A 140,705-nucleotide genomic window follows, 5' to 3' on the forward strand; every position below is an offset into this window, starting at 1 on the left:
TTTACGATATGGCAATAAACAATGGGATCCCCCTCCGGGTATTTTAGATTAGAGTACTCAGTTTCTTACAACATCCGTGCATCACTTGAAACCCGACTGTTGTTAGTATTCAGGAACGCCACCCGTTGTGCTGCGATCGCCTAACGGAAAAACAAATCTAGCTGGCGGTGCATAAATTGACAAAGGCCTCCACGCAAGGCCTCCTGCGTGGTTAGCGGATAAACCATTTAGTAATCACACAGTGTGCGGAACAAAAACTTCCAATTATCCAATCATACTTCCTATATTTCCCGACTGACCTCAATAACTCAAAGTGCTTCGCTACCGTCATCGGTTAAATTTCAAAAATAACCCCTGACAAATGATGAAGGCCATCACTCTAACTGTTTCTGTGTAGCCCTATTACGAATTACCGTGTCTTTGCGCGCTGCATCGGATGCACCCCGTGTCAATGCATTGGATCTGGGCAAACATCTGTATGTATATATCACACTATATATTCCGTTTGTAGGGGGGATTGGGGCTAAATATTTATGGCATCAAATAATTCAAGTTATTCCCCCCATTGGAAAAAAAATATTTTTGATTGAGATTGGCTCTGAACTAACTTATACAATAAATAACTGTCGTATGATTCCAGCTTACCCTAGATTCCCCTACCATTCATATACCGACTGACTGATTGACGCCGCCAGTTTTATCGCGCTTAGAACAAAACCGGTGTGGCGCGCGATGCGAAGTGTGCCCGACTGCCCGTAATGTGAGACCAATAACACAACTCCTGCCTCGTCGAATAAGGGAAATAACATTGACATTGAACTTGAGAATTAATTGTGAACAGTGCTGTAAAGACGGGTGGTTCTGCTCGGCGTTACAACATCGGGTTTATTGCGATGGATTAGTTCCACGCGTTGACATTACTATTGATGTCGGGAAAAAGTTAAATCTGAAGTTTGGTGATTTACCAATTTTAAACTCTATTTGTATCATTATTTGGTCTATATTAAATGGGTTGCACATCAGCTTGTTTGCTTCGTTTCTAAGCAACGGATAGCAGTGAAATAACCTGTGTTTCAGTAATGAAAAACTTCAAATTGGTAATTTGACAAAGGTAGTAGGCGCTGCTCCAACTACCATAGTCAAATGGGTATTGGTGAGAGGAGAAAAATGCTAAAAACGGGATGCAAGAAATAAACTCACCACTCGGTTTGTCCGGGATGAATTCCAGTGTGCGGTCCTTGCAGCGGACATTTTCGCCCGTACCATCGATCCAAATGTAGGTAGCTATGATCTTGCCTTCCGGTAACGGCAGACTCATGTATTTGTCCAACAGAGTTTTGTTGATGTGGGCATTGGGAGATTCCTCCAGAGTTTTCGACATGCTGGAAGAAATGGAAGTATAAACATACTCTTTTATTTACATAGTGTGGCGGAAAAAAGTATTCGTGATTTTTAATTTATCATATTTTTTCCAAACTAATTATATTTGGACTTATCTTGAGTTAATTAGTATATGTCAGCCAGTAGACATTCTATGCATAACATATATCTATTAATTGACAGGATACACTGATACTACAACGTTAATCTGGCTAAATATTTGAATAGATACACAGAAAAAGTTTTCACGGTATTGCAATCATGTTGGAATTTGCTGGAATAAATGGCAACACTGCAGCACGTTGATGAACTGTAACAACTGTCAAAGGATGTTTTATTGTCTATCTCGAGATAATCTAGCGTTTCGTCGAGTTGTTGCTATAAGGGAGCCACTCGAGTGCGATCGAAACAAAAACAAAACGTCAAAACGCTTTTTCACTCTCACCGATGCAAATTAGATGGGCGCGTAATCCAACGCACGGCCCGGTGGCGCATGGCTGAAAAGTCGCAATGTGGATTTAAGAAAAGATTCGCAATATTCTCATTTGGTGTTGAGTGTTCGTTCTCTTTCGTGAGAAAGTTCCTTGTTTTATTCAAAGGCCACAAAAATGGTTCGCAAAGGCAAAGAAACAACGCCGGAAGAAATGGGAATTGATACTTTCTATGAAGGTGAAAAGTTTGTGTAAATATCACGTTTATTTCGCAGAAATGAATACACAATACGAAGTATGGATCAGAGATTCCACGATGCAGGAGATTTAGTCACTAAAGGAAGAACTGGTCTTCCAAAAGTTTCGCAAAATTGTGAGCTACCTCGCCAAGAGACCCCATAAAACATGTTCTAAAATAGCAGCATGAATTAGGCAAGAAATGGACGAAACTGTTTGCAACTGAGCCATACGTAACGTGCTCAAAAAGACCGGAAACAATGCACGAGTAGCTTGAAAAAATCCGGCAATTTCGAAACACAATCAACTAAAAGTAAAAGAACTTTGCAGTTAATCAATAAAGACGTTTTATTCTGGGACAAAGTATTGTTTATCGAAGACATTTTTGCTACTGATGTTCGTAGTTTGATGTGGTGGTAGTGTAATGGTGTTGGTATCATATGGAGTTGAAAACCTGGTGTTTATAGATCAGATTATGGATAAAAAACTTTACATGAAGATTTTGAAATAGAACGTGAAAAATTGCGCTGAAAAAACATGACAAATTGTGCCTTTACAACCTACCACACAGGCTTAACACTCCAACGCGGTTTACCACACTTAATCCCATTAAACGTTTGTGGGATGATTTGGATTAACGGATCCGGAAACATGAAGTCCGGAACAAGCAGCAGTTGAATGCAGTTCTAATTGACGACCCAAGTAGCATTTCTAGTTATATAGCACACTACAAGTGCAATCTAAGTTTTAAGGAAGGCTTCAAGAGTACCATAAACCTTAATTGTTACAAGGGGAATGGAATAAAGCATCACCCGAATATGCCAAAAAATATTAATGCTCAATCGCTTAAAGGATTTTCTTAAGGCTAAAGGACTTCATGCGAAGTACTAGCAACAAGTTTGCGAAACTTAGTAGTAAGTTGTATGCTTAACAGCGATACTTTTTCCCAGTCATTTCCACGAATTCACTGTATTTTGATATTATAAATCGTAAGACATTACGTCTCTTTCTAAAATTTAAAATCTAACGATGTCACGTTTTTGCGTCACTATTTTGAACGCTCATACATTTTATTTATGAACAGATTACCGTCTTTTTACCACCAAACAATTCAGAAACAACTCAACTTAAGTTTTATTGCTAAAATAATATTTCAATAGTACACTATTGAAAATTCCGTAAAAATGAACAGATCTCGGTAAACGTAAAACTCCCATACACTAGCCAATGTATTCCGTGCAGAGCCGTCAATAGGTAACAAATGCCCGTTTTATACCATTCGTTCCTAGCTTTTCGAACGAGCAACATCTGAGCTCGGACGATGTGATAAGCGGGAGACGCCATGAATTTTCAGCAGTGGTAGCATTAATCCGCACAACCGAATGAAATTTCGAAAATTTCGGGCGCCAGTACTAAAGAAAGACCTTTTATGGGCAAACAATAAATAATCAATTTGAATATTTCCTATCATTGACAGCGATACTCTGATCCCGCAGCTCTTATTAGTATCGTGTTGCTCAAATGCATAACGACAATCTGATACTTGCAAAAATCGCCAATATCGGTAGTGAATGATTTAAATCCAACACCTAAAACTGAAACTTAGAAGAAGTTAAGTAAAAGTGTAAATTTGATTCGGTTCCGCCAAATCCAAAAAGAACGTAACAGATAAGTACTATTTTCACTGGAAATTTATAAGCTACGAGTATCTTAAATGCGAAGAAAATATTTTCTAATAAATTGTCTACAGTTTTAGCTGATAAATACCAAAAAGGGTGTTTTAATTCTCCTCACGGAAATCCTACAAACTACACTGATTTGTTCCCGCCAGCAACCCGATTTTAAATCATTTAATTGAAACTCATTCCTGATTGGTTCCTGTTAATTACATGCACCGTGCCGCAATTCTTGAACATGCTTTTTTCAAAGCTCCTCCTGTTTGACGATGGAAGTAAACTGATTGCATTCGATTGCCAGTCCATTTTGCTTCGAACACAAACTAAAACAAATACAAAACCGGTGGTCGTAAGCGAGTGCGGCATCATTCGTGTGTTACATTCGTGCATGCGGTACAGGTGGAAAAGTAAAGGGAAAATTCCGCTCCTTTCGTCCCGGTCTCCAGTTTCCTGTCGGCCGCATCCACCGTCTGCTGAGAAAGAGCTTCTACGCCGGGGCATCCCTCTAGTTTGAGGCTGTAATGAAATATTTCGCCGCCGCCGAAATATTGGAGCTGGTAGGACCAGGATTATCCCCCGTTAACTGCAGCTGGCCATTCGAAGTGATGAAGAGCTAAAAAAATTGTTTTTCGGCGTGAGCATTTCCCAGGATGGTGTGTTGCCTAACACCCATACCATTCTGCTGCCACAGCAGACCGAAAATAATTGAGTTTTTCTTTGATGGCAGGTGAAACGATGCCGAGAAAAAACCCGAACCTGTCCCTTTCAGGGCGAACATTGTATTCGCATAAAGAATTTTGATTTGATTTGACGGTAAATAAATATTCTAAAAAAATAACATAGCGTCCATCTCATGATGGAAATTCGATTACAATTCCAATCTTATCTTGTGAGTCGATCAATACGGGGATTTTCCAATAGTGCCTCCGAATATTTATTTTGATAACAGGTATTCAAAAATGTAAAGATTTGGTAAGGTGGTAAAGATGTAAGGTTTCGTTTGTGAGCATCACTAATTTAAAAAAAATCACGTATTGCATGACATGTCTTCATGAGTCTAGGGTGGGGATTTATATATAACTTATTTAAAATTGATCATATTACAGATTATCGTTTATAGGTACATAGGGTAATGAGCCTTCACGTTTCATATTTAAAATATACGTGATGCGTGTTATATCTCTAAGGCATCAGCCAACTGGATTTGCGCCTACTGAAAGGCGGATTTTAGTTGGAGATTTTGGTGGACGATGAGATTGAGTTATGTTAGAGCAGTTTCAGTTTGTTTCAAAAAGTTGCGAAGCTCATATTTTATATCCATCAAATTTCTTAGGGTATATCAGCAGCGTAGTGTATAATATAGTAGTTTTAAAGTGGAATTACAATGGAAACAGTCAGAGCGTTTTGATTTATTATTATTTCGAACAGTTTGGATTCGAACCTTTAAACTGATATGCGCTGATATTCCCTTTGTTGCCTCGTCTGAAACACGTTTAGAACTGTTTTTCCAAAAAACAAAGACTATTCAGCACATACACGCAAGTTCGGTGGATTGGGAAAACAACTTCGAGACAATTAACGACATACGGGCAAGTTCTGAAGCGGTTCAGTTTTAGATATATAATTTTGACAGTTATATAACATAAAACTGAAAATTTCTAAAAATAGAACTGCTGCAGCGGGTGTTCTTTTCAGATTAAAATTCATAGCCACGTTAAGTCTTAAGTGTTGCAAGAGTGGAGAGCATGGTGTTATACTTGATTTTAGAATTAAAAAAAATAGGATGAACTTCTGCTTGGTTCGCCATTTTTTATTGTTAATATAATAATAGGTACTATTAATGTAGGTCCTAGCAAATATCGTCCTGGAGAAAAAGTTCATAGTTTTAAAGTGCATACGTATTCCAGAACACTAATCGCGATGATATTTTTTCAAATTTGAAAAAAGTCATCCCAAACCATCATTCTACTTCATTGTGGTTATGTCTCTGACATTACCCATCCATCTTTTTTATTTGCTCCGAAAACAATGTCGTGGACAGGATAGGGTTTAAAATACCTTCAAAAAAACAGCCGAACCAAAATATAATCGGTTATTTGAGAAATAGTTTTAACCCTTAAAGGCGCAAACCAATTTTTTTAAAATTTCGTGAAAATTGTCTCACAGCTTTAATACGTTACTATGATAATTTTGAGATGGTTTTCGCAATGTTGTTTTAAAACAACATTGCGCATTTAAGGGTTAAGCGACATTTAATCTTGAGTGAACGGAAGATAAAGGGGTCCCCACATCACATTGCATCACGGAAAAAATGCTGTAGAAAATAACCCATTGGGTATTTTCTCATGAAAATTTGGATAAAAGTAGGTGAGAGTGTATTGTTTACACTGTATTTTTATCGCTGTCAGTTTTTTGAAAATTGGAAAACATGGCGTCACCCGAAAACCAACGTTGATTTTGCGCAAGCACCTGGAAAATTCTCATCTCTCTCATAGGGCCATCGGAAAACAACCCGGAATCGTGCAGTCAACGGTGAGTCGCAAGATTAAATGTTACTACCAAACACTGAGCATCGAACGGAAGGAGAATCGATGTTCTAGTAGTGATCAGAATCACAATCGTGTAGTGAAAGCGTTTTAGCGGTATTCCAATGCTTCGGTCAGGGATGTGGCCAAAAAGTTGAACCTGTCCAAGTCTATCGTTCAGACAGCCAAGGACCGGACTGGGACTGGGACTGCATAGATACAAAGTGTAGAAGGCTCCAAGTCGTGACGAACGGCAAAATGCGGGGGGAAACTGCACACCCCCAGATGCCGACGAAGCCTCACTGTCTAATCAAGGATAATGATACTTAGGTCAAGGCGGATTTCCGGCATCTTCCGGGGCTACTGTTCTTCACCACCCAGCACAGGTTTGATGTTCCGGAGGAAGTACGGAAGCAAAGTTTGACAAATAAATACATGATTTGGCAAGCGATCAGCTCATGTGGCAAACGGAGTGCGCCGTTCGTGACTACCGGGACTGTCAACGGGGAGATCTACATCAAAAAGTGTCTACAGAAGCATCTGATTCCTCTGTTAAAGCAACACGAGGGCCCAACGATCTTCTGGCCAGATCTAGTGGCACAAAACTATTGAAATGTGTCCTGAAGTTGTACGAAGTCAACGGGGTCACTTTCGTACCCAAGGTCGTAAACAAGCATCCCCCCCCCTCCCCATGCACCGGAACTAAGGCCCATAGCTAATTACTGGGCAATTATGAATCAGGCATTAGGGAAGCATCTCAAGGAGGTCAAATCTGAGGAAGACGTGTAGAAAAAGTGGGTTTCAGTGAAGGATCTGCAGCCAGATGTTATACAGAACCTAATGAGTGGAGTTAAGCGTAAGGTGCCAGCATACGGTTATGGTGTTGAAGTTAAATGAAATAAATGTGCCAGAAGCTTACTACTGGATTATATTCTATTGTCTGAAAGTTTGAAAAGGATCGGTCCACTAGATAATTTTCTGCAGCGTTTTTCCGTGAAGCAATTTGATGTGGGACACAGTAGCCCATGATTTCTCACTGATCTCATTATCATCACATTTTTAACACTCACATAAAATGATTCACCATATTGCTGCACTTATTTCTTCTCTGTTCGAGTAAGCCTTTTTTACTTCTTCAACCGTCAATTTCTGTTTCCTTTAATCAATATGTTACAAGCTTCAAACACAACGTCCAACTTCAAACTGAAGAAGACCACTCGAGGACGGTAATCTTATATCCGCTTGTGCTCATGTTCACCACGGTGACAAGGTGCTAAATTTTGACCCTTTCCACCTTGTCTCTCCGGCGGACGAGTTCTGTACGAGTTACAAACAGCCGTGCGAAGCGTGCTCCGAATTGTTTATGGTAACTGGACAAGACTAGTTGGTTGGTGTTATCAGTTGCGTATGGAAGTCACCACAGGTAAGCTAATTCGGCTAATTCTTAAACAAAGCCAAATATTAGCTATGTATAGCGCGGATTTAGCTGCGTCGATATGCAAATATTTAAATCATTTCGATTTCAGGATTCAACTTGAGCTGATATTCTTCCCAACTGAGTTGTGAGCTTTCTTCAGTTCTATTTAGTGATGCCGGAACAATTAGCATCGTTAATTCTTTACAAATGTACTACGCAGAATCGTTTTGTGGCTACGTGCGTTTTGAGTGGTGTATGCATAATGCGGAATGCGGTTAAACAATTATTAACTCCATTTTTTCTCTCTAAGAGGGAAATAAGAAAAATACGACGAAATTACGTTTTTCACTAACCTAACACAGTTAATCTAACTTTTTTGACAGTTTACTAGTACTGTTAACATGTGCTGATTTCGGTTTTAGATCAGAGTCGCCCTAGGTTCGCTCTAATATTTACAAAATCCATACAAAAGTGACAGCTCAGAGCGAACCTAGAGCGACTCTATTCTAAAAACGAAATCAGCAGTTAACATGGACTTATAATTTTTTTGTGGACGACTAGATTCGCACGAAGCAAATCGCAAAGATTTTTTCTAAGTTTATGTAAACAGTAAAACTGCCAAAAACGAACACTCGAATTAATTTATGATGTCACCGTAAAGCATTCAATTAGGATGACAAACAACCGTTAGCAGTCGTTTTATGCGATCATATGTTAAGTTTGCATTTTTGGACCGTTTGTACTTAACATCTTCAAATCTACTAGTTACATGGCCGCTGGAAAGTTTCCGTTCGCATAAATCCTTAACCCATTTGACAGTTTCGATATTTATTTCGCCGGCGTTGCACCGAACAAATGAGTTGTTTTCCGCTACGACCATAAATATTGTTCAATTAAATCATTTAGCTTGGTGGCTCCTGCTTACATTTGCATTTCTATACTTTAGCCCCATAGCGAATGCAGCAGCGTTCCCCGATCAAATCGTTCGCATTGTTCCCACGTATACTGCAATGATAAACAGTGACGATGCAAATGTAGTGCATCTAGGTACTAGCTGACTACTGCGTGCCGTTGCCTATTCATTCGCCGGTAAGACATCTGTTGCGCCGCAACCTGCTGCGAATCTACCTGTTATTTATTGTCTCGCACATAACTACCTCAATGGCCGACCTATCAATCTCCTGGGGTGTCATATGTGAATAGGGGAGCTCGACGCTGAATGGGTATATGGTAAGATGTGCTGTTGTCAATGCTAACCGGGAAATGGCGTATTTGGTTACTCAGCTGGTCTGAGATTAAATTGGAAACTAAACTTGTCGTACTTAATTGTTCGATTCGACCGAGAAACTCGGTTCACATCCCTTTTAAATGCTAACACCACAGAGAACAGACATCCATGATCGAGCAAAAATATTTAAAAAACGTGTGTAAACATTTGAATTAATATACGATAAACACTAGCGCCGCCACACCAACCTATCCCAACTATCCGTCAAATCCATTGCGGAACCGGTTCGAAATCCTGAATGGATTCAGTATGAAATCTTGCTCAAAGAATACAACCGATTCCGACTCTATCTGTTGATGCATTTGAGCTGGAATTCATGCTGGAAATCCGAACCGGTTCCGGACTAGTTTGACTGGGAACAACCGCTGTCAATTCTGTCGAACTCAGCCACAAAAAAACATGACGACATTAGCGCACCTGGTTTGGATATTCCAACTACCTTCGAAACCGTTGGAGAATGCTGAAGATGGACGTCTGTTCCCTGTGCTAACACCTTGTAAACAAGCTCGCTGAACTGTTATTTAATTCTTTGATGTCGTCATCATACAATGTTCCATTAAACTAAGCTGAGCAAGTGTTAATAACCTATCCACCATTCTGTTCTAATGCGCACATTAAATAAACGCTCTATGCATTTATCTAATCACTGGCAAAAGGCAATCTAATACGATAACAATGGAAGATATTCAGTTCAGATTTGTTGCCACGAAATCAGATGATCAAATCAATTATGGTTGAGCATCCCGAGTCTGTAGTAAATCTTGTTCAACGTGTATCTTGGGGAACTATAAACGCTAAGATGATGGGGACATATCTCGTCATAGTGGGCAATTAGTAACTTGCTGGTAATTACTCATCAACATTCATTTTGCACGTGCCACCGGCAAAGCAGTTCTCACGAAGACGCATGTTCTGTAGAACGAACTTGACCTTGTTGCAACCTGAGACCATGACCATTAAAATCCTTCCGTATTGTTCGTAATGCGTTAATAGCCCTTATTCTGACAATAGCCATTTCTGTCGTCGCCATCTACGCTGTAAGAACGCTTTGCTTTTTGATAGACGAATGTGTTAGGTTCTAGTCTAATGGCTCGAAGGGAACACTGCTGTCAAGGGAGCGTAAATCACTAGATTTGTTCCACTCACGTAACTAATAAGCCTGGAAAATGCTACCTACTAAGCAATTAGGATAATTGAAATGCTCTTTTACAGTCGCTTTTGTCGAAATATACAGCTGCTTTTTCAGCTGTACCATGAAAATGCCTTTTTATTGCGTCATCTATATTTCTCCTTCGTGGTGAAAAATTTATGTGAAGACAATTTTTTCTCCATTGAGGACACTTACTTAGTGACAGCACTAAAGTAGCGCCGTATTCCAGCGTAAGACGATTTTAAACAATTGTAAATACGATTTTTGAGAGAATGCAACCGGCCTCTATCTTTACAGACAGACAATCTGAATTCTTTTTTTGAATATTTGTTCCTTCATCAACCGTTAAATTTATTTCCGACGATTGAAAACTTGTAAAAAAAAACCGACTGATTTGTTTTCAATATATCCTGTAATTCTGTTTATTCCTGCTTTAAGTTTTCACATGGCGCTGGTCCGTGCATAAAAAACAGCTGATGGTAAAACGGACGTAGAACAAGATGCGTCATCAAACACTACGACTTTCTGCTCAAAATCACATACATTGAACTCAGTCGAGTCATATCTGATCTTCTTCCGGATCAAAGATAATCCGCTAAGTATTCTAAACATTTTGAAAGAACTGACACAGAAATAAGTTCAGAATTGTAATATTCTGTCTAAAGCAAGCAAATGATGTTACTGGGGACAAGTTTCAATGAAGGACTACATCGTCTACATGCCCGCTCACAAAGTTGGAATCGACGGTGTATTCATTGATTCGAGTTGGCTGTTTAAAAAATCCCTTGCTCTAGTGAGCGAAGATTTTAAAATGGTAATCGTAGACCGCTTTGCCTAATATCGTCTTGTTCGACAAGCTTCATCTGTCTGTTCCGCTATTTGTATCGGGCACCATGCATTCAACGAAATGCAAATGTGACTCTGACGCCCCTTGTAAGGACATCCGTTACTGCACCCAAAACTTACAGACAGATGAGATTCATGGTAATAATGCAAAATTTTCTTTTGAGGTGCAACCAATTATAACAGTTCAAGAAAGCGATGACAGAAAGCTGAAGCAAACAGCATCTGATTTTTGAAATTTGAGATTAAACAGGGAGTTTATAGCGCTTCCAGGAACACCAAAAATCTTAAGTGTCCGAACATTTCAACCAGATATTCAACCTAGTGCAGGACTGATTGGATACCGACAACTTCATGTTATAGCGGAGCTCCTCCCGGCACCGAGGAGACTTCGATTTCACAGTACGGTATGGAATTGTCTTCTAAATGATAATCGATCTGGCTTACTCCACGATGTTTGCTACAGCTTGAAGGAGACCTGCTGCACTGTGCTTGAATGGTCTGTACAATTTGTGTTTCTATGAAATTCAGAAAACAAGCGATAAAGTTTGCAATAATTTTCGCAATTTTTTAAATTGAAATTTTTTCAGTTGAAATGCTCGTCTCGTGAAACTAATCCACTTGCGTTATTTCAAGATTAATTCTTCGAACGGGCTAAAGAGATTTTTGTAAACAAACTTGGTTCGCTCATTATCCCGCTACCGAGTGAAATTTCATGAAAAATGCACGTCACTCTACATCTTTACCCTTCGTAGAAGCAATTTCAGATGTTTTCTGTATTGAAATTATAACAACTTAAGAGAAATCAGCAAAAGTTTGTTTACAAATCTTATTAGCCCTTTTAAAAAGTTAATATGGATTTAGTCTTTTATCCACTTTACATACAAGAACAATACTCAATTCACAATTTTGTACCACATTGTTGTTTACACTACAGACACTTTATGCACAAACTAGCGAAGTGTCAAAAATTGCAGCCAACGGACTGTCAAAAAGTGCAGCTAAACGAGCACACCCAGTGAGCAAATTTTCTGGCAGAGACCGCTCTGCTAGATTTCTGTAAGTCTTGGTTTGGCAGCCCTGTCAGATTTCTGCGCGTATCCTGTCGGGTTAGTTGAGCTAGGGCGAACTCGGTTTCGCTCGCGTTTTTTGGCAAATTTTGACAGGAAGCGAGCTAAACCCTGGCATAACTCGGACATAAACTGTGCAAAAATCCTGGCAATTCCTACCTGGTAGAATTTAGCACGAATCGAGAAAAACATCTGACAAAGATGTGGCAGGAAGCCTGCAGAGATCTTGGCCGTACATTAATGGCTAGATTCTAGATAAAAGTGGGCAGCATCGGTTGGTTTAACCGCTTCTGCCAGAAACGGTTGTTGCATTTGAGCGAATTCGTTGCCAGAATTCTCGCACAAATCGCGCAAAATGCTCGCAGAAACTCTGCCAGCATCAATTTCGCTTTGCTCAACTTTTGCTAACTTTCTGCTTGCCACGCTGACCGGGCAGGATTTTGTGAGGGGAAGTAGAGGAGGAAGCCCATGCAAAGCTTCCCAGTAAAGTTCACCCGGAAATGAACTGGAATTCTGGCTGGTTCTACTTCGCATTCCGGCTCCAGTGACACAACCGATTCTAACTAGAATCGGTTGTGTCACTGGAGCCGGAATACGAACTGGAACCAGCCAGAATTCCAGTTCGTTTCCGGCTGAGCTTAACTGCGTTATAGACTTCTCCCCAGTAAAGTTCAGCCGGAACTGAACTGGAATTCTGGCTGGTTCCAGTTCGTATTCCGGCTCCAGTGACACAACCGATTCTAACTAGAATCGGTTGTGTCACTGGAGCCGGAATGCGAACTGGAACCAGCCGGAATTCCAGTTCATTTCCGGCTGAGCTTAACTGGGTCCAGCTGCGTTGGTATTGTGCCGTTTTGACGTTTAAATTGGGAGGAAAACAAATCATTTGCACTGCGAATTGGGAGGAAAACAAACCGCTTGTGGGCTTAAGGGGAGGGCGGTAGTATAAAATTGCGAGATCTCAGTGTGCGTATTTTAAACGTCATATATCTCAATGGGATCTTCCGTGATGCCGGTTTACATTCATGGTTGCTAGTTTTACTGTTTTTGTCTCCGCAAGTCTGTGTATAAAGTGTCTGTCGTTTACACTGTCTCCCAGTTAAGCTCAGCCGTAAACGAACTTCGTATTCCGGTTCCAGTGACACAACCGATTCTAGTTAGAATCGGTTGTGTCACTGGAGCCGGAATGCGAACTGGAACCAGCCAGAATTCCAGCTCATTTCCGGCTGAACTGTACTGGGCTTTCTTGTTAATCTGACATCTGGAAATAGTTCACTCATTTTGACTTGTTGTTTGACTTACCCCCACAAAGTTTATAAATCAGAACAAGAATTCAGTATAGTTACTATATTCATAGTTAGGCGGAGACACTGAGCAGAGCCAATTGAACATGTAAAATGCCGGAGCCAATCGAGCATGACGTCACATAACATGTTTTCTTTGGATGTATATGGAAAAAGTATTGTGATTATGGTCATAACTATTTCACTCTTATCTTGTGTTATCGAGTGTAGAGAAACGAAAAGAACCAATTTTTTTCTGAAGTAAGAGATTTTGGCAGAAGTATAAAATCATATCATCAAATAGGTTTTTTATTCGTGCATGTAAAGTTTTTACTACCGACGACAATGAAATTATTAAGCTAGAGCTTGAACATTTACATTGGATGCCAGTGTTTTTCTTCTTATTTATTTCGTATAATATTTACAGACATACATGTGTTGATCGTCCAAATAGATGCCAAGGTGAACCACAAAATATGTTTCCCGGTCACCCTTTTTATTACACCACTGTCATAAAGATGAACGGCACAACGTTGTCGATGCTAATTGATTAGGAGATAACGTTCGATCTACGTTTAGTTGGATTTGTTCACCCATCCAAACTCGGTAATAAAATAATTTTCGGACGTAAAACTAAAGGAAACAACAAAGATACGACAAGTTCCTTGTATGCAATTCCAGTCCAACTGTCAATGTCGTTCCAAACGAATATGAGAACTGTCAAATGAAGTGCATCAGAAAATGATAAAATTTGATATGTGTGACAAAAAGCCCTAGAACTCCAACTTCTCGTATTCCGACTAAGGTCGTAAAGGTTCAGTTTGCTCCAAAAGTTATTGAATAGAATGTATTTTCCTTTATTTAGTGACAATGGTAAAAACTGCCATCGCACTGCAAGTGGGCGGGGGTCAAAAATTGTCCAAATGATGTGAAATTTGGTTTCTGAGCTTACTTTGACATTTGTCACAATTAGGTTTTACACCAACCGACATAACCGCACAAAATGAGCCGGATGAACTTCGTTTGACAATTCTCGGTGGTTTGTTTACATAGTAGCTACGTGAGTTCGAATGCAACAGATGAGCACCCATTGCACTCGCACTCACGCAAGTGACAAAGTAAACAAACCACTGAGAATTGTCAAACATGAACTTCATTCATCATAAGTTCATTCGTGTCGTCATCTTGTTGAACTCAATATAAAGCGGGAACATTGAAAATTCAAAAGTAAGTGTTCTTTGCAATGCCCTATTGCACACCTCGGGAAGTTGATCACAGATTTTAATCACGGAAAATTTACCGCCGATCTCTCCAAACTGTCAAAACAAACATTCCGCTGCTTCTAAAAAATACCAGTTATTTTAAAATAACACACATTTGTTTAAACATAATAAAAACATCAATTATCCCTTGAGAGACAATTATTGTAGAATTATTTCCTGTCGATTTTTTTTTGTGTTGAGAGCTCTGTGACGCGTCGGGGAGAAGGGGGTGAATTTTTACGTTTCTTACGAAATGGATAGAAACCCTCAAACTTTGAGTATCTTTTCCGAGACCTGGAGAGAGCCGAGTCTTGTGTTGCAATTGGCTCAGCTCAACAAACTGGGACAATATCTGTTACCGAGAAGACATTTTCAACATACAGGTTTTTAACTAACATTCCCTTCCCCGTGTTGCATTTGAGCTGGAATCCATACTGACTCCATTCAGAATTCTGAACCAGTTCTGAAATGGCTTTACCTAAGTATATGCTATAAAGTGCACAATACTCAAACTAGGCTCGATGGCGGATCCAAGACATGTTGTTTTGAATATACATTCGGAGCTACATTTTAAGTTGTTCTCAACTTCTATTCGACAGTTTTCACGACGCCACACGCGTTACGGCTTGGTAAGGCCAAACGGGTGTCGAATGGGGTTCAATTGTGGTTGTTCGACGTTTTCTTGATGGTCACATCATTAGCATTTCAGCTCAAAATTGGAAGACAGCCTCAATTGATTATCAGAATAGAATATTGATGTGCAATGAAAACATTTCATTATCGTTTCAGGTAGTAGGATATTGCGAAAATGCGCGGGAAAATTCTTCTCTGCTTAACACGGCAAAACATTGTTCTAGCTCTGAGCCAAATGTTTGAGGAAACCAAATCATTGTATAACCGTAGAGAGCACTCGTAAAAAGGAAGACAAGATCAAAGTACAGACACTTTACACACAGACTAGCGAAGTGTCAAAAAGTGCGGACAAACAAGCTGTCAAAAGGTGCAGCCAAACGAGCATGAGGGTATTGTGAGGGGAAGCATGGGAGGAAGCCCATGCAAAGCTTATGGGATCTGCCGTGATGCCAGTTTACATTCATGGATGTTAGCTTTACTGTTTTTATCTCCACATGTCTGTGTATAAAGTATCTGTAGATAAAAGCAATAATAAAACTGATAATCAATCTTGTAAGATCCACCCAATACAGCGCAAATTCGTTAGTTGGGTGTTCGCTAGTTGGGCTGTTCGTTAGTTGGGTGTTCGCTAGTTGGGGCATGCCCCAACTAAAAGACACTCTTATGTCAAAACTGAAAGTCAAAAACTGATTGACGTTTGAATGTCATTGATTTCAAGGGGTTCATTGGTTGATTTCTGTGGCGATCCAGAAAAAATCATACTTTTAAATTCAATGGAATTTTATTTTTTGAATGACATATTTCGGAATGATTTTAGTGAAATAAATGTGTTAAATATTTCGCTTCTTCTATTCAGCATCAATTAGTTTGTGTCGCAGAGACGTGAGTTTAGTAACTTTTGAAGGTCATCTCTGTATTCAATCACATTATACAATCTTTTTTAGCTAGTGGCAACGTAGTATGTTTGTGCTTTATCGGCTTTTTCCCGACGGTGTATCCATTTCCTGTTTTATGCGAAGGAATTTATCAAAAAATAATTGATAGCAAAAAGAACACTAATGACATACTTTGTCACAAAAAACAACTTTAAACTGGAAGGAAACAGCCAACTTTTGTGAATTTTAAAATATTTCTGTCTGTTTTTTATGAAAGAAAACAAAAAATCAGCGTTTCCCTTGGGTAATTTTTGTCAGCTGTCAGTTGCCCCAATTAACGGATACGATTCGCTAGTTGGAGCGCAGTCGTGACCCAACTAACGAATTTGCGCTGTATAACATATTTATATACAAAAATCTAATAAATACACTAAATATGCATCGATTTTATACCTTCTGTAACGAATCGAGAGGTATCCATTTGATGCAAACATTATATTAGGGCGAGACTGGTTGATGGAACGATGGCTTCGGAACCCAGTTTGCCCTGTATACGAAATGAGTCATCAGAATTCAATCGAGCGAACACCTACCCAAACCCTGGACTAAGTTATTCGCATGAACAAATACATGGAAAAATCTTTTTTTTTTTGTATAGCGCTGTCAACCAGAGGTAGTTGGGATGGTTAATACACACAGTAGCTAACCGAACCGTGAAGATGATTTGTACCTCACGAGGAAATATAGTTACTATTACTATATATTTTCAGACTAACTTTATCAGAATTCTGTTAAAACCTATATTGAATTTGGATTTTGAAAAACCGCTTGGTCGAAAATTTTATCTGGCAACGGCTTGAACCGTGTTATTAAATTTTGTCTTCGCTGAATTAACTGAACAGATAAAAACTAAAATGACAATAGATACAATATAAAATGAAGGCAACAAGACAATTACTTTTTAAAAAACTTTTTTCTCTGTATATTTAACCTAACCACAAAAAATTTAATTGACATTGTTCAGATTTTTAGTTCTAAATTCCCGCGAACTTCAACCGAAGCAGTATGCAATCTTACAATAGCACTAGAAATGAAATGTCAAACTAAATTCGAACCACTTCAGCAACTTGAGCTATGATGGGTGCGATAAAGAATGTCCACTAATACAAAACTAAACAAAGCCCCTGCCAATATCAAACACCAATAAACACAAATATTGATAACCATTATCGGGAACTGCATAAGCCAACTATCGCAACGATCAAATATTTGTTCAATTGAACGAACGCAAAGTTACACACCATCGAATGTTTTGTCCAACGGAAACAAAGACTCCCTGCATCATCAGCCCATTCCGAACAAACCCGCGATCACTCGAACTATCGGACCCGAGACAGCCGAGCGCCAAGCCAAGAATTGATGTGCAGGTAGCAGCAACCCTGTCTCATTTAGTTACACAGTATGACTTGTTAGGTACCTTCTATATTCGAATTTCATCGTGTTTTTGTTTGCACGCTTGTTGGCACCGCCAAATGACAACGACGATCGGTTTTCCGTATCACTGGCTTTCTTCGATCGTTATTTATAGTATACAAACACGGCAGGCAAATATAGCGTGGGCGAGAAAACTACTTTCGGGAAAAAGGGAAAATCTAAAATCACTCACTTTGTACTTGTAGGAAGAACACTCGCACTCTAAACTGATGACTGATCGATTCAGGCTGGACAGCAGAATCCTCGATCGGGTTGGGTTACAATCCCGAACTAGTTACAATCCGTTAAACGGACCGTTCTCTTTTTCGGCTGGCTGGAATGTTGGCACAACTGCACTGGACTGTTCTAAGTAGGCGCGGGACACACGTTGTACTGTGTACACACCGTTCTACGACTGCCGATTGACTATTCGAAAGTGACGGTTGCGCGCTGCATTTATACTAGCATTCGCGATGAATTGGTTTCTAATATACTCGCATCGCGCAGGCAGGCAGACAGCGTCATCCTCGGTCACCGCGCGCGCCCCGGTCAACCGGTACGGAGAGGCATTACATCGTTTGGTGTAGGTACTTATACTTACTCTAGTTGAGTGACAGACTCGCTGTATGCTTGTTTAGGTTCTGTACTATCTAGATAGCTAGTATTTAGATTGATTGGCACGATTATCTGTGATGGTCGGGTTAGAACTGTTTAGGATGGAAGTGCACGGTTGCTGTTGAATGGAATGCAAATTTTATTTTCTAATGTGATGAAATAATAATAATCGACAAAATATGTACATTAGTTTATTTACTTGCTAATTATTTTACTTAAATTACTTTACTAACACTACTAATTTCATTTTGTATGTATTGTTTACTTTACTTATTTTAGTTATTACACTTACGTTACTTTACTTGTATGTGTATTCAATCCACGTCCTACTGACCGGCAGTTTTTTATGGAAGTAACTTTTCATCTACATATCACCGAGTAGAGGGTGCCAATACTTACTTTGCAAATAGGGGAACTAGAAGATAGGTGTATAATACAAAGGTATTTAGCAATAATACTCCTGAACATGTCCATATTGTGATGTGGTAAGCTTCGGGACTGCTATTTTGTTCTGTTAGCAGCAACGACGAAACTTTTTCTGCGTTTCAAATACACATTTTCACGATAAATCCAACATACTCTAATTTTTATTATTTAATCGCGCATACGTATGTAGAAAATCTGTCTTCAAAATTCTCATTCGATGAAAAGTCACAGTAGTTTTAGTCTAGGAGAACAGACGTCTATCTCGAGCTTTGAACTTGCGTAAACCATAATGGCCTGTTAATACTACTAGTCTAGAATGAGAACTACCCGGAAAAAACAGCATTTCTGGCAACGTATGCCCCGGCATTGTATGGCAACACACCAAAACCGAACAATCTGCTAACTTTTCAACCTCACATTGTCTACTTAACGATTACGAATCTCTGCAAATAGGTGTGAAATAACCTAATGAAACAATTTCACATTTGGATATGCTTGGTTTTGGCACATAATTGTTTTTTTTTTGTTGTAATGAATTATGAAAGAAGAATTCAAACGCAATTTTTCGGTAGCCATATCAGCACGAAGACTAAATGTTTTATTGTCATATTAATTGGTTTACTTTCAGTCCATGAAATTGCCAATAAATTATATTATTTTATTTTTGTTGTATTAAGTACCTACATGTGCTTTGGAGTAGTAAATGCACTATTACCACAGACTAACAGACATAACACTATGAGGAAACTCCCTTAAAAATGTCGATCCGACAATTTTCCCAGAAGACTAGCTCCACCTTTTATTCACGGTCCCAAACACTCATTTGCTGGTGGGTTACCCCTCAGGTTAGGGACAAATTTTTCAATAGTGGTCTATCCCCCATATGTTTGTTCATATGTCAGAGGCGCCATAATGTCAAATTCGGCCACAGTCCCAACTACAAATATATTTAAAATGATCGTTAAAGCGGGCGAAGCATTGTTTTCGAGTGTTATGTCTGTTAGTCTGTGATATTACTGTCACCTCAATTATATTTCTAGAGAAAATTTTCAATAGGACGTAAGTAACAATGAGAGATTCTCTTTGGAGTCCTTCTCTTCAGTTCATTACACGGCCATTTCAATATTTACTACTCTACTCTTTGCATAATATTCTAGTAAAAACCATCGGCTTTCGATATGTACTGGAGAATTTGTACAAAGTGTTGTAATGACGTCGCAATAAACAAAAGAGAAAGTAAACAAAGAGAGGCTCTCAATGTTACTTACGTACTATTGAAGATTTTCTCTAGATTTCTTCATGAGTATAAAAATATTGTAGCTTGATTATTGACGCAAAAGATGACAAGTTAGTTTCTTTTCGTTCTTATTATTTTCAGTCTTATTCTAGTACTTAGCTTAAAAAGCCGCGCACATGTCATCGGTTGTATAAACAACGTACAAAGTTAGCAGATTCATGTATTTCGGTGGGGTTTGTTTTATACCGTTTAAAATGTGCCCTAGACAGCATAACAACGCGAGCGAATAATTATAGCAAAAGAATCAATCTTCCGCGGAGAAAGAATTCATGAATAAAAATACCAAAATTTATGCACGATAAATAATGCGTCTATTACGTAACCTTTAACTACAATCTACAATTGTCTTGCGACACTAAAAGTAATCATTATATAGTATTGTTTTTGGAATGCCGTACGGCTTGTGCAAATGTAAATATACTGAAAAATGTAGTTTACCGGTACCTTTGGCATCCCTGGAAAGACCTATCGTTTTTATTTAATTAAACATAAGCAACGCTCACAGCTGCCGACTTTTTTTTACAAACCGATATCGTAAATTTTCGGCAGCCAGCTGCCCAGAGCAATAAACACATGATTGCACTACTGAGAGTTGCATATATCGTATCACTCATCATGGTGAATCCAGATTTATGTATCCTATTCCCGATCCTTGTAACAAAAACTCCTTCCCATGGAGATGTAGAGGTATACACAGTATCTATCCTTCCGTTCCCCGATGACTGTGAGGACGTGGCCGGCGCCGTTATTTCAAAGTATAGGACCCATTCGTTGACACTCTGTGCAATTTCGCTTGCTCTGGCCAATCGCGAATGAATTGTATGGTCATCATGCTCATACTCATGCTCAAAAATTTCATACTCGGACTTTCCATGAACATTATAGGATTTGAAATTTACAGGATTGAACTTTTTACCCGTCCTTAGCTATTATGGATTGCGGTATTAAATGAAGAATAAAATGCTTCTTCTATTGCACACTTTGGTAGAGTTCAATATTTCAAATCTAACAATATCTAATTCCAACCCCTAAATCTTCCATCTAGGTCGGCAATGACTGGGCAGTGCGTAAGCCTCTTGTACCTGAAGGCATAAAATAGACCCCACTTGCGGTCCTTAGCTTCCTGCCCAGTAACTCCTAGCCCTGGCCTCCTCGTGGCGTCGACTGGGATACGAGTAACCTTAGTGAAGATCGGGTAACCAACCCCGGTGGGAACTTTGGTCGTATGCTGACAGGGAAGGGGGGGGGGGTTACCCTTCTTCGGAAGGTGTAAACCTGTCCTGGTGTCCAGGTGGGACCTTAAGCAATCCTGGCACGATGGCCCACCGGCGAGACAGGTGGTTGGCGTAGGCCCTATAAGCCGCCCCTTAAAAAACCCACATAACGAACAATACAGAAGAGAATACCAACCAGAACAATCGGCAACGACCCAGGCGACGAATAAAGGATCACGATTGGAAACTCGGAACATGGAACTGCAGATCGCTCGGCTTCGCAGGATGTGACAGGATAATCTACGACGAGCTACACCCCCGCAACTTCGATATCGTGGCGCTGCAGGAACTTTGCTGGACGGGACAGAAGGTGTGGAAAAGCGGGCATCGAGCGGCTACCTTCTACCAGAGCTGTGGTACAACCAACGAGCTGGGAACCAGCTTCATAGTGCTGGGCAAGATGCGCCAACGTGTGATCGGGTGACAGCCGATCAACGCAAGGATGTGCAAGTTGAAGATCAAAGGCCGTTTCTTCAACTACAGCATCATCAATGTGCACTGTCCACACGAAGGGAGACCCGACGACGAGAAAGAAGCGTTCTACATGCAGCTGGAGCAGACATACGACGGTTGCCCTCTGCGAGACGTGAAAATTGTCATCGGCGACATGAACGCACAGGTAGGAAGGGAGGCAATGTACAGACCGGTGATCGGGCCTAACAGCCTGCATTCCGTATCAAATGACAACGGCCAACGATGTGTGAACTTCGCAGCCTCCCGTGGAATGGTAATCCGAAGCATCTTCTTCCCTCGCAAAGATATCCACAAAGTCACCTGGAGATCACCGGACCAAGTAACAAAAAATCAAATCGACCACGTTCTAATCGACAGTAGATTCTTCTCGGACATCACAAACGTCCGCACTTATTGCAGTGCGAATATAGATTCGGACCACCACCTGGTTGCAGTATGCTTGCGCTCAAAACTTTAGACAGTGCATAGCTCTCGTCGAAGCCAAACGCCACGGCTAAACATCGAGCGGATACAAGATGGCAGAGTGGCTCAAGAATATGCGTAGCAGTTGGAAGTGGCACTACCATCGGAAGAGCAGCTAGGCGCAGTTGCCCTTGAAGAAGGCTGGAGAGATATCCGATCCGCCATAGGTAGCACCGCATCCACTGCACTAGGTACGGTGGGCCCGGACCGAAGAAGCGACTGGTACGACGGCGAATGCGAGCAGTTAGTCGAAGAGAAGAATGCAGCATGGGCGAGAATGCTGCAACACCGCACGAGGGCGAACGAGGCGCGATATAAACAGGCACGGAACAGGCAGAACTCGGTTTTCCGGACCAAAAAGCGCCAGCAGGAAGACCGAGATCGCGAAGCGATGGAGCAGCTGTACCGCGCTAAAGACACACGGAAATTCTACGAGAAGTTAAACCGCTCGCGCAGGGGCCACGTACCACAGGCCGACATGTGCAGAGATACAAACGGGAATCTTCTCACGGACCAGTGTGAGGTGATCCAGAGGTGGCGGCAGCACTACGAAGAACACCTAAACGGCGATGCAGCAGACGACGAGGATGGCACGGTAACGCACCTGGGAGCACGCGCGGAAGACATTACACTACCGGCTCCGGATCTCCAAGAAATCCAGGAGGAGATTAGCCGGCTCAAAAATAATAAAGCCGCTGGGGTTGACCAATTACCAAGCGAGCTACTAAAACACGGTGGCGAGCCACTGGCTAAAGCGCTGCACTGGGTGATTACCAAGATTTGGGAGGAGGAGATTTTACCGGAGGAGTGGATGGAAGGTGTCGTGTGTCCTATCTACAAAAAGGGTGACAAGCTGGATTGCTGTAATTACCGAGCAATCACCCTGCTGAACGCCGCCTACAAGGTACTCTCCCAAATACTATGCCGTCGACTATCACCAATTGCAAGAGAATTCGTGGGGCAGTACCAGGCGGGTTTCATGAGCGAACGATCTACCACGGACCAGGTGATCGCTCTTCGTCAAGTACTGAGAAATGCCGCGAGTACAATGTGCCCACACATCATTTGTTCATCGACTTCAAAGCCGCATACGGCACTATCGATCGAGATCAGCTATGGCAGATTATGCACGAGTACGGATTCTCGGACAAACTGACGCGATTAGTGAAGGCGACGATGGATCGGGTGATGTGCGTAGTACGTGTCTCAGGGACGCTCTCGAGTCCCTTCGAATCACGCAGAGGGTTACGGCAAGGTGATGGTCTCTCGTGTCTGTTATTCAACATCGCGCTGGAAGGTGTAATAAGAAGAGCAGGGATCGACACGAGTGGTACGATTTTCACAAAGTCCGTTCAGCTACTTGGCTTCGCCGATGACGTTGATATTATTGCACGAAACTTTGAGAAGATGGAGGAAGCCTACATCAGACTGAAAAGAGAAGCCAAGCGCGTCGGACTTGCCATCAACACGTCGAAGACAAAGTACATGATAGGAAGAGGTTCACGAGAAGAGAATGAGAACCGCCCGCTTCGAGTTTGCATCGGTGGCGACGAAATCGAGGTGGTTGAAGAGTTCGTGTACTTGGGCTCACTGGTGACCGCCGACAATGATACCAGCAGAGAGATTCGTAGACAAGACGCTGATTAGACCGGTAGTTCTTTACGGGCACGAGACCTGGACCATGCTCGTGGAGGACCAACGCGCACTTGGTGTCTTCGAACGGAAAGTGCTGCGTGCCATCTACGGTGGAGTGCAGATGGAAGACGGCACATGGAGACGGCGAATGAACCATGAGTTGCATTAGCTGTTGGGGGAGCCGCCCATCTGTCATACCGCGAAAATCGGACGACTACGGTGTGCCGGGCACGTAGCCAGAATGTCGGACAATAGCCCGGTGAAAACGGTTCTCAATTGCAATCCGACCGGTACAAGAAGACGTGGCGCGCAGCGAGCACGATGGATCGACCAGGTGGAAGACGATTTGCGGACCCTTTGCAGACTGCGTGGCTGGCGACGCGCGGCCATGGACCGAGTGGAATGGAGGAATCTTTTGTATACGGCACAGGCCACTTCGGCCTTAATCTGTTAATAAATAAATAAAAAATCTTCCATGCAATTTTTATTGATTCTCTATGACTAGACATTATCGGTATTACTTGACAATGCCATCGATCATAGTATAAACACTCATAATAACTATAAGTGTCTATAGACCATACGGGTTAGCGTTTTTGACAGTAAACCCAGCCAAAGGAGAAAATCAAGGTGGTTAAAGGCATGAATGTGGCTCTCGAAAAAATCAATTTCATGCAATCATTTTTATTTTTATTTTCACACACAAAAAAAATTAAAAAAAAACTTCGAACTACCACTTTTTCGGTCATGCGCCCTAAAATTAATCACATCATGTACCGCCACACGACATCCTCATATTTTTGGGCTTTAATCAACTGTGTAGAAAGATATTCTGTTTATTTGATAGAAACAACAAGCTCCACCATATTATTACTTCTAACTTCTAACAAACCTAGCAAACCCGGTTATCGTGTGACAAACCACTTTTCTAGTGCATTCGATTCGACCAGACCGCCACGCCACGCCGGTTTGTAATTTGTAATCACCCATCTCAGTAGGCTAGGTTTGCGTGTTTTTATCTCGTCGAAACCCTGTTGACCAATTACGTGTTTATTTACACAGAGGGTTCTCTAGTGGCATACAGTCGACAATAATTAACGTCCGCATGATGCGCTGCGGAAATATCAGAAATTCGCCAGCTCCGATAGAATGACACTTTTCAGGGAATGATATACCATACAGTGTACCTAGTGACCGACCCCTCTCGGATTGGTTGATATAAATTTGCACTATAATTGAGAATTAACTAATTGACCTTGAACCATGTTTAGTAGCTAGGTATCCCCCTAACCGTCACGCAAATAGGACGTATTGCAATCTCGTCCAAGCAACCAGAGGTTTCGAGTACATAATTGTTATTGTTCGAATCCATTCGCTTTCTTCGAAAACTTTTTTTCCGGGTTCGTTTCTCATAATCCCTTGAAGTCACTGCGATTCTTTAACAACTGATATCTTATCAGGCAGTTTAAATAGTTAGTCTCTCGTATGATCCGAATTTGTTATCATCATATGATTGGTTAAATTGACGATTGTAGAAATGTTTGAACTTGACAACAGACCACTTTCGGAGAGGGCCCTTGACACGGTCCCCGAACGAATGACCCGCGGGAATTATTCTAACTGAGCTGGTGTTTGTTGATTTGCGGGGGTAATTTGCTGTACATTAGACCAGATTAGATTGCGTTTCAGCTCTACATTTGGGCACATAAGTGAATGATCTCATAAACAACAGATGAAAATCCGCTGATGCTATGTATGTACCTACAGTGACAGTGACGACTGATCGGTGCAAGCAACCCTCGGTTGGTCGCATGATCGCGTTTGTTGTTTTACGAGATAAACCAATCTCACAACACATGCGGGGTCTCGCGCCTCTGAAGTAGGTATGTATAAATGGGGAAGTGCACAATTTTCCAATTTGTACGGTCGTGCTTGTTCACGCAACAGGTTGATTGGATGTTTATGACGGAAGGCTTGGCGACAGAGGATGGATTGGTGTTGCTGCGTGTCGTCGGTTGGGAACAAAGCTATCAATGTCCGACCAGGTTTTATTGTTTACAATTTGGAGACGAAAACAATTTGCAATTATATGCTATCGAATTAGGCGGGAAATCTACGAAAGATCGGACCAATTATGGCAAATTGTCGTAATTTTATAACTGAAGAATGTTACAAAAATACTTGAACCATGACACGCATGTGAACTCGGATGATAGAAATCTACGATAATTATATGGGAAATACACTGGCGGCTCTAGGGGGAATAACGGTTCCACAAATATGTACGACAATCAGAGTCTTACGTATTTTTAGAAACCGAGGGGGTCCGAATTACCCCCACGGTCTTAATAGCCCCGGGTTCCCCTATTGATAACATATAACATGGGTTATTTTTTTATTACCGCTAGATTGTGATGTACCGACCGAAAAAAAATTTATTGATCGAGAAGCGTCTCACTCTGCCCTTGTTCTATGTCCATCGTTACCAATGCCGTATGTCCATCTAACCCCCATGCCAGGTGTCCGTCCCAGTTTTGAAATGCCGATTTTGTACCTCTTTTTCACAACCAATTTAAACATATTTCAATTTGAATTTTTTAGTATCAGTTACTATATTGATGGAATATGATCTCAAATCACGGTTTGCGTGCAATTTGCGAGCAATGCACCAATCGATGAGTCGAATTAGCTATTTAGCTGTAAGATGTCCGTCTTGGGCACAGTTGCCCTACAGTAGCCTTTTTTGGCAGTTAGTTTTAGATCCACCGATTCCGACAACTTCCAAACCAATCGCATCTTTAATGTGCAACTTTTCGGCATTGGCTGCAACGACGCAAAAGAACGTTCGCCACTGTCTCAGCAAGTGATAGCAGAGAATTGCATTCGTAAACAATTTTTATACCTACCGCGTCTTGATTCATCAAAGGTAATTAAACGGCCATTTGGATGTAGGTAAAAAGATAGTGTTTCCCTGAAATCCGGTTTTTGAAAGATAAGCCACGACAGAATTCCTGGTACTTCAACCTTACACTGCTTATCGTACGGGTGGCGTCACTTGCGTAATTTTAAAGCTATTAACTCTTTTGCTGCACTTATTTTAACAATAACAAACACTTTTTATAGTTTTTTTTTTCTAGAAATCTCGTCCATGATTTCCCGCCTACTACTGCGACCTTGAATTCGCTTCCGCATCAAAGTGAACATCCTCTGCGCAAGAAGCGGCAAACATCTCACGCTAGGAAGTCAGTTAGTGCCCGAGGCCGCTAACTCATCGCACTCAAGAGTAGCAACTTATTTATTGCCGTTCGACCGACGCAATTTGCATACCTATCTGCGTATACACGTCTAACGGTTTTTAAATGTAAACAGCTGCATGTGAAGCAAAAGGGCTGGGTACCTATAAGCAGACATAGAGCCGAGACAAGCAACGACCCAAACAAAGCTAAATAGCAGGATCGGGCGACACCCATAATGTCAACTGTTGGCCGGTTACAGACGGTTGGGTAACGGATATTAAATGTTTTTGACATTCGTACTGCACGATTCTATCAAATTTGGGTATATTACAATAGTCATTATTACAGTTTGGTTCCAACAGATCTTTAAGGGTATGTATGTCGGTTATTTAATTTCGGATTATTTTGGATTCTGATTTTGCTCGATAGGTAAACTTGGCTTCACTCATTGAGTACAATTAAGATAATATATAATATTCAATCCAATGAAATGCTGCCAGTTTTTATTAAAAAACTATTAATGGCGAGGACGTCAAGGACGTAAAATGTGAAATGTAATATGTAAAAATGTTCCGTTTTTGTTTTTCTACAAACCAAAACAACATACACGTGCGCAACCGATCCCGAAAATGAGTCAACCGGTTGTACCCTGTCGAACAGGATCGAACCGGAATTCAGCCTAACCCGGTGCGAATCAAATAAGCAAGCGTGAAAACAAGTATGTTCACATGAAACCGCCAAATTGCTATGATAGCAATCATTCAGTTAGACCGTGATCGATCCAAAATCCAGAAACACGGATCACGGTTCGGGGAGGTGCTAATTGGTACAGTAATCTGCAAGATTGTCGCTAACACCGTTTACGCAGTCAAAACAGTAGTGATGTGATCGAACAAGCCAATCTTCATAATATTTACAAAGTACAGGCGCCATCCTTGTCCTGGTCTAGCCCTGTTCATTGTTTTATCGATAGGGTTAGAGAAATCATTGATTGTTGTTATGGAGCGGTCATTCAACCGGAAAACGCGTGAACACCACTATGACGCGTGGATTTTTTTGTCTCAATTCTGTATTTGCATAATGCGATTTTCACGAGCTTGGCTGTGTATGCTAATCATATGATCGAGCAACTATTTTTGTGCGCTATCCAACCCAATTTTCGGCATCCATGTATTAAAAATTGTGATATTGATTCGAATCGTGTTTAATCAGTTGTAGATTTAATGATAATCGTTCTAATTTGTGGCACGCAGCTTTGTTTTCGCGATTGCATGCTGATTAGTGCTTTCGTCATCAGCTCGAAGATTTAACGCCTTCGATTGTCGATTCGGCGTACATCATTTTAATACTTGGTGGATCAATAATTCTATGATTTAGTAACTTCGTATGGTATATGGTTTTGAGTTCCGCTTGCGAATTGTTAATTCTCAAATCTCATACATAATGCAAAAGTCATCATCCACTCAAACAACACCATGCGTATTCCCCACGCGCATTATATACACAGTGCATTAGTTTCCTAGTTGGCCAAACAAAACACTAAACAAAGAAATTAGTTTGCTCACTCTAAAGAAATGTCATCTCGATTGGCATCAATCGGCAGATACGCGTTCCCTTACAATGCCATCAAATCAAAGAACATTTAAAATCACATGACAAAATATCTGGAAATCAGAATATAACGAAATGAAGACTGCCTAATTACTTGCATTAAAATAAGGTTCATTTTCAAAGATAGCACTGCTGATAAATCACTTAATAAAAATAAGTAATAAGGGACGCGGACGATAATAGCTGACCACCGCAGAATAACTTTAACGAGACTGCAAAATGAAAAACACACCATGCGAGATATTTATCCTTTACAAGTGCAGAATGGTTTCTATTTTTCTGTGGATGAGCTCGATACTTTCTTCATTTCAGTGAACAGTTTTAGTTCAAGTACATTTGAGCGACCGAAATTAAAAGTCGCAAGGATTGAACATGCTTCGCAAAACCCGTTTCAAACGTATTAGAATATAAAAATCGGAAAATAAATCGAGAAATCTGGGATCGAGAAATACATTGTGGTCGGGAATTCATTTGTTACGTGCTAAGGGAGAGGGGTATAAACATTGTGACAACATGGAGGGGGGAACCAATTTTTGCATTACCTAATTTATACTTACCTTACCCAGAGTGTATGTAAGGAGAGTGAAGACAACTGTCATAATTATCCGTCAGTGATATTCCAAACGAACAAACGACCTGTCAAAATACATGAATTTGAGTCGTTTGGAATGACACTGACAAAAAATAATTATTCCAATTTTGACAGTGTCGTCACTCTCCTTATATGCACTCAGACCTTACCGTACCGTTCAGGCTTGGTGTGGAGTTGGACGGTAGAAGAAATTATCTCTAGAATTTTGTGAAAAATAACTGCGCCAAATTTCAAAAAAATTATTATTACAGTATGGGGCCACCCATCTAGGGTTGGGAAAACCGGAGGATTTTAAAAAACTGGTATTTTCGGCATAGGAAATAGAAAACCCGGTATTTTAAACAAATTACAAAATAGTGTTTACAAAATAATCGCTCAACATACAAAGCATCATTTAACAGAGAACATGATTTGCTCTTAAAGGACTCCAACATCGAAAAAAGCTTTATGAGTGTTGATTTGAATACTTATGGTATTGTTAATCTTTTCTAAAGCCCACATTAAGGGGCGGGAATAACGTAGTTGGTAAATCGAACGCCTTATACGCAGCTCACCTGGATTCGATTCTCAATCCTGCAAATAGGGTTAAAAAAAATTCCAAAGATATTTTTCTAACTCAAAAAGAGAGCCGTATGACCCTAAGGTTAAAACCTGAGAGATGGCGTTTGATCACGGATTTCTTACAATAATATTTTATTGCGTCTATCACCAACGTTTCGAAGGTCTATGCCTTCAGAAGATGAAGACATCTCTCGTTACTGAAAACGAAGTGGTCGTTCATCTTTCTATCGGTTAAAACCTATGTAATCGAAATAAAAAATGGGATGTAATTCAGCATCTGGTTTTTGTATCGCAGTATGCAAAGTGTCGTCGTTTATTGGTCCAAAAAGCACACTGGTTAGATAGATGCAGTCGGCGTTCCAAAATTTGAAAAACAAATTCATGCAAAATCAGAGCTGAAGTTTTCTGGTTATCCAAATACTACAAATGTCCACGTGAACATTTTTGAGGAAACAAATTTGTATAGTCAATGGTGTGAGCGCTAATCTTCATTTTTTTTTCAAAATCTTGAAATAGTCAAAATGCTTATAACAGAATAGTATATGAGTATGCATGCATGTGTGAAAATTGAAAACATCGATGGATATCGATGATAAAAAAAACATAAGTCGCACGAAAAAAAATTCTGTCTGAATTCTTTGAAGTAATCTTCTGTAACTTGGCCAAATCCCAATTTTGGATTTCAAAGCTTGTCGTTGAAATTACGAACCGATTCAAGAAACCATGGCTTACTACAATTTTGTCATATTATCTTATAGAACGTAACTATAAAAGATCATAAGTTGTCCAGAAATAAAATATTTCCAAATTCTTCATCATAGTAGTCTGACATTTTTTATATGACCCGAAATTTGTTTTTTGAAAGTCCACGTGGTCATCGTAGGGAGGGGGTAGGGGAACAGGAATTATCCACGCTTATCCACGGAGGGGGTTAAAAACGAAGGTTTTTTGTCCACGTGGTATATGAACAGTCCCTATACAAGACAGCACGCCCACAATATAAATTTCACTTACAGTCTGCTGATGAACATAATGCTGTGAATCTTTAATGCCAAAATGAAAAGTGTTATTGCATCGCATCTGTCCACTCAGGTATTGTGCTTTTCACCGAAGATCTATCAATATATAAGCCCTGTTGGTCAGGTATCGGACGGTCATGAATTGACAGTTCATGGATTTATTCACTCCTTCACTACCTGTTGAGCGAAAATCGGAAATTTTTTTGTTACTATTTTTTGGTACCCATTTAATTTATTGTTTAGTGTGCTTTTTTGATTCCTTACTCGATTCGTTTGCATCCTCCTAAGTTTTTTCTTGGTTCAAGACCAATAGTCGCTCGAACACTTCATATAAAAATCAATTCAAATTACATTTTTGTAGCCTTGCGGAATTGAATTTTTTGCTAATTTCCAGTGATAACCACAATACATCCCATTGCAGTCAATCGCTCTACACAACAGTCTCGACTCGGCCCTTCCCTCCGCGTTGCAACTTGTTTCCCTTTCGAGCGATGACGGCACCACCTGCTCCCCCGCGCTACTCGCGGTGATGCTGATCAGCGAGCTCAGAGTGCTGAAAATGGATGTACAACACGACGCCTGGCACATGACACTTATGACTTGCGGATCTACTACCACAACGTTAGAGGACTAAGCACGAAAATTGATGACGTGCATACACGCTCATTCATAGCTACTCATATTTGAGTGGCTGGCCACTCTATTTCATAAAATGTGCACGTAGTCAAAAAATGAGTTTGTCTCATTTACTCAGTTTTGAGTTTGGGATGCAAATGTCAAATTTGAGTACATTTTACTCAAAAATCGAATGTGAAAAATAATCATTTAGTATTGTTCTTATTATTACAAAGAATGATATCGGTACTTCAATTATCATTTACCTGTACCTTCAGGCGCTAGCGATGTCCGGAAATATAATCCGACGTTGTTTTGGACATCTCTTTCATGCCAATCGGCACTTCGTAGTAATGGCTTAAACTATAAAAACAACAAGAAATTTAGATTTGAATAAAAACAAAACTCAGAGAAACCTACCTTTTAGTTTCCCTGAATGTTCCGCGTACTCTACAGCTACTAGTTCCGAGGCATGATCTTTTGTAATGGTTTTAATCGGCGTTAAACTCCACGCTCTTTTACTTGAAAATAACTATTTTTTTCACCCGAAGCTTTAAAAATTTAATGGTTACTCACCAGTTCGTCGCTGTTGTGCTATCTTATGACAAACGCCATTTTGGGGTAAACTGAGTTAGATATGCCACATTACTTGTTTGAAAAATCTCTACAAAGTGGCGTTTTCAGAATTTTGAAATTCTACTTGGTTACTTAGATATAGCGAGAAACATGATGAGAAATTGTGAGTTTTTTGCTTCAAACCACTGTATCTAGAGATTTGCTCAAGTTATATTGAAGTTTTAGATGTTTTTATGTGTGAAAATGTCTGAGGAACGCAATGGCATAAACATTTTCGAAAGAAAATTACACGAGTTGTGAGAAAAACACGGTTTTAGTTTTAAACTGGAAATAAAGCATATTTGGCAACACTGTAATCAAAAATAACAATTTTTTCTAGATTCCCTGACTCATTTCCTTTAAAATGCATTTCACCGATTGTTTAAAGACCATATGAACGCAAAGATATGAATAAAAGTTAAAAATTGATGATTTTTTTGTATGGAAAATTTTCCATGCACGATTATGACACGTCATATAAATTTTGTCATCAATACACGCCTATGACACGTGTGAGTGCGACTTTTGTTTACATTCATAGTAAAAACTCGCAACATAGTCAACCGATCTTCGTAATATTTGAGAGATTAATGCAGAATAGATAGAAGCATCAATTGTCTTCTTTGGATTGTTTATACCATTTATAAGTTTCAAGATATTCAATCTCAAACTTTAAACATCGTTTTTTCTCGAAATGTGCTAAATGGCGCTTGTCATAAGATAGCACAACAGCGACGAGTTGAGTTAATTCTACTCAAATTGAAACTCATTTTTTGACAGACTGCCTCTATTTTTGAAGTTGAGTGCTCTGAACTCAAATTTTGAGTAGTTTTGAATGAGCGTGTATGGCTGCTATGGATGGTGACTACGATGTTTGCGTCTTCACTGAAACATGGCTTGATGCAAGGATAACATCGGTGCCAAAGAGAATAGGAAAAGAGACGAATAGTGTGAAGCCAAAAATACCTTATTGAGCAGACCAATCGTGCAATGTAAATAAACATTACTCATGCCTGAGTTGGAGGAGATAAGTATTGTAAATCTATCAAAAAAAAATTTGAATTTTCGTCAGAATTTAGTGCAATCGTGATTGTAAGGTGCATTCTAGAGTCTATGTATGAGTAAAAACAAGTTTTAGAATTATTTCATCTCTTTGTTTCGAAATGCACATCGTTTGATATACAAATTCAACGATCGACAAAAGGTTTGTTTTCAAAATATAATAGGAGTCATTTAAAGTGCTGCCTTTGGAAACGGTTGCCAAATTCTAGTGTTGAAATCATCGTAAAGGGAGTGTTGCCGTTTTGACTGATTTTCACTCTGCGTCTCTTTCACTATTCTCTTTGATCGGTGCAGTTGCAACAGTATTCACGGTCGTGGATAAGGAATTTTGGTTGCTGTCTGCACCGCGCTTGGCTCCTGTGAGACTGATGTTCAAGTATTGAACCTGTTTGGTTTAATATTATCACACCATCAAAGAATTGTTATATTGGTTAGGGTGCCCGTATATGACGAGTAAAAACCCAGGACAGTCGCTTCCCAGCGTTACCTCTCAATCGACTGTGTCTTCTCCTCAGGTTTTGGATAGTTTAAAAGTTGTGGGGTCTGGCAGCCAGAACATTGGCAGTGAAAAAGTTTCTTGCCACACAGAGCACTACCAAAGTCTTTCATGAGAATACAGGCCATATTCGTTTATCCGTAGTCTCGATTATCCGTAGACTCGATTATCCGTAGTCCAAAAAAATTGTTTCAATTATACGAATATTATTTTTTCTAAAGCTTCATTACACATCTATAATTGTAATTGATACCAACTACAGTTTTTGAAAGAATAAATATTTTCTAAAAATTATGAAAACTTTATAGAAGTGCAGAAATTTTACTTAATTAGCATATAATTTTGAATTCGATGCGATGACTTACATATTTTTGTACACCAGTTTATTACAGTTTTTGGAAAACCAGAATTTTTTCTCACAAAATATTCATGAAAATACGTGGAAATACAGAAATTTCGCATTAAAAAAAAACTTTTTTTTTCTATCCCAATATACAAATACAAAAATCAATAGAAAATGATATCAGCTACATTTCCTGGAAGCACAAAATTTTAAACTTTTGAAAATTACTATAATTTCAGAAAATAAATTTTCCTGTAGATGCCTGTGATTTTCTCTGTAATTTTTAGAATGAATCCAATGACCGATTTTGTCAGCCCCATTATATATTTAAGAATGACGATATCTGAACATATTGGTTTCAGATTGTTTGAGACTACCGAAGGTATGAAATAAACCCCTAGAATACTCTTCGTAATCAGTCTATTATCGCATCAGTTTGAAAAATAATCGAAACTTTTTAAATACTTTAAGACCATCGACATTTTGAATTCTTAACAAACTTACACAAAGGCTTTCTTCACTGTAGTCAGTACTTTGCACCGCTCTGAAAAGAACAGCGCTAATAATTCCTTACGAAGCAGATGCACTGAACAGCCTTTAAGCGACTCGGTAGAACACCGAACAATGGCCAAATGAAGATCCTGGATGATGTTTCCACCAAGCAAACAAGAGAAAAAATTTTACTGTGCGACGATGTATAACAAACTGAATCACTTAACGCGTTTGAATAATAATATTTAGAGCTAAAATATCCAAGAACCAAGATTAAGCTAGTTTTTGATTGGCTCACTAAACAATATCTCTAGAGCGCATGATAACGATGACAGTCTTCCCATATGCACATCGCACACAATGTTCGCTCTGGTTCTGTGCTCATATTAAACCCGCACTTCGTGTACGAGCTTAAACACGCTGTATCGTACCTAAACACGTGCACATGCTCGCCTGCACAACTGAACCCCATGTACGTACACATCGGTTCGTGGCACCAGTTTTCTTTTTCTCACTCTCATCGTCACTAGCGCTGACTCGTTTAGCCATGTGCGAATCGTTCCCGTGTACGCACCCGGTGTACGTACACGGATGTTTGAACTAGAGTTTGCACATCGTTTGCTTGAGTTCGATGCTCGAGGCGAACTTATGCATCGAGAGCATGTTTGAAGTTGAACGCGTGCACGAAATTTTGTACACAGGTACAAAATTGTCCATGTTCATGGGAAGTCTGGACGATGATGATATTGAGACATTCACCGAAATCTACACGCCGCACCAACTGTTTACTAAACGCCGCTCTAAGGTTGCCAACGAGTTTTTTGGGTACCTCAATAAAAAAAAAATTATATACGAACTTTAACCCATATAGTCCAACGATTCCACATATTGTTTGGATGATACCCTGAACAGGTCGTTAGGCTCTTGGATCATAAGATGTTTATTAGGGTAACTAGTATTTGTATTTGCTATATGCAATAGTAATAAGCCTCTCATTTTGGTTTAAACGCAAGGAGAATTTATAAAACAGAATTTGATTGATAAGTACAGCTCATTAAACCAATTTTATCAATTCTGTAATCTAAAACGAATTTTTGAATTGTACTAAACGTGATTAATTTGGAACCACACGAGGGAACGTGGGTAGCTAGCCTAAGTCACTTGAAGGAAACTTCAGAAGGTCCGATATGAGTTTGACGCGCCCATCACAAAACAAACCATCAGGTCGGTTCAAGCACGTATAGCGAAGTTCTTTATTATATAATCGGATGTTATTGTTGGAAGGGAATCTTTTATTCCCGCGGAGTGCGCGTAAGTGTCTCTGCATACGGATTCGCCCAACCCCTTTGACCTCCCTTAAGTAACACCAATAATTTGAAGGTTATCTGATAAACAATCTCGGGGCTACGGTAAGTCTACCCGCATACACTGGCAAAACCTTGAACTGATGGTGGCTTCATAACACATCACATCACGTGATTAATGTGGTACCACTTGCATCTGGTACACTCAACCTGCACAAAACGTTGCATAACGCAGGGCTGACTTTTGGAACAACTTGTTTACTCATTCAGCCGTTCGTTATGCAAATTTGCAACATTATGACAGAATGGGTAAGCGCGGTGTTTCATGAAACGCGGCCGTTCCTTTCGATTAGGAAAGGCCGCGTGAAATTTTGGAGAAATGCGCTAATACTGCTGCTGATTGAACAACACAATGCTTCTTGGTGTCGTGCGCATAACAGCTTGTGCATTTTTGATACTTGTAACGTGTGCAAAATTCATCACCCTTAGAAATTCATATTTCAAAATCGTCCAATGCTGGTTCTTTGTTGGACCAACGTTGGGCGACGCTCAGCAGACCGTTGGATGGTTTTGAAACAAATTTTTGGGCTTCTCAGTGGAATCTAGCGTGTTGCTTCTCTTAGATGATCCCCAAAGTTTTTTTTGTTGTATACAAACTAGTGATGCGTAATCTCAAACCCAGTGCTTATTTCTGTCTGAATATACCAAAACTAGTATTACGTTGACTGAAGTTTCACACATTTAGTTTTATGTGCCTTGATTATATTATGTGTAGGACCAGCACTAAAAACACGTCATTGAGGTAATGCAGAATCACCAACGGTTCCAAGTTGCTTCCCTGCGCTATTCCTGGTATAAAAATAAGTACCTGGCAATCTCCAATGACAATTTTTACCTCTCGATCTGTGAGCTAGGATCGAAACAGCTGCAAAAACTACCCTTGATTCCAAATTTCGCCATTTTATTGATCGTTATATGAAAACTGCGGATAGGTTGGTGTAAATATCAGTTTGAGTGCGACACACCATACTTCCCGTTATATAGGATGCCAGACTCGGTAGATTAGGTACACTCAAAAAATAAATCACGTAGCTATTACATGAAAACTTATATAGATCTCATCCACCGCACTTTTCATGTAAATTCTATCGGGTGGTCCGGTATATTTGAATCAGCTTCAATATCTGATGCATCATGTAAACGTTATGTGATTGTCGTATAATTTTCAAATGAATTTCACGTAAAAATAACATGAAGCCAAACGTAACAACTACATGAACTCAAACGTAATATTTACATGAAGCCAAACATAGCGACTACATGAAACCGTACGCACAATGTATGTGTATTACTAGTAATTATTGCCAGTTTAATTCAGGTGTTTTCAATTAATTTTGAACAGCATATAATTCAATTGTTTCCATTTATTGAAATATATTTATATGAAGTAACCTAATTGTAAATACAATAATTCTTTCACTGTACCTGCCTGAAGACATTTTTTGCTTGCAGTTCAATTTGGTAATGACAATCGTTCATTGGCCGTATCGTCTTTTCCCCCAGCATTTGAGTTCTGGTTGAGAAGGCCAAAAACCACGACGGGTAGTGCGATCGATACCACATGGTTCTGATGCAGAAGTTTGACTAAGAACGTCCATTGTATCTGCTTTAGTTTCCTTCCTATTTGAATGTTATAGTTGTTTCGTCAAAAAAAGCCACGAAATAACGTGTAGTTTTGAAAACGACCCATAAACCAGTAGACAAAATACACTTTGAGGGGGAAACATACACGAAACATATTCTGTTTATTGTTTAAGCTCTGTGTTTTTTTTTTTGCGGTGGTGGGATTGTTGAAATTGGTGAAAAGGTTCTGCAAATGAAAAAAACATTGTTTTCGACCAGCATTCTATTATATAATAAGGAACACTTACAATGGAAAACTTCCACCAAAGAATGTGGGATATCAACAACCAATTATCAGCCATTTTGTAATTCATTTTTTCGTATAGGAAATCCACGTAAACTGCGTTTTAACGATAATTTTCGCATCACTTAAATAATATGTGGCAAGCACATAGCTTCTACAGGGTTGCCATATGACGTTCATAGGAATCATATAATGTTTGTAAGAATTTGAAAAGTAGACATTTACAGGATCGTTCACGTAAAATCAAAGTGATTTATTTTTTGAGTGTACTGTTCAGTGTCAAGCCGCCATGTTATTTGTGAATTAAGTACTGCTCACTTGTTAAATGCGCGGTTCTACGACGTACATAAATGTAGTGTAGAAATGGTAACTTCCAACTTATAGTGCGTGTTGAATGCTGCAAAATAACGAATTATTTCAAAACATTCAGCAGAACAAAAAGTGTGCTATTGCGAATTACGAATACATTAACTGTTGAAAAAAGTTTGACCGCACTGCTAGGTGAACGAATGTTGTATTACAGTAAATTACAATCCCTAAGTGAAGCTGATTTCTTGCGGTCGCCCAGTAAAGTTCAGCCGGAAATGAATTGGAATTCTGGCCGGTTCCAGTTCGCATTCCGGCTCCAGTGACACAACCGATTCTAACTAGAATCGGTTGTGTCATTGGAGCCGGAATATGAGCTGGAACCAGCCAGAATTCCTACATACTGTACTGTACAAATTCTCTTACATCGATCTCCGCAAAAAATGAGGTTCGGCAAAAAATCAATTAGATGAAACGACAACCAATTTTCACAGCTTAAAACAGAGCATCTTGCCTGACATTTGTTTTCTTGTTTTATTATTTTGTTTCTTTTTGACACATCAGTTCAAGTATTCGTTCGATTCACGCCTACTAATCTAGGTACAGATTAATATTTTTTTTTAATTTTTCGGTTAGAACACACGATAAATTTCTACGAGATTTACGCAGGCGAGCAAAAGAGACTAAACTGCTGCTGCTGCTGGTATTGTTTCAGATGCGAAATTTTGAACGACTAATATTTTTGATTAATTATTGCTACTACTCCACTCGAAACCGAATTCAGTAAGCGCGGTGACGTAAACGCCGGAAAAATGTCCTATAATACCGTCTTTTGTTTCAACTAGTGGAATTGTTTTCATTTAATCATGCTTCGGGTTTCAGTAAAAAATAAGTTATGCTGGTGCCACCCTGCGTTTGTCGAGAAAAACGAAGAGTGAAAGATAGTTTACTATACTAAAACCTAAGACAGTGGCTGGATGTTGTTGGCTCGAATCAAAACTTGTCGAAAGTAAACAAAGTTCATTTCATATCGTCAACCTGGCGCCCAGGTGGTGAAATCAACGGAGTGCTGGAGCGTTGCCAAAAAAATTTTATTTCCAGATTAAATTTTACTAAACTTCCCAGTTTAACTCAGCCGAAATGCTGGCTGGTTCTAATTCGTATTCCGGCTCCTCTGACACAACCGATTCAAGTTAGAATGTTCAAGGGGTACCATTTCGATGCGGCCTAGCCGCATAACCGAGGCCTAGGAACCGAAGCGGCGCAAAGCCGCTGAGGATCCGCCAGGCGAGGTGGCCACCGACCCGCCATCGGAAGCAAGCGAACCTGTGATCCACTCGTTTGCCCGGCTTACTCAAACATAGGGGCTATCCCTAGTTTAAGTCCGACTGAGCGGTAGCGAAGTCGGACAGCACGCGCAAAAGCGATGTGGCGTAGCCACATTGGGTGCTGGACACAAAATAAAATTGGCAACGCTAGCAAAATGTAAACACAAATGAACACTCCGGGTGAACCTATCGTCAATTGACATTTCGACGAGTTTTGATTCGAGCCAATAATATGGGCCCAAGACAGTTGAGCTCAGCGCTGTGTAATTGTGTGAGTACGAAAAGCTTAATTTAGAATGAAGCCTTTAATATCCTTTTTTCTCGACATTTTTTCGCTTAAATGTGTGTTTATTAATGTATACATATAGGGTAAAGACTCTGAAAATACTTTCGATCCACATTGTGCAACAAACAATATATGACAGTTAAACTCTCACTTTTTTGCATTTTTTCACGCAGAACATAAAAGAATAATAAACTAATACGAGAAAATAAACACAAATAGCAATAATAACATATAAATTGCATGTTGGCTGCCTGCCAGCTTGACTTGCACACTATTGCGCTTAGAGCTTCTTGTTTCCTATTCTCTGTCGGAGAGTTTAGTGGTATTGCAATATTTAGCAACTTAAATAAATCTTTCCTAAATTAAAAATAAGCAAGCAGAAAACACAAATCATAAGAACAGCGTCTCGTAGGTTAATCAGTCGTACTCTGTAAGATTCCTCCCTGCTTCTCTGCTCGTTTACCTCTCGTTCGGTACAACCTAAGTAGTAATGTTACCGCTATTATTAATAAAAACTAGTACTTTTTGCCTTCAAATCTACGGTTCTTTCTCCACTCGAATAAATGTGACAGAGAAAGTGGTGTGTGTATGAGTTTCCAATTGTCTGCATGGTTGAGTGTGTGTGTGTGTGTATATGTGCGTATGTGTATGTGAGTGCATTTCACTACTGCCTAACAATTCTACTAATTAGCACTCACTAGTACTGCTGCTGCTACCATAAACACTAAATTTCACGACGATGATGACGACGACGGGGAAGGCGACGAGACGAAGGTAGGGGTGCCGGTACTAGACATACCACCACCACCGATGCCCGTCACACTGATAATATCCTTTCGCGAGAGTTGCATCTCGCTGAAGTCAATCTCGTTGGTGGAATCGATCGACTGGATCGAGGTGCTCTTGATCATGCGCAGGTTCAGCGGAGTACCACGACACTTAAGCGCTGTCAGCTGCGGGTGCAACAAACAAAGACGATTAATATATTATGGGGAATAGAGGATGAGCCGTTAGGAGATATATAGATGGGATGAACAACACAATACGGTTAGTATTTAGGGGTGCATCATGCCGCCATGCGCGATGTAAGCTTACGAATACCATAGCTTTGGGGATCCAGGAGGGTACACACAAAAAACATGCACTAAGGTTAGAACACAGAATGGAATAACTTACGTTCCTTTTAACCATAACTTATGAAGAACCTACACCTAATTCATTCGATTCGCGGTGAGAAAATCAGTTTCTCAATTTACTTTTAATGCTGTCAATCGCGAAACTAAACACCTCTCGACTGTGCGAAATTTTGTGGAGATACTAAATGAGGAGGAAAAACGAAAGTTCAAATGAAACATAATTTCGGTAGATAGGATTAAAGATATCAATAAGGAGAAAGAAATCCATATTTGAAAATTTCTCATTCACTTCCATTGAAAACACCACTTCATCAGACAGTGGCGTAGCCAGAAATTTGGTTTGGAGGGGGTTTTGATGAAAATAGCAATTTTTTTGAAAAAAATGCTAAAATTTAATATGAGTTTGATAAATTATTGAAAACTCAAAAACATAAGTAGTCTAACAGATGTCATTCCAGTCTACAAACAAGAAGGATCAACATGGAACAGTTTTCATACCTCTATAGATTATTTTCTTGTATAATATGTCAATGAAGTCAAAAATTGCGATCTTTTAAAGTGGAATAAATGATCTAAAAAATTTTCAACGTTCAAGATAGGTGAATATAATAATCCTTGACTTTGAAGGTTTGAAAACTTCGGGAAGTTATCAACATAAAACAGCGCCTGCTTTGATATAGAAATTTTAGTTATTAACTCTCATAGAGGTAATTATGGTGAATTAATTTTTCAAAAATATTAAGAGACATGGTGCCTTCAGCAAAGTTTTTGATAATGTCATTTCAAACAATTTTGTTGAAAATATGAAGGCTACATGAATTCAACATATAGGGATTTAAATGGACAGGGCCTGCTATATTTCTTCTTAGTGAAGAAAAAATTAGGTGAAAACTATTTTTTTCTGCGCTACGGATAAAATTGTTTGAAACAATCATTGCGAGTTGAGAACACAAAACCTATAACTAAATTATGGATGGATGGAACTGAAACTTGCGTTTCGACTTCATCTCATCAGAATCCGACACTAACTTGGTGGGCGGACTAAGCTTGCGCCGAATTGATGCTAGCTCCTGAAAATGGAATCACTCTTTGTGTGTTTTTGAGTCCTTTTAATATCTGGGAATTATTTGTTTTATATCCAGTTCCCTTATTTTTTTGTAAGCTTCAAAGGCACCTTGAACGCAATGTGAATTTATTATTTAATTACCGCAGAAGAGATTTATCAAATACAGTAATTTCAGAATAGCTTGTTGTAAAGGTTTTCACTACTATATTTCGATACTCTGAATATGTGGGATATTTATGTCTTTGACAAAGTTGTTTGAAATAGCACTTTCGAAAACTTTGCTAGAGACATTAAGTCTCGACCCAAATTTGGTTGAAGAGTAATTCTTGTCTATAATTACTTCTAGGAGGATTAACCGTCAAAATTATTCTATCAGCAGATGAACAGTTTTACGTTTTGAAATTCTTCAATGTTACTTAACATCGAAATTTGGCAGTTTCGAATGAATGTGATCGTGACCGTTAAAAATTTATCGAGCATTATTTTTCTTTTCTTCATTAGTCAACCTCACAACTTGCAGTACTAGTACGTAGCACACAAAATTTTAGTACGCCATTCATTGCATCCTGCTAAGAGGCTATTCATATAGTTGATAATACAACAAAAATCCAATGCTCATAAAACCGATCCTGACCTGCTAGAGACAAAATTACATCAGCTTTCATCTAGTTACTGAAATGTTATTCTTGTTGTTAACCATATTGAATTGTTGTCTAAACTCTACACAATCTAAAAAAATACATTTTCAGCAAATGTTGAAATGTATGTAAGTTTTCGGTAAACAAGCTTATGTTTTATATGCAATCAACCTATTCAAATTTAGATTTACATTCGAAAAATTGTCTCTAATCCATATTTTGAAGCATCTTTCCAAAAATGAGCTCATAATAATTCAGACTGTTATTTTATTTTACATTGAAGTAATTTGACAACTATGGGCTTTTGGCTAAGAGATAAGTTACAAGATCCCCTTCCCATAATTTTCCAAAAGTTCTCATGACGCTTTAAACACAGTTCTCAATGTAGTGATCAGAGAATATTTTTCCAAAAATATTTTGTGGAATATTAAATTAAATTCGTCAGCATCAATTTTTTTTTCAATCCAATTAATTTTGGTTTGGGGGGGGGGGGGGGGGTTAACCCCCAACCCCCCCCCCCCCCCCCTGGCTACGCCACTGTCATCAGCACAATCTCTTGGGTTGAAATTTTAAAATTAAAGCATTTAAAAGTTTAAGAATCACCAATTTAAAAAAAATAAACTAAGAACATTAAAAAATAAGAATGCAAAAAATAAAATAAATTCAAATTTATAAATTTGAAAACATTAGCAAGCAATTAAAGCAAAAACTTAAAAGTATTGAATTTTAAAAAAAAATTACAAATCATAAATTAAAAAATTTGAAATTTGAACAATTTTGAAATTATGATATTTATTAGGGCTTTAACCACTAAGGGTCATTCGGCTTTAAAAAAAGTAGAGTCGTTATATTGCATTCAACAAAGTTGGTTATTGAGTTCTATGATTGGATATTGTGCTCGGAGGCGGCAGCATGCATACAGGGCTGAGGAAGAGCTTCCCCAGTGCCCGCTCGGGGTGAGACGAACGGCCCACAGTAGCTGGAGGCCGGACAAAACCTCAAAAAGTTTGAAATATTGATATTTTATATTTTTCCTAAACTTCTCATATATTGAATGACATATGTTATATATAAAATTGTATGATCATTGGATAAGAACTGGATTTTTAACAGCAGTTCAAACGAAGCAATGTCCGGACTTTTTAATGATTTACAAAACCACTATTTCTATGTTCACTTCAAATGCATGTTACTCTTTTGATTTTGGTCCGATTTTTGCGCAACTAGTTTCATTTTATAGGGAAATAAAAGAGCTTGATTTGCGCTTTTAGTATATTCACTAGATTTGCTTGGAACTATGACTTTTTCGTTTAATTATGTTTGAGGTAATCAGATCAAAAATATTTTTTTCACTAATACATTCTGTAAAATCAGGCGAAAGATTTTGGAACGGTCATATATTCATTCTATGGAAAATTACCTCTACTTTTCGAATAACATGGTCTCGTTCTGCGCCTAGGTGCGCAAACGAGTTTAAGGAGATTTTTAAGTTTAGTTACTGATATGGAGGCGTACGGTGTTTTGTACAAGATAATTAGACAATCTATAGTAAACCAACACGTTATGCAATGAAGTTAAAGTAGTGTTCTTCATTTTTAATGATATTATTGATATTGATGAACAGTAACGGAAAATCTATCATAAAAATGGAATCATAGTCATAAGAAAGGTTCAATAACACTGTATGGAAAAATGCATCTAATATTTTATGACTTTTGACATCAAAAATGAGCTCAGCACCACAAAATTAGCTTAACTTATGATTTTCAGCCAAATAGGCGACAGGTTTTGTCTGACTTTTATTCGAAGATCCGCCACTGTGCGGCCTGTTGAGCAGTGATGTCCCTATCCTCTATGCAGTAAAGAGAAATTGAAATTACTCCCCACACTCTGGCAAGCAAAACGAGAGCGCTTCTCTTTCGTTCATATACACCACCGTATTTGATATGTGTAAGCGCACGTTGATGGCAGAGGTAAATTTTCATACACCCAACACTGGAACGATCTAGAGTGTGGAGAAGAGCTCTTGAAATTCTCTGTGGCGCGCTCAGATAAATTCGCCACCGCGCGCGCCCCAGTGTCGCTGTGGTGTATTCACTGGCGTGGTTTCACTGGCGTGTATTCACTGGCGTGTGATCTTTGGTTTGTTTTCGTCTTAGAAGCGGCAGTGCGGGCGAGATTGATTTCATTTCCACAGGTTGTTGCGTTGTGTTGTGTGGATGGTGGTGGCTTATTTCAAACTTATATGATTTTCTACTGAAGATTTCATAGTTGCTTGGTAAAGCTTGCGAGTTTATAGAGTGTTGTTACACTACCGTGGGAAACCTGAAGTATTCGAGCCTAGGGGCAAACAAGGAAAACGTTTTACGTGTCAATGTATCGGCTGGTATGAACAAAGTTTTATGATGATCTGTAGTATCAGATTAATCGTATAACAGATGTAAGGCGGGATTTGTACATCCACATTAGGAACGGCCTATTTTTTGTTCGACTGAATAACTCAATGGTAAGTTAACTTATTTTGATTGCGAATTTGGCGACGCCAAAAAGTAAAGTAATCCATTACAAGTAATGTCCTGGTATTACACACGTCCTGGTATTACACACGTTTCGTTTTCATATGCAGGCATTGTAATTCTCTCTCACTCACGCGAGAAGAGACTTATCCGATGTCCAACTTTTCCGAGATAAAGTCCACATAAAACAAGATAACGTTCACGAGAAGGCATTGTTACTTGTTTTTTCTGTAGCGCGTTATTAAAAATAATGACGTGCCAATTTAGAAGCGCTTCTATTTGACCGGTACAGTGCTTTCAAGGGGTTACAGCACTGTAGATTTTTTAAAACATTTAATTTTTATTTATTGGTTGAATTTTGTTTACTGGTGCATTAGGATGCTGAAAATGATATTCCAAAAAATGAATCGCGAAAACAATAAATAAATATTCAAATTTTTTCGCAACGCCTCTTATGTATACCTCGAGTATACTGAAAACGTTAATCGTGTTTTTCTCGAAATATTTTTTTTTGATCTGGCCGGAAATGTAACTCGAACAAATGATTTTTGATCAGCCTAAAATTTTTACAGCATGTTCAAGATTACTTTCTCCAGCGATGTACGTGGGATTTAATTTTTTCATTGCATAATTTTTTAATAAGCAAATTTTGTGTCGATTTTTAACACATTTTCAGCGTTTTTCGACTAAAAAATGTGCCATTTCGCGAAAAATCAAGACATAGAAAAAATCTTACGAATGCTGCTTGCTGTCGTTCTAAGAAGTTTAAAAAGCTTTGGTTTTTGGCTCTGGATCAAAAATTACGGGACATAGAGTTCCGGCCGTGGACCCCTTCCAAAAAAACTCCCCGACGGGAAAGTGCTGCACAGCCGCCATCTTGTGACGAAATTACTCGAATAAATCATTTTTTTGCAATAAAGTAATGTTACATATCTCATTAACCCTCTGGAAGTCGCGCTTATGGCCCACTGAACGAGCAGCCGCTGATGCTTTAAGACGGGTTCGCTAGATTTTCAGAGCAGCGTGCACTGCCGGAATTAAAATTAAAACCTAACATGTTCAGGTACGAGTATAGCAAAGAAATTCAAAATGGCAAATCCATCGTCTTTGCAGTACATACTAAATTGTTCCAAAGAACGTTTATCTGTTTACCGTGATTTTCTAATTTGTAAAACTTATAATATTAAGTTTATGTATCAGAGGATGTTTATGACCTCACCGAATAAAAATCTTCTTGTGTAAACCTTGAACCTATAGTTGATTTCGTGACGTGAGGATGTGCTTTTGTTTTCATTTCGATCCGAAAAAGGAATACGATCTACGTTTATCCCAAAAATTAACGTAAACTTCGTATTCTATACATATATTAATCAATTCACTTGTAAGTATTCCTGTATACACTTCGAATCGAGTACACTTCCGTGATTTTTATTCTTAGTCCAATTAGGTGATTCAAATTTTCTGATAAACAGAAATATAGGATTTGATTCCTGATGAAATAAGTTTTTATGGATATTTAGTAATATTATATCAGACAATACTAATTATCCTCAACATATTCCATTTTCTTCTCAAAATTTATCAATTTCGAATGCTCTAGTAATGCTAACAATGTAAATACATAATAGTTTAATAGTTCCGCACTTTAGGTGTGAGTCGCAATTCAGTCATACTTGGGTCAGTAAGAGCCAAATATTTAACACTTTTTTGGCTATTCTCGAGCGACGTAGCGATACAAAAAAATATTTCGTTCTAATTCTAATATAAATTTTTTGAAAATATACACTTGTACTGCATTACAACGATAGTATTAGTTAGACTAATAATATAGTGCAATAAAAGCAGAATGTTGAAAGTTGTTCTACGTGGCTTATGAACTGCTCTTGAATTTTTATTGCAAATGTGGGAAATCGTTCAACGTATCTTTGGTATGTGTGCAAAGAACTAGAATATTTGAGTAAAAATTCGGCTAAAAAATCGATGAAAAGTTCTATGGGCGATGTCAATATATTAAACGAAAGCATTTAATCCCAAAAATGATAAAAAATATTAAGATTGTTTATTAACCAATTTATGTATGTGGAACTTCTTGTACCATTACCACTACCATGTATCATTATATAACTATATAGCCATTGCTAATTACGGCTCCGACATGCAACTATAGATACATTAGCTCAACTATATATAACTTTCATACTCGGTCATACAAACAACGGGTTGTTAAGAACCGGCCACCATACCAGAATTTGCTTTTTTCCATATATATATTTTGACAACATACTATTCAAGCACCATTTTAATTCTTTCCCATTTTAATTCTGTCGATTGATGAATTTTTTTTTACACGATGGCTTCTGAAGAAAACTTCGTTGACACTAAAGTAGCCTGACGATTTATCCTATTGATCTATCGCCGTAATATTATAGAACGTAGTTTTTTATATCATGTTAATCTACAGGTTTTTGGAATCTTTGAAAATCCCTCGGAAATCCCCTGTTTGCAGATCGTGCAAGATGTTTTCATAAGGCGAACTTTTTTCTATATTTTCGTTGATATAAAAGTTCGCAAGCGATCTTTTCTTCTTCCGATATTTGCTTGAACCGAATAATGTTCCCAAACATCGGCACTCTTGAAGTTCACTGACGTTTTTTTCCGTAGCGATATTTTATATCAGTGAACTGCCGTTCTACGCCCAATTGTCCCATGTTACAAAACTGGCAACTGAGAAAAACGCGATTGAAGATGAAAATTGTATTAGCAATCTGGAGAGAAACGGTGCAACAAATAAAGCTTTATTGTCTAAAATTACGTTCATGGCAATCGTTTTCAATATAATCAGTCCAGTTTTTTATTATAGAGATCAATTAACGTTAGTTTTTAAGAAAAAATGTTAGGTGGGACTGTTATGCCGAGAAATCGAGCGTAAACTAGAAAGTTCTACGCATATCAGTCCCATAACGATCTATGTAAATGATGCTCATAACTCATTTTTTTACAAAACTGTATGTCGTGAGTTTTTCTGTTACTCGGAAGTTTGTTGCTTCATCAAAATTGGAAATAGGGTAAAGTACCTGTATTTAGAAATAGGGTAAAGTACCTGTATTTAGAATACCCTTCTTCCCCCCCCCCCCCCTCACAAGATATATTATATTCATTAATTACTCTGCCTACACTCGATGGAGTGCATTAATTTGGTATTCACAATTTTGCTTCGTTCTTAAGAACCAATCTAATAACACAAATGGCCTGAAAACGATGAAATGCTAGTGTTTGATCGCAACTAAAGTTCCAATCGAGTGCTCCAATTGTCGCCCTGCCATTTGATCCAATTTGATGAACAAAGATAGCAAACGCTGAACTAACCAACGGCTTCAAATGGGTAGGGTGATAATAGAAACATTGCGAAAATAGGCTCATTATCCTAGATGCGTTCGCCATGTTATGCAAGCGACGATAGTAATGAAGAGCTTTACAGGATTGTTCTCACTGCTGTGATTAATATTGCCACTGCCATCTCTTTTTTAATGATCCTGTATTTTTCCATCAATTTTTTCAGTGCCCGACATCTAGCGTAATGTACTTCTTAACTAAACGCTACGTCATTATTTTTTTATTGCGCACTTTTTTGGGATTTTTGTTAGTGGGACAATTATGCGTAGAATATCAACAATGGGACAAACAGACTTGGTATTTTTTCACGAAGTCTTCGAACAAACTTTATGATTTGGATGTGGTTTCTGAAAATATACATCAAAAAGGACTGTTTGATTAAAAAAAGTGAAAATGACCAAAAAGAAACATGGGACAATTATGCGTAGAACGGCAGTGAACTTTTTATTAGAAAATCGGCGATGAAAAGATTCTGTTGTGAACATTGATATTTTGATATTTTCCCAATACTACCTTTTTGATAAAACACCTCATTCAAAAAAGTTATAATGAGGAATAATTTATCACACAAAAATCGCTTGTTTAAACTTGAGGAAACACCTTACTTGTTACTTGAAAATACGAAAATTTCATAGAGACTGACAGAGATTCCGACAGATACTACCAGATACCTAATACTTTGTTTTGCTGTTGATATTACGTGCAATGAATCCGTGCATTATAATTACGGTCTAAAATACTAACTGACGCAAAAATCTAGAATACAATGAACATTGTTGCTGTTGACCCATTTATAACATCCTTTTATGGAACACAAGATTCATTGTTCATTTAAAATAAGCGTGAACACTAGTGGCCTTTTTTCTTGACCCCGAAACTGAGCCAATTTATTTCGCTCATTGACGCGCAGAATCCCGGTCCTAGCTCCCATGCTCTTGAAACATTCGCTTTCGCTGTTTAAAAGGTTTCCACACAAAATAATGGACAAATAAACAAATGAATACCGGATGTACGCTCAATTGTGATGTTGTATGTATATTAATTATCGTCACAAGCGTATACCTAATTTTACTGAATATGTCAAGCCTGTCGACGAACTCTAAAATTTCGTTTTAAACTTGTAGGATTAAGTTATAATAAAACTATTAATACTTATAACACGAGTTTGCATATCAGGTGCCTCTGGTCATTATAAAACTCTCTATACGATGATACGTAAAAAGTTTTCCCAATTTGCTCCGAGGACCGAGTACTTTTAGTTTTGCAGGCAGTGTAACAATACTTTATAAACTCGTTCGCTTTACCAAGCAACTTGTATGAAATCTTCAGTAGAAAATAATATAAGCTTGAAATAAGCCACCACCATCCACACAACACAACGCAACAACCTGTGCAAATTAAATCAATCTCACTCGCAATGCCGCTTGTAAGACGAAAACAAACCAAAGATCACACGCCAGTGAAACCACGCCAGTGAATACACCACAGCGACTCTGGGGCGCGCGCGGTGGTGACTTTATATGAGCGCGCCACAGAGAATTTAAAGAGCAAGAGAGCACGGTTATCTCGCACCCAACTACCTCAACACCAGCGCACACTTGAAATCGGTCTATACAGCTCCGAAAGAAAGAGCGTTCTGCTTTTTTCTGTGGTGTGTGATCATTGTATCCTCTGTGTAGGCATCACACTTACGCGCCAGTGCATCACTAGGGTGAAATGCCATCTCTGCTGTTGAGTGATGGTGGTAGGTAGGATGTTTGAGGCCAGCACGCTCCCGGTCCGCCTTATATGGCTTCCAAAATATTGGTATCCTTCAAGAAAGCGAACAGTATCTCTTCCTGTGCCGAGTCGTTCGCTAGAGTGTTCCTAATTCCGGGGAGGGGGGCAGGTTATGGAGTCAGCGCAGGTCTTCGTGCTCCAGGCAGTTAAGGAGTAGGTGCTCTAGCGTGAGTCTTGTATTGCAAGTCGAGTATATTGGAGGGTCGACGCGGGTGATGGTGTAGGCATGGATGATCTACGTGTGTCCTACCCATAGGCGCGAGTGTGCTCTTTGTTCCCTCCGGTTTTCGCGATCTGTCCACATCTCGAGATCTCTCTCTGGGTAGCCTAATAATGTCGGATGATTGATCACCATGTGCTGGTCACATCATCCGCGGTGGTTGGATTGCTCTATGGTTTGAATGTAGGAGTGCTTGGATTCCCCTGATTGCAGTGCTTTGATAACCGAAGGAATCGGAGAAAATCACCGCCGAAGTATCTTCGGGTTTCTTGATAATGGTAATGGCGACTGCTTCTGCGAAGAAAACTGAGCAAACGGAGGTAGACGACGGGCCCTCTCCAATTCCACTAACACCCGCCCCACGCCCTCGCTAAGTTTCGAGTCGCCAGTGTAAATATGTAGGTGATTAGGGTATTTGGAGGAATTTAGCTGCGACAGTGCTGGGAGGGTCACCTGCTCTAGCAGACACAGCCAGGCTTCTGTCTAAGTTTTGGCCCCGCTCGTACCATACGCGGCTGCGAACCCGATGCAGCTGTTCGATTGTTGGAAGAGGCATATTGGCATAATCATTACCAGATTTTTTTTCTAAGAAGTCCCCGGCTCGTTTCAGAACGGCTACCGTCAGTGCCCATGGACAGAGAGGCAAGCTAGTCTCCACGCAGGCGGCTTTTTGGTTGGGTTGATTGGTCTACCAGTTGTTACATGATGGGAATTGCAACAGTGCGCAAGAAGCATTTTGGGGCTGAGATATGGAAACCAACTGAGTCGGCGCACCGGCCGACAGCATTGACGGCTGCCTGAAACTTCAGTCTTGTGCGACCAATCGTTTTTGCCCTAGCTATAAGTATTATATCATCAGCATAGACAAACACGTATATACCTTTGAGAGTGTGGCGAAAAGGAGGTTTATGCTGACTAAGAAAAAGGTGACTGCTAAGGCCGACCCTTGGGGAACCCCTTACTCACCTTACCGTTCCTTGTTGTCTCTTGCTGTATGCAGAAGCCGTCTCCACTACACTCGATCCAATGCTGCTTGTCGCCAGCCTCGCAGTCTTCGAAAGGTCCGCAGGTCATCCTCTATCTGGACGATTCACCGTGCTCGCTGTGCGCCCTGTCTTTTTGTTCCTGTAGGGTCGCCCTCAAGAACCACCTTCACCGGGTCGTCGTCCGACATTCTTACGTCATGTCCAGCCCACCGCGAACGTCCTATTTTTGCGGTATGCGCGATGGATGGTTCTTCCAGCAACACCATAGATGGTACGCAACACCTTTCGTTCGAAAACTCCAAGGGCGCGTTGGTACTCCACGAGCATAGTCCAGGTCTCGTGGCCGTAGAAGACCACCGGTCTAAACAGCGTCTTGTAGATAATCAACTTCGTGCGGCAGCGAATTTTGTACGACCGGAGTGTCCTCCGGAGTCCAAAGTAGGCACGATTTCCCGCCAAGATCCGTCTCTGAATTTCTCTGCTAGTATCATTGTCGGCGGTTACCAGTGAGCCCAAATACACGAATTCGTCGACCATCTCGATTTCGTCACCGTCAATTCGTACTCGGGATGGTGGGTTCACATTGTCGTCTCTAGAACCTCTTCCTCTCATGTATTTTGTCTTCGAAACGTTGATGGCAAGTCCAATCCTACTGGCTTCAGTTTTCAGTCTGATGTACGTTTCCGACATCGCCTCAAAGTTCCGTGCTATTATGTCAATGTCGTCGGCGAAGCCAAGAGCTGGACGGACTTCCGGAAGATCGTGCCACTCGAGTCTATCCCCGCTCTCCTTATTAGACCTTCTAACGCAACGTTGAACAGCAGGCACGATAGACCATCACCTTGCTGTAGCCCTCTTCGAGATTCAAAGGGACTCGAGAGTGTTCCTGATACTCGAACAACGCACATCACCCGATCCATTGTAGCTTTGACTAATCGTGTTAGCCGTACTCGTGCATTATCTGCCATAGCTGATCTCGACCGATTGTGTCGTACGCCGATTTGAAATCGATGAACAAATGATGTGTGGGCACATTGTATTCGCGGCACTTCTGCAGAACCTGCCGAATCGCGAATATTTGGTCCGTGGTGGCGCGGGAACCCATGAATCCCGCTTAGTAGTGCCCCACGAACTCCCATGCAAATGGTGACAATCGGCGGCAAAGAATTTGGGAGAGGACCATGTAGGTGGCGCTAAGTAGTGTGATCGCGCGGTAGTTGCAGCAATCCAACTTGTCACCCTTTTTGTAGATTGGGCAAACGACACCCTCCTTCCACCAATTACCGTTTTTATTTCAATAAATGCTCAAACCAGTTCAATTTCATAATATAAAGCACTAACAAACATAACAAAAATACGTTCCAAAGTACTGAGTAGAAAACAATAAGTTTCATAACCATGCTTAAATTCATCTGACCATGCAAAAACTGGACTAGCCATTACCAACAGATACTTAACGCCACGTTCTACTACTTCACATTCACAAGGTTGGGTCCAAGAATGCCGAGGATGACTGGCCCTAACGAACATCATGGCGGAAAGTACCACTACGATCAGGTACAACAGTGGAGGCAACTAAAACATTTTTTTCAAATGGCAAAAAACTATAACAAGACGAAGGAGCGAAAGAGAGTAATGTATATATGAACGTAAATAACCTGAACAGATATATCACTACACGTTAAACGTGTTCCTCGATTACACCGACGTACATCACGCACTTCCCGATCGACGAACTTGAAATTACGATGATGCTGCTTGATGATAATAGTAATAATACTGACTTTTGGCTGAATTTGACTAGATTTCATGTTGCTAATGACTATTTCGTGCTTGCTTCCTGTTACAAAAGTGTAGATCACCTTTCGACGACACCGTGTACCGTTTCGGTTGTGTAGGTTATTTCACGTAGATGATGCTTCTTAAAGATGATAATTATGACTGATTAATTTGAGTTTATGTTACGTAGGTATTAGCATCCCACTAGGTGGAACCCAAAATACGTTCATTTTCTAATTCCCAACTATGTGTATACGAGCGTGGATTAAGTTAAGCTTCCTTAGGAAATCCACTTCCACGGTTCGGTTTCCGGACTGGTAATCGGTGTGGGAAACTACGAAAAAGGGCAGCAAAAGTGCAGAAAATGAGATTTTTATTTATATCACCTGCTTTATCACAAACACCTATATCACAGACCGACAAACAGAACACTCCGGATATACTAATTTCCTGGCCAGCTGGCACAGTGAAGAGTGCTATGTCCACGTGTCTGTGCCTACAGAGTTAACTTAAAACGGATAAAATATGTGACTGTTAGTTGAAACCGAAATTATACAATTTGGGGAAGTTGATTATTTACTGTTTACTGGTGAGTATTGTGAGTAAAATTGTTGGCCGATTGGTGTAGCGGAGCCACACATAGGATAGATTACTTTTTTTTTAAATAACAAAAAAGTGAGTGGGTGTCTTTATCTGTGGGTTAGAGCTCAGCGTGTAATGAATGAGTCATGTGCAGTGTTACTGGAAATAATCACAACGCCTTTGCTGCAGGTGTATTTACAATTATGTTTTGAATGGAACCGAATCGCTGCGGAATCCGGTGCACCTACCTCCGCCTTCAGCTCGGCGACCTTGTCCTGTAGATCCCGAACGCGGTCCGATTCGTCCAGGTTAGAACGAAGCTCACCCTCGGCTAACATTTCCGAATTCTAAAAACAAACGCGTGTCAAAATTGTCCTGATACTTAAAAATATAACGATACCGAGCAAGTGGCCTGAGGCCTTACCTTGGTTTCCAGTCGGGAAATCTCCTGTTTCAACTCTGCCACCGTTTGGCTTTGCTCGGTGAACTTAATCTTAACATTCATCAGCTCATCCTTCATGCGAGATTCCAGATCCGAGTACCGATGCTGTTGCTCGCGAGCCTTGTTCGATAGTTCCCTCTCGCGGACTAGCGCCTCTTCCAGTTCTTCCTTCACCTTCTTCGATTCCTCGTCCTGTCGGCGAAGTTGATTCGTCGAAACCTGCACCTGCGTCTCCAGTTCCATAACCTTCAACCGAAGTTCCTTCAGCTCCGTTAACGTCTCCATTTCCCGTATTCGAGTGGTCATTAGGTCCTCCTCGAGTTTCTGCATATCCTGGGTACGAGATGATTCCCAGAACAGCAGTTTCTTAGCCCCTGACTCACTGCTCTGGGCGGCTTCATTGCGCTGCTCGGACAGCTGGCGCTGCCACTGGGTACTTAGCTCCTGAACGCGCTGTTTGAGATCCTTCAGCGATAGGCTGGCCTCCGCTTCCCGTAACTTACTCGCTATCAGTTCGTCCTGCAGATGAGCTACCGAGTTATCGATAGTCGTCTCCCGAAGGCGTTTCTTATCCTATTTCGAATAGTAAACGAATTAAAAATATATTAAAACATCGTAACTGCAAGCCAACAAACCTCCTCCAATTCCTGGATCTTAGTCTTTAGGTTTCGTATCACATCTTCGCTTTCGGCTAGACTCTGGCGCACCTTAACCAGTTCCTCTAGCAGGCAAGATACCATTTCGTCACGCTGCTTCAGAGCCTCCTCCTTCATGATCAGCTCGTCGAAAGAATTTTGGCGGGAGTTGTTCTGCGTGGAACAATAGAGTAGTAATTTCACTTTTATTAAGGGAAAGTAATCGTTTTGATCATGCTTCAAGCAATGCGTTCAATCTATCAGAACAATTCAATCGAGCAAATCAAAATCGATTTTTACTACAAATGATATTTCCAAATTAAATACATTCCTCAGCATAGTTCCTGTAAACTCCACTGAAAATACTCTACAACTGTGCCGTTTCCCCCTAGGGACCAAATTTGTGCACAGAGGGCACAATATCAAACTTCGATAAGTCGGACTTCGTGATTCGAATTCTTCTCACCAGTAGCTAACAAACCGACCTAAAAGACAATTTGCTGTTTCTCGATAGACAATCAATTACGTTAAACCGAATTTGTGTATAAATAATTACTTAAGTCGAATTTGTTGTTCTAAATTCTTCACGCATGTTGTATACCTTTTTTTGAGGTAGCTTACCCGTGCATTGAAGAATGCCTATGGGGCTTCCTGGTTATATGCATTTACCAGACGAGACTAGCTTATGTCAGAATAATTGTGCACTGGTTTCGTAGAATCGAGGCGACCATCGAAATGATTGATCCTACGAGTGAATGCACTTGGCCCAGATGCAAGTTGTATACCATTTTTGAGTTAATAAATTAATTCATTAAAATAATGAAAGTGGACAAAAAATAACGAAAACACGCTTACATTTAAGTATTCATTTTTATTGTATACGAACATTCTCTTAAATCAGTACTATATCGGTTCAAATGCGATAAACCTGGATTGCCGAGGATTCTTGATTAAAAGAACCTTTCCTCGCAGACTCCTGGTTCTAACGAGCCCAACAAAAAGCGATACTCTGTTCGCTAGGTTGTCTCGTCTGTTTACACCCTCCTTCTCAAAACCAATACCTCCATCCACCATTGCTGCGTTAGCGATTAGTTTCAATCCCCGCGATCATTTCGTTGAATCGTGACTAGTTTGATGCTTCTCAAGGGTCGCCTTCTGCGTAAATCCCTTACCGCAAACATCGCACCGAAAGGGACGTTCCCCGGTGTGGATAAGCCAATGACGATCCAGGGCCGATTTGGTGAAAAAAGCCTTATCACAGATACCACAACCGTATGGTCGATCATTGGAATGGACACGTTTGTGTATCATCAGCGAACTGTTCGTGGTGTACCCTTTCCCACACTGGTCACAACTGAACGGCCGCTCACCATTATGCACGCGTATATGCTGTTCTAGAAGACCGGCAATGGCAAAGGCTTGCCCGCAGATGTCACATCTATGGGAACGTTCCCCAGTGTGCGTGAGCATGTGACGCGTCAACTGGCTCACAACTTGTTTGCCACAAATGCCGCACTCAAGCTTCCGCTCACCAGTGTGGGTACGCATGTGGGTTTTAATACAACTGGCATGTATAAATTCCTTGCCGCAAATGTCACATTTGTGTGATCGTTCACCGCGATGATTTCGCAGATGGTAAGTTAAATTCCCTTTAGTGAAAAAACCTTTCCCGCAAATTTCGCACTTAAACGGCTGGTCTCCCGTGTGAATGCGCTTATGCTCCTCCAGATTATCCTTTCGAATGAATTCTTTATCACAAATGTCGCATTTGAAAGGTTTGTCGCCAGTATGAATGCGCATATGGGCGGTCAAATTGTAACGTTGTAAAAAATCTCTCCCGCAGAAGCTACATTTATAGGCCCGTTCTTCTGAATGAGTTCGGATGTGACGGGTAAGGCTTTTGCCTGTGGTAAACTCTTTGCCGCATACGTTGCATTTGAGCGACTGTTCTGCGCTAGAGTTAGTAGCTTTTGGTGCTGGATCGTACACGGTATTTTCTGTGCTGCAATAGATGCGGGATGATTTTCTACAAATCGATTAAACTAAAATTTTATACGAACCAAGTTTCAGTTTCGTGGACCTCGCTACGAGTAGAACCATCCAAATCTCGATAGCCGTCAATGAAGTTAGGATGTACCACAAATTCGGCAGAAAGGTTATTAGCCCGACATTCTGTTTTTGATACTGATTCATGAGCCGATTCACAATTTTGTTCAAGTAATTCATTCTTCACCCGGTGAAAATTGTTTGGAATGTCATTGTTTACCTGGGTGTCGTTCTGAGGTTCGATTTTTGCTTCCTGCTGTTCAATCGATCTGGTATCCATTTTCACTAACAAACAATTTAAGGTTACTGTTGGTTCCTTAACCGTGAAGTGTTAAAAAAAACTAAAGGATAATGAATAAAAACTTCTCGTAGAATAATTATTACTGTTCACTGATAAAATCGAAATAATTCGACCGATGGAAGATTCATTATCCTCCGCCGTCTAGAGAAAATGCAAAAATCTGACAGAGTATTGAAGAAGGTATTCCACTGATGGGCTAAGTTCTACGCAGTGAAAGAGCTGCCAACTCAGAAATAGAGCATTACACTTTTCTGACAGTTCAGAGCCCGGATAGAATTTTACAATAGCACTTACCCTACACTGAAAAAAATCCAAACGTTAATTCTATTTGCTTCAAACCGCTTAAAATTCATATGAAGAAGAAATGCTATTGTTATCTCGCGCACACATACCTTCTATGTGTCAACTGTATAAACTATGTATGCACACACATAAGTTATATGTGCATATTGTTATAGAATGGGGTTTTATGCGCCAAATAGTTATGAAAAGTGAATGTAAGATCAATATTTCTTGTAAATACACACATTGGGTTTATGTGCCAGCAAATAGTGTCTATATGCCTCCGTTAATTGCAAAAATCTATGCGTAGAATCAATAGACATAACGTTTACTTTTTTTTGAGTGTACAAACAATCTTAAAACAATAAATATTATAGTTATTACTGTTTCAACATTGTTCGATGCCAAGTTCTCACAGTAGATTTATAATAAAATTTCATGTAACAATAAAATTCACTGTTCAGCAAAACACTGATACAGTGCATTCACATTAAATTTTACTGTTTTCGATAAAAAAAAATGTATGGAGAAAAATTGATTTTTTTATTGTTAAGGCACATAACCACCCCCCTTTTTCACTGTAAAAGTCTATTTTACATTGAAAATTACTGTAAAAACGTTAAAATTTATTGTTTTTGTATTGTAGCATAACACTAAAACTTACTGTAAATTATTGTAAAATTACTGTACTGTCACAGTGAAAAGTGGATTTGTTACTGTACATTTCTATTCGGGAGAGCTTGTTTACATGAACGTAGACAATTTTTGACTCCACCCAGTATAAGAAACTTGGTTTGAATTCTAACACAATGTAAACAAGCTCGCTGAACTGTCATTTTCGAGCATTTTTACTCATATGACGTCATCTTGCAATGCTCAATAGTTACCGTACGAATGAAACGTTTTATATTTTTCAAATATTGAATGTTTTTATAGCAGTTTTAGAGCTCTAGTTTTTTTTTCGAATTTTTCAAAACTACTCTTTGTGTGTTCATTTTACCTTTTACAGCTAATACGCTTATAAAACAACTTAAAATCGACAACCACTGCCAATTCTTTTTTGGCAAAGATGGATTGACTAGAACTTGAACAGGACCGCAACTAGAAGAAAGGTTAAACCTCATTTCTCGCGTTTTTTTAAAAGGGCCAATAAGCATGCTGGCAACACAAAACCTCGAAACGAATCAATTTGATATACTTTCAAAATATCGATTTATGTTCGAAAAAGTAGAAGATGCCAACTTCAACTAACAAATGAATGGTTTGGTTGGTGAAGGAATTTATATTTCCCCTGCATTCAAGCATTCGATTCCGCATGAAATTTCAGTCAGTTGAAAAGTTAATGAATGAAGGAGGCGGTAAATCTGAATGCTGGTTTCGATAAATACAAGCAGAAATAGGTAACTGATTTTGAAATTTCGAAGCACTGACATGATCATAAATAACATGTATATATAAACACTCTAAATTATTGCTAAAACCAGTTGGAAGACGTATTAGATCCATAACGAGCGACTCATGTTTGTGAATCGTTTGTACCTGTATATACCTGTCATGTGGCACACTCGATCTGTGAACAATGTAATCAGATACAAAGTTATCAGATCACACGAGTCAGTTGACTACCAATTCCAGAATAACCGTATGCACGGATGACTTCAAATATGCTTAAATAGCTTATAGAAAACCGAATGTATGTAATTTGATGTGCCGCGTGACATGAATATTAACTAAAAAAACGCCGAAAGAGCGGAATCCGGAATTACTGCCGGTCGGTCGTTAAGTGGAACACAAATGTTTCCAGATATAATTGCATTCCTCACAGATCACCGAATTTGATGTGACGTATGATAGGAATAGTTACTAGAACTGAGCTGCGGTATTCCGAAATCAGTGAACAAGTTGGAATATTATTTGTCCTGTTGACTTCAACGTAGTTTTCATTGTTCATAAATTACATTGATGTTTATTGATATCCCGCGTGACAGAAATGTTCACCAAAAAAGTTTTGCCCGAAAAACCGAAATCGATCGTGTTCACGGATGTATTTACATGTAATAAAATTGTTCATAGAAAATGTGAGTTGGCGTAGTTTGATGTGTCGCGTGATAGGAATACTCATTTACAGTTTTTGTCCGATGAACCGGAATTTCCGGAATGGCCCGTAGTTTTCCCGCGGGCTCGGATAACTTTACGCGTTGGCATTGTTTATAGATCATCGTTAAAGTGCCGCTTGGCAGGTATATTCAGGTACAAATAGTTTAGACATGGGAGGCATTTTGTATTCACTAGATCCTCTAGCCAAGAACAGTGTCCATATTATCCGAAAATGGTCTATATAATTCCAAAATTAGTTCACAGTGTTCAAATATACGATATAACAAATACATTTTATAATAATGTCAGACTTGTAGCTAAACCACAGACAAACATACATAACACTAAGAGATTTCCCTCAAAAATATCGATGCGGCAATTTTCCCAGAACAGTAGCTACACCTTTTAGTCACGGTTCTAAACACTCATTTGCTGGTGGATTACCCCTCAGGTTTGGGGACAATTTTTCACTAGTGGTCTATCCCCCATATGCTTGTTTATGTGTCAGAGGCGCCATAATTGCAAATGTGGCCACAGTACTAACTACAAATATATTAACCGTTGAAGCAGGCGAAGCATTGTTATCGAATGTTATGTCTGTTAGTCTGTGGCTAAACTTTGGAAAATTAATGAAAGAGCATTAAAGGCCCTTCCACATACCGCACGGAATATCCGTATAAATCCGGAACAGTCTATGAACCTTGAATGAATTCCCAATCATTTGCATATGATTCGGTTGGTTGAAAATTCGCAACAAACTTTAATCGATACTTGGTTTGTATACGTACGAATTGCATAAGCACAGGGAAATGAAATCACTTCTTTTTTGCAACCTAAAATTTAAATGTGAAAAATAAAGCAATTGACTATGTTTGATGAAGCATTGTACACATTTTGAACAGAACAGATAGCTGCGACATTAATCCTTCTTTTGAAAACATCACGTAACACAAAAATGGATTTTTAGACAAATATTCTTATTGGTGTTAACGTCCCAGTTGCAAAAAGGGCAGTCTAGCGGATTTTGAGCTATGCGTGTGCAAGGAGGCGCCTCCGCCTGTCACTCGCTCAATTTTCAGTATTTTGAAATGAAAATATGAGACAAAATTGTTCAAATGTGGCATGATTACAGGGAAATTGAAAGAATATACTAACACTCTCTGTATCGCAGTAACAATTTTTACTAAATTAACCTTACTATACCCCCTCTCGCATAAGAGTTCATACGAGCAAGTTCCTATTTTGGAAAAAATTTAAAACTTTGACGTTTTTCAACCTATTTTGATGACAAATAATTCGTTAGATACGAATCTAAATGTTCTCTCCAATTTTTCATTAAAATAAAGACGCTTCTTTATAAATATGTTAACAAATTTTCATATTTTTCATTAATCTAAAAATCGTTCAAATATGACAGCGTGGCTAAATGGCTAAAGGTCCCGAAAAATCGTTTATTTGCTATAAATCACGATTTTGAGAGAATAAAACAGTATAAACAGAAATATAAACAGAAATAACCAAGAATTCGTTTTTCTATGGTTGCTTATAGCGTCAATTTTATTGCTGATTTCAATTAGAACACCAAGCGATTTGCACTATGGAGTAATAAAAACTTCAAATTACAACACAAGCAGGGAGTTTGCGCAATACTGCAATAATTATAAAAAGAATCAGTATTTTCTTTTATTCCAACATTCACATTTCTGGAGAAATGTGGTAAAAAATGTATATCTTTCGCATAGACAGAAGCAATCTGGCATCCCTGAAACTGCTACAGTAAAGGCCCTGCCCCGGCGAGCGGAGGGCTAACTTCACGACACACACGAACGCGTGTTCGCTGTCAGATGACAGTTCTCAGTATTTACTGTGTGTTAGCATTTAGTTTGCGAAAATTTTGTTAAGTTTCATGTAAAAAAAACACAAAATGTTAGTCTCCGACGTGGGCGATGTGAAAATCTACAATCTCAGTGCTGGAAAAGCGTTACCCGATTGGTTGTCGGATCAGAAAAAACGTGAAGCGCAGCGAAAAAATGTCGATATAAATAGGCGCATTGAGTTGATTCAAGATTTCGACATGCCATGTGTAGCTACGAGCGTCGAACTATCACCAGATGGGCAGTACATTCTAGCGACGGGGACGTACAAACCGCGGGTGAAGTGCTACGACGTGAATAACCTTTCTCTGAAATTCGAAAGATGCTTCGATTCGGAGGCGGTCAAGTTTAAGATATTAAGCGAAGATTACAGTAAAATAGCTTTCCTTCAAGCTGACCGGTACGTAGAATTTCATGCTGCACACGGGAGACACTATCGACTAAGGATACCGCGCTTCGGAAGGGATTTGGACTATCACAAACCTTCGTGTGATTTGTTTCTTGTTGGGACGTCATCGGAAATTTACCGATTAAACACGGAAAGAGGACAGTTTCTACAACCCTATGCCACGTCCGCTAGCAGCATAAATGCTTGCGAAGTAAACCCAGAACATCACCTACTTTGTGTGGGAACACAGGAAGGCACCGTGGAAGCATGGGATCCGCGAGACAAGCAACGCTGTGGAATACTGGATATTGCTTTCAGTATCCAAAATAACGAACAACTTCCATCAGTTTCGGCGTTGAAATTTAAAGATGGTTTGCACATGGCCGTAGGAACCGCGTCTGGTCACGTTCTTCTGTACGACATTCGAGCGAAAGAACCACTGCTAGTTAAAGACCACCTCAATCAATTATGTGTCACAAAGATTGACTTCAACAAGGAACAAAACGTCGTTTATTCTTTGGATAAAGCGATGTTGAAGATCTGGAACGAAAACACCGGAAAACAAATTGCCTACGTTGAATCAAACAGTAACTTCAACGATTTTACAACCTCTCCCAAAAGCGGACTTTTCTTCTTCGCCCAGGAAGATTCGAGAATGATGAGCTACTATATTCCCAGTCTGGGCCCTGCTCCGCGTTGGTGTTCATTCTTGGATAACTTGACCGAAGAAATCGAATCGGAAACTGTGCAAAACATCTACGACGATTACAAGTTTATCACTAAACAGGAACTGGCTGATTTAGGACTGAATCACCTAGAAGGAACTAACATGTTACGAGCGTATATGCACGGCTACTTCATAGACATCCGGTTGTACAATAAGGCAAAGGCACTCGCGGATCCGTTTGCCTTCGAGCGCTATCGCAAGGAAAAGATTGCCAAACAGATCGAACAGTCCCGCCCGTCACGATTGCAGCTTAAATCGAAGCTACCGAAAGTTAATGCTGATTTGGCAGAAAAACTACTCACTGAACAGGAATTGGGTAGTGGAAAGCTGAAATCAGCAGCAAGTGATTTGCTGACCGATGATCGATTCAAGAGTATGTTCGACAATCCCGACTTTGAGATCGACAAAACGGCCCACGCGTACCGATTGCTAAATCCGGTGCTTACCCGTTTGGATAAGGCTCACTCGAAAAAGCTTAAGGCGCGAGAGGAAGCTGCCGCTGCTGCAGCAGAGAGACAAGCGGATAGTGAAGGCGGTAGTACGGACGAGGACTTGTTCAGCGAGAGAGACGAGAGTTCAGATGATGATCAAGCTTGGACGAAGGAAGTCAAGAAGGAATACAAAAAGATAAGGCAAGAAACGAGACGCGAGCAGACGGAAGCGGATACAGATGATGACGCCGCCGATGGGGCAAGGTTCCAAGTTCAGGAAAAGGAAGATTTCAACATCGGTCAACGGAGCGTGAATATTAGCAGGGCCGGTTTGGGAAAGCGTTTGGCCGCCAGCAAGCCAGCGCAGGTGAAAATGATTGGTGGACTTGGAAACTGTCAGATGACGTTCACCACAGGGAAGAAACGGGCTAACTTTGACCGGAAGCGCCAGGCAGAGCTGAAGAAACATCGGGAAGAACGAAGACAGGTGATACGGCCGACCACTAGTTTGGGATTGAAAAAGAGGCAGAAGAAGTAGAATAATGGATAGTAACGGTATAACTTGCAAAAGTTAAATATTAAATTAATCGAAAAAAGCAATGTTCCTTAATTAGAAAACAATTTGAGAAAATCACAGATGTACTTCATTAATTGGATAAAGTTTTAAATTGATAAAATGAAGTAGATTCAAATGTCGATTATCGAAATCAGGTGGCATGCGAATGGCACATTAAATGAAACCTACAGTCAAACTGATGAGGTTACAATCTACTGGTTCATGCTTGTAACTTACAGATTCCAGCGAATTATCCGCATTCTATTTGCCGCAAGAATAGAAACATGACAAATGGTTAATGGACAGCCCTCTCGGTTAAAATTTGCACACTATTGTATCAGAAACACAAGATAACACTTACATTTTCCTGAAGCCGCAGGCTAAGCGCTCGCACTTCCTCGTTTGCGTTCTCTAACTGGTGTGAAACCTCGAGGTGTACTCGCCGCAATGCCAGCAGTTCCGACTGTATGGCGTAGCTGGTTTCCTCCTCTTCGGCACGTGACACCTGACCGCGCACCAACCGGTCGGCCAGCTCTGCACTCTCCGCTTCCAGCAGCTCGTTGCGCTTTTTCAGCAGCCGGTTTTCGCTTCGTAATCGCTATGAGGATTGCAAAAAGGGTGGATTAGTGAAAACTTTTTAATATTGCCTACATAGGAATATCCACTAATTACCCTCAGTTCGACCATCTCCTCCTGTTCCTTCTTCCGCAGATCGGCATATTCTTTTTCCATTTTCTTCATCTTTTTGGTGTTGATTTTCACCTGGAATGCTAGATTGAACAGACCATCGCTGTCGTTTTCAACCTTCTGCGGAAGCTCCTTTTGGAAGTACTGTGAATGTCATAGTTGATTTTTATTTTAGATATGCACCTGGCAGGCCATCTATTGTTAGATTAATTTATTACCTTCAACATCGCTTCCATGTCCAAGGACAGAAGTGTGTCCTTTCCGATCAGCAGCAGGGCGATTGCCACTTTGAAAATGAACTCCATCCCCTCGGACAGGAACACATCCATTATCCGACAGCTGAGAGTGAGGTTCAAAGCGGTCGTATACAGCGTTAGGAACCAGCTGGAAGCGTACATTGAAGTTTGGAAACTCTAAACAAACGAAAGATAAAATCGTGACGATAGTTATGCGAGAACATTTATGATGGCCATACACCCCAGTTCCCTACCTGTGACTGGAAGTGCATGTGAAGCTCGGGAATCTGCTCTTGGACGATACTTTCCAGCTGGTACATGCAGAGACCCAGCTCTGCCATCGAGGGTTTAAACATGTCTCGCATGCGATATTGTTGCATTATTTGGACCAGCACGGAGAAGGCATCCTCCTCGGGCATCTGAGGAAATAAGTATACGTTAGTATATTGGCACTCATATTTTACTTAATGCATATTTTAGCAAAATAGTTGGTTTTATTGATAAGGTATATTTTAAGAAGAGTCATGACCATTATTCATGGATGTGATTTGCAAACTAAGTTTTATAGGTTTCTCGTCTGCTGCGCGAAGCGAAGACGTTAAATCCCTCGGAATATCCGGAGGGATTCAGCGTCGTTAGCGCGAAGATAATCACTGTGACGGTAGCCTGTCGTTTGTCATAAGTTCCTTCTTTTGAGTCTGGGTCATTTAGCGTAAAGGACATTTTGGCATAACGGTTATTTGGCATTATGGTCATTTTGTATAAAATTAATTTTGAGAATTGATCACACTGAAGGTTCTTTGACGTAATGGTCATTTGGCGTAATTTTTATTTTTGCGTGAAGTAAGGGTCATTTGGCATATTTTTGGGAAGTGATCACCATGGAGGTCAATTACAATTTTTTATCTACAGGGAAACAGACATAATTTTAGACTATGTGAGAAGTAAAGTCGTTCGGAATAATTTTGAACCGTGCTGCTGCTGAAGATCCAAAATTAATTAAATTACTCTCCTTTATAAATTACTAGCTAATACCCGTCGCGCGTTGCTGCGACTTTCAACGAAATAGGAGTAACATACTATTTGTTCCGAAGCGCCATCTGGCAGACAGATAATCCACAACCAATGGCACATAAACACGCTCTACAACAAATGTCTACTACGTATAAATTTTTACGGCAATCGATTAAGCCGTTTGGGAGTCCATAAATCATATACATACAATAATTGACTTTTATATGTATAGATAGATAGATAGATAAATAACATTTACGCCTAATATGGCATCGCCGCATCATTTCAAGCAGCATGCTGTCCTACATCGATGTAGCTCTGTCGGACTTAAACGAATGCATAGCTCTTACGTTTGAGTAATTCGAGTACACAAGAGGATCTCTGGTTTGCTTGCAAGGTGCCACCACTTCCGGTGGATCTTGAGCGGGTAAGCCGCATTACACTGGCTTTGCAACAAGTGCTAGTGCAGTGGAGCAACCGATTATTCAATATAAGTAAATTCATTCAATAAGTAATCGTTTGAAAAACTTTGCGATATCCAGAAATAATAAAGTCACTGAGAACTGACATACAAGTTTTCAACTTGTGTAAGAAATTAAACTGTCGCTTTGAAATGACAACAGCAAGTAGCAACTTGCCACTGGTCGGCGCTTCGATCGACCAGCAATCGCTATACGGGACTTGTATGCAAACTTGGATACAATGTTGACTCACGCATGCAAACCTGTATACGATGGTGATTTTCAACGTATTTTCATTTAAATGTTTACACAGGTTTTTCGGGAAAGTTTGTTCTAGTTTATATGTCTGTTCTCTGTGATAAAGTTAACTATCGTCTGGATCAAACGGTATACAATTCGAAAGAACAGCTCACGATATAAAATAGGATAATTATAATTATTGCAACGCTGTATAGAAAGCTAAAACTCACTGGCAAGCCACAAAAACCTCTAAAATCTACACTATACTACACTGCCTATAATCTCAAGTCAGTCCAATGTAGATAGGGAATCCTGTAGAACATGGGACTGTCTTGCGATTATGGGCAGTACATGGTAAGTCGCAGTCAAATAATCCATAGTTGCGAAAATAAACGAACACAAGCATTTTGAAATTTAAACTCACAAGAACTGCTCATATTTAAAAGAAGGCAAAATCAGTTATAAAATATATTCACTCCAAATATAACCAATATCAGGTGATGGAAAACAACGCATTATTATTATTGCTTAGTGCTTTAATTTTAACGCTAATAAACTGCACATTCGTCTGTTTTGCCAAGGTCACTTGAGTGAGATCACTTAGCAAAATTATGCCAAATTCCAAAAGTCCGTTGTGCCAAACAACCTGCTGAATGGTCACATCTTAAAATTATGCCAAATGTCCGTTATGTCAAATGGCCCCTCTAGGATGATAACTTCTCAAAATTATACCAAACGTCCGTTTACCAAATATCCGTTATGCTAAACGTCTATTATGCCAAATGGCCCGCTTCCCTTTCTTTTGCCATAATGTTCATTTGGTAAAATGGTTATCTGACGTAATGATCGTTTGGCAAAATGGTCGTTTGGCAAAATTTGAAATATGCATTAAATTTTCTCTTATATTAGGGGTAGATGTCTCATGTGGCTACGCCACATCGCTTTAATTTTGCTACTGTTCGACATCGCTCCGCTCCGTCGGACGTAAAATAGTCCTAGCTCCTATGTTTGAGTAACACGGGCAAACGAGTCAATCAAGGGTTTGCTTATGAGGAGCCGACAGTGGGTCGGCAGGCACCTCCCCCGGTCTCGGTTATGCAACAAAGCCAAGGGCTATTTGATATATAGATTCAAAAATCTTTATATTATATTTGAGCGAATGCAGTATTCGGGTTAATGACATTCGGGCAAGTGGTCTGTTTGGGTTTATGGCATTCGGGTAAATGGCTCATTCTTTTGTTTAAAAAAATAATCCGTATTCATATGTCAACGCTAACTAGAAATTTAATAAAATTTTGGGAGAAGTAGGTGGGAGTGCGTCGCAAAGGGTTAAAGCGGGCGAAATTTTTTTAAGAATGATGTCTATAATTAGTCTGTTTTTATAATGTTCTGACTTTGCATCGACCAGCATTTAAAATGAGAAACTAGACAGTCAATCGTAAATTTAATTAGTTCGCAAAAAAGAGAATGTTATTATCGTTCTTATTAAAATTCGTTGGTTGAGCAATATCTTCGATAACCCTAACAAAATTAGTATTTTTGGAACGGGCTTGACAGGTAGATGATAAAAATGGATGTTTGGTGCCATTTTGAAATCCAAGCCGTTTAACAGTATTCTTGATAACCCCAATTTGGGTATTATTGGAAAGGGCTTGAGAAGCAGAGGGTGCAAATCAATCTTTGGCGCAATTTAGAAATCCAAGATGGCGACTTTCGGTTGAACATATTCTCGATAAGTCAAACAATATGGATATTTTTGAAACGGGTTTCACGAGTAGATGATGAAAATGGATGTTTGGCACCATTTCGAAATCCAAGATGGCGACTTCCGGTTGAGCAGTATTCTCAACAACCCGAACGATATGGGTATTGTCAGATCAGGCCTGACAAATTGATGATGGAAATGGATATTTTGAACCTTTTTGAAATCCAAGCTGGCAACTTCCTGTTAAGCAATATTCTCGATAACTCAAACAATATGGTTATTTTTGGAACGGGCTGATGAATAACCAAATAAATGATGACGATAACCCTAACAATAACTTAGTTTAGATTTGGAACGATCTTGAAAAATTGATGATGGAAATGGTCTTTTGGCACCATTTCGAAAACCAAGATGGTAACTTCTAGTTAAGCAATATTCTCGATAATCCTAACGGGCTTCACGAGTAGATGATGAAAATTGAAGTCTTGGTGCCAGCATGAAATCCAAGATGGCGACTTCCGGTTGCAAAGCATTCTCGATGACTCTAACAATATGGGTATTTTTGGAATGGGTATTTGAAAAGGCCCATTTTTTAGGTTATAGAGATATGTTAACCAGAATTTACAATCTTGGATTTTAAAATGGCTTCATAAATTGATTTTCGTCATCTACTTGTCAACCCCATTCCGAAAATACCCGTATTATAGAGAATTTATCTAAACCTGAAGTCGCCATCTTGTCTTTCAAAATGGCTTCAGATATCATTTTTTGTCAAGCACCCGTCAACGTTTTTTTTATTGGAAGGAGCAAGTATTTTTTACTCCTGTTTGCACAAGAACACTCTAGTTAGAGTGTGTCCATGAGGAAGAAGAAAACAAATGACATATCCAAACAAACATGAATTTTGGCGTATTCGCAATAGAAATACTCGCTCTAGATTGCTCCGAAGCACCTAACGTGTACTGGGACTCACCTATTATCTCTGGGATGTACAAGAACACTCACAAGGTTCTCCATAGAATGTGACACCACAGGATATCTATATTTTTCATACACAGAGGTTTTCAACACTTCTTGACAAACATATGATTACGGCGCAAAAGCCAACTGTCAAAATTCTCTTTGAAGAAAAATTCCAGACAAATCGTTTTTGGCCGTTCACAGTTAATGAAAGAAAAAAACTTTTTTCTTTTGTTTACTATCAACATTTGTGATTTGCGATTAGCGATTTGTCCATTTCCACTCAAAATGAATTTTGATTTGGCTTTTACGCCCTCATCATATGTTTGTCGAGACTTGTAGCACAGATAACAGACGTTTAGGCTAGAACAAAATTTCTTCAAAAACCTGTGTAAACTTTCAAATTGATAAACGTTGGAAATCCGTGTTTCACTATTGCCATCTGTGCAACAGTTTGCTACACGTGTTTGACAGCTGCACTCAAACTGCATTGTATCGATCACTGCGCCATCTACAAACGTTTGCCAACCGTGTTTCAGACGTCCGATTTATTCGGAATTTCAGTAGCGGGTATTTACACACGAGTCAAATCAAGCCCAAACGTCTGTTATCTGTGCTTGTAGTCTTGCAACAGAATACATAAAAATATCAGAGAATCGCAACCGTAAATGTGCACTATCAGACAATATTTGGATTCGTTGAACGAAAGCTTGGCGCTTCTCTCGATCGAGTACATATATCTTGCGGAAAGCTACACTATTCCTTTACGTTGATTGAGGGTAGCGAAAATGTTTATGCTTAAATAAAGTTATCTCATTGGTAATCTCGGTAATATAACAATCGATTGATTCTTTAGTGTACATTTTGCAAAAAAATTAGGACAAAAAATCATTGAAACAATCTGTTAATCTAATCACGTAGCATTCTTATATTATTGTAGCTAAAATGCACATACCTGCATCAGCAGCAATCCCACGATGAAACCCGAACCTTGGCAGTAGCCTACCTCCCGATCGTGCAGCGAGTACGCCTTCATCACGTTAAACAGCGCCTCCTGACCGAGACCATCTTTCTCCTTGAAGAAATCATGCTCCGGATAGGTCCGGGCAATATCCCTTCGGATCACCTTCTCGCAAGCACTGGTCGCCTTGATATACTCGGCGTACTGCTTCTTGTCGGCTTCCGACGCTCCGCACAGCAACTGCCACACGATGGCCCGAAAGTGGTGCGGAATGCCCTTTCGGACCAGATCCCTTACCGTTGGAGTTTTCCGCTTCTGGCCGGCCTCCCAATCGGCCACGATGCTAGCCCATGTCGACCAGATGTCCTCCTCCCCGACGGAGGAGGCACCAGAGTTGAGCGAAATCTGACTCGTGTCGGAGCTTTTACGGCTGTGGGCGGAGCTCTGCAGAGAGTTGAGACTCTTGGAGTCACTCTCGATCAGCTTGTTTGCGGCCTCCAGTTTTGCTAGCAGGGAGAGTTCAGAACTTGGTAGAGATTCGGTCATATCCGTCGGTTGGTGATGGTGGTTGTGGTTAGTGCGCAGATTATTGCCGTCCGATTCCGACACCGTCAAGGTCATACTATCTAGCTTACTATCTGGCAGGTTCGCGGGGGAGCCGTGAGAAATCACTCAAGCGGACGGGGTCGCGATCGCACACGTATTCCGTGTAGCATTAAATGAGGTGATGAAGGGATGGTACCGATCCCGTGGATAAAGGACGACGGACAGTGGACATACACACACACGCACAAAGTGTAAGGATTTCTAGCTTTATGGTCTAATAGGTGGGGAATGTAGTAACACAGATCGCTTGCTTTTGATGAAATTCCCACAATATAGGTACTAAATTAGTATCGTGATGGGACATAATCCATTAATAGTTCTGCTTTTGAAACTTAAATAAATAAAAATAAATAGAACATTTCTCTGGGTTGTAAATAAAGAAAAATGTAAAATAATACTTTTTAACGCTGGCTTACAAAAACGCAGCTAAGCACCGGTGGCAGTTAAAATCTACAGTAAGCAGTATAGTAATGCATGTGTTTTGTGTATACACAAGAAAAAAACAAAATAAACCTACGGAATAAATAATACCGCGATAATACAAAGAAAAACCCGACGACAACGCCTCGCTATCGAGTGTGATAAGTAAAATAGTGGTAGACGAGTGCTTCGGTGTGTGTGTTCGTTCAAACAATAAGCTTTCTTGCTGCTGGCTCTGTTGATGCTGTTGATGTTTTGCTTCCGCTCCGGCTGTTTGTTCACGCACGTTTTTGTGCCTTTCTCATACACATAATAGCGGCTATTTAGTAGTAGTACATATCCAGATGCTGCGCGACTTGCTGCCAAACAAAAATTATGCGATGAGAGCAAACTCGTCGCGTGGCAAGGTGGGTCCCGGACGGTGTGGATGTCGAGGCGGGATGAGGCAGAGTTTGCGAATACTTTCAGTTTCCAGTACTGCCAAAGCAAACATAAAACTTTCTTCGTGGCGTTCGTCCGGATAACAGATTCCAAGCTCTGGGTTGTTTGTTGTTGCCTAGTTTTCTGTTTTCTACTTCTTCGACTGTGCGGTTTTTATCTTAATCGACATTTAAACGACACGGTGAGATTTTTGTCTGTTTCCCAGAGTGGGTGGGTGGGTGTTTGAATGTTTTTTTTTGTGTCGATGTCGCGTGGTTGGTGAGACTCCGATTATGGAGACGATAATAACAAAAACGACAATGATAGTTGTGATGAGTCCTTTTGTGGTTGTTTTTGTTGCGTTATGAGGGGACTATTTGCAGTCTCTTCAAAGTGATGCGATGTTGTTTCCTGGAATAGAGAAGAAGAATGATAAGGAGTGCTATTAGATAACAGACTAATGATTGTTTTGCTTATGACAAATGAATGTTAAATGCACAACTAGGCGGCGATAGCTAAGACCGGTTTCTTTATTGGGGTGGTTACGTCGCGACGAATTAGTTCACTGCTTAGCGGAACACACTACAGGTCCATGAAAGACAGAAAGCTCAAGCACTCAATTTCGACAGTGATAAAGAGCTGGTTATACAACAGTTATTAACTTATGAATTAACCAACTGCCTTTACTTTTTCGTTGCTTCCGGGCTGCCTAACAATTGCCAGACGTTCTTCAAATCTTTATATTACATCAATTTCGTGGATTCAGGTTTTTCAATGCAAACGTGCGCGTCATGGTAAAAACAAATGAACTTATCCTGACAACAAATGCCTACGGTGAAAAATGTTACTCATAAAATAAACTAATGGCAACATTTTTCATGTGCGTGCGGATTTTTTATGTTCAACCTTTATTGGAACTATTTAACTCAATCAACACATTTCGATAAGCCCTACCAATTGAACTTGACCTGGTAGACGATAGCCAGAAATAGAACCAGAAGCTTCTCAATTAGCTGTACCTTCAATCTCTACCTCCCTTGCTTCTCTCTGTACATGAAACCACCAAGTATTCAGTATTTTGGATAGGCCAAGGAACTACCAAACAAACATACCTACACTTGCAAGTAATTTGTTTATGGCCTCCGCTCCCATTTATATATTTATGACTGTATACTTTCGATAGGCGGCGGCGTTGTCAGGTGCCGCTCCGCACCGGGGGAGGTCATCATTTATATGGACTTATCTATGTTGTCATCGGCACGTATAAAAACGGTCTCGCTCCGCTATAAATAAGGTCAAAGACACACGTGTCCGCCGGTACTGTTCCCCCGGTTCACGATACCTTGGAGTACCTTAGTGGGATATAAAATTTATTGGGCAAGGTTCGAGCCAGTCCCGAACTTCAATTGGCACAAGGTACCGTGAGCTGTACGTGTTATTGACATTCTTCCTCCATTTCCAAATCGTATACATTATTATCAGGTTACGGAAAACATGCTGACATCGCATAGCATGAAGCCAGAATTTCCATTCCGTGTAAAGGTATGATTGGTTTATGTATTTTTAGAATCTTCGCACTTTGTTCCACACATTCGCACCTTAATTGATAAGGTGTGACCTGCCTCCTGGGAACTGACCCGCCCTTACGTGTATATAATTAATTAAAATCTCTTAGCAACTATACAGTCAAAGGCAGTCTTTCAAAAATATTACGGGATTTGGTGAGAAATCAGAATGAAAGATTAAAGCTAACCATTCCTGCGCGGGATTGAAATGTAACCAGCTACCCTATGTGTATTATTAGGGGTGGGCGTTTATCGACACAGTTAGTAGCTTGTTTGACAACGCGGAATCGTTTATTGAGTTTCTTTGTTCGTGGTATGTCTCCAATAAGTTATTCGAAATGGAGAAAAGCTAGTGACGGTTTATTTACGTGTGGGGGGATCAGGAACTAAGAATGAATTGAGATTCGATATATTCCAATTACCACTGACTCTGTAAACTATAATTCTATAAGTTTAGTGAATAATGTCAAGTGTCATGAAATCCAGAACAGCAACGATTATTGTACGAATCCAGGATTAGAAGTATATAGGTTTCTTAGAATCGCCACCATTGCAGAATCTTCATCATCCGAGGTTGCAATGCTTTTTTGCAAATTACGGATATCATCTAGTTCTGGACTTTGGAATAACTAATCCAAATATCCATTGTAAATTAGACCTCCGTGAATTCAGAAGCCAGTGATATCATGAACTTTGGAAATTGTCGAAACTATGATTAGATCTTGGATTCGTGTAAAAAATCTGGTGTTCTAGATTTTACGTCCCTTGAAATCTGAGGCATCAGAAACCGTTTTAGTTATGTTCCTACAGTTCTTGTATCTTGTTCTTGTATCAGGTATTCCGGATTAAGTTTATTTATGTATTTATAAATTTTAATAAAAGCTATTTCAAGCACGAACATATAAATGCTCGTTCCCACGCGATCAAAAATCATACAGGTTTTTACATTTGAACCGTACATTCGATATCAACCGAGTGTTTCCATGTTTGCGAAATCGCTGGCGTAGGCGTTCATGGATGATTGCGAAGGTTCGAGCGTTTTTTTTCTAAACGTTTATTGAACACGGCTCAATGCGTTAGCATAACAATAAGTAAAATAAAACACTAAGAATGCCCGTCTGCCAGATCTAGTTAACGAAGTTTGCTGCTGCGTCTTGAGTTCCTTTTCCTTGGCGATGAGGCATTAGTAGCCTTATCCGTCGCAGGTTGGAGGTCATTCAGTCTGCTTTCTCTCGCGTTATCGTTCTCAATCAACTATATGTCAAAAAGATTGACTTCAACAAGAAACAAAACGTCGCTTATTCTTTGGATAACGCGATGTTGAAGATCTGAGCTACTATATTTCCAGTCTGGGTCCTGCTCCACCTTGGTGTTCATTCTTGGATAACCTGACCGAAGAAATCGAATCGGAGACTGTGCAGAACATCTACGATGATTACAAGTTCATCACAAAACAGGAACTGGCTGATTTAGGACTGAATCAACTAGAAGGAACTAACATGTTACGAGCGTATATGCACGGCTACTTCATAGACATCCGGTTGTATAATAAAGCAAAGGCACTCGCGGATCCGTTTGCCTTCGAGCGCTATCGCAAGGAAAAGATTGCCAAACAGATCGAACTGTCCCGCCCGTCACGATTGCGGCTTAAATCGAAGCTACCGAAAGATAATGCTGATTTGGCAGAAAAACTACTCACTGAACAGGAATTGGGTAGTGGAAAGCTGAAATCAGCAGCAAGTGATTTGCTGACCGACGATCGATTCAAGAGTATGTTCGACAATCCCGACTTTGAGATCGACAAAACGGCCCACGCGTACCGATTGCTAAATCCGATGCTTGCCCGTTTGGATAAGGTTCACTCGAAAAAGCTTAAGGCGCGAGAGGAAGCCGCCGCTGCATCAGCAGAGAGGCAAACAGATAGTGAAGGCGGTAGTATGGACGAGGACTTGTTCAGCGAGAAAGACGAAAGTTCAGATGATGATCAAGCTTGGACGAAGGAAGTCTAGAATGAATACAAAAATATTTTTAAAAGTTTGTGTAAAGTTTGCATTTTTCAAGAAAATTGACCTTATTCGCATAAAAACTGAAAGTAAAGTGGAAGAAAACAAATTTCCTTCAAAATGACAATAGACTTTTTCTGAAAAAGAGAGATAATGTAGCATATTTTTAAATTTTTCTGAGGGAACCGGTATAAAACCACTTCGTAGAAAGTTGTGTATGCTCGGAATGAGAGCTAATTCTTGCCAAAAGTGAACTTTTATTTGTCAGAACGAAAGCTATTAGGCCAAAAGTGTCGTTGGCCAAAGAGGCCATCTGGTCGTAAAGGCCATCTGGCGGTAAAGGCCATTTGGCCGTAAAGGCCATCTGGCCGAAAAGGGCCATCTGGCCGAAAAGGGCCATCTGGCCGAAAAAGGCCATCTGGCCGAAAAGGGCCATCTGCCCGAAAAGGGCCATCTGCCCGAAAAGGGCCATCTGCCCGAAAAGGGCCATCTGGTCGCAAAGGGCCATCTGGCCGCAAAGGGCCATCTGGCCGAAAAGGGCCATCTGCCCGAAAAGGGCCATTAGGCCAAAAAGGTGCATCTGGCCGAAAAGGGCCATCTGGCCGAAAAAGGCCATCTGACCGAAAAGGGCCATCTGACCGAAAAGGGCCATCTGGCCGAAAAGGGCCATCTGACCGAAAAGGGCCATCTGCCCGAAAAGGGCCATCTGGCCATGCAGTGGTCTTAGAGTCATTAGACCGAAAGCTAGGTGTGCTCTAAAACTTCAAATGTTACTTGGGTTAAAACAAAAAATCACAGTCGTTACTTATCAATTAGTATTTATGTACAGCGAAAATTCGCAAATATGGTGTTTACTTGTAATTGTCTAAAATTAAAAGAACCTAGAAGTCAAAATTTGATATCAAATTGACTCCCTTAATTTTTACTATAATTCTAGATTTAAGTTAGCGTAAGTTGAGTTTTGGAAACTTTACGCACTTCATTCCTGGTAACCGTGCTTTCTTGTGTTAGAAATTCCGGGGCTACCGAATACCTGGATTTTGAAACCAACAAATCCATGAAGTAACCAGCTTTGAAACAATCGTTTTGAACCAACTATTTTCCTAAACCCTTCGGAACATCGTGCGAGCGTGTTTCGCATTATCAATGACGACGGCAATTCAAACGGAATTTAAATTCGAATGAGTCCTAATTTTCTACATTTACTTCATTGTGAATGTTTGAACAAGCTGTCGTTCGCTTCTCTGCCTGCCTGCCTGCAAATTATGCTAATATCACACATCCTCACAAAAAAGAATCAAACTGTTCTTTCAAATCGAAAAAAACCGGTAGAAATTTTTCGTTAAATCAACTACAATATTCAACCATGCACTTACGTTCCAGAATAATGCCTACTTTTATAAATATGCTACTCCAACTTCTTTAAAATTTAGCCAATTTTCTTTCTATGATATATCTCAGCAAACTATTTTTGCATTGACCTGCTAGCCAAAACATTTTCTGTTTCAGTACGACGTCATCCGTTACTAGTCGTTTTATGTGAACACAAGTAGTATTTCCTATTTTAGGATTCAACGTCCATATGATGATCAAGTCGGCTGCCGTATACTAAAGAAATAAAATCTACACATTAAACCTTTTCATAGCCAAACCATCGTTTGTTATCGTACTCCACACCTGTTGGCTTTTATCCTAAAGTCTACCTTCCGATCTGGGTTGAACAATCAACAACTACTGTACATCGTAACCCATTTAAAATGCTAACTTTACTCGAATTAAGCTACCGAACGAGACAATGATTACAACTTGTATGTTCCTTAACTCTGCTCGAATTACGACCCGTTGGTTGATGCCCTTAACAGATATTGTACATCAATTTATATAGGCTGTAATGTGCCACATCGCGCTGTATCGTGTGGTATAACGAATAATGACAGCCATTCAATGTCCATCAGTAACCGGCATCAGGTGGATCTTCACAGACCTTGTGTATATATACATTATAGATATATGTATATACATTAGCGTAATCGCCGCCGACGTTGACGGTGGCTTCACATTTCACGGCCACACCTCTAACGGGGCATACCAATTCGATGGTTAAACAAGCAATTTTGGTGCGCTTTTCCATCAAGGCGCAGTTTTTGCTTTGCTTCGGGTGGAGGAAAGGGGTTCTGTTATTCTCTTTTTGCAGCCGCATGATTTTCCACATTTTTGGTCTGTTCCGCACTACGAGGCATTTTTGACTATTTTATTAGGGTGACTTAGCATTCGATGTCTTGCCGGATTTTTGAACAAGTTCAGCAAGTGATTTTCAAGTACAGTCCTAATTGAGCAGTGAAAGATTTTAGCGCAACCGAATGCAGAATTTAATGGTCCTTGAGATAATTTGATCGTTACTTCGGCTCAAGGCGTTATAATTTGAACCGCCCTACTAGCGAAGCCAGAAGCAATTGACGTACATTTAGTATGACTCGCTTGGCTTCTCTACGGGTTTGTTTGACCTAAATCAAGCCACTTGTGTTTAGTTCGGCGCGGGTTTAATGTACCAACTTAGTTAGTGCCTATCGAGAATACAGATAACCATACCAAATTTACGGAAAGACAAATCAACGCACCAGCGAATGTAGGTCAGTCAAGACATACTGAGGTGTGTATGTTCACAATTAAAAGGAACAGAAATTGTGTGATGACACCGAGCGCCAGTTTGCTTGATTGCGTGCGTAACGTAGATTCTAATCACGAAGCGAATACAGTTCCAAAAAAGTATATCTGTACAATGCACTCCATTCATTCGAATGATCGCGATAGTTGGAAAAGACTCAAATCTCAACGAGGTCAGAAGATTAAATAAGATACCTTCGAAATCAAAAAACTTTTACACTAGTTTAATTAGTATCGCTATGGTGAATATTCGTCTGACGAGGATGAAGTACTCAATTCGAGTCTTTCTGACACACACTTTCCCGACTTAGTTAATTTGGCACCTCTTCTTGCTTGCTGCGTTACCGGTCCACCGTCGCCAAAGTCGGAAACCGATCTGGAGGAGCCTGGCTCGCGTCCCTTCACGGCCTCACTCGCAGGGATACAGCTTACTGTTCTATTCACCACCTTCTCTGAAGTTCCGACAGTATTAGTGTCACTAATCTGCTGACAGCATTCCATGTGCCCTCGTCTCGACACATCTCTGCTACAATATTCCCTTCACGCTGCGTTGAATCTAGGACAGACGAGAATAATATGCTCCGGTGTTTCCACGATGTTTATGCACTCCGAACAAAAGGGCGCATAATTTTTCGGCGTGTCCGAACCGATGTGGATCCTGTTTAAAATAACCATGACCAGACAGGATCTGCGTCATCTTCCGTATTCCTCTGGTCCCCTTCCGCTTATATCATTCGTACTCTTCCAGCTTAACTCGATTCTTCTGGGTCTCCAGCGCCGCAACCCAGACCGGGCCTCCGTACCTCAGTATCGACGATGATATACTAACCAGAAGACGCCTCTTTCTACTGCTTGACCCGACGTTGTTCAGCATGATTCTGGCTAAAGCATTCATAGCTTTGGGCGCCCTCTCGCTGGCATAGTCGACATGAGTGTTGAAGCTCAGTTGGTCGGTGTTAAGTCAGACCAGACTAAGAGCCATTGTATTGATTTCGAGAAAAACTAAGTTTGAATCGCAGCATTCCTTTACATTATAATTCGGAATGAATTTTGTCAAAATTCATGCTAATTGTAACATATTACAAATCTGGCGAAAGTGGTATGTAGCTCAAGAAATGCTTTACCCAGTACTTATCTCATTTTTTGATATTTTGCGACTTAGTCCGGGCTGACTTAACACCGAGCAGTTGGTCATCTATCATTACGCCCAGCTGTTTCAGCGCCCGCTTCGAGACTATGAAATGCTCGCCGACAGTGAATTCTGCTCGCTGCAACACTTTGCAGTTGCTGACCAATAACCCCTCAGTTTTGTGGTGTGCTATCCTCACTCCTTGCATCTAGTTTCCAATCATCAATCATCAATCACCAACGTTTCCACCTCATCCGGCGTCTCTCCAATTATTGTTATTACGATGTCGTCCGCGAATCCCACGATCTCTGCACCCTTAGGCAGCGTAAGCGTCAGCACGTCGTTATGCATACCGTTCAAAGCGTTGCAATAGAGCCTTGTGGGACTCCAGCCCTGTAATTCTAATTGATTTTTGTTTTTGTCTCATAGATCAGGACTTCTCCTTAGAATTCTACACAGGTAGCTAGGGACCTTCATTTTGTGCAGAGATTCCGCAATGGCTTCCGCTATTGAACGCGTTTTTGACGTCTATAGTTATCACGGCACAGTATTGATTTCCTATTATTTTTTTTTTTTTTTCAATTCGTTTATTTGATAAGGCAGGTTTGCGTTAGCTTAAAGGTGCCAATTATGTTTTGTTTTACATTTTAAAATACTTAAAACTAGGGGATTACATATTGATTTTTGAAATTAAACTAAGGCGCATTTATAGCTATACATATACACAAGGGGGTAATATAATTTTCGTAAGATTAGGGGGTCATTTAGTTTTTATGGCAATATGGTTTGACATTTTTAGCAATGAGATTATTGGAGCAAATATAATGTTTAACTAAGGGGGAAAATTTTTATGACTATCTTAAAAGTAGAAATAATTAGAGGGCGTGATTAAATTTTGTAAAGATTCGGAGACATTAATTAAAGTTATTTTATGTGGTAGTAAAGTTGGGCATTTTCAACGAGATCATATAATATAATAGTTAAAACTAGAAAAGGCAAGAAGAGCTAAATGCTTCATGAAGATATTTGGGGGGGGGGGGGGGGGGAAGGGGTGTTACTTCTGTGTATAAGAGTCAGGGGAAGTAGGGTGGACAAACATGGCAGGGGGAGGACATTATTTCAGTTTCAGACTTCGGGAGATCAACGGATGGATTACAGAATCAGGGTGGCCTTCATCAGGAAGAATCATGTACTGGAAGCCAGGTGGTCGTTCTCAAGATGGCAGGGGTTTCTCCAGACGATTTCGTAGTGCGGCTCAGATGTTGATCGGCTACATTTCGAGTTGTGCGTGTGATGTTCGTGCTTTAGGTCCCGTGTTTGTTGGCTCATTCGACAGGGATGTTTTGTGTCGCCTTGGAGTCGCATCAAACCTTCGTGGGTGTATGGTACAGGTGGAAGAGAGCGTTTCTGAGAATGATAAGGAAAAAGGGGCAGTTAAAGTCGGATATTGATGGTTTTTATGAAGGTGTATATAAGGGACATATAGAGGACATCGCGGCTTGCCAACACATCTCGAACCGGGACGTTGGGTGGTCTTCCTCGGGCCCGGAGGGTGTCCATAAGCTGAGACCTGGCGGAACTGTACTCGGTGCACGCCCAGACTATGTGCTCTATATCGTGATAACCGTCGCCACAAGCGCAGATACCATTCTCCACGAGCCCAATACGTCGGAGATGTGCATCCAGCGTGTAATGGTTCGCCATGAGTCGGGACATCACACGAATGAAGTCACGACCCACATCCATTCCCTTGAACCAAGGTTTCGTCGATACCTTAGGGACTATCGAATGTAGCCACCTTCCTAGCTCCCCATTGCTCCACGAGGTTTGCCAACTTTCGAGGGTTCTCTGATGAGTAATACTGAAAAATTCGTGGAAGCCAATTGGTCTTTCAAAAACGTCACCTTCAATGGCACCCACCTTAGCTAAGGAGTCCGCTTTCTCATTGCCCGGAATGGAGCAATGAGAAGGGACCCACACCAAGGTAATCTGGAAAGATTTGTCAGATAAAGCACTCAGTAGCTCCCGTATTTTCCCCAAAAAATACGAGGAATGCTTTCCATGTTTCATCGAGCGAATAGCGTCAATAGAACTCAGACTATCCGAGACGATGAAGTAATGGTCTGCGGGTAATGTGTCAATGACTCCAAGGGTATACTGAATAGCAGCTAGTTCTGCGGCGTAAACTGAAGCAGGGTCACTGAGTTTGTAGGAGGCGGTGAACTTTTGATTGAAAATACCGAAGCCAGTGGACCCTTCGAGGTTTGATCCGTCAGTATAAAACATCTTAGAACAGTCGACTTCTCGGAATTTATTATAAAAAATATTTGGAACCACTTGTGGGCGTATGTGGTCCGGAATTCCAATAATCTCATCTTTCATGGATGTGTCGAAGAAAACAGTAGATTCAGAAGTATTTATGAAATGCACACGGTTGGGATTGTAAGAAGAAGGATTAATATTTTGCGCCATGTAGTCAAAGTACAGGGACATAAAACGGGTCTGAGAATTGAGCTCAACAAGCCTTTCGAAATTTTCAATCACCAACGGGTTCAAGATATCGCATCGAATGAGCAATCGATATGAGAGTTCCCAAAATCGATTTTTCAACGGGAGAACGCCTGACAGGACTTCGAGACTCATCGTATGGGTCGACTGCATGCACCCTAAGGCGATACGCAAACAACGATCAGGGCAGGAAAAGTTCGAAAAATGAATTGATTGCTGTTCGAAGCTTCACGAAGCACCTTCTCAAGCATACCACATGCAATCGATGAGTTTGACACAATCGCTGCGAACATTTAGGGGTAAAACTTATCTCTGCTCGGACGAAGCGAGCTTCGCATCTAGTTCGCTCTTTACAATGTTCGAAAAAGTTCACATTAACCTTAGAAGCACACATCGTCGAACACGAGGTAAGCTCGTGGCTCGTGGTTTTTGCGTTTTTGGAACATTTCCACAGAGTTTCGAAGCGATATTCGGTGAACACATATAAAGCGAATACCTCGTTTATTTGAGAATCGCGAACATCGAAGTTTTATATCGCTTCAAGCATCAGCATCATGAGGCCACCGCGAACATGTTCGCTACGTGACTATCTGTCTTAAAAGCATAAACTGTAAATCTTATTTTGAGTATAAATAAAATGGATTATTTTAAGATTATAATTTAGGATTTAGGGATTAGGTGCGTCGCATACCTTACCAATTTATGAGCCACGAGTTTGAATGAGCGTATTGGTAGTGAAATTCAAATTCTTTTTTTCGGAATACAATTATGTTTACTAGCTACTTTGATTGCAAACTCGTCTTTTCTTCTTCAATCGGAGTATATTTTCCCTGCCAAGGAGTTTAGGTGAAGATGTATAAAGTATGTTTAAGGGGGTAAGGGTTTCAGCGTGAAATTTATTTTTTTTGTGAAATGACTCTTTTGGATGAAATGATACAATATAATGTACAAAAGTTTTGATCAATTCTCTTCGCCCAAATTTCTAAAAAAAAATCGCAAATAGTGTTTTTTAACGCTAAAACCATTACCCCTCTCTTAATAATCTACCTATCTAAAACAAATTCTTCCTAAAAAGAACAATTTTCGGATGGAATCTCACAGCTGACGTCTGAGTTCAGTTAGACGGCGAACTTCAGTTATTTGCATCCACTGAGGGGTAGTTAGGCGTAGTCCATTGGCCTTTGTTTTCAACTTGTTGCGATTTCTAACGTTCTTGCGCAACATTCCTAAATCGGCTAGTCATATTCACTCAATAATATGCGATGATTTGTGTGTTAAACGTTATTTTTAATTTTACCAAATGAATTTATTAACCTAGTACCTACATACTTGAATCCATTATTATTGTCATTAGTTGAATTATAATGTTGCATTCCAGGCACCTGTACCAAACCAAGAGGAAAGCTTCCAAATGATTTTTATAATATTGTTTTATAAGTTTATTGGTTGATTACCTAATCACAAGAGACAAAATATTTATTTTCAAACATTTTCGACAGAATCTGTTCACTTAATAAATGAAGTGTTAAACTTATTACATGTTCCACTTTTATGAAATTTATTTCCTGACTCCTGTACATGTGTTTTGTTATAAATAATGAAAAGGATATTCCAAATTGTTTGTATTGTATTTGTTAACTAATTACTGATGGAGAAACGCAAAAAACTTACAATGTTCTAGTGATTTTTTTTGTTGGAAATCCAAAAACAATTCTGAAAAGGACAAAATTTGGTTTATCTTCTCTATGATGTAATCTTTCCTTATTTGACTTTTACTAATAAAAAATAAATGAAAGAAATACTTAGGGCCCCCTGTATTTTTTTTGACTCAGTTATAGCCGAAATGCTTTATGTAAGGGAAATCTCGGAAAATGAGAAGCGAAATAAATAACTCCAAGTAGAATGAAAGTCGTTCTAAACTCGAACTTTTTCGAATACTGTCTTTCCATTATTATTCGCTTTTTGCCGCATTCCATATTTTGATATATTATATTGAAGACCCATATTTTAGATCAATACAATAGTAATTCTTCAAAAGGGCTAATGAGACTTTTGTAAACAAACTTATTTCGCTCATTTTTCCGCTACAGAGTTGAATTTTATGAAAAATACACATGAATCAACATCTTTGCCCTTGGTAGAATCGATTTCAAATGTTTTCTGTGTTGAAATGATAACAAATTAATGGCGATTTCGCTTGAACCTGAAACTGAGTCAGGTTCTAACCCCAACCGCTGTCAGTTCATACATTTTGACAGCAGTTGGGGTTAGGAACTGACTCAGTTTCGCCTCAAACAAAAACCACATAAGAGAAATCAGCAAAACAAAAGTTTGTTCACAAATCTTATTAGCCCTATTCAAATGTTGATATGGAATAATAAAATCAATCAAGATCAATTTCGATTTTTTTTTTAATTTTGCGGTGGTGTAATCCCTTAAGTGGTTGATTTAACGGCTTCTTTCAAAATTTATCGAACCTACTCCCATTCGTTCATTCGTTAGAGTAGTTTATGTTAAAGAGAGTGTACTAAATTAATGGGAACACTTAAATTTAGGAAGTTATGACCCTCGCTCCACAATGCAGTTTACGACAGAATTGCTCAACTGAAAATTATTAAATGAAATGAATGAAAACAAACATTAGACTATAGCATTTTGTACGCATGCACTTCAGAGGTCCAAGAGTTACAATTTCTGTTCTAGTTCTCGGATCGCCAACACATTTTTTTCGATTTTTTGGCCCAGTTCTCAAGGGAAATCCAGTTTTTAACTTTTTGCATACATATTGCATTGAATAAAGAACTTAGATAATGTATTCATAAAGTATTAGTAATAATTCAATTGTCCGTTCATTTTAAAAGGCTATTTTCTATAACTTTACAACTGATTGAATTTCACTTTCAAAATTTCTCGAAATATCATGTTCTAAAAGTTCTCAACCGATATAATATTCGAAAACAGTTATAAAAACCTGTTTTAATCCACCTAGCGGTGCAATTGTGCCTTTCTCATTTCTCTAAACTATGGCACGGAGGCTTTTTATGTTCAACATAATTGTGGAAATGTCCATTACATTCTTAGTACACTTTGCACTTATACACAATGGCATGCCAGCCACGAACTTGAGTTGACGGTGAAACACTTGAAATAAAAAAATATAATACTCCATTAGCCTAATCAGCATTAGATCAATGTTATCTGCTTGCTAACTCATTTTGTCATGCGGGGGTGGGTATGTGAGGAGGGCGAAAGTCCCATGAACGAACGACTCCCGAGCTTAAATTGGTATGCTTTGTGATATAGTGGTGGTTTAAAGATGATGGGGTTGAAAGGGAGGGGTATGAGGGCTGGATGGGGTGGTGGTCTGAGGGGTGATTTAAGGAGATTTTTAAAGGAGGGAAGTGAACAGTAGAGGGGGGGGGGGTGTAACCCCTCTCCGTAAACAATCAACTACGCCCCTGTTAAAATCCAGAAACCTTATGAGAGTCGAAAAAAAATTTGGCCAGGATTAGGTTGACGTTTTTCAGAGTGATTGCATAACCTTTCTATATGAGAAAGGCAAAAATGTGCCATACATACACACACACACATACACACACACATACACACACACATGCACACACACACATACATACATACACACACACATACAGACTTTTTCCGATCTCGACGAACTGAGTCGAATGGGATATGACACTCGGCCCTCCGGGCCGGGATTGGGTTAACGTTTTTCAGAGTGATTGCATAACCTTTCTATATGAGAAAGGCAAAAATGTCTCATCACACTGGTAGATGGATTCAATGCGTTTTTTTTAAATAAGTGCACGAAAAAACATGCGCCCTTCTAAAACATACTTCTGAATCAAAATGGTTTTACTGTTAGTCGAAAACAAGATTTACAAAACGACCAGAACTGCCAAATATGAATCGGGAATGGTCGAGTTTATTGACATTCCCTATTTATTTCTAGGATTAATCATACACATCATGACGTTATTTATTTAACTGATAATCGATTTTTTCCTTTGAATGGATATCGATATCTTTATCCTCAAGAAACTGACATAACTGGTAGGTGACTATAGGAACATGACTAAGATAAGCGAGCCACTCAATACGTTGTGTACATTGCATTTAACTTCATTTTCTAGCCCTAATTTATTTCATTTGAAAATTTATCCCCGCCCTGTAGCGAAATCTTGATTTTATCCCTACTGGTAATATATCAGTAGGGTATCTTAAATAAACTTGTTACGTCACTTTTCAGTTAACCCCAGCATTCATAAGCTACACATTGTCACAATTATTTTTCACCTATTCCACCCTTAATACAAGGCCTCTGTTTAGAATATACTTTTTTTGCATAACTAGTAGGTAGATATTTGAATAAAGAAAACTAATATCGTCCGGCGAACATGTTAACGATGGCCCTCGCGATGCTAAATTGATATAATCTTTCGATGTTCGTGATTCTGAAATACTTCGAGGTAATCTTATTTTCTGTGTTCGCGAATATCGTTTCGAAGCTCCATGTAAATGTTTCAAAAATATCGATCACACGAACCAAGAGCTTAGCTCGTGTTCGTCGAAAACTACGCAAAAGCTTTTACATATCTTTCCGAACATCAATGAAATGAACAAGAAGCTTCATTTGTCCTCGCCGAAGAGCATGCAAAAGTATCGCCCAAATGTCCGCAATTACGATGGTAAGCGATTGTGATGCGAAGCTTGTGTATACGAACCAATAACGCAAAGCTTCGTGCTTTGAAAGTATTCGAACATAGGTTCGGTTCGAATATTTCCTGCCCTGACAACGATACTGAATTCTTTCGAGTTTGATGAAATGTATGTTCGCGGCGGATCGAAAGCAGAAGCATCCGTATTCCAGTACCGACAGTATCGTTGTTTGATACAACCTAATTAGGTCTCCTGGGTGGGCACCCCACCACGTTCCGGTTATTGTACGAAGAAAGTTGATCCTTTGTTGGCATTTCTGTTTCAGATACCGAATATGGCATCCCCAAGTACCTTTCGAGTCGAACCAGACCCCTAGATATTTTACTGTGAAGACCTGAGCGATAGTTTGACCCATTAATAGAAGCTGTAGTTGTGCTGGTTCACGCTTCCTAGAAAATACAACTAGCTCAGTTTTCTCCGTGGAGAATTCGATACCCAGCTTAATAGCCCATGCAGACAAATTGTCCAAGGTATTCTGTAATGGTCCTTGTAGATCGACAGCTTTGGGTCCCGTAACAGACACCACGCCATCGTCTGCAAGTTGTCTTAACGTGCAGGAATTGTCAAGACATTCATCAATGTCGTTGACGTAGAAATTGTATAACAGGGGGCTTAGACATGAGCCCTGGGGAAGGCCCATGTAGCTAAATCGTGATGTCGATAAGTCACCATGCGAAAAATGCATGTGCTTTTCCGACAACAAGTTTAGTAAAAAGTTGTTTAAAGTCGCTGAAAGACCATGCTGGTGCAGCTTCTCTGAAAGAATGTTGATAGAAACTGAATCAAAAGCCCCCTTTATATCTAGGAACACTGATGCCATCTGCTCTTTACTAGCATAGGCCATTTGAATTTCGGTTGAAAGCAACGCAAGACAATCGTTCGTCCCTTTGCCTTTGCGGAAGCCAAATTGTGTATCTGACAGTAAGCCATTTGCTTCAACCCAATTGTCGAGGCGAAACAAGATCATTTTCTCGAACAACTTCCGAATACAGGACAGCATTGCAATCGGTCGATACGAATTGTGGTCGGAGGCTGGTTTTCCTGGTTTCTGGATGGCGATGACCTTCACTTGCCTCCAATCGTGTGGGACAATGTTAGCCTCAAGAAACTTATTAAATAAGTTCAACAAGCGTCTCTTGGCAGAGTCTGGCAGATTCTTCAACAAGTTGAATTTGATTCTGTCTGGCCCTGGAGCTTTATTGTTACACGACAAGATAGCAAGTGAGAACTCCACCATCGAAAAAGGTGTTTCGTTCGCGTTATCGTGACGGGACGCGGCGCGGTAGATCTTCTGTGCCGGGGCGGAATCCGGACAAACCTTCTTGGCGAAATCGAATATCCAACGGTTTGAATATTCCACGCTCTCATTAGTACTGTTTCGATTTCGCATACGTCGGGCTGTTCCCCAAAGAGTGCTCATCGATGTTTCTCTCGTTAATCCGTCGACGAACCGGCGCCAATAACCGCGTTTTTTGGCTTTCATCAAACTCTTCATTCGCTTGTCTAACGTCGCGTACTGTCGAAAACTAGCGGGTAACCCGTCGTTCCGGAAGGTCTTAAACGCGGCGGCCTTCTCTGCGTACACGTCTGAGCACTCTTTATCCCACCAGGGATTGGGAGAATGTTTTTGTATGTTCGCGCCGGGTACTGGCTTAGTCTGAGCTTGATTCGCGCTGTCGAGAATCAAGCCAGCCAAAAAGCTGTACTCTTCCTCCGGAGGAAGTTCTTGAGTAGATTCGATGTTGTCGGATATCGCGGCAGCATAGCTCTTCCAATCGATATTTCGTGTGAGGTCATACGAAATATTGATTGATTCCAATGGCCTTGAACCGTTATTGATTGAGACTACGATCGGCAGATGGTCGCTGCCGTGGGGATCAGGAATTACCTTCCACGTGCAATTTAACCGCAGCGATGTTGAGCAAAGGGACAAGTCTAAGGCGCTCGGGCGCGCTGGAGGAGCAGGAATCCGTGTCATTTCACCCGTGTTTAAAATTGTCAAATTGAAGTTTTCGCAAAGATCCTGAATTAAGGAAGACCGGTTATCATCATAGAGGCAACCCCATGCTGTACCGTGAGAGTTAAAGTCTCCTAAAACTAGTCGCGGTGCTGGCAGGGATTCTAAGATGTCTTGTAGCCGTCGGTGCCCAACCGCGGTGTTGGGGGGAATATATATGGAAGCTATGCAAAGGCTTTTGCCTTTGGTTGTTACTTGACAAGCGACAACTTCAATACCTGTTATCGAGGGAAGGTTAATTCTGTAGAAGGAATAGCGCTTTTTGATCCCCAAAAGCACTCCTCCATAGGGGGTGTCTCGATCCAGGCGAATAATATTAAAGTCGTGGAAGTTGAGATCTATGTCGGAAGTTAACCAAGTTTCACATAATGCAAATGCATCGCAACTCAAATTATTTATTAAAATTTTGAAGGAATCGATTTTCGGGATGATACTTCTGCAATTCCACTGTAGAACAGTGATCAAATCCGTGACCTCGTTCGATGAGTTAGCCATCGAAGGATACAATCGCTGAAAGGAGGGGCCATTTAGCAGTCAACTGCTTCAAAAATGTTCTTACTGTAGGGAGAAAAGCTAACATAAGACTTTTAATAGGATCAGTTATATTGAAAGTTTTTATTATCCAGTCCACAATGTCCGAGAGTTTGATAATTCCAGTGCCGCGATTATTCTCGAACTGAAACAGAGGAACACTTGGGATTTTTGATGTTCCGGGAAGTGCTGGGAACTCCTCTGAGTTTAATCCTCCGAGACCAGGAGCTAATTGCTTCGGTTTGGTTGCAACACTTCCAATAGATGTGACTTTCGGAGTCCCGTCAAGGGATACCTTCTGGCCTTTACAACGAACTTTAGGAGAGGAAATGTTCCTCCTCTTCCTATAACTTCTAGGCGCCCTAGTAGATGTTCCCTCTTGTGGGTCATCAGCCTCGCCCTCGTTAGGAGGCAAGTGAGCATAGATGTTTGTTGAGGTTGGTGGAGTAGCTTTCTTTAGCATTTCTGCGAAAGAACGTTCGGATCGTCCCGCAAGGGAACGTTTTAGTTTATCCCCGCGTAGTTTGTACGCGGGACATGCCGAGATATCATGCAGATTCTCTGCACAGTAAGGACACTTCTCAGCATTCTTACTACACGAATCATCTAGATGATTCTCCCCGCATTTTCCACAGCGGGCCTTATTGCTACAATGGGTGGCTGTGTGACCCAATTGTTTACACTTTGTGCAATTCATGACCCGCGGCACAAACAGACGCACAGGCAGACGAACCTTGTGCAAGAGGACGTAATTTGGCAAAGCGGTACCAGCGAAGGTCAACCGATAAGAGTTTGATTGGGGGTACGTTTTTGAACCATCCCCCGCAACTACTACTGAGTGCAAACGCTTGCACTCGAGTATTTTCACTGGCTGAAGTAAGCGGTCTCTGAAACGGCCAACCCCGTACTGCAGCAGATCCTCGCATGTTAAACTGTCATCGGTGACAACGCCTTCAGACTGTACTTTCACAGCTGGAATATACACGTGATAGTCCTTCGTAAAGTGCTCGCAGCAAGCAATATCGTTTGCCTGCTTTGAGTTAGTCAGCACGACCCTCAGCCTGTCTGAGCGGACCTTTTTTATTTCGATCACAGCCGAGAACCGTTCCGTTAGGTCTTTTGAAATCTGTAATAGATTCAGCGATTTTGTTTTGGGCCGAAAGAAGACCACAAAGGGACCGGTCGAGAGCTCTGGATATTGTTTGGGTCGGGGGAGAGCCTTAGGAGTCGACTCGATCTCCATTTGGCCATCCGGGGAGGAAGCCATCGACACCGTCAACGCACGGGGTCAGCACCCGCGCAGACGGGAAAAAGCCGTAAATGTATCAAAAAGGTAGATTTCACTTATCTGTATACTCGTTTCCCACGACGCACCAGTCCAGCTTAAATAGCTGGTTATTGTTCAATCCTCGCTTTACGAACAAAAGGTTGAGGAATGTGGCCTAACGGTTAACACACGCACAAAAGAAAATAAAAGTCCAAACCTCGAAGAGGCAGAGAATGGCAAAATAACCTTGAACGCGGATTACTGCACTGTTCTTTTTCCAACAGACCGAAAACAAAACACTTCTATCTCGATCGAGCGATGCGCAGAGACTCTTCCTATTATTTTCTTTTTACATGTCATATCGACTCTCTTGATCACCGGCCGAATGGCTTCCACCGTGAACTTGCCCTTCCGAAATCCGGACTAGTTTTTCGATAACCCGTTATCGCTTTTCTAACATGTTGTCAGCCTGTTAAGAACAATCCTCTCCAAGGGTTTTCCAACCATATCCAGCAGGCATATTGGTCTATACGACGATAGATCCTTGAAGGGCTTACCTGGATTAGGTAGTAGCACTAACATCTATATCTTCCATTTGTCTGGATTGGCATATTTCATCTGGTCCGGGAATTTTCTTCACCAATGTCAATGCGACGAGTTCGACTAAACGATGTAAAACTTCGTGAAGTGTGTTCTGAATTTCTTGGATTTATAGCCCCACTGATGCCCAATTAAACACACTTTGACCACTTTGGACATTGACGGCGGTACCGGAAGCTTTGGGAAAGTGACAAAGTTCCAGAATTGCATCCACATCCGCATCTCAGAAATGTCTGACTCGATTGTAGTCTCAAATGAAAGCTGTAGCATCTCTATTGACTGCTATTCAATTTCATGGTAATCGAAGATTTGGTTCTCGTGTTACGGGTTGAAGTATGCGGTCACATGCGAAATTTCCATACAAACCGGTAGTTCCGAAATCAAATTCACACCTGTTTATAATATACTGGCTAATACCCATCGCGCACTGCTGCGACTTTCAACGAAATAGGAGGAAAACAGAATTTTTTTCGAAGCGCCATCTGGCGGACAGATAATCCCCAACCAATATCACATAAACACTCTCCATAACAAATGCCTAAATTTCTACGGCAATCGGTCAAGCCGTTTGGGAGTTCATAAATCATATACATACAAACATTGACTTTTATACATATATACTAACCAGAGTTACCAAAAATACAGAATAATCTGTATTTATACAGATTTTTCAGCTATTTTCAGATCAAGAATCTGTATGTACAGATATACAGATTTTTGCATGTATCTACAGATATACAGATTTTTGAGAAATGATGTTACAAAAACTATTTTTTAGAAATATTTTTTTCAGTTTCCGCAATACTTCTTCTCTGTCTCTTTCAGCTTAGCCCTCTATATTAAAATATATCTTTTGAGAATGGTCGCTCACTCTGAAATCTAAAGGTTTGAATACTCTCAGGTTAACACTAAGCAAACGCCTGGCTGAAGTCTACTTCCAGAAACGTTAATTGTAAAGTTCTGTGACTTTAATTCTCAATTTTTTGTTTCAAAATTCGACTGCTACATTGGTCAACTTAATGTATATAACATTATTATCAACAAATGTCATTTAATGAAGAAGAAAATTATTTTTCCATTGTGTACATCGATAAAGTTCAAGTTTCTGGATGTAAAGTATCAGAACGATTTGTAGTGTTTTTTACAAAAATATAAACAGGTCCTTGCTTGACTGACTTAAACCACAGGAATTAATATCTTCGATAGATAATCCAGCAAAAGGTTAAACGACTCAACTGATTCGCAACAGATATTGACACAGATTTTTCGAAGAGTAAATACAGATGAAAAGATTTTTTAGGTAAAAAATACAGATTTAATTTTGGCAACCCTGATACTAGCTAATGCCTGTCGCGAGTTACTGCTACTTACAACGAAATGTGTTTTACCACAATTTGTTCCGAAGCGCCATCTGGCGGGCAGATAATCGCTAACCAATAGTACACAAACACAACAAATTAACAAATCGGTTAAGCCATAAATCATATACATACAAACATTGACTTTTATATAGATAGATATATAGATAGATAGATTGCTGACTCGATTCTCACAATCTCAGTCTTACATGAAAGATGTAGCATTCTCATTCTCTGCAAACAATTTTGTAGTTTTATTTAAATTTCAACCGAGTTATACATGTAAATATACAGTACAAATAAATCATATACGATGCGCAAAAATGCTATATGCGGACAAAAGTGGAGGCAATATATCTACATTGAAATAAAATTGGGTTCAATATACGATGTAAACTGTACATAAATGCGACTGTGGTCGGAACTTAGTCTGATTCCATGTGGCAAGAAACAGACACCATTTATATACTCTTACGACCCAAAACAGTACTGTATACGAATATATTAGGCTTTGGCAAAATATTATTTTGAAAAAAGTTAAGAATGAGACACATCCTTCGACCGCCTAATTTTCTAAGAACGAGAATTACTTTAAAGTTTTTGCATCCTAGAACGTTTTCAGCTTTTATTTTCCTACAAATGGTTTCACTCGGTCTCGAACCCTGAAGCATTAGCTTACGTGCCATGCACCATTTTAGACGTGTGGTTAGTTCGGGCCAAACTCTTTGACTCTTGGGAAAACGTTTATTTTTATACCACTCTGATATACGACTTTGTCTATGCGAACGTGAGATAACTAACTCGTCTATCACAACAGACTTTTAATTATATTCGAAATGTTTAGTAATCAACTCATATATTATAACATCTACCTTGTACTGATGAAAATGTACATGTTCATATGTTCATATAATAATCCAATTAATGTCAAATGTGTATAAATTCTTCGAGGTCTATCGATCATTTGCTCTATCATAGTCTTCGCCAAAAACATCAAAGATAAATTTAAATAAATTGTAATTATATTTATAAACAACATATAGAAAATATAGCATCGATCTATTTTTTTTTATAACATAACAAAACTGATATTTTATTTCGAGGATTGAATTGAAGTCGGTACCAAGCCAGCATTTCATTCGAAACTAGCTCCACCACCATTAATTTGGCTATTACCGACACACATTTGGTCGGGTTAGGTCAGACCGGACTAAGTGACAGTGCATTGATTTCGAGAAAAACGCGTTTAAAGTTTAAATCGCAGCATCCTTTACATTATAATGGGAAAATAATTTTTACCATAATTCTTGTTTATTGTTTCATATTTCAAATCTGGTAAAAGTGGAATGTAGATGAAGAAATTCTTTATCCGGTGCTATCATTAACTCATTTCTTGATGTTTTGCGACTTGGTCCGGTCTGACTTAACACCGACCATTTGTGTAGTCGTAATTATGGCATATTACTTGCACTACTAACGATCCTTTTTATACATTATATGACTTAGTTTGTACTCATATACGAGAATCGTAAAGGAGTCATCACAAGGCACCACTTAAGATAAATTTTGTATAATGCGTATAGATAGGGTGTACGATTATACAATTCCGATAAAAATTGTATGCTTATACGATGTTTGTTGATCATCATTATACGACACCTGGTTAACTAGGTTGATTGTTACAGAATTTCATTGGAATCGAGGTTATGAGTAAAATAATGTGAGTTTACTACAGGGTGCGCCATCTAGATGCATCCTATTTCAACATTGAACAACTCCGCCATTTTTGAGCCGACTTGAACAGATAAACACAATTCTGAAACGTCATTTAGTGCCATTTTAGCTATAAGTCGATCTATATCAAAGCTAAAATCGTAGCGCTTTACATTGAAAACGATCGTTCAATAGTGAAAACTGTGCTATAACTATTAATGACGGACGAAGCGCACTTTATCCTTTCCGGCGGAGTAAATAAACAAAATTGTCGAATTTGGGGGACACAGAACCCACACGTTATACATCGAACACCACCAGAGTGCGCTGTAAATCATAAATATCCTAATAAAACTTGTTTACTTGTGAAAATCGCCTGAAAAATGGCGAAGTTGTTCAATGTTGAAAAAGGATGCATCCAGCTGGCGCACCCTGTATATAAACCTTTTTGCCTTTCTTCTAGAGAAAGGTTATGAAGTCACTATTAAAATCGATAACCGAATTCTCGAATCTTAATTTTTTTGACTAAGGTGCGTTTTTTGAAATTTAAACAGGGGCCTAACCAGGGGTCCGGCTGAGGGTTACTCTCTCCCAACCACAAAACGCCCATCTTACGTCATCCCCTCTCTTCTGTAACAACCCCCCCCCCTTCCGACTCCATTTTCACACACCCAATATTCTAACTTTTTGTTGCAAGTGTTTCAAAGCCGACGGTAGCTCATTAGGTTCGAGGCAGTTGAGCGCTTATATGTAAGTGTCCACCGTAATAACAATTTTACAGACCTAACATGATCAGCCATTGAATCATATAGGAGTTTTCATTGAAAAACTCCAAGGCAGTAGATTGCGCACTGGTGTTGCATTTTCTAGCAGAAGAGCAGCCCACTAGACGTATTTCATTCCCACTTCTGCTAGAAACTGCAAAACCAGTGCATTCCACTGCCCCGGTGTTTTCAATGAAAAACGACAATAACTTCAATAAATAAGAAAGGCACAACTGCACCACTAGGTTGATTAAATCAGGTTTTTTTCTAATTGCAGTTACGTCCTCACCTTAGACCTCAAGAAATGAAAATTTTCCATTTTTTTCGAGTTGTCTTACTGGAGCGGGCCGTGATTCTGTTTGCGATATTCAGTATACGGTTCAGATTTGCAGGAGATTCACGATCGCGTGGGACTAAGCGTACTAAGCGTAGATTTGTTCGCGCTTGAAACCCTATTGATTAGATTATATGAGCAAGGGCGTTCATTAAATCGTCGGGGCGTTTTTGTGTTACCGAAATCCTTGACATAGTTATGAGTGAATAATCTCGATTGCATGTTCGCCTTTGTGTATCCTCGCGAGGGGACCGAGCGTTTGTATGTTAACCTGGTCGTCAAACGGTGAGATAACATAGTCTTCACTAAGGGGATTGGAATGGCCAGGAGGCGCCATGTTCCGTTTGGAGTTTCAATTCAGCTGAAGCTTATAGCTGATTTCGGATTCAGGACGGAGCATGTCGTTTCTTTGTTTTTTTTTAAATCTCTTTAGTTCTCACAAGTCTCCTATCTCATGCGTCTACGCGAGTCTAAGTCTATTGATGACATTTGATAGTTAGACCGGCGACGACTGGGTGCTATCAACTTTCTGCCGTAGCAGAATGAGAGGGTGCGAACAGATATAATCAAGGAAAACATGTGTATCTGATCGGAAATCAGCCGCAACAAGACTTTAATCTGACTAGTATCGATGATCGCGGGTCAATACGTACTGAAAATTCGCCGCGTCTGTTTTTATGAATCTAATTTCAAGTTCCGTTATTGCTAACCAGCCCGTGTATCAGGTTAACAATTCTTTATATTTCTCTTGAATGGTCGTTATTATTGCTCGTATACGTGTATTTTACAAATCATCCGATACGTAAAATAGGAACTACATACCTTGATTTTTAACATCTCGCGCTATCATAGCTCTTTGTTTGTATAACGTGTTATCACTTGGTAGTTTTCAACCAAATAAATATATCGTAGAGAAGAAGTAGCGAATTCTGTCTAAATACCGTTACAATAGATAGTGATCCGGCCCATTACCCAGATAATATTAGCTTTTCTAGGCAATACTCCCACGGTCGACTGTGTGGAGTTCAAATTGCTTTTGTTTAGGAAACATAGGATACTCTCGGTAGCCGGCTGCCCAGAGTTTAAAAAGAACCAAAAACTAAACAAGATCTTTTCTTTTTCGAGTGATCGTGTACTCGAAGACTAACTAAACAACTACATAATAAAATATTCTTTACAGGTCGCATCGCTTGCTTGGAGCGAATCCTAGACCGTATACCCTTCCAAACCACCAACTCCGCGACACCTATGGAAGAGTCGGATGAATAGTCGTCCTTCCGTTAAGTAGGTGGAGCATCAACACTTCCCGTCTACCTTATCATTTATCCTTCCCCGTGAACGATGGAGATGGGGGCGGCCGCCAATGATGGCTATCATGTGTTGAGGCTTGAATATGGGTTGGATTGGTATGAATTCCTACTTACCACTTCCTAAGCAACTCTTATTAGATAAATATCAGTCATACATGATGAAGTCAGTGTGCAATCCGCCAAAATCATCGTCACAACGCAACGCATCGCGAGAGAACCGAGCGTTTGTATGTTAACCTGTTTGATCCCGAGGGCTTTGGAATGTCGTGTATGTAAATTTGGGTGTATTTTGTATCATTGTGACCATTAGCATATTTGCGTGTGTTCTTAAATTATCAGGCGGACCGTGAACATGATACCTAATATTAAGTGTACGGTTTGAATGCTAGAAGAGAGTGAGTATCAATAGAGATCCCTGTCATGGACCTATGTTGCTAGGACCAAGGGTAGTCTTCCGGACGTGACCGAATGCATGATCGCGAGAACACGGGCGTTTGTAGGTTCACATTTGAGATCACGATTGCAAAATTTATAAGTATTAGACGATTCACTTTATCACCGGGGTGTTATGTTTGGGATGTCACGGGTGTAGGTATGAGAAGGGTTCCCAAAGATCTTCTGGTATATTGTCACCTTCGGAGTTCCCGGTATTGGACACACCATGTTTAGAAGAAGACTCTTCTAAACTTGGTGTGTCCAATGCCGGGAACTTGTCGCCAAGCCCAGGGCACCTCCAGAGAGAACTTGGCTTTACACCCACTCTACATTATTTCGACCACGGCATAAGTGGATAATAAAGGTCGCCGAGTTAAGTAGTAAATTTGATTACAATGTAGCGTAACTAAAGAGAAAATAATCGTAGCCAAAGTTTCCATATGATATAATCACTGTAATGCTGCTTTAGTGGAAAATCCCCGGACCACATCAGGGTACAGTATCATGACGATGGGGTCAAGAAAATTAAAATCATCAATTTATTCCTATAACAGCTTAGAGATTTTTTTATTTCTTTCAAATTACAGAATCGTTTCAAAATTATCGACGAATTGATCAAAGTAAAGTGATTCCAGAAGATCATCACGATATTTATTATCATTTAGTGTAGTATATTACAGACACCCTAGCTTTATCCACAACTGGTGCATTTGCTCTACTTCGCTCTGTGGCACTCACCCCTTCATATGTACCTACAACTCTATTAAAAAGATTCCATCAGTAGGCTGGAAATATTTGCAACCTTGTTGTCCGATGATGTGTCTATACCGTCGTGCTGCTAAATGAGCCCAGCCCAACACATTTCGCCAGAAATACGATGTGTAAAGCAATCGACTTGTATTATACCAGCACCACCCGTGTAGCAAGGACATTTGTGCGGCTGAGCCAACTTAACTACCGGTAGCGTGCAACATACGAAGGAACACCTAAATTGCGTGTCCGCTAACGTTTCTCTTTAGTTAGACCAAACACTGACTAAATAGGCGCGAACTTATTGTTTGCTAAGAAAACTCATGGGTTGGTTAGTTTATACGTTTCCTGTTGCTGCTTTTAGTGTCCACCTCGGTGGGCATACAACTCCATTATAATTCACCGGTGATGTACCCAGATGCCAACATCCGAACGTAATTCGTCAGCTAAATGGTTGTAAACATCGACCAACACGAGTCAGTAACCCCAAACAGACGGCACCTAGTCAAGTAACGTGTCTGTTTTTTTCTATCAAATTACGTTTTAGTTGCGGCACACTTCTAATTCAAATCACTTAAACATCAAAAACACCCAATGCTCCAGCCGCTCCATCGAATCTTCCAAATATCTGCTTATGTTTTTTCCTTGCACCCTAGCTCTACCTACTTGAAAAGCAAACTCGCAACTTCGAACAGCCACATACAAAGTCAAAGTACCTATAGGCACCTCTGCGAATGATGCACGATTTCGCTGTTTTGTTGTGCTTTACTGTTTCCACATACAGGCGCAGAGGGGACCGTTGCATTCAATCTCCCCCTTCAACCAGCCAGCGAACGGTATAATAAATATAGCTGAAACATACTAATACTAAGTCACTGGCGGCTACTGCATTGATGCACTACGGTCACTGATTTTTTGGACTTAACGCGCTCTGGCTTAGTTATGCTGGATCGGCCGTAGCATTGTTTTGAAATGTTGAATTATCTCCAATCTCCTCTGGGAAGCAACGAAAATGTAGCTCAATGAAATACAAGTTAAAAAATATTTCAAAAGGGCGTATCGAACATATTTGAATGATTCTATCAGGACGGATTCAGAAAAAAAATTTCGGGAGGGGTCTGAACTATCGATTTGAAATGAGAATTGTACAATACGTTATACGTAAAAACCTCATTTAATGAAAATTTGTTTTAGTAGTCAAATTCGGTTGGAAATTATTTTGAGATTGAAACTAATATAAAATTTCTCAAAGCTTTGCTCCTTTTTGTTGGAACCTCCCTAGTGACTGTGATGACGAATAACAAATTTTTTGCGCCCGGCCAAAAATTTCAAAAGGACCCGCAGAGTGCTTCCCAGACATTGCTGTTGCCTGCTTGTTTCGCTTTTCTTCTCCTGTTAGCTGTGATAGAGGGCATTCCTTGCTCGGATTATCCTCCACAGCGAGAGTGATCGGTGCTTTTGGATTTTTGTCATTAGCCGGGGAAGTGAAATTCTACACCTATATTAATAAACAAGACGGTTAGTTTAGGTAGCTCAGTACAGTGGTGTGTACTAAACGGTGAATGTGAATAAATTTTGGTAATTGATACCTGGACGAGTTGCAAAAGTAATGGAAGAGTTTATACTTGTCTCATTTCAGCTCAGCATATAGGTCTGGTTCGAACGTATACTCGTTTTTCTACAAAAGCCTATGCCACGTCAGTTAAAATCTCCAAAACCCTATTATTGCATCTACCAATTCTTGGTGGTGAGAAGAAATATACTTCCATATACAAAGCTGATCGACTGAGTCCATCCTCATTTCTCCATATGCAATGGCTTAGTTAACTAACAGAAGCAAACATGCTGAATTTGTCAGCAGTAGACAGAAAATGATGTATCTGTCTTGTCTGTGGAGTAGTTCCGAAGGTAATGTGGTGATTTCATTCAACATCAACACAGCTAACGGTTGCTTCATCATGTCGGGATCCGAGTAAACATGCACAGATGAATTCCAAAGAGGCAATATCATCAGATCTTCCAGCAGGAATCTACCATTTATGAACTTGGGTAGCTGACGGGTTTGACCACACCACAGTAAAAATTATTGTGTAATTTTACATTTCTTTTCATGTACTTATTCGGAGCATTAAAATAGATGTAACTCGTGTCAAAAACATAATCGTTTGAGGCATCAAGTAAACCCTGAAAAAAAATCTTCAAACTGAAGTCGAAGTTCTGTTCAACAAACAAACTGTTCATTAGTGCACATTTTTTTAACGAAGTGTACACAACACTAGGAGTCAGTCGAAAGCATAAAAAGGAAAATGAGAAAAAAAAACACTCCACTATGCAGAGAAAAGAAAGGTAAACATGGTGTAACCGAAAACCCAACAAATCAATCGCATTCGTTGAGACGTATTTATGAGGTGGAAGTACCGCATCTCGAGTGGCCGAGAAGCCAGAGGGTGATCCCATTAGTCTGTCCGGTTCGGCACAGATATATCTATCCATATCACCGCTCGGAACGCGAGATGAAAATTGATTATGCGCTATGAATAGGGCGAGTGGCCATATTTTAGGTTTTCGTTTTCATCTTATACGGAAATTATGTACCTACATAGATAACCAAATTGCTGCAGTGTACACTGAATGGCCGAAGAAAAGTTATCCACTGCGCTAGACATATAGAAACCCGGGTGCGGTCCGATTGTAGGTGCTTCGAAAGCATACGGTTTTGTACTGTCCTGTTCTGTGTTGAAGTTGGAGCATGGTCCAATTCTGATAATGGCTATTTTTGTGGGTCAATATTTGTTGATGGCATCCGGCTGGACGTTGAAAGCATTCTGGGAAGCTTTTCTCAAACGATGGAGAAGCATTTTTTTTCTATGTGGGATTCTATGTCGAGTAGTCTGCCTTACTGAGAAAGTAAGATAACATAATGATAATCGTGTTAAACATTATATGAGAATACTTCTAAACATTGAGTAGTATTGTAGTTCGATACATGTCAACTTTTGAATTCAACTGGGCCCGTGTATTGAAGTAGAACATTTCCTGGATCCAGTGGCGTAGCCAAGGAGGAGTTTTGTGGGTTAAACGACCCTACAAACCAAACTTAATGCGATTAGTTGACGGCGCCGGTGGTTGAGTGGTAAGCGTACCCGCAACCCATCCCAGTTGGCCTGGGTTCAATCCTAGCCAAGGTCGTTGAGATTTTTCTGAGGTGAAAAAATCTGTGGTCACATCTTTCTTCGGAAGGGAAGTAAAGCCGTTGGTCCCCAGTTCATGAGTTTGATGGATCGATATCTAGTGCAGATAGTGGGGTCACCTATCTGGCGTCGGTCATTCAGAAATAGAATCCAACATCTGTCTTACTAATAAGTATCCTCCTCCCGTTATACTTGTGGAGTGCGCAGTAGTATATACGGCCTCTCGATAGTAAAAGCAAGTATCGGACTAACATTCCTTCGCTTCCCTACCGCGAACTACATTCGGGTCGGCGGTATTGATCAATAAACACTAGGATTACCAGGAATTGCACATTGAAAGATGTTTCGCTACTCTCAAGCATAATTATATACTGATTCCCTGTGCAACTTCAGCTAATCCAGATCGATACTGAGTAGCAGCCAGGGGTGGTCGCACAAGCTCAAGATCCAAACGAAAATTAATGAGCTTGGGTAAAAAATATATTTATGCTAACTAATTAAATTAAATGTTTATTTATCCCTTTATGGGCAGCTAGGGCCGAGGGTGGTGGCTAGCGGGTTTCATACATCCTTGACCTGACGGACAAAGCTATGGTGCCTTGAACACAGGCAACGCAGATCCAAGGCCATCATTGAAATGATAAGTTCTGCGTTTGAGATGTACTTCCCCCGGTTGCCAGACGAATACCTGTAATTATTACTTGTTGCTTTGTATGTATGAATCTAATGTTCAGTCCTGGGTGGTGTATGCGTGGAAGGTGTGGTTTTTAGCGTTCGAGTCCAGGAGTGCATATCTGTCTGGGTTAGTGTGGGCGTTTACTAATTGTGTAATAGTGTGATCGCTAAAGGCTCGAGCATTTGATTGCCAGCGTGTCTCCAACTTTGCGTGCATAAATCCGATTTTAGATCCGTGTTGCCATTCACACATTCACGTGTACACTCAAGTTTTTTTTACGCGGTTTTTTGCGCGGTATTTTTTTACGCGGTTTTTTACGCGGATTTTGAAATTTACGCGGTTTTCATTTACGCGGTTTTTGAAATTTATGCGGTTTTAATTTACGCGGATTTTGGAATTTACGCGGTATCCATCAACGAGGTTCCCTTTATTGCGGATTCTTACATTTAAGTGGTCTTCATTTACGCGGATTTTGAAATTTACGCGGTTTTCATTTACGCGGATTTTGAAATTTACGCGGTTTTCATTTACGCGACCTGTATCCCCCGCGTAAAAAAAACCTGAGTGTGTTCTCGAACGATCGCGCGCGGACCGTGAATCTAATAATTAATTTTCAGTGTTTGGTAGAGGAACGTGTTGTCTAGTGAATATGAGCATCATTCCCGATCGGTCCAACTGAAGGCATGAGTCTAGGCTGATCGAGAGTAGAGAATTCCGAACGTAGCCGGTCTATGATCGCGCGAGTGGTGGGTTAATGCTTGAGACCGCGGTTGTAAAGTTATAGGTGCTGAAAAGTTCACTTAAGTAAAGGGGTGTTGGCGAAATTGCGAGCGTGGGTGTGTGTGGATGATTGAAATTGTAATGTAAGTTCGCGTTTTTGACCAGGTTTGTGTTATCGCGAAAGTTAGGGGCGTTTGCACGTTTTGGATGTGAGTGTATATGGGATAATATGCAATTGACTGTGCTAGTAAGTATCAGTATGAACCCAACTCAAGATACAGTAATAAAAGGAAAAATAACATGCCGAATGTTTCTTTTTTTAGGTCACTAACCGTGCATTGAAGAATGCTCAAAAACTCTGAACTAGGCCCCGTCGAGTCCAGTCTGTCCGTCTCGTCCTGTCGTGTCTGGGATTTCCAGGTTACATGCATTCACCAGATGAGACTAGCTTATGTCAGCTTACTTGTGCACTGGTTTCGTAGAATCGAGGCGATCATCGAAATGATAGATCCTACGAGTGAATGCACTTGGCCCAGTCACCTGTCAAGCATTTGTGTGTGTTGAGATATGTGTGGAGCCTGTAAATAATATTTTAATACGAATAATATTTAATACTTTAAAATAAGAAATGTGTAATATACTACTTGCGGTTGTTCTAAAACCTGGCGACGTCCGATGGCAGAGAAGAATCATTGTTGGCAGCAATGTTGCGCTTCTTGGATGTATGAGCTCGAAAAGGTCATCACAAGAATATAACGCATGAGACCGAAAATAAATAAAAAAAAAATAAAGAGAAGAGTTAGTATTGTTATTGAGTATTAATAATATGCCGATTTTTTTCGAGAGTTGTCCTACTGGAACTGTAGAGCTAATTGATTTAATTAAAGCATGGACCTAGACTTCTGGAATCGAGGATAGAGACTTCCGGACGCGAACGATTCATGAATGCGCGAGTGCGGGGCACTGTAGGTTCACGCTTGAGACTGCGTTTGAGTGATTACAAGTGCAAAGACGTTCATATTATCACCGGGATGTTATAATGTCTGGAAGAGCGCGAGTATAGGTTGCGTGGATGGTCGCGAAGGGCTCAAGCATTTTTATATTTGTTTGTCGCGTGTATGTGACTTTGTGTGTATGCATTCGATTTTTATGTAGTTTAGTGGATATGAGCATTATATTTTTGATTGGTCCACCTGAAGGCATTGGACTTATGCTACTAGGGCCGAGAATAGGGGATTCCGGACGAAACGGATTCATGATCGCGCGAACACGGGCATTTGGAGGTTCACTCTCGAGACCGGGATTGTTAATTTATAAGTGCTAAATCATTCACTTAGTCACCAGGGTGTTATACTTTTTACGAGATCGTGGGTGTGTTCGTGCGTGGATGATCGCGAAGAACCCGAGTGTTTGTATGTGGACGTTTTTGTCGCGAGTATTAGTATGTAACTTCGCGTGGACACATTATTTTTATAAGCGTGTGGCCATTCGCATGTTCGCGTATTCTTCAACGATCGCACGTGAACGTCTTGTCTAGTTTTTATTTCTATTGGTCCAACTAAATGCATGAATTTGGGCTGCTATGATCAAGGGCGGAGACTTCCGGACGTGACCGATTCATGATTGCGTGAGCTTAGGTTCTTAGGTTCCAACGTTCACCTAATCAATCGCGGTGTTTGAATATTGGCGAGATCGCGGGCGTTCGTATTTGGTTTGTGTTATCGCGTAGGCCACGTTTGTTCGTTTGGAATGAGGTCCCTGCAGAGAGAATTGGGCCCTAAACCCACATTGTATATTATTTGACCATGGCAGTGGATAATAAAGGTCGCCAAGTTAAGTACTAAAATTGATCACAATGTAGCTTAACTAAAAAGAAAATAATCGTATCCCAAGTTTATGTGATACAATCACTGTAATACTGCTTTGGTGGAAAAGCCCCCGGACCACATCAAGGTACAGTATCATGCCGAGGGGCTAACTAATTAAATTAAATGTTACAATAATAATTATCTAATCAATCCCAAATCTATTGATCATTTTAACCATCATGAGACCGGAATTTGCGAGAATAGGATCTTGTAACTGATCTCGTAGTCGGGATACCATAGTTGTCAAATCATGTCAATGTCATAACTGCATGAGAAGACTCCGCGTTCTGAAACTAGATATGTGCGGGCGTAGAGGCTTCGTGATCGCGTGCATCATCGCGAAGGGCTCGGGCATTTTTACGTTAACGTGTTCAATCGCGTGTGCTAACGAGTATGTAACTTTGCGTGTATAAATTATATATTAAAACCGTGTGCATTTCGCATATTCGCGTGCGTTCTAGAATGATCGCACTCGGACCGTGAGTCTTAGACTAAATTTTTCGTGTGCGGTTCAGATTCTAGAAGACAGTGGGTTCTTCCATATCACTTGAGTTCAAAGTCATGTCGCCGTAAAAAAAGTGGTCTAGTGGATATGAGCTTTATTTTTTGATTGTTCCAACCGAATGTAGTGACCTAAGTTGCTAGAATGAAGGGTAAAGATTCCCGGACGTGACCGATTCATGATCGCGCGCGTTTGCGGGTTTGCGTTTGAGATTGCGTTTGTAACTTCGTAAGCACTAAAACGTTCACATAATTACCGGTGTGTTATCAAGTTAGCGCGGTCGCGGGTATAGGTGTGCATAGATGATCACGAAGGGCTTAAGCGTTCGTATGTTGACGTGTTTGTCGCGTGTGCTCGCGTGTATGTGACTTCGCGTGTATGAATTCGATTTTGAAACCCTGCGGCCATTCACATATTCGCGAACCGTCATTCTGATATTTCTAGAGAAAATTTAGAATAGGACGTAAGTAACAATGAGAGATTCTCTTTGGGGTCTTTCTCTTCTGTTCATTACTCGGCCATTTCAACATTTACTACTCTACTCTTTGCATAATATTCTAGTAAAATCCGTCGGCTTTCGATATGTACTGGAAAATTTGTGCAAAGTGTTGTAATGACGTCGTAATAAACGAAAGAGAAAGTAAACAAAGAGAGGCTCTCAATGTTACTTACGTCCTATTGAAAATTTTCTCTAGATTTAGTTTTCAGTGTACAGATCACATTCTGACAGGGAGTTACCCCATATCACTAGAATTCCCTGTCATGTCTCCATGGAACGCTTTATCTACTGGATATGGGAGTTTGTAGGTTGACGCTTGAGATCGCGTTGGTAAGTTTATGCGTGCTGAGACGTTCACCTTATCACCGGGGTGTAATCATGTTTGCGCGTTCGTGGGCGCAGGTTGCTTGGAAAATCGCGAGGGGCTCTAACGTGATTTTCTAACATATTTGCGTGTGTTCTTGAATGGTCGCGCGAACCGTGAGTCTGATATTAAATTTACGTTGCGAGGTTAAAATTCTGGCAGAGAGTGGGATCCCTTATATCGATAGGGTTCCCGGCCATGTCGCCATGAGACGTGTTGTCTAATAGGTATGAGCGTATTTTATTAATTGGTCCAGCTGATGGCATGTACCTAGGCTTCTAGGATCAAGGATAGACATCGGGCGTGACCGATTCGTAATCGCGTGAGCGAGGGCATTTTTGTAGGTTCCCGCTTGAGACCGCATTTGAGAATGTGTGAGTGTTAAGACGTTCACTATCACCATCTTTGCTGACCCAGCTGAAGGCGGGTGTAGAATGGTAGTATAGGACTCGAAAAGAAGAAATAAGAGACAATATACGAGAGACGCAATAGATTAGACGGGTACAAGATATAGCTGAAGTTATGATCATTACATGAAAGACATACATTATTACTTCAAACACTACTAATACTTGAATAGCCAACCACCACACATAGCACATCCTTTCTCAATTATCTATTTGTTACTGGTTGATTGTTGGTTATGAGCAGGTAAATTAAGGAAAGGTATAGAACAGAAAAAAGCTCACATCAGCCCTCCCGGCCTCCTCGATACACCACTATCGAAGCGTAATCAACATCTTGAAGCGGGCTTCTTATATAAATCAAACCCTGAGTAGTCATAATAATTGGTGGATTATTGACATGAGAACTAATTAACCTCTAGTATAATTTGGTGCGAATAGAAACCAGTATTCCCAAATGAACATCGAACACCATGTTCGCTCTAGTTCTGTGCTCATCCTACACCATCAATTCGTGTGCAAACTCGAGCGTGCTAATGCGTACCAAAACACGAGCATATGTTCGTCTGCACAACCGAACCCCATGTACGTACGAGGTGTTCGTACACACAGGTTCTTGATACTAGTTATCTCTTTCTCTCACCCATCATCACTAGCATTGACTCATTCTGTTTTGTGTGTGCCTTTCTTATGTACGTACACGATGTTCAAACCTAAGTTTGCACATTGTTCACTTGGGTTCGGTTTTCGATGCGAACCTGTACACAAAGGCAAAGCATGTTTGAGGTTGAACGCGTGTACGAAATTTTGTACACGGGTGCAAACTTGTCGATGTTCATGGGAAGACTGATAGAAACTAAAAAGGGTGAAGGTCCTTATATTTAGATAACTCTATTGAATCTATTTTGGCTTGAAGATGTTTACAATACCGTCAGTCCCATCAATCTGCGAGAGGGGTTAAAACTGTCTATCAACCCTTCCCACAGACATCTAGGCTCGATTCGAAACGTGTGTAAATACCCGCTACTGAAATTCTGATGAAATCAAACTCTGAAACACGTTTGGCAAACATTTGTAGATGGCACAGTGATCGACGCAGTGCAGTTGGAGTGCAGTTGTCAAATACGTGTAGCAAACAGTTGCGTAGATGGCAATAGTGAATAAATGTCTGTTATCTGTGCTCTTCCCATGCTTGTTGTTTAGCTTCCTGAATCACAATTCGGGATTTGTAACAGGTGTCACTGAATTCTTGCAATGTTGTTTGTTTTCGGTGTAGTTTTTTTGAAGCTTCCTTGTTTTTTTTTCTTTGGCCTTTGATAAGTACACCAATATCTGGGTTCTACCATGGTACTGCTCTTTGGTCTACGTGTCCAGTAGTTCGAGGGAAGCTAGCTGTTGCTGATTCCACATTCACTTTGATAAAATCTTTCACAGACAGGGTGCTATTCGGCGGCATTCGATTAAGGAGTTACTCTTTGTGCTTGCTCCAGTCTACTTATTCTTCAAGTCATCCTCTGCTTCTTCGTAGAGAGGTGGGTTGTTGCGTGGAACCCAATATGACGGGGAATGTGTCTCGGGATTCGTTGTCAACTGTCCAGATGAACTTATGAGCTATTTCTGAGGAAGTGTTCGCCTGGTCTATAGCCATTGTATTACCTGTTCCGGCATTGATTCTAGTATGTACCATCGTTTAGAATCGTTAAATTATGGTCGACAGTAAAACCCGCAATATTACGTCCTCTCAGATTCGCTTTTTGACTGACTCAAATTGGGTTGTGGGGATTGAAATCCCCATTAAAACGACAGGTCCTGTTACTTGAGTGAGTAAATTGATTGTTTCCGATAAGTTCCGGTTCGTTGGTTGTGGTAGGAATGTTGCGCGAATTAGGGCTTCCGCTAGAATTGCGATGGCTTGTACATAAACTACAATTTATCTCCTGGTTTGAAATACCAGTGCCTTACTTAAATTTGTGCTCCTAGTTATCGTTTCTTGGAGTGCAATAATTCTTGGATTACACGAGTTGACTAGTAGTTGAAGTTCAGTCTGTCTAGATCGCACTGCGCATATGTTGCATTGAATAGCGATGGTGTCGTTTTTGTTGTTTGTTGTGATGGAGTTGGTGTCACTTGCAGGGAAGGGTGTTAGTAGGTTTCCAGGGTTTTTGCTTGGTGACCATGTTGAAGTTAACGAATTCAGTTCATGTTGTCGCCTGTAATAGTATTAGAATGTTCTGGAGCAGAAGCATACTCAAAATCCCCTCGGTTACATACCTGCGAAGGCCTGTCCCCCGTATCAACAGCTGTCAGTGCAACGTCTTGTTGGCCTAAAATCTCAGCGGTCGGTTCTCTGATTAAATAACCATATCCTCCTTTACAACAAGAATGTTGTAATTTTATTGGTGCATTGTTGGGCGTAAGGAGTTTTTTTTCTTCTATCATGCTCAGGTTCTCCACTTCGTTTTGAACATTTTGTTTGGTGATAGGCAGATCGACAGATGTATCTACTGAAGCTTGATTCTGGCGGGTAAGTTTCTTCCTCATGTATCCTGAGGTGTTCGATTTGAGTTCGGTATGCCAGAAATAGTTTCGATCTAAAGTAGCAGTCTTTTAGTACATATTCCCTTTTCAAGAGCCGATTGCACGCCAAACAGAATAGCGAATATTTCTCCTTGGAATACGGTGCAATATCTACAAACCGAATGGGACTGCTCTAATCTCATATCACGACAGTAGACACCACCACCGGTTTGATTCTCTAACAAAGAACAGACACTGTAACAAACTACGCAGTCTTTCAATTGTGGCTTCACATATCCATACAGTCATTGCTCGCAAGGAGGATTTCTCACATTGTAGGTCTAAAAGAAAAACTACATGTTAAAGTAAGGTCACTGAGAGCAAGTATAAACTCGTCCGTATACTGATATCGGTTAGCAAGCATTCCATATATCAGTTCGTGATATTTAAACGCACTCCGTTACTCCGATAGGGTTAGAAATCTGGCATTTTCTAATCTTCTCAATAACCTGTATTTAAAATGCAAACTCAAACTACTACTAACTCACATTTTATATATATTTTTTTAACTCCATTGACGCTTCCTGACGAGCGAATATGCACGAAACGAAAACCAATGTTGCGAATCGCGAGCTAAATAAATACGTTTTCGTCCCTCACACTGAACTTTCCAATAATTACAAACCCTCGGCGATCACTGGTTACCGTTGACTGTGTCCCAAATCAAACCATCAGCATTCGGTTTCGCAAAAAAAAACGAGAAAAAAAGCAATCCACAAGTTATTAGCAAATTTTTGCTATGCCGTTGAATTTTTGCGCCGCTCAAATTTCCACTTTCTTTCCGATGCATTTCGATGAAGAAGCTTCAGTGATTATGGCTAGATGCCACCAAGACCATATGTACAAACATCGCAAACGGTGGTGTCAGTACACTCCATCGAGTTTCCAAGCATCACGTTGCACCGACAGAAAAACCAACCATACACAGTACGAATTGGACTCTGCTGCACCGAGATGATCGAAAAAAGTCCCATATTACAGCCCCACCTCTTCACACCATCGGCCAATAAACTACTCACGTACACCTTTGGAGAAAAAAAAATAAAGATGTAAATAGAGAAGAAGAAATTGGTGGAATGACGAGGAAAATTGCCACGATAATTGGTGTTAATTAATTCAGCACGATGCTTCGTCGAGTTCCATTGCATTGTGGAGTGAACCCAACGAACCTCCTCTCCCACCTACCTACTGGTAAACGATGTGAAGTCGTCAACTGGAAGAAAGTTATTACCGCAAAACATGACTACCGCGCACAAGGGCAAGTGATTCTTTGCCCCACCAACAAAATTACTTTCACTTCGTAAACTCAGCGGGATCTATGCTGTAGAATTAAACTGACTAGATTAAATCATCTCTAGCAGCAGAGTCGGCTGATTCACGCTAGTTAGCGAGCTGGGAACGACGTTACCTGATCAGATCCACCGACGAAATCAATTAAATTGAAATTGGTATTGCAGAAACTACCTGATGGAGTTGGGGCCCATCATAAGCAGTGGAAAATTGCGGACATTTAAATCTTTCTTTCCTATTCACCAAATTTTCTAGTTCATTTAAAATCTGCTCCATAATGGCCCATTTGAACTGAGGGTCGTTTGTATTTGCATAACATGGTGAGAAATCGTGTTGAACCGATTTGTATAGTTGATTTCGATAAAAACTATCTGCGGCCCACACTCCATCAATTAGGAAATCTTTCTTCATACACGTAATCTAAACCGTCCAACAATAACTTTGTTTAAAACAATAAAATTGCCACGAAGTAAAAATGGTAGCACGTGTAGCGCGTTTTGTTGAACCATCGCACACCTCTACAAATAGCATCGAACGCGACGAGAACACATTCCGGCTCTTCCACGAACGCTGGCCTATTCTCAATTGCAGAAAAGCTGTGACATCATTGCAAACATTGTCCATCATTTGCGAGCCAGTTCACCACCCGCGTTCGTTCGTTCATTGGTTCGTTGGTTGGTGGATTGTAGGCAGAACACTAGCACTAGCAGAAAGCAGAAGAAGAAACGACCTTTCGAATTGAATCATTCAGCCAGCATTTCCTCCTCCGCGGTGGTATCGCTGTGTAGCTCTGTCCGTACCTCATGCAGTACGAAATGTGTGTACGGGAAGATGGGGCAATGTCAGTATATAGTGTCTTTTTCTTCATTGACCAGCTTACACTTTTTTAGTGACTTATTAAAATCACTACTTCCTATTAAAAAAAGCACAAACACCGTTATCATCGATCGACGCAAATGATGCCGGAAATCCAAAAAGCATGTGAGCTTTTGGGATGATAGTTTCAATTCTTTGCACACCAGATCTACATATTGTATCTTCGAGCTCTGTCTTCATTCCATCTAGCGCCACAAACGCTTCGGATCTTTTTCGGCTATTCTGACTCGTTCAGCGTCATAAAAAGCAGCTCAAAGAATTTAACGTCATGTGCAAGCATTATCTAGCACAATTCGTTATGTTTCACTGAATCGTATCACTGATGAGATGACGAGTTCGCAACTAGTATTGCAGTAATTTACCCGGAGCTTTTCGTAGGGTAAAAATCACCAAACTTGTTTCAATAGTTGCGTGCAAGATTCAGGCTGATAAACAGAATACAGGAGAATATCGTGTACTGCCAGACACTCCCGACTTTTTGAAGCTGAATCGCGAATTCATACTTTCCAACGGTCTGACCGGTTTTCAGTTTTCTAATAGCCTTTCGCACTTCGTCTGGCGAGGGTATATCCATAGCTTATTCACAGGCACGTAGCCAGAGGGGGGGCTAGGGGGCTAAAGCCCCTCCCGAAATTTTTCAAAAATGAATTTCAAAAACCGGCGATGTTTAACAAAATTTGTTGCTCATTTGGTTTGAACAAATCTTTGAGAAAAAGTTGAAGAAGGCTATTTCTAACCACCAAAGGCAATGGTCACGAAATTCAGTCACTTTATGCTTTTGATCGAGCCAGTGCGACGCGAACGATAAAAATAGTAACTTTTATATTGTGTGTCTTGCCTAAAGAATAAAAGAAACTGTTACTATAATTGTTGCTGTAGTAATCTGTCGAGAAGCAAGAAGTGGTGCTCCAGCCAAATACGGTGATTATAAAATTATTGATGATTCGCTTAGGACCGAGTATTCATAATGTGGAACATTTCCTGAAGGTGTAAATGGAGGTTGGACTTTCGGAAGCGAGTTCTACCATGTCAGGCATTTAGCGCTCAACAAATTAGCCCAGATGAAACCATTCATTTCGAACAACTTAAAACACATGGTTGAAAGTGACAATGCTATAATTAAGATCCTCCTATATATGGACGATGAGAACATCAATGTTCCGCTACAAGATCGGATATCGCTTACTCGCAGATTAATGTCATATTTGGGATAAATGGAATCCATTCGGAAGGATAATTATTGAGAGCGAGAAGCAAGGAACAAATCAGACATTCGCAAACATAAAGTCAAAATTGACGAATTGACATAAAGTTTTGCAAAAGTTTCACAGGAAACGGATAATTTGCTGTGATTTGAAAACAGACAACTCTAAAAGAAAGCCTCTTTTGAAAATTAGATGTAAGTGCGATGTGTTCTCTTCCATGTGTCGGAAGCAAGTGATGCTGAAATTATTAAGCTCACTTGTGTTTATAGTTTCTAGTTATTTTGGTGGTGATATATTTACCTAATTTTACGTAAATTAGAAGCATTCAGAATCAGTGCTAAGTAATTTTCTTTCGATTAGTGAACAAGTTCTGAGCAGTTTCGCTCAGTAGATTAAATTCTGGGTAGTTTTCATTAGTAGATTAAATCATTGAAATATATATTTTACATTGTCCAAAAACCCATGAAATCCGAAATAATACCTTCAAAAGTTCAAATATAATATTTACTTAATCTAGGTAATCTTCTCAAGTTCCAACGGTTTTGCAAAATTCTGAACGTCAATGAGCTAATGAACTTATTCTTGCATTGTAGTGGAATCAGTAGTTTTTTGCACTCACTTTACATTTTGACTTTTACTATAGTTTCAGGGATCTAGGAAAATCAGTCTACGATATTTTTAATTCGTAAGTCCAATGATATGAAAGTATCTAAAAAGAATCTACTTAAATAAATAAATAGATAGTTATTCTCAGTTGCCTGATAATATTGTCGAAGATAGCGTTTAACCCATTCCCCACGAGAGTCAAATGAAAAACATGTGTTTTTCTCAGGATTATAATTACGCATACTTCGGATGAAGTCACAGAACTAGTAATAGTAGCCTGATCATGAAAATAGGAGTTGAAGTTCACTTTGTTCGGACATTCTTTGCAACGATAAACTTGGATTTCATACTGATATATTCCTATCCATGGAGACAACCTTGACGTTGGTTTCGTTCTCCTGTTTAGCAAATGCGTGTAAAGTTTCGTTAGGCGGGTTTTTGGATATTTTTGTACTCATTCCAATTTAGCGTCTTCTACACCTTGTAAACGTGTAGTCTAGAATGCGTAGCATTTTCAATCAGCCCTAAATACTTTGATCTCTTGATGAATCTTGAGAGAAATTTCTAACTTATAAACTAATGATAATCAAATTTAATTCGTCGATGCACTATAGCTTTTCTTGTAACAGACAACATATTTTTAGGGTTTTTAGTGTCTATTGTCTTAGTTATGGAATTGTTTTCACTAAGAACATTTCATAATTACATTCAGTTTACTGTGACTATCTCAAGTCATCAGAATTTATACATTTATGCAATAATTTTCAAGCCCCTCCCGAAACAAAATCCTGGCTACGGGCCTGCTTATTCATCATACTAAATCTTTATTTGCGTTTTCGACGCTTTTTCGTTCGTTTACTAATAACTCGAAGTGCTCCTTCCTCCTGGCCGCCACTCCTGTATAATCTGTCGGAAGATTCCCGGGGCGTCGTTCGTTGCCAAACTTTCCCTTGATTTCACTAGTTTCGATTTCGCGTACCTACGTTTCTTGCGCGGATGAAGTTTTCTTTTGGGCTGCCGCTGCAATCATTCGGCCTCTAGCCTGGCTTTTCTCATTCGTCGCCCTTTGCCACGAAACGTCTAACCAGTCGTTCCGCTGATAACCGGGCAGAGATACCCAGTTGGTTGATTTGTAAGCACATTTCGCCATTCTGGTGTCTCCAGAAAGGCTTCCAAATATTCTTACGTGCTACAGATGTGTGCGGCTGCGGCGAGATAGATAAATCTTTTTTTTTGAAGTAGAATACTTCTAACGTTTCAATATGGAGTCCCGTTTCAAAAATTTCAGTTGAGAAATTTTCCCAGATTTGAAATGCGAATATCTTCCGTTCTACTGGACGAAATCGCAATATTTTTGCACTATCTGATCGGAAATTTGTGCACGTATTTCGTATTAAATTTCGGAATTACTGCGACTACTATAAATAAACCAAAACAAGGATTTTCAGAAAACAGCGAGGAAAATGCGCAATTTGCCAGCATATCCCGCGCGGAGCCGTCAAAAAGGAGCATGTAAGCGTTTCATTACATACGGGAATGTTATATATACAGGTCACGCGAGCTTGTTTTGTATCAGTGGGTGCTCGCTTACCACACGAGCAACATGCTCGTCCGGACGGTACAATGAGCGGTATCATGTTTGCTTTCCCGTACCAAGTGACGCAAAGGTTCTTCGTGATAAAATCCAGGGAATCACCAAATCCGCCATTCGGCGTCTGGATCGTCGTGGTGGTGTAAAATGCAGCTTCGATTTAATCTACGAATGATGATGGTGTGCAAGAAAATGTCATCCGAGATGCCGTGACCTACACTGAACACGCCAAACGCAAAACGGCAATGAATGTCGTCTATACTCTGAAGCGGCAGGGACGCACTTTGTATGGATTTGGAAGTTGAAAAGGTAGAACTCACTTGTATCATTATAAAAAAGGCCCTTTTCAGGGCCACCAAAATCATTTCAAAGAATAAGTTTGCATTTTCTGTTTCATGGACTGTTTCTCCCTGGAGAGCAATTTATGTTAAACCCTAAATTATGATTTATTTCAGTACGCAAATTGCAAATATGGTCAGAAACAAACTGGAGTGAAGTGGAAAACATTTTTACTAGGCGCATTCAAAAAAGGTTTCAATTCTCAAACATTTTACCAAGGTGCCGTATTACATTACTCTCTTTACCCTGAGTGTTCGATAACCTCCGTATTGAAAACACAATTTCAATTTTGTTCTTTATCAAAAATATGTGGTCGACCAACGAAGGGGTGGAGCTACGAAAAACACATATTGAGGACAACACAAAAAAGGACGAGCTTACATTGTGCTGTAGTCAGGTATAAAAACTCAGCATGCTGTTGTTCACGATCAGTTCGTTTGCAGCATCAGCATGCAGCAGTTTGTTTGCAGCATCTCCCGCAAAATTCAAACCGTCGTCCGTTTGCTACTGCTAGAAGAGTTAGCCAATCACGCCGTCTTCGATGGCACCAAAACTATTACCATATACTCCAGCTCCAAGTAAATTCCGAACACTGCCCAAACAAAAGGCCCTTTTCAGGGCCATCAATTTATCGACAAAGAATGAAATTGAAATTTTGTTATTACAAGCATCAGAAAGTGGCTTGCCAAGGGTGAGCCACTTGTGAACAATACCGTCGCTTTCAAGTAGAATGGCACAAAATAAAAAAGTTATTTGTGTGATTTGTAGACAGGTTAGTGTAATGATTCAATTTACAAAAATGGAACGTTTTCTAACGTTTCGATATAGGTGCTCCGTTTCGGCCAGAATGTTGCCTGTTTTTCTAAAAGTGAAAATCTGCTATTGTACTGAATGAAAATCTTCGATTTTTGCGCTGATTGGAAATAGTTGTGACTAGTTGTGTAGAATGTTCAATTACTGAAAATAACAGATTTTGTGAAAGCAGTGGTTGGTCCATACAATTCGATTCAGAGCGAGCCAGACTAGTTTTCGTTGGAAGGTCCATCTCTGACAATAGAAATAAACTATTTTATTTTGAATTCAACTACAACTTCCTTGAAAACGCACAGCTAAAAAACTTTTGGGAAAAACGCGCAAACCTAAATTTTCCACTATAATAAAAACTAGTGCCCCCGCCGCACAGCATCATCAAGATTGATAGTTATTCAAGCCGGGTGGAAAGGGGGAGGGAGGTTGTAAGGCAATGGAAAATTTCATTTATAATAAAAATGCTTTATAATTGGCTGGTCCTGAAAAGAACTTGTTGGTTTGTGGTTTATTTTGGGTCACAATTTAGGCCCGCTCGATTTCTGATAGCTGTGAATTTTTCGCAGGGCGACTGTTTCTGTTCGGTAGCGATGAGGCTTCTTAACGCCAACCGTGACTGGGGCACTTTTACACGGCCTTCGTTGCCAACCAGCCCCCTGTCAAGGACGACGTCTCTGTACAGCCAGCATCACTGCCATGAAAGGCAAAACATTGATTTTGAACCGAATGATTAGAAGCTGTATTTAGTTACAAAATGTCAATTAAATTAAATTATTAAATCATCCCACGAGATGCAAAACGTCGTGTGGAATGCTTGAATATCGAGCATAGTGCCGAACATAATTCTTTGTTTGGGGCTTTATAGCTATAACACCCCATATATGTCGGTCGCTGTCAAACTCCATATATATGGTATAGGGTTGCCAGGGGGCTGTTGCCAACTGCTTGCGGGGAGCCTCCGGTGGACTTACGAGCGGTTTGTTTGGTACAGGCCATGTAGCGAAAAATGCTGATCTGCTACTTCTCTGATGCTGGTAGTAGGACGACGGTCAAACGCTCGTTTGCGTGCCTTCATTCATAAAAGTTCAACAATATTTTCAAAGAATGTTGCAAATTGTCAACTTGATAATTCCAAAAATACTCCAAATAAACTATGAATGTGCTAAAGTCGACAAAGTCGCATAGAAATTGCTTATTCCAGAGCAGAATTTACCGGTCTAAAGTGTATTCTACTTCACTCCGGTTATGTCTCTGACATTACCCACCCATCTTTTTGTTATCGCTTTAGACCTGAAGTGGTCCATCTCGCCGTTCGTTTTGTTCTTGGTTTTCGATGTTCAGTTGTCTATGCGTTAGAAGTTTACATCTGCTTCTTGTAGAAAACTTGTGATTCGTTTTAATTCATCCGTTTTGTTTTCCTCGAGTATATTTTTCAATGATTTTTTGCTGTCTAGAATTTTATAATATGATTTGGTCATCATCCACTTTACGCGCAGTCGTATAGTATGTGCGCGATGATGTTGTTTGGTATCCTCTTACCCAGCTGTTCCAAATTTCTTTCTTGGCTAGCTTTAAGATGTCTCCCAACGTCAGCGTTTCGAAGTTGTTTTGCGGGTAAGCAGTAGTTTGTACCGCCAGCATGTCGGCTTTCTCGTTACCAATTATACCGACGTGACTTGGTACGTATTGGACACTTATCTGGTTTTCGAGTTGCTAAGATTGATATAGCGATTTGATGATATCTAGAACTATGTGGTTTGTGTAAACCGCATTTCTATTTTTGATCGTTTCGCATGCACTTTTAGAAATTGTAGTTTTTTTTGTTGCACATGCGGATCGCTATGAGCTCCGCGTTTGTGATGCTTACGTTCGAGTTTATCTTGTTGGTTTTACTCATTTGGTCCTGTATGTCTAATGCGGCCGTTGTCACTCCGTTCGCATTTTTCGAGGCATCTGTATATATTTTGTTGAACTTTTAGTAATCGTTAGTTATCGTTTCTGTAGCCAATGCTTGCCATCTCGTGCCTGATATATTTTCCTTTTTAGCTTCATTGGTTAGTAGTTTCATTCTAACGTTGATTTCGCGATTTTTGGTTCTTTGTCCCTCGGTTCACATGGTTTCGTTGTAGCTCCTCATTTGGTACAGTATGTCCATGTGTTTTTCTGCCAATATCGTCATATACGCTTCGTTACTTTTTCTTCCAATACTTCATCGATGAACTTCCGGTTGGGGTTGAATCCGATAAAAAGTTTCCTTCTGTGCCAGCCACTCTACTCTTATTTCCATTATCATTGCTCCACTATCAGCTAGCATAACGTTGACTGGTGTTGACCTTAGGTATCGCATGGGCACTCTTACGTATGCATTCAGTACGAATTCTAATTTTCGTCGGTTTGTCGTTACCAGGTTTCAGGGTTTGCCGGTCTTTTTCTATTGCTTTTTATTCGTTATTTCTTCTATGTGCTTCCTATAGTTCATCCCACGGTTTACGAGAAATCCGAGCTGCTTATGCGTATTTTGCAGTTGTATATCTTCGTTCTGTAAGCGTAGTTTGATACTGGTATCTGCGATTTTGCTGAAATTAAATACCACACATTTCGTGAGGTTAATTAATGTTGCAGGCTTTGTCTAATTTTCTCCAGGTACCTATTTGCCTTGTCTACCACCTTGGTGCTATCTGCAGTCACTTCCACCGCAAAATCGTCCGCGAATTGTGTTAGTACTACGCCTGTTTCCTCGAAGGAATGTAAGCCAGCAGTGTACAAATTAAATAAAAGCGAAGATAGATAGATATTCTTAGGTACTCATATAGCCATTCGATTATTTCTTTTGGAATTCCTTCGTTCTGTAGAATTGTCAGCAGTTTTTGGCAGTCCACTGTGTCGAAAGCTAATTCCACGTCTAAGAAAATTGCGATGGTGCTTATTCTGTTATTTTTGGCTTCTTTAACTGTGTTAACTAAGTAATTTACACAACTAATTGCTGAGTGGGTTTTCCTAAATCCAAATGGCAGCTCCGGAAATAACTGTCTTTGTTCTGACATACTATATAGGCGACAGTGTTGATCGTCTTCCAGAAGACATTCATTAGCGTTATACCTCTTTTCCCTGACGCATCCATTGAGTCTTTGTTAGGTTTCTGGAGGAGTATTAGTTCGCTTTGTCTCCATTTTACCGAAATGTTTTTCGTGTGCCATTCCTCACCTAATTGATCACAAACTTCCCTTAGGATGTTTAATTTTAGGCCCTTTAGTAATCTGAACGATATGTCGTCTGGTCCTGGAGAGGAGCGGTAATTTTTCAAGAACAGAACTTTCGAGAATTCTTCGAAGGATAGTGGAGCTTCAGCTGGTTTATCATCTGAGGCCTGGTATGGTCCTAACGGAAAAACAAGCGTTGTGTTTTTTGCTTTATGTTTGTTCCATAAAGCGTTTAGCTAATTGGTGCGGGGGAAAATGTTCTGTCTTACTGTTAATGCCGTATCAATGTTTGGGATTATGTTCCAGATCTGTCCTGTTGGAGGAGATTCGTCAATTTTTTCTTTCATTTCTCGATCGTCCTTGCGTTTTTCCCTCCTAGCTTTCATTTTAAAAATTACTCTTGCCTTTTGTAGATCTATTTGCGTTTGTAAAGTTTTGTTCTTGTTAAACAGTTTTAGCTTCCTTCGTTTTTCGTCGTGCGCTTGATGTATTTCCTAATTCCACCATCTTTTTAGAGAGTTAGCTGTTTTGCTCTTTATCGTATAAGAAGCCTCAGGTAATTTTTGTTCAAAGATCTCTTGCATATCCGATGGATTGCTTATGCATTGCGTCTGGATTCGATTGATTTTTTCGATTGTTTTCTTTTGTTATGTTGACTTGAGTAAATAGATACGCTCTCCGCTGACATGTTTCTATTTAGATGTTCCGGTTCTGAGGTTGGTGATGGCAGAGGGGGCTTCCTGCCTGCTATCCCAGGCGAGCAAAACGTTTTTGAGCCTGCTGTACCTGATAATTTCTCGCATTCCAGTAGCCTCCGTATATACTATCAAAATGAACGTGGATTAAGGACCAAAATCGACGCATTTTTTCTAGCTTTTTCGGAAGCTGATTACGGCGGAATCTCACTGAATAACCAAATCTATTGCGCACAGCTGTTTGGACATCAATATGCCGTTTTTAGTAATGATCGGACTCCCTTGAACATCCGTAAGATTCTCGGTGGGGGCGTTTTGATAGCAGTATCGCTTAAACTAAACGCTGATATTGATGCGTGCAGTAATCGTCGAGAGTAAATTACAAAACTTACTGTAGATTTGTCAGGTTGACAGGAGGTGATTACATTGGCCCGTCGTCTTCGTTCATAAGCGCATGTTCGGCATTGGCTATGTACATGGATTCCCACGTGTTCAGGTGTGCAACTTTCCGCACACTTTTTACAAGTTTCACGCTGTCCCAGTCTATTGTTTGGTTGTAGGCTATATGTGTGCCACTACCCTGGAGTCATTGACTCTTTCTTGGTCAACAGCATTTCTGTGTTCTCGAATGCGGGCTTCGAGTTTTCGGCGGGTTTGATCTATGTATACTGCGGGGCAATCTCTGCAGGCGATTTGGTAGATCCCCGATTTTTGATCGGTTGGAACCTTGTCTTCTAGGTTACACAAGAGGTCTTTCAACGTGTTATCACTTTTGTATGCGACTTGGTAACCATGCTTTTAGGACAGTTTGAAAGGACTAAGTAATTTTAGATAAAACGGCTAGCAGATCCTTGGTTCCTATTTTTTATTCGGCTCTAACGTTAAAAAGTGGTGTGTTCCATCTCTCGTCGCGTTTTTGTGAGTGTGAATCGAATCCTTACGTTGGCACAGCCCCAAAAAACAATTTTTCAATACGCTTGTTGATATTCCGCAAAACGCACACAGACGCCTCCTGATCAAAGATTTGACGCGGTATCAATGTTAACGTAGTTCGATAGCGTAGCCCCTACACTCCTGTTATTCTATTTGAAGAATATAACCAGTCGAATCTGCAGTGGCGTTTCTCGGAGAGAAACATACCGTATGTTGACTAGCTGGTTTCGCATATGCCGGCTGCCTGTTGCGCACTCCTGGATGGGTTCAACCTACATGGGCTCTGAAATTAGATTTAAACGAACGTCTGTTGGATCCTGTTTTCGCGAATGATATTGCTCTACCTGTCACAGTAGTGTCGCCCATCGAGCCTCTGATTGATCTTGATGGTGATCAGTCTGCTCCTAGTATCCTAGGTTTGCATTCAATCTGCCTACTCAAATTGTCTATGAAGAACCTCCCGTCTCAAATTCTCTGGAATTTCTTTGTACCGTTTTTTTGTCAAATTGAACGCTATGTTCTTAATCACCAACTGACATTTTACTGATTAGGTCACCAGTATTGAGGAAGCTGTGGAGTATTTCAGCGCCGCTGTAATCCGTAGTTGGATCGACTGCCCTTTGGAAGTATTGCAGTTCCCGGTTGCCGTATTTCAAACAACTGAACGTCATAAGCCTCCTGTATCGCCACGAAAACTGCTTTCTGTACAATCATCATGGCAAGAGCACCGAAGAGAATCTTCGTCGAAATCCAAAACTTTTTTGAACGTTTGTCAATTTCAAAAGAAATGAAACTGATCTACCGCGCTCCATATTTTTAGGAAAATTCAGCTGACTGCACTAAAATCGAGAAGTGCAATTTGCTTGCAGTGTACTTTAAACAAGTATTCCAGGATTGTTCCGCCCCTTCGATCAAGATAGAAGAACAACGTGTGGGATGCCTTTTGATGTTTGATTTCAATATTACAGATACAACAGAGGACATGGTAGCGCCTGTCATGCCAAAATTAAATCTATCGTTTGCTACTGGTTCTGAAGGTATTCCGTCGTCGGTGCTAAAGCGCTATGCAGTAACTCCTTGTAATCCGCTGGCTATGCTGTTCAATCTTTCGATTCAGAAAAAGTAAGTTTCCTACACGCTAGAAATTTTCCACTTGCTTCCAGTTTTCCAAAAAGGCGACAAACGTAATGTTTTAAACTACCGAAGAATTACTTGTTTGTGCGCTTACTCAAAGTTTTTCTAAATAATTGTGAAAGTTATACAGATAACGCTTAAAACGCTCAGAATCGCTGTTTGAAACCTGTATATTCGATACAAAAGAAACTATACTTAAAGTTTCCTGTTTAAGTATAATTTTTACATATAATTTCATTTTGCCCCCCCAACCCCCATTTCCCGTATAACTAGATGGCCACACTGTATCCATTGTTTTCGTTTTTGGGGGGCTCACCTGTGTCAAAAAGCTGCACACGTCATATTTCGACATTCACATACACCAAAACCAGCAGAAAATTGGGTTTTAATGAAGAGAAACTTTGGTTCGTCTTCTGGCCCAACCAAAGTCTTCTTTACCTTCACCCGCGCGTTTGTTGTTGTTGGTGGTGGTGCTGCTGTTGCCAACGCTGCCAATAGTTTCTTCTGTTCGGGGTTGCGTTTGTTGTTTTTCGTTTTTTCTCTTTCTTGCTAAACGGTGGTGTTCCAAATGAAGCAGCTGATGTGGAAGTTAGGTTGTTGGATACGAAAAAAGCTCAATACGATTGCAAAACAAACCACGCACAGATACACAACATGGAAAACACGAAGCACTACACATTCGCGGTAAAAAATATCTTTTCACGGGTTTTTCCTGAGGATTGCAATCCTTTTTTTTATTTGGCACTATCCTGCTTCGGGCCGCCTGAATCTTTCAAAATTTATATCACTTTACCTCCACCAGAACCACATCACAAACCATTAGCCAAACTTGTCACTGAAATAAATTGCAAATTTTGCTTCCCATTTTCTTCTTTCTCGCAACAACATGCACTTTACTTACAGCTTTTTCTTCTGCACTTTATCCCCAACCACTCTCCTCTCAATTTATGGCCCACAAAGCGAAACTTTTCCTCAACACGCAATCCTCCCACTGTCGAAGTGGTTGGCTGCTGCACCTTCCGTCCGACAAAATAATTGGCACTCCCGAGCCCGGGGGAAAAATCCTATTCCCGAAAATCGCCAAGCACTTGTTCCTCCAAAATGTGACCAAACCGTTACTAAGCACGAAACGAAAACTGTACACGACAAAAGGGACCAACAATGCGAGCGGAATGATTGAAAATTTTCACTTTTGCTGATGACTACACGACTTTTGCTTATTGGAGGTTGTCTGTCTGACGGGGTCGACTCTCTGCAACAATCCAACTCCACCACTGGTACGGTTCTGCTGCTGCTGCTACGCTGCTGGACATGCACGGGCTTTCGTACGGGTTTTTTGCCAAGTGCTTTGCACTCGCGAGAGAGATTTTCAACAAGCAAGACACGACGACGACATCGCGCAAGCAAAATGCCCACGCAACACCAACACATATACGAGCGAGAGAATAAAAATTTTGACGCTGGCTGTCAAGTAAGCGTTTGCTCCCAGGTGGCAAAATTTACAATTTGATGCTTTGATGGCAATAATCACATCTAGAGGTCGCAGGATTAAATATCACGCCTTCCCAGTCACCAAATTTTCTGGCAGAGACCGCTCTGCTACACTCAAAAAATAAATCACTTTGATTTTACGTGAACGATCCTGTAAATGTCTACTTTTCAAATTCTTACAAACATTATATGATTCCTATGAACGTCATATGGCAACCCTGTAGAAGCTATGTGCTTGCCACATATTATTTAAGTGATGCGAAAATTATCGTTAAAACGCAGTTTACGTGGATTTCCTATACGAAAAAATGAATTACAAAATGGCTGATAATTGGTTGTTGATATCCCACATTCTTTGGTGGAAGTTTTCCATTGTAAGTGTTCCTTATTATATAATAGAATGCTGGTCGAAAACAATGTTTTTTTCATTTGCAGAACCTTTTCACCAATTTCAACAATCCCACCACCGCAAAAAAACACAGAGCTTAAACAATAAACAGAATATGTTTCGTGTATGTTTCCCCCTCAAAGTGTATTTTGTCTGCTGGTTTATGGGTCGTTTTCAAAACTACACGTTATTTCGTGGCATTTTTTGACGAAACAACTATAACATTCAAATAGGAAGGAAACTAAAGCAGATACAATGGACGTTCTTAGTCAAACTTCTGCATCAGAACCATGTGGTATCGATCGCACTACCCGTCGTGGTTTTTGGCCTTCTCAACCAGAACTCAAATGCTGGGGGAAAAGACGATACGGCCAATGAACGATTGTCATTACCAAATTGAACTGCAAGCAAAAAATGTCTTCAGGCAGGTACAGTGAAAGAATTATTGTATTTACAATTAGGTTACTTCATATAAATATATTTCAATAAATGGAAACAATTGAATTATATGCTGTTCAAAATTAATTGAAAACACCTGAATTAAACTGGCAATAATTACTAGTAATACACATACATTGTGCGTACGGTTTCATGTAGTCGCTATGTTTGGCTTCATGTAAATATTACGTTTGAGTTCATGTAGTTGTTACGTTTGGCTTCATGTTATTTTTACGTGAAATTCATTTGAAAATTATACGACAATCACATAACGTTTACATGATGCATCAGATATTGAAGCTGATTCAAATATACCGGACCACCCGATAGAATTTACATGAAAAGTGCGGTGGATGAGATCTATATAAGTTTTCATGTAATAGCTACGTGATTTATTTTTTGAGTGTAGATTTCTCTCAGTCTTGGTTTGGCAGCCCTGTCAGATTTCTGCTCGTAATCTGTCGAGCTAGGGCGAAGTCGGTTTCGTACATTCCTGGCTGGATTCGGGATAAAAGTGAGCAGCATCTGTTCACTGAAAAAAATCCAAACGTTAATTCTATTTGCTTCAAACCGCTTAAAATTCATATGAAGAAGAAATGCTATTGTTATCAAGCGCACACATACCTTCTATGTGTCAACTGTATAAACTATGTATGCACACACATAAGTTATATGTGCATATTGTTATAGAGTGGGGTTTTATGTGCCTAATAGTTATGAAATGTGAATGTAAGATTAATATTTCTTGTAAATACACACATTAGGTTTATGTGCCAGCAAATAGTGTCTATATGCCTCCGTTAATTGCAAAAATCTATGTGTAAAATCAATAGGCATAACGTTTACTTTTTTTTGAGTGTTGGTTTAACCGCTTCTTTCAGAAACGATTGTTGCATTTGAACGAATTATTTGCCAGAATTCTCGCACAAATCGCACAAAATGCTCGTAGAAGCTCTGCCAGCATCAATTTTGCTTTGCTCAACCTTTTCTAACTTTCTGCTTGTCACGATGACTGGTTTTTTTTAACAGGATTAATAAACAAAGTCACGCCTTTTTTGAAAAGGACCAATAAACAAAATGACAATCGAGTAAAATGGATTTGAAATTTTACTAATATATTTCAATCTGCTATTTGAAAACGAAGGAGAATTTTATTTTAAAAAATGCAAACATTCGTTGTAGCTTGATCTATATTTTGATAACATGCCACAATTTCTGGAGATTTTGCTTGATTTGAGCGGATTTTTGCTCAAAAAAGATTATTAGCCCATTACTTTCACTGCATAGAACGTTGGCCGTTTACTTTTGGCCCTTTGCCAAACTTCAAATGTTTTTTGGCTGTTGGCTATTATGTATGTTTTTATGTGTTAGAAAGTATTCTGAACACATTTAAAATGTTCATAGCATAATTTCACGCGCATTTCATTAAACTATTATTAAATTAGACGAACGGGATTGAGAAAAGTTCTAGTTCTACTGATTTGTCCCAATTTGATTATCAATCAAGATATTTAAGCAATGTACACCTTGTATGGTTTTTTATGTATTTGACAAGCACACATTGCTTAATGGATATTAAACTTGATAGAATTCGATCAAAAAGTTTTTTGGCCTTTTACTTCAATCGATTTTTGACCGTTTAGTTTTGGTCCTTTGCTGAAACGTTAAATTATTGATTGGCCTTTAACTAAACTTATTTTTTACGATTCATAAAGAGTTATGGACATACTCAATGTGTTTTAAGAGTTAATCCAATTATCTGGGTAGTTGAGTATATTGTCGTTTTTACATTTTGTATATTTCTTAGATGATTTGAGATTTAAAAAAAGAATACTACGAAAAATGCTTTCTTCTGTTCTATAATGAAGCACTCGACTATTGGCAATGATGTTTGATTGTGTTTAAGTCATTTTCAAACGAAAAAAGTAAAGGGCCAAAAAACCAAAGCAAAACAAAAATGTGTATTGGCCGTTTCCTCAAGTGAACGGCTAATGTATTATAGCACACCAAAGTAATATTGGCCGTTTACTCAGTTTAGCGATATGTTCTTCAATTATTTTTTATGGCATTTGGGTTTTTACCGGTGATAATACTTCGAATAGAGATCCTGAATATGAAATAAAACGAAAATCCCAAATTTTGTTTATTTGCCCTTTTCAAAAAAAAAGGCGAGATGTGACTGGATCGAGTAAAATGGATTTGAAATTGGATTAGGGATGCGCAAAATCTATCTTTTTTAAATTGTTCCAACACAGCGAGATTGCTTCCGGGGACGTACTTTATGCATCTGGGATCGACGATTCAATGTAAGTTACAAAAAATCCTCACATTTCGAGAAAATAAAATAATTAAACGCTGTTTCTGAAAACCAATTTTTTGAAGTGCGTGAACGCGATCCTGCAAAATCTACTCGACTGATTCTTTTCAAACTTGGAACACATTTTCTTTTCTCTATAAAATGCCTCCCCGTCGTTTGTTATATTTCTCCATTTTCTTATTAAGATAGTTTCTCACCTAAAAATGGCGAAAAATTTTGCGCTAAATCGCGGTTTTGTTTAAATGGGTTACGAATTGTTGAAAAACGATAACTTAATAACGACGTACGGAGGGAGAGGAATATCTCATACATAATAAATTTAACAACATTTTTGATTTCAAATATTCTACGCCGAGTTATCATGTGCGCGAAGACGTTTTTGGGAAATGCTAACTAACTAACTAATTGTCCTCAAATAAGAAAAAAATGCATTTTATACCCATTTTCGCATCAGCTTTACACTCTATTGCAGAAACATTTGTTTAACAAGCGTCCTACGCTGATCCACTTTGTTCTCATTGCACGCCATACAAAATACGTTATGAATTACTATTTTGATGCAAAGAAATGCATTTAATTTCGCTGATTTTCAATATGTATCACAAATGAACTGCCCCTAGGGCGAATAACAGTTTGGCAGAGAATATTTGCAGTTGGCATTTTAACACATTTCAAAAACCACCAATAAGCTGACAACTATGCCCCCGAAAGTTTTGATTGCCTCAAACACAACCCTGAAATTAATTGTTACGCTTACCCTCATTACCCAAGCGTCACACAGCATATCTGTCAAATTTTCATTTCAAGGGGAAGCCGAAGAAAACTGTCAATCGATATAAAACCTTTCGGAATCTGCGCGCTTGCCGATAATATCTGTATTATACGCGTTTTCAAAACAGCCGTCCTTTCGGATTTGAGATTTTTACTTTCTCATTCATCTTTTGAGAACAGTATCCGACTAAAATGTCCGAAGGTCAGGAAAACGTCCCAGAAGGATGGGAAAAGCGCACTAGCCGGTCTACAGGTTTGTTGAAAACGACAGCTTCAGTAAAGATTTTGTAATCGACAGTTTTGTCTTCGGGAAATTACTTTCAGGTATGGTCTACTATCTAAACACCTTCACTAAGGAGTCACAGTGGGATCTACCTACTTCTCCGGCCACCTCGGAGGTAAGGGTTGTGCTTTTAATACCTAGCATTGGCTAACGTTTTCATTTCAAGGAAAAATCCGAAGTCCAGTGCGCCCACCTGCTGGTGAAGCACAAGGATTCTCGCCGACCGAGTTCCTGGCGGGAAGAGAACATCACGCGCTCCAAGAATGAAGCGTTGCGCATTCTCGAGGGTTATCGAAAGCAGATTAAATCCGGTGAGGCCACCTTGGCGGAGCTGGCCGTGCAATACTCGGACTGCAGTTCGGCCAAGCGGGGCGGTGATCTGGGCATGTTCAAGCGCGGAATGATGCAGAAACCGTTCGAGGAGGCCGCCTTTGCGCTGAAGGTCGGTGAAATGTCCGACACGGTAGAAACCGATTCCGGGGTGCACCTAATCCTAAGACTTAAGTAAGCACAGTGTGAAGGGTAATTTCCGATAAAATAAGGTGGCAGAGATTAATTAAAGAATAACATTGATGTTAGAAATGATTAGTGGTTTGCTGTATATTTGACAAATTTACAACTAAATGTTACAGTTTAAGTTTCTCCAACAGAAGCTTTGCTCCAGCGTGAGTTTGTTTCTTCAATTCGGATTTCGCCGATTTCAGCTTTTGTTTCACTTGCTTTTGAACTGTTTCGGTAGAGTTTTCGAACACCAAGAGCAGCAGAAAGCAGGTTCGATTTTGCAATATCCACGATTTGATCTAGAATAAAAGAATGGTACAATTTGGTGCTAACGAGAATACGAAATTGAAATACAGTGTCTTCTGATAGCATATCCATTACGGTCTTTCCGAATTGTGAGGCGTTTTCGTCCTCCTGGCGCTTTTCCTGATCCATTTTGATGATCTTCTTAAGGGCAATATGCATTCCAGCGTGTTCAACACCGCTCACTAGGGGATTTGCTGCTAGTTGTTTTTCGCGGGATTTCTCCTGAAAATATTTTCACCGGGTTTGAAAGTTCTGAAAATATTTTCACCGGGTTTGAAGTTCACCGGGTCTGGAAAGGTTCTGAAAGACCGAATAGACATTGCAAAACTCACCTTCTCTTCTGCAAACGGGCTCTTTTTGATTTTCCTGATTTTGCCACCTTTCTTGTTCTCATCGGGCTTTTTCTTGTCCTCCTGCATTGGTAGACCTTCCAGATTGACTTCATTCTCATGAATTCTCCATTCTGGATCGGAAACCACCGTCGCCAGCGCCCGATGCATTTTTTCCAAATGATTGCCTTCTACTAAAATTATAAAAAAAATCAATATTATATCACAAATAATGCCATAAAACATTGCTTACAATTCTTTAGGATGGCAGCAGTTAATAGAGCAGTATGCCCTCCCCTTAACCAAAAACCGGCATTAGCCGTAACAGCCTTGCAGAAGGGTTCCACCGCCGCTGCAAATATTTCCCTCCTTCGAATTTCTTTATCCTTTTTGCTGTACTTTAAATATCCATCAAGTATTTCGATCTGCGTTGGATGCAGCAGATCTTTATCCGCCGGGGAAAAAATCCAACCGATAACCTTACGACCCCATTCACCGCTACCCACGATCGTTTCCACGTGTTCCATCAGCACGGACACAAACTGCTTGCCCAAAATTACCGTATCGTCATAGCAGTTCAGAATGCACAGAACCAACCGATGGCCGTGTTCGTGAGAACTCAGCTTTCCCACGTAAGGTTTCAATGCCTTTAGTGCCGCTCGGCGATCCTTGACTACCGAATTCAAAAAGCAGAATATAGCGGCAGCCGTTCCATCCTTGGTGCTGGAAATCGCTGCCAGATGGGGCAGATACAGTTCAATGACTTCGGTGCGTTCAATCTCAGTAGCTTCCTGTAGGAAGTCCAACAGAAGCGCATGCATCAAAGCATTATCAGTGAGCTGCTTGTTGGCAGCTTGAACCAGGTGACCTTTCACCGTCGACAGAACGGTCTTCTTCATATAAGTATTCGTTTCCCAGGTGTCTTTCATACAGGTAACATTTTTATCCTTGGTTTGCTGATAAATTTCCGAGTAGAACGCCTGTCTCATAAAGGCTTTTTGCTCGTTTGTGGCATACTCATTGTAAACTGCATCCACAATCGACCCGGAAAATGCCTGGTTAGCCATTTTGACCGCATGCTTTATGACTGCATCCGTGATTTTGGCCCACAATAGTTTGTTTCCATTTTTCAGTAAGCTCGTTACGCAGTGATGTCCGTACTTGGACGTAGCCAACTCAAAGATAACCGGAATCAATTTGTCAGCAATCTGCATCCGGAGTTCCTCAGACGCATTTTTGATCATACATTGAATGACACGAGCCGTATCGTGACTGGTTGCAATCCTACCATAGGTTTTATCTTTACTCAGCATTTCGTGCAGCTCTACTACCAGCTTCTCCTTGTTTTCTGTCGACTTTCTCTTCAAGGTCTCATAGATCTTCTTTGCTCCAACGCTGAGCTCGTATAAATCCTTTGTCTTCGATTTACGTCGCTGCTCACGCAGTTCCTTCTGTTTTGCCTTCAGACCGTTCCAGTACTCCCGTTTAGCCTCCGGTGTATTTTCCACAAACGGTTTCTTCTCGCCATTAGTGCCTTTGAAATCCTCCTTCGAACCAAACTTTTTCTTTCCACCAGCGGATAGTTTCTTTTGAAATTTACCTTCCTTCGGACCAGCAGGGGACAGCTTCTTTTGAAATTTACCTTCCTTCGAACCGGCATCAAGCCGCATTGAAAACTTTTTAACTGGTTTCTCACCGCCGCCATCATCCGAAGCTGGCTTAGCAAGTTTAGGCTTTTTCACAGACGGTTTCTCTCCCTCACTGGATGGCGGTCGCTTTTTGCTTTGAATCATCATTCTGTAGAGCAATGATTTCAGGTTTAACTACTTAAGTATATGAAATAATTCACAAAAGAATTGAATGTTATTACACGCGTTTCGAATCAGAATGTTCGCGCAGGCAGTCAACAAAAACACGTTTCTGGAGTTGACAGCTGATTGATATGAAAGCAGCAAACCTATGTGGTGCATTTCGCTGCTATGTACACGCTACCGGAAAAGGTACCAAAAATAATTCTTTGCACCCAACCTTCCGAGAAGGAAAATTTTTGAATGAACCCGAAGCTGACAGCGTTTTGGGGTCGGAATGACTCAGCTTCGCCTCAATTCGACATAGATTTTTCATTAGGGCTTAAATCGCAAATGTAAACAAACTGCGTTTTCGCTATTATGGCATTATGCGGATTGTATACTATTCCCCCGAAAATCATTCCCCAGAAAGCCATTCCCCAGAATTCCACTCCCCAGAATATCATCCCCCAGAATATACTATTCCCCAGAAAGTCATTTCCCAGAATGTACCATTCCCCAGAATTCCATACCCCAGAATGCACCATCTCCCAGAAAGTCATTCCCCAGAAAAGTTTAACTTTTTTATAGATTTGATCTTTTCAAACGTACTACTCGTTCCCATTTCCATCGAACGACATTCTTCGATTCGGTCACATTTGAAATGATTTGCATTGTGTTGAAACCGGAAGTTAGGATGACATTATTTATTCCGAATTTAAATAAAGAATAACTAACTTTCCCGAAAAATCATTCCACAGAAGCTAAAATACCGAAATGTTATCCCCAGAAAGAACTATTCTCCAGAAAACCATATCCAGAATGAACCAATGCTCATAAGTTCGTTCCACAGATATAACCATTTCCGAGACATTTTTTTTGAAGTGGGAAATTTTTTTGATGGTAATCAAAACATTTTTTCATTATGTTGGCCATATTGCTCCCCTCGAAAAGTGTACTGGTAGCAGCATTAGACAATAACAATATTTTTACTTTTCTTTTAATATTAATATAAACATACATATAGGACAAATCGTAAAATTCAGTACAGGCGTGTTTTTCAGTGCCATTTAACAACAACCATAGAAAGCGGTAGCCCCCTTCCTAGGATCCAAAATAATGTAACAGTGTTATGTAAGTAAGGTTGTGTGGCGAAACAAAAACTTTGTACATTACCTAAGTCAAGGAGCTGATGCATGATGCACGATGTTAAGCTGGTACGGATAAGCCGTCGAAAGCGGCGGCTCCTCGCAAAAATATCGTAGCGCCAATTCGGCTACACCTTTTATACACGGTTCCAACCACTCATTTACAAATTAGTCAACCCTCAGGCCCAGGAGTAATTGGTATATCTCCCGTATACTTGCACATATGTCAGTGGCGCCATAATCGCAAATGCGATAACAGTCCTAACTAATAATATATTCAATTCAAAATGATCGCTAACATTGACGAATAATTGTTGTCGAGTATTATGTCTGTAACTCTGTGCTATAAGTACCATTTGGCGTAAGGTATGAAAATACTTTCGAATGTATTTAGTTCAACCTATTTGAGTAAACCGAGCAATCGGGTGAATCGTACATTTGCGTACGAAACATTCCCAATACAAAAGAAAGATAAATGCTCTAAAAACCCACGAAACCATTTGTCAAAATATGCATTCATTTCGATCTTAATATGGATTCAACCAAAGCTCCAAAGAAGGAATCAACATATATGTTTGAATAAACCGGGCAGACGAAAAGATCACAAGTTTGCGTGCAAGAGTTGCTTGGCGTACAAGTTCAAAGAACTGCTCATGTTTGAAAGAAGGAACCAAGTCCTATGTTCGAGTAAACCGGCTATACGAGAGGATAACAGGTTTGCTTGCGAGAGGCCGCCGCTTTCGAACGGCACATCCTCAGCAGCTTAACACCGCATAAGTTTCTTTAATTAGGTATGCGTAAACCTTTGGCTTAACCACAAATAATAAATAAAAACCATAACTTTTCTGGGGAATGGGGCATTCTGGGAAATGGGGCATTCTGGGGATTGATTTTCTGGGGAATGGGGCATTCTGGATAATGGTTTTCTAGGGATTGGTACATTCTGGGAAATGTCTTTCTGGGGAATGGTACATTCTGGGGAAAGGAATTCTGGGGAATGGCTTTCTGGGAAATGGCTTTCGGGGGAATGGTATACAACCCATTATGCGACTAAAATACTACAAGATTGAGGTGAAAATGAGTTAAATTGGTTTATAGATCGATTTATAATTAAAAAAAAAACAAAACGGCGAAACATTCAATTTCTTCGAGATTGTGACTTAGGCCTTTCTTCTCATATGGAGTATGAAGGCTAAACTAACATTTTTTGACAGAACAGGGGCGAATGGTTATTATTCGGTTCTATTATATAAATGATAATTAATATCTACTGTGATCATGTCTACTCGGTGGTTGCTGCACGTAAATATTCGAATATTTCGATATTTTCATGAAATTTGAAGATAAGATGCACGCGCCCTTTCATTTGCATTGGGTTTCTATGCGCCCATTTGCTGAGCCCTATTAAAAATATCCTGTCAAGCTCGCCTATTTACCCAGCCCTACCCAGCAAGACAGAGTCAGCTTAGTCAATTTACCGCGCCCTTCTGAAAATCATATTCACGGTTTAGCCCTCTCTCAAATGGCGATTGCTAAAGGGCAAAATCACGACTGGAATGCAAATTGGGCGTAAGCATTCTTTTAGTTTCTACCCACTACAAACACATAGGAATCAAATTCTTTGTTATGTTGTTATAAGGCTTAACCAAAGATGCTTTAGCAAAAAACATGGTCATAAAGTAATTTATACCTACAATAGCAGCTTCCTTTAGAAAAGCATCGTTTAATATTGAAACTGATTTTTCTCCATTTAAGTATATTGCGACTTAAGCCCTAATGAAAGATCTGTGTCGAATTAAAACAAGATTAGCAAGGAATACCACGGCAATTATTGTGACTAGCCAACCCGTGAATAAATAAATTACCAGAAACCTTATATTGTATCCAGCTTTTTCCGTGCTATAATGGCGGTCTAAATTGTTCAGTTCGTAATACGTTTAATGGCCCTTTTTTGACAATTGAGATATCTGACGTTTAAAATACACACACTGAAATCTCGCATTTTTATACTACCGCCCTCCCCTCAGGCCCAGAAGCGGTTTGTTTGCCACCCAAATCGCCGTGTAAAAGTTTTGTTTTCCTCCAAATTTAAACGTCAAAGCAGCACAATACCACAGAAAACAGACGTTATCCAAGTAGTGGCTTGCGGAGAGCCCATGCTATGGCTTAAGCACTATTTACACCTATCCGATTCGTTTCCGTGCCGGTAAATTAAACTCAAGGTTGAGTTATGATTTTTGCCGTAGTTAAGGCTAGTTTACAGTTCGTAAAACGTGTCACGGGATTGGGGTCTCTGTGTATTTTAAGGAAAAGATATGTGGAAGCCAGGAACGTACGCTTGTTGCTAGGCACCGACACGCTTGTTTACATTGAGAAAAAATGGAATTCGAAGTGAAAATTCAAACGCACAAATGAGTTTTCGGACATTTTCCTACGGTCATGTAAACAGTGACAGAAAATTTGAAGTTTTGTTTGTAATCGATTAAAGTTTCGCGGGTGTTTCGTGCAATGGTGTGTGATTAAAGTACATTTGAAAAAGTTCATTAAATATGGGAAGAAGCAAAATAGGAGTACTTCGAAAAGAAACCCCAAGTGAAGAGGGGTGATATTTTCGCTCAAAATAAGAACTACAAATAGCATTCATGTCCGGTACATGGTAAGACAGCAGAGAGGGGTGTGTGTGACGTAGGAGCTATGTTGTGGTTCGCTTGTATGGGACCATGCATAAATGACGTAGCATTTTGGGGGGTAGGGATGGTATACCAAATTTGTGACAAAGTGTGACGAGGGGGAGGGTAGGGTCAGAAGTTGTGCGACGTAGCATTAAGTTTAAAACCCATTGTTTTGAGAAAACAATTTAATGATCCTCCATTTCCAAAAGAAATGAGTTTAAATTCAAACAAGTTACTTTTGATGTGGTTATTCATGAGGTAAATTTTACGATTCGCGAAATTACAAGTTCGCAAAAATACGAAAAGATTTTGTATGCGGATTTAACTTGCTACATTAGTTGGCTAATGTTGCTAACTAGTAGAATTAGTTTCGAAGCTGAATTAAATTTTCACTTCGGATTCAACCAAACAAAATTTAGTAATTTAGATCAACGTACGGTTCTTAGAATCATTGCCAGCTGCACGATTGTGAACTGAGAGAACTTGTCTTCATGCTCCCCTTAACATATAAAATTCAAAACAAAACTATCAACACTATATTTGTTATGAAATGGGCTTATTTTGCACGCAATTTGCTGTTATAATGAAAATGTTGATAAAAGTCGTCAAACATTTTGAAAGGACATGTATTTAAAATAACTGAAAAACATATGTAATTTTTTTTAATCGCCCGGGCGCGTTGCATGGGACGAGGGGGAGGGGGTAGGTAAATGCTACGTTATTTACGAGGGGGAGGTTAGAATTTTGTGACCAAATGCTACGAGGGGGGAGGGAGGGGTCAAAAATCGCCGAAAAAAAGCTACGTCATTTGTGTACGGCCCCTATAATGTCCTTAAATGGAGCTCGGGATTTCAAATCCTGTGACGGGAAATGAGTACACAAAAATGACAGTTTTCCTGAAGTGTAAACCCAACCGCGGGAAACAACACGGGATTTTAAAACTCTCCACACAGAAATCCGACCGGGAACAATTCAACACAAATTGTTTCCGACGGAAAAAATAGTATTTTTATAAGGTTTGCAATTCGCTGCAAGTTTGAAACTGTATTTTATGTATTTTTAAGAAGCAACAGAGTTTTTGGTTTGACAGTTTGGAGAGATCTCGGTGGAAAATTTTCCCTGATCAAATCCCGTGACTCATTTTCCGAACTATAAACTACCGAGAGGGAGTCGGTGAAGCTCGTGGTTGCTGTCTTTTCTGGCTTTCGAGACAGGGCCAGGGCGATGGCTGCGGCGGAAAAGACAGAGCACTCTGTCGTGAGGCGAAGGGATGAGCCTGTCCCGCCGTCGCGGACTCCGATTTCGACCTCGTCAACCTTCTTGGATTCGTCGGTATAGATTCGAGAATACACTAGTTGCTTGTAGGCTGAACGGGCGACTTCAGGGGCTCCTCCGGCCCGGATCGTCTGAGACAGGCTTGTGCCGATCTGGGGTCCTATTCTCACAGTCACGTCACCTAGTAACCGGAAGCTGATTCCCTTCTAGTCATTGGGTGACGTGACTGTGAGAATAACGCCCCTGGTTCCATGGTCGCGGCTATCTCCTCACGTGCGCTCGAGGATCTCTAGTGCCTGGCGGAGGGCCACCAGGGCTATCTTCTACCGAAATGGAAGGACGACGGCTTCGATACAAGCGCTTTCGTCTGGTGTACTGGGCAGTAGTTTTGATGCAGGCCGAATGGGCCCGTGGTACAGAGGGGCCAATATGCTGTTCATTCCTGCGAGGTTCCGTCCGGTAATCTCGATGCCGTAATAAATCCGGCTATGAATTAACGGTTAGCTTATGGTGAGTGACATTCCGGTTGCACTTCGGGTGCCGGGCGAGATTGGGGCGTTTGCTGCCCGGATCGACCGGTCAGTGGTTCGGGCATATGTGGATGTAGCAGCTCTTGAAGGTTGATATTCGGAAACCGACGGAGGTTGCCCACCTGCATACGGCGTTAACTGCGGTTGGCATCTTTATGCCGGTACCGCTTTTGATCCTCTCGGGCGCGATGTCATCCGCGTAAATCAATATGAGGATCCTCCTGGGAAGGGTTGCCTATACCGTCTCCATGCTAATGAGGAAAAGGGTGACCGCCTGGGGTACTCCTTTTTCCTCTGAGAATATTCCGGATTCGCTGCCGCCGACTCCGACCCGAAATTGGCGGTTTCCGAGGAAACCTAGGCAATGATCGAGGTTTCCACGGATACTCTAGCGATCAAGCTGCTGGAGCGCGTCCTCCCGCCATATGGTGTTGTATGGCTTGTCTATGTCTAGTGCGGTGATGTCGGTATGTAGGCCGTTCCCCACTGCCTAGTCTAGGGCTTCCCTCAGAGACGCTAGGTAGGACCCTGCTCCCTTGCCTTTCCGGAAGGCGTTTTGCCGGTGGTCCAGTAGCTAGCTGGCGTTACTCAAGGGTTGTGATTAGCCTTTTCAGTTGACCCTCCGTTCGAGGGTCTTTCCGGTGCAGGTAAGTAGGCTAAGAGGTCAAAAGTCTTCGGTCGTCTGGGTCCCCTGAACACTTTTGGGGATCAGAACGGAAAGGGTCGTTTGCCACGACTCCAATAGGGGTCACCCCTCCCAGACCCGGTTGTAGTATTGGAGGAGGCCTCTTTATCCCGCCGGTGGGAGGTTCCGGTGGCCTATCCTCGCTCCTGAGTAGGGTTTTCCTGGCCTGGGAGAAAAACACTGTCCCAGCGATTTCAGGGGCTCAAGGGTTGCGACGCCTCCGATTTCTAGTGGTAGGAGGGGAGGCTGCCTTGTGGGTGATTATGATGGGGAGGTGATTGCTACTGCATGAGTCCGACAGGACGCAAGAGAGACTGCCGGCCGCCAGGGAACCATAGCATATGGTGAGGTCTATCTGTGATAGGGCAGTTCCTCTGGCGAAGGTTGAACCCCCGTCGTTAAGGATGACGGCACCGTTGTTCTCAACGGCTTCCAGAATATCGTTTGCCGCGACAGCTAGGACGGCGTGATCCCCAGGCGGGGCGGTGTGCATCGAAGTCGCCCATTATCACATCAGGAACGGGGTGGAATTTGTCGCTTCAATTGGTGTAACTTCTTTTCGACCCCTTGGGGAATGTATAACGACACGACGGTGCATAAAACAGGTATGCGAAGTCTCTTCGCGATTACCAGCAACTCGGTGTCCAAGCGAATTTCTATCCCCAGGAATTTCGGCACGGGTGGCCATTCCTATTGTTTGGAATATATTATCTCCGGTCAAGGAATCCCCGCGTGTAGCGGCTCCTCCCCTCTCGATTAAACAATTTACAGAGGGATCGCATTAGTGTCAGTAACGGAATTTTATAACCTTTTCAATATAGTGACACTTTGATTCACATGACTGGACTTTTTGAAAGCGGCTGCAGAAACTGTGCATCCATTCACCGCGACAGCTTGGGCGGCGTGATCCCCAGGCGCGTCGGTGGAATCTGGGTTACATAACTGGTTTGTGTGCATCTGCCCAGAATATGTACGTAGCATTCTTTGTATGTGATTAACACCTTGGAATGATATGCCTCTCGAAAGTCAAGTAACACGGTATAGGGAGAATACCAGGGAAAAAGTTTCTCCAGGTGACGTTTGCGAACGATTCCACTTCTCCATACTTCGATATGAATCTTGATATAATCCGTACTATTGCGCGGTGCCAAATCGCATAGGCGAATTTCAATCAGATCAAGGCCTAAGGGATCTTGGTTTTGATGTTTTCATGTTCGACGTCGTTTTGCATGTTGTTCTTCGTTACGAAGTTTTCTGCCTCGACTAAGGAGTTGAACCACAGATAACAGACGTTTAAGCTTGATTTGAATCGTGTGTAAATACCCGCTACTGAAATTCCGAATAAATCGGACGTCTGAAACACGGTTGGCAAACGTTTGTAGGTGGCGCAGTGATCGATACAATGCAGTTGGGGTGCAGCTGTCAAACATGTGTAACAAATAGTTGCGCAGATGGCAATAGTGAAGCACGGATCTCCAACGTTTATCAATTTGAAAGTTTGCACAGGTTTTTGAAGAAATTTTGTTCTAGCCTAAACGTCTGTTTTTTTTTTTTTTTTTTTTTTTTTATTTATCTAAAATTAATTGGCTTAACTTCTAAAACATAGCCCTGCCAAGTGGAAACATATGCATAAACCTAATCTTGTTTACAGATCGATATCACATTCGATTATAAAATCGGCAACTGCCACAAATAATTCTCTATCGTTCGCTTTTAGTACTGGTTGTATATCTGGCACTATGTGCTTTCTAAGGAGAATCCGCCATAACTTCTCTCGTTGTCCATCGAACCTTGTGCAGCTGAAAATTATATGATTCGAATCTGCTGTTGCTGACCCACAGGAACACATGTCATCATCGATTATCCCATTGCGACACAAATGTGCAGGGAGTCGTGAATGGTTACTTATTAGTTTGCAAAGGATTACTACTTGCCTTCTCGAGAGTTGCAAATCCTGGAACCACGGTTTAAACGAAATCATCGGTAGTATGCTATAACAGAAACGACCTTTTTCCCCGGTCGTCCACGCTGCCTGCCATCGTTCTTTAACACGAAGCCTGTGGGGGAATGTTACGTCGAGACTAGTGATGACATAGTCTTCTAAAGTTGAACCATTGCAAGAAGCCAATTTTGCTTCTTGATCAGCTAACTCGTTTATTGTTATTCCCCTATGGGACGGAACCCACATGAAGATTAATTCTGAACCTTTGTTTTCAGCTGAAATAACTTCGCGTTTTATGTCGAACCATGCTACTGGAATCGTTGAACTTATCTTACAATTACAAAGACTTGTTACACTGCTTAAACTGTCCGTCATTACCACGTACTTCCCCATGGGCATCGATGCGATTTGTTGAGCAGCTTTGCGAATAGCCAACAATTCAGCCATGTACACCGACACTGTTGAAGGAAGCTTTGTTTTAATAGATGGAATACCGGAGTCATTCACTACGGCATAGCCAACATTGTTGTTATCTTTAGATCCATCAGTAGCAAATATTTTGACGTTTCCATAGTGTTCTCTAACTCTTTTGTTGACAATTTCAGATGCAGATACATGATGCTCTTGAGAAAGTTGATTCTTGATGGACAGATCAACTTTCAGTCTCTTCATTCGTATTTCCAAAGGGAACATGAAGCATGGCAAATTTGGCACGGTTTGCTGTACCGGATGATACTCGTGAAACTGTAGAACCGCCTGGCTTATAGCTGTGGCATTACAGCTGTCGCGGATCGTTTGCGCTGCAAAGCGCTCATACCACGACTCTAACGAAAGGCGTTTATTAACGAACCGTATTACCGCTGATTCTCGTCGCAAGCTTAGTGGGGTCAGGCCCGCTAGTATATCTAAGGAACCAGTATGAGTTGTTCTAGTGGCTCCTAGGCATACTCGGATACACGCCCATTGAACCCTATCCAATACTAATGCATCTCGCTTTGTAATGTTGACCAGGAAGATGGCACCGTACTCTAATATTGATCGCACACATGATTTGTAGATATTTAGTAATGCTGAGGGATGCGCACCCCAATACTGACTGGCCACACTGCGCAGAAAGTTCACATATGGCATCGTACGCCGCTTCAGTTCGGAAATATGAAGACCCCAGGACAGTTTTTCAGTTATATGCATTCCCAACAGTTTCATCGAGCCCACACAAGTAACAATTGATTCATTGATACGAATTGACGGTTGCTCTTCCATTTGTTTTCTTGAAATAACCATAACACGACTCTTAGTTGGAGAGACCTCCAACCCCAGATCAGACACGCTTTGAATCATACTGTCGATAGCCCTTTGTAATACGTTGCAGCTATCCCTTAACACAGATCCACGAACCGCTACAGAAATATCATCAGCGTAACCAACTTTAATAGCCGCATTTGGAATGTTTTTCATTAACCCTGCTATATAGATGTTGAAGCAGATAGGACTGAGCGGAGATCCTTGGGGAAGACCTTTCCACGTAGTCCTCTGTATATTTTGAGAAGCCAAGGGAATGGAAACGATACGTTCTTCGAATAGCCTGTAGATGGCACTGATGATACAGTTGCAAACATGTGTCGTTCGCAATTCTCGAACCAACAGGTTAACATCGACGTTGTCATAGGCACTCTTCAGGTCAATACTGCAAATGATCATGTGTTCTCGTTGCCGTAATGCTGCTGATGCTTGATCGATGAGGAGATGAAGTGCATCCATCGTCCCTTTACCCTTGCGAAATCCACACATTTCGAAGGGCAGAAAATTTCTGCTCTCTATATGCTGCTCTAATTTGTCTTTAACCATTAGTTCGTAAATTTTACGGAAACAAGATGCCAAAGCGATTGGGCGGATCGATGAAGCACTAGTTAGGTCTTGACCTGGTTTCGGAATTGCCACTATCTGGAAGTTCTTCCAGCTCTGAGGTATGTCAGCACCGGCATGTACATTGTTGTATATTCCCAGCAATACTTTCAAAGCACTAAACGGTAGATGATTGAAGACAGAGTAGGGAACTCCGTCTATTCCCGGCGAAGAATCCTTACCAGATTTCAGCACGGTCTTTAAGTCATGCATTGTGAAGAAGTTGGCTCTTACTTGGTCGCTGCAGCTACAACTGGAGAATTGTATCGGATAATTTTTTGCAGTACTAGGAGCCAGTCGGTCTAGCAGTTCCTCAATCAGCGACTCTGATGTAGCTTGCCGATTACTAGAAGCCACACGCCCTTTGAATCTCCGTGCCATTTTCCACAGTTTATCGACGGAAGTGTTGCTATCTAAGGAGTTACAGAACCAGTGCCAATATTCCGTTTTTTTCTGTTTCACCATAGATCGGAAAGCACGTTCGGCTTCAGTATGCTCATAATGTGCTTCAGCAGTCAGTAAGCGTTTCCACAGCTTATATGTAGCTCGTGTGAGTGCTTTGGCTGCTGTAAGTTCCTCGTCCCAGTATGGTTGCGATATTTTAGAAATGTTAGAAACTCGTTTCGGTATAACCGCCGAAAATTCAATAGCCTCCCAGACACACTCAAAGAAGCGCTCAAATGTTGGTTCGTCTGAAAAGTTGTCTATTCGTTCGTCAAGTTTATCGGTGAATTTGTTCCAGTCCATTTTTTTAAAATTTATTGGTCCATAATGCTTTGTGATTGATGTTGCAGCAGATCCAAATATAATTGGGAAGTGATCACTTCCACATGGTGATTCTTGAACTTCCCAGATAAAGTCTAAACTCAACTCCGATGAAACAAACGTGATGTCAATTGAGCTCCATGACCGGTTCGCATCGAAACGAGTCGGTTCACTGTTATTCAGGATTACCAGGTTACATGCATCCAGGGCCTGAGACAGAAGGTGCCCCCGACGATTTTCCGATTGGTCGCCCCATAAGGGGTGTTTTGCGTTGAAATCTCCTCCTATTATGCACGGTGAAGGTACTGATAACATGAAGCTCTCAAACTCGGCTTGAGAAACTGATGCTTGCGGATGTACATATACTGAAACTACCGTAATTTTTCCAGCGCTACAGCTGAACTGACAAGCTGTTTGTTGAATTCCTGCTATTGAGGTTATATTATAAGCAGTTGGCTTGAATTCTCTACGTACTGCGAGTGCGACACCCATTGAGTTTCTGGTATGATCTTTGCGGAAAATCACATGATGGGGGAGATTGAAATTTGTATACCGATCAAAATGTGTTTCACTGAGAAAGGACACATTAATATTTAGGTCGTTTATCATATTTATAAGAGATGCACGTTTGCTTAATAAACCTCTACAGTTCCACTGTAGACATTGCAGTGGAATTACATACTGTGGGTAGGTCGATGTGACAGATTATCATAACCTTAGTGTTGACAAATACTCTTGCACTTTGTTATTTACAACTGCCGTGATTTTCGAGAGAACCCACTCATTAATTTTCTCTCGCATATCTTCTTCTTCAAGCGACACTTCTAGCACATCAGCGATGACTTTCATTACTTCGTCTGACCCAATGCTCGACTTGATAGAATTGCATACCCCATCCGAAATATGT

The 140,705-nt window shown here is 40.3% G+C and overlaps 6 protein-coding genes across 12 annotated transcripts in view; 3 read left to right on the forward strand and 3 right to left on the reverse strand.

Moving 5' to 3' along the window:
* Window positions 1–17,997, reverse strand: part of LOC131677152 (glutamine synthetase 2 cytoplasmic) — a 19,886-nt gene extending 1,889 nt beyond the window's left edge. Inside the window, exons 1-2 of one of the 2 annotated variants that reach the window (XM_058956818.1) lie at window positions 17,737–17,997; window positions 1,201–1,382 (exon numbers count right to left, since the gene is read on the reverse strand). In XM_058956818.1, the coding sequence (XP_058812801.1) occupies window positions 1,201–1,381 (181 nt within the window). In that variant the 5' untranslated portion in view covers window position 1,382; window positions 17,737–17,997. Of the gene's footprint in view, window positions 1–1,200; window positions 1,383–17,547; window positions 17,684–17,736 lie in introns of those variants that run through there. The other variant, XM_058956817.1, reaches the window with a different exon arrangement.
* Window positions 17,998–38,390: 20,393 nt separating this feature from the next.
* Window positions 38,391–121,639, reverse strand: LOC131677154 (ecotropic viral integration site 5 ortholog). 6 transcript variants are annotated; one of them, XM_058956826.1, is made up of 12 exons: window positions 120,582–121,638; window positions 69,652–71,514; window positions 64,571–64,735; window positions 64,299–64,493; window positions 64,066–64,224; window positions 63,755–63,991; window positions 63,631–63,654; window positions 54,692–54,865; window positions 54,039–54,629; window positions 53,863–53,961; window positions 40,218–40,472; window positions 38,391–39,999 (listed from the first exon to the last, which is right to left on the reverse strand). In XM_058956826.1, exons 2-11 carry the CDS (start codon window positions 70,276–70,278, stop codon window positions 40,251–40,253), a joined length of 2,493 nt encoding a protein of 830 aa, XP_058812809.1. In that variant the 5' UTR covers window positions 70,279–71,514; window positions 120,582–121,638; the 3' UTR covers window positions 38,391–39,999; window positions 40,218–40,250. The 6 variants fall into 6 exon arrangements, 4 of the variants coding, with proteins under 4 accessions (XP_058812809.1, XP_058812806.1, XP_058812808.1 ...); XM_058956823.1 differs by having other exon boundaries at window positions 38,391–40,472; window positions 120,582–121,100; window positions 121,167–121,637; XR_009303292.1 differs by lacking the exon at window positions 38,391–39,999 and adding an exon at window positions 52,912–53,366 and having other exon boundaries at window positions 40,334–40,472; window positions 120,582–121,636.
* On the forward strand, window positions 61,280–63,540 carry LOC131677156 (nucleolar protein 10). The gene has a single exon (XM_058956828.1). The coding sequence runs from the start codon at window positions 61,342–61,344 to the stop codon at window positions 63,373–63,375; it is 2,034 nt and encodes a 677-aa protein (XP_058812811.1). The 5' UTR covers window positions 61,280–61,341; the 3' UTR covers window positions 63,376–63,540.
* LOC131694601 (nucleolar protein 10-like) lies at window positions 73,682–74,677 on the forward strand. The gene is made up of 2 exons (XM_058983082.1): window positions 73,682–73,697; window positions 73,995–74,677. Exons 1-2 carry the CDS (start codon window positions 73,682–73,684, stop codon window positions 74,675–74,677), a joined length of 699 nt encoding a protein of 232 aa, XP_058839065.1.
* A 4,063-nt stretch (window positions 121,640–125,702) lies between the features above and the next one.
* Window positions 125,703–126,535, forward strand: LOC131677158 (putative peptidyl-prolyl cis-trans isomerase dodo). Its single transcript, XM_058956830.1, has 3 exons — window positions 125,703–125,923; window positions 125,995–126,068; window positions 126,120–126,535. The coding sequence occupies exons 1-3, from the start codon at window positions 125,863–125,865 to the stop codon at window positions 126,459–126,461; spliced, it is 477 nt and encodes a 158-aa protein (XP_058812813.1). The 5' UTR covers window positions 125,703–125,862; the 3' UTR covers window positions 126,462–126,535.
* Window positions 126,529–129,009, reverse strand: LOC131677157 (protein penguin). The gene is made up of 4 exons (XM_058956829.1): window positions 127,343–129,009; window positions 127,093–127,283; window positions 126,809–126,982; window positions 126,529–126,753 (listed from the first exon to the last, which is right to left on the reverse strand). Exons 1-4 carry the CDS (start codon window positions 128,883–128,885, stop codon window positions 126,580–126,582), a joined length of 2,082 nt encoding a protein of 693 aa, XP_058812812.1. The 5' UTR covers window positions 128,886–129,009; the 3' UTR covers window positions 126,529–126,579.
* Window positions 129,010–140,705: the final 11,696 nt, after the last annotated feature.

The sequence above is a fragment of the Topomyia yanbarensis genome, chromosome 1 (assembly GCF_030247195.1).
Source record: "Topomyia yanbarensis strain Yona2022 chromosome 1, ASM3024719v1, whole genome shotgun sequence".
Taxonomy (NCBI): domain Eukaryota; kingdom Metazoa; phylum Arthropoda; class Insecta; order Diptera; family Culicidae; genus Topomyia; species Topomyia yanbarensis.

Excerpts from the sequence above, each read along its gene's own strand:
- LOC131677158 (XM_058956830.1), top strand. The coding sequence starts at position 125,863 with ATGTCCGAAGGTCAGGAAAACGTCCCAGAAGGATGGGAAAAGCGCACT. Across the intron at positions 125,924-125,994 it reads GCGCACTAGCCGGTCTACAG|GTATGGTCTACTATCTAAAC; the intron begins GTTTGTTGAAAA and ends AATTACTTTCAG. Across the intron at positions 126,069-126,119 it reads CTTCTCCGGCCACCTCGGAG|GAAAAATCCGAAGTCCAGTG; the intron begins GTAAGGGTTGTG and ends TTTCATTTCAAG.
- LOC131677157 (XM_058956829.1), bottom strand. The coding sequence starts at position 128,885 with ATGATGATTCAAAGCAAAAAGCGACCGCCATCCAGTGAGGGAGAGAAA. Across the intron at positions 127,284-127,342 it reads TGCTGCCATCCTAAAGAATT|TAGAAGGCAATCATTTGGAA; the intron begins GTAAGCAATGTT and ends TTATAATTTTAG. Across the intron at positions 126,983-127,092 it reads GCCCGTTTGCAGAAGAGAAG|GAGAAATCCCGCGAAAAACA; the intron begins GTGAGTTTTGCA and ends AAATATTTTCAG.
- LOC131677156 (XM_058956828.1), top strand. The coding sequence starts at position 61,342 with ATGTTAGTCTCCGACGTGGGCGATGTGAAAATCTACAATCTCAGTGCT.
- LOC131677154 (XM_058956826.1), bottom strand. The coding sequence starts at position 70,278 with ATGACCTTGACGGTGTCGGAATCGGACGGCAATAATCTGCGCACTAAC. Across the intron at positions 63,655-63,754 it reads GCCTGCGGCTTCAGGAAAAT|AATGCGGATAATTCGCTGGA; the intron begins GTAAGTGTTATC and ends TGCGGCAAATAG. Across the intron at positions 54,630-54,691 it reads AGATCCAGGAATTGGAGGAG|GATAAGAAACGCCTTCGGGA; the intron begins GTTTGTTGGCTT and ends TATTCGAAATAG.